This window comes from Semicossyphus pulcher, unplaced genomic scaffold (assembly GCF_022749685.1).
Source record: "Semicossyphus pulcher isolate SPU_LCO1_2020_fin unplaced genomic scaffold, fSemPul1.0.p SCAF_17, whole genome shotgun sequence".
NCBI lineage: Eukaryota > Metazoa > Chordata > Actinopteri > Labriformes > Labridae > Semicossyphus > Semicossyphus pulcher.
Genome location: NW_027211681.1, coordinates 15,691,221 through 15,835,399, shown reverse-complemented (window position 1 = coordinate 15,835,399; position 144,179 = coordinate 15,691,221). Strand labels below are relative to the sequence as shown.

The window sequence follows — 144,179 nt, the reverse complement described above, 5'->3', positions numbered from 1 at the left end:
TGATTTATCCCTGTGTGACACACTTCATATTCCCCCTACTTGATTTTTGAATCAATCCCTGTATTCACAACCATTTGCCACCTTCTATGGATCACACATTATATTTAATTCTTACCAGTTGTTTCCTTTAGGTTTTTTTTTTTTCATAAGCTGTCCATATTCAAGTCTGACACCTAATTCAGACCATCAGGCTCATAGTCTGGACTTCCCAGAGCCCAGCAGTGCGACTGAACCTAGAAGAGATGTCAGGGATTTCACACACCGCAGTCCAGACTACAACTTTCAATCCATGGGGGTTATAAATCAAAGCAGGTGGTTTCCTCCCCAAAAACCTCTCCACAGGATACAGTGCTCGGGGGCAGCAGGTTATGAGTGAGTGATGATAAAAGTATGGCCATAAATCAATTCTTCATCCTTATCAAAGGCATATTTCAATCTCTGTATGTACCATTTAACTAGCATGCTAGTAAAAAAAAAAAAAGACAAAAAAGGAACTTCCATCTGTGTGCGGAAAGAAGACAGGATCTGTGATCTGAGGGCCTGATGAGAATCCGCCCTCAGCCATGCATTTGTACAGTATTCAAAGACACTGGCAGTCATGTTCAGACAGTACGCTAGCAGGGGGAAATCCCCCAATGCAGGGGCCTTTATCTCTCCTCACATACTCAGCTTAATGAACTCTGCTGCGTGTAACGGCACATACAGGAGCAGTGTTGGAGGTGCTTTGCCTTCCTCTTTCATCCGTGTTTGCATTTGATGTGCGCCTGCCAGATCATTATATTGGAGCGAGGGTTGTTTATGGCTTTGATGGATCGGTTGCTTTTTCTTTATGTAGCAGAATTATAGTAAAATATGCATGACTTAGAGGTCAGATTTTGAAGTAAAACATACTTAACAAGAATTTAAGTGTGTTGAGGACAACTAATATAGATAGATTTGTATGAGGCCTAACAAGACGTGTTTGTTTTTCATCTGTCTACAGGAGAAGTTTGTCCATTCGACCCTCAGGTTTGGAGGGCGTGTGGGGAAAAAAAAGCTTTGAACACTGAGATATTAAAATTCCACACCATAGCTTACTGAAAATAAGTGACATGAATGCACACAATTTATGAAATGTTAATGCAATCTCATTTTGGGAGCATCAACAAATCGAAATTTAGAACGAAGGCAGCGATATGAAATTAACTGGTGCTTCTGTAAATGAGTTTTCTTGTGCACAGAAATGAGATCTCGCCAAACATTTCAGAGATTGCGCCCGTTCACATTTCAAATTTCAAACAAGCTTTGGTCAAAAATTAAATATTTTTATAACAGTCAAAGCAATTAATTCTGTGAAACTGACTCCAATCCTGTGGGGTTCAGATTCAAACATTCTACTGGAGCTGATTTGAAAAAAAAAAATGTATTATTACTAGCTCCTGCATTTATTTGATGTCTGACAACTTCTCATACAAAGACATATATTACACTTGACTTCAATGCAGTTCAAAGTAAAACATGTATTTTTTTCTCGCTTACAGTGGTTTGAATACTCCTCATGCAGATCAAAGCAGAAAAGTTTAATCTTAACTTCGGTCAAACTCGAATTCCAATACGGCCGCAGGCGTGTAAACAACATTTGCTTTGTTTGTGTAATGTACCTTACGCTACATCGAGTTAGAAACCAGCTACTCTCTGGTCAAACCGCTGTTGCTATAGTGATCTCTCGCTTCCTGTCGTCCCTCTCATGTCTCTCTGAATGAACTCAGGGATTTTTAAGAGCCGTGAAGATAAAGGCACACGGGCAAATTGCTAATACCATAAAGCAGTTTACTGGCTGTTGGAGCATGCTCTCTGAGGGCTTTGATGTAACGACATACAAACCTTTATTGCTCCTGGTGGACACACCACCTCAGCCGACCCGCGCTTCGGGACTCCGCGCTGAACTGTTTGCGCTCCTGCTCGTAAATCGATGTGTGTAACGAACCCGACAATGAAGCAGGTTTAACCGAGCTGTCCGAGCTGTCTGTTCCATTCAAATTTGACAGATGAGGAGGTTGTGGAGCCGCGGCCCCGGCTCTCCTGGCCTTACCTGTGCAGGAGAAGCCTCTCTCTCTGATGTCTGTCTGTAAATTGACTTGCCTTTTCAGGCTTTGACCCTGATGTCTGATGTAAGACCCAGACACCCACACATCAAAGAGAACCGGGGGGGTGGGAGAATGGATTTCTATTTTGGAAGAAATATTGACTTTAGGCACTAAAGTGATGAGGCATCCAGCTTTTCTGTCCTGTGTGATATTACAGAATCTTCAAATTGATTTTTTCTTCTTTAAGACAAACTATCACGGGGAAGGTTCAGTGTTTTCTGTTGCCAAAACATGATTTGTATCTGTTTTGCATTATTTGGATGGATGTAAGAATGAGCCGACTGATCGGATTATTTTGTCTTTATATGCTCTGAGGTTTTTGCTCTGGTTCACCACAGTGCAGGGCTGCAATTAGTTTTATTTTCATTATAGAGTGGGAGAAGAAAATGTGCAATCTGACAACTGTGACATCTGCAAATTGTTTTTTTTGTGTGACAAATAGTCCAGAACCCAACAATATGTAATTTACAATGATTTAAAACAGGAAAAAGTTGCAAATTTTTACATTTGAGTAGCTGTTGAAAAAGTTTTCACTTTCTTTATTTAAGTAATAGAAGCAAGACAACAATGTTAAAATACTCCATTACAATTTACCGAAGTAAACATATCCATTATACAGAATAGCATCTATTTGTTTCATATTATAATTACATATTTAATTATTGGATTATTATTTCTGATGCATTAACATGTCCGCAGAATGTAATGTACTCTGTGAGGAAAATGTAATCTGTTACAATCTGTAATCTTACTGCTGGGCAAATAGGAGTAAAACAGTACGTCATATTTTATAAACATAGTTACATCTCAATACATTAATATCTATTCATCGCAATGAACCCTGGGATCTGTGTGTTAACCTACATTTTGTACAGCAAGTCATAATCTGGAAGGTATCTCCTTAATATAGCTGTCACAGAACTGTGGCACAAAGCAATATATTTGCTAATATATTAATAAAAGTTATTCCGTAATGAAATTTAAATGCCAAAAAGTACCGACTACGACTCACCCACCACTACATTTGAGACGTAAAAACCAGTACTTGTTTGCATGTGTGTTTACTAAATTACTTAAATAATAACTATTTGATAACTAATAATTTCAGCGCTGGTTTTTGTAACACTTTCTGAGAATAGGTCCTTGATCAATTTAAATTAATTTTTTTCCAGCAGCGGGGGTAGAGGGTTTTGTTGTTCCTAGGCGGTGCGCACATGCCACCAGATGCCAGTGTTCGGAGTGAATGACAAAATGACTTGACTACAAATCAAACTTTAAACACATGTTTTTGCATTTATACAGAGGGCACTTTAAAGCCTCTGTGGCAAAGTTTGCAGCCTAACTGAGGTTGTTCTTTGTTTTTTCAAGAAGAGCTCTGAGGCTAGAGCTCACACCCTGATGATATCATCAGGTTATTAGGCCTACTCATGCATTCATGTAAAAGGAAAAGCAGTCACTTTTTACTTTGGGGAAGCTGGAACTACAAAAGAAAAATGACTGAATGACTTAAACAAAACATCATATTTTCTATATTTTGTGGCCCATCAATACAAAATGTACGTAGCGGAAACACTGTCAGTAATTAGATCAGAACACACTTAAAACCTGGCCCTTAATGTGATTGAAATGAAAATGTAGACTCTTGAGTGGCTGCATTGAGAGTGGAGGAATACTGAGTGGGCCTCTCCTCCTCCTGCAGCCCAGTATCAACAAACCAGCCCAGCTGTTGTCACCAGAGACAGGGGAGCCACCTGCTGCTTTATCCTGCAGGCCCATTCTGCTGCGGCATAAACATACCTGCACGCCTTTGGGACTGGGACATCGGGGAGAGACTGAACACACACACATAGACACACACACATGCACGAAGAGCAGAACCAGTTCTTTAGTCCTGCAGGTGCTAATTTTACTGATAGTTTAGGTCGGAACAAGGACTCGGCTTTGCTGGATTCCAGTAAAGACTCTGGTAAGAGGAGCCGTGGTGAGTCACACACACTGCCAGGAAAGGCTGAACTGGCAACCCAGCACTTTACTTCTTTTTATATGCACTTAGGCAACACATTTTTAACGTGTAAGTCATGGTCATGATATATACTTATGCAATTTGTTTGTATATATCAACAACTTGATGACAATTAGCATGCAATGGCTTTACCAAAAACAGCAATTTTCTTTGTCTGAATGTCTGGTGAATCCTCTCAACCAGGTTATAGAGTAATTAAAAGAGGTGGAGGCACCGCACAGACACACACACACTGAACACACACAGAGCTAGAGGACAAAAGAAAAAGTTCCTGATGACGAGACTTCACACAAACATGAGAACACACATCTAATGGCAAAGCTCCACATGATCTTTGTTGTGAAAAGTTAGCTGAGACTCTAGAGCCATCTTCAAGGTGCAGTCAGCCGCCGCGCTCAGAGAGGAGTTTGCGGCCTGGAAAAGCATTTAAGCTGGATTCACAGCGGGGATCTCCACAAAGCCTGCTCAGAAGACGGCAAAACCAAGTATTATGCAGCTTTCTTTGAAGAGTGGGAAATACCAGTTGTTATGTTTCCCCAAAATAAGCAGCGCAGCACACTGCGGGTTTGTACCTTCAATTTTTCTCCTTGTACAAATAAAACTAAACACGGGGGGAAACGCAAACACACGCGGCCATGCATGAGCACACAGGGAAACTCTTTAAGAACCAGGGGCACGCTGTATACACGAAAAAGCCTCAGTGATTTACTGTACTTGTACGCACACCACACACACATGGCAAACCACTTCCTAACCCTTTACCGCTAACTAGAGAGTACGAGTCCCTCCTCTGGCTGCTCTTCTCGTAATCGACGGCTGGCTGCAGCCTCAGCCGCGGCGCTGCCTTGCTCAGGAGCCTCGGGGAAAACGGGGCCAGCCAGCCAAGCCACCTGTGAGGTAGGCTGGCTGGCCTGCTGCCAGAACAGAAAACAGATATGAAAGATAGTACCTGTGAAGGCGTCACACTCCAGTGCAAAGCATACACACCAGAGCTCGCACACACACACAAAAGGAAGGATAATTCCCTCGGCCACATGAAAGCGAGAGGCGGTGGGCAGAACGCCAGGCAGCGCTACCTGGAGACAAAGGAGCAGCACCTCTGGGGGGGTTTGATGTTCATCTGGGATTCAACATGCTGATGGATCCTGCCTGTGAGGGGGAGTGTGCGTGTTTGTGTGTGTGTACGCAGATGAATATATTGGAGCCTGCGAGCGATGTGTGCTCCCAGCATGTTGCAGCTCCGTAGTCTGCAATTAATCTCTCCGACATCAGGCCTTACCCCAGGGGGAGGAGGAGGGGAGACGAGGGGGGGGGTACATTTCTCTCTGCTGCTACTGATCTCCGCCGCACAGCGGGCCTGGGGGGCGAGTGGGCGGTCCAAGAGCTCACCCAGTCTACTCGGGCAGGAGGGGATCCACCTGAGACATGGCACAACTCACCTGGCTTGGCAGAGCAGATAGTGTGATGTAAGATTAGTTGTGATAGTCTGCTAATTAAGCGTAAGAAAGCACATTAAGTAATGTCATGACATGTTTACTATTCCCCTCGTCTTCATCTTGTCCTCTGATGAAGCTGTTTGTCTAACTGTCTGCATGTTAACTGACCTACTTTGTAAAACAAAAGTTTTAATACATTGTTGCTGCGAAAACTCCAAAGCAAAACTTCTTCTTCAAACAGTGCAGACGTTGTTTTGATGACAATGCATTCTGACATTATCTGATGGATTTTAAAAAAGCCTCTTCAGAGTTTGATGGCATCTCAACTTTGAGCTTTTACTTCAAATGATCTGACAACTCGACAATCATCAGGACTGGAGGCACAAAGTTTGAAAAAAAACAGCAATAATAGACGAAAACATGCATACAAATAAGAATATGGATGTACATAGTGGTTTGTTGGCATTATTTTTACATTTGATCATTGCACACATGTTCAGCTGAGGAGTTAAATCATCATTAAGCTGCTTAAGGAAAGCAGGAGGACATTTTTCTTTGGAGAAAACTACAGACTCACAGGGCATGATCAGCAAACCACAGGAGTCACTAAAATCGACACAATATGAAAGTTCCTCTCAGCTGCTTTGATTGATTTTCTGTTTGATATATTATACGTCATAATATGGTTTAAAAAAAAGGTAATCAGTGCACCAAATTGCCTATTGTGTGCACAACCCAAAGATATTCAATTTACTATCATAGACGAGTAAGGCGCACCGCACTGGCTTTTTTGTTGAAGCCTACGGTTAAAAAAAGAGCAGCTCGCTGCGCCTTTTTTACCCCCTGTTATTAAGGCAACCACGGAATCATTAGCTGTCATTAACCTAACTGTTATGTTGTAAACTGACAGAAGGCCCATCTCTCCATTCATGCGATTGGACAATGAGAAAAAACGCCAATGACGTTGGGCGCTTTTCTGGTTTGAGTTGAAGTTTTTTCAACTGGAGGCGCTCAGAGTGTTTCCTCAAAAACGCGAGGCGCTCAGCAACGCAAAAGCAGCACGCAAATTGTCTGTCTGTATCTGTCTGATCGCAACCTGGAATTAGAGAATTTTGCCCTTTTTTCGTTAAAAAATGACTCATGAAGTGATTGTCCAAACCGGTTAGTGACTTATCATTGATTTGATTAGTCTTTGCAGCTCAAACAACATGTACAAGTCTGTCAGTTAATGTTGGTTTCTGGTGGAGACCAAACAAACTTGTTCAATCAATGTGTTACATGTAGGACATTCTCTCGCGAATGGCTGCACCTAACATAGACGTGTCAATTACGTTGACAATCATTTAAACCAGTTAATATTCACTTCTTAAAGCTGCATCAGGAGAATAAATGGTGACCATAGCAGAGTTACATAATCTGAAGAATGAAAAAACAGATGATGCTTTAGGTAAACAATGCCCCTCTCTGCCTTCCACGCGTCTTGGTCCTGTTCCACATCCAGCACAGCTGACTTACAGCACCGGTAGAAGCGGTGGCGGTTGCTTCTGTTCTGCCGGTGCCGGATAATCCCGTGTTTATGTTTGCACGTGTATACTGAAACACGCACAGTGTCGCTCCACATCAGCACAAAGGACGTGTGATGGGAGGATTAGCACGTCGAAGCCACGCCGTGCTTTTGGTTTCATGCGGCGGTACGATGGTTGGCTGCTGCGCACCACCAGTCGCCTCTGCACCGTCCTAATGATGTTGTCTGAGCACCGAGGGGTGGGGATGTAAGGAAAGGGGGGGTGGTTGGGAGCAGGGGAAAATTGGGGGAGGGGGGGATGTTACTTATCTCCACAGCTCGGCAGCATTTCTCTTAATTAAAACTCCTATCTGTGTCTTTGAAGTTCATAATGAGTCAGTTTGGTTACGCAGAGGAACAGGGAGAAAATAAGGCCAGGGCTGATATTTCTGCTGTTATTTCTCCACCTCTGATTCCTCCTGGTGTTCTGTGACTCCACACTGAACGTATGTTCCTGCGTGTTATACGAGGGAAGAGTATTGTTGCGTCGTTGTCGGGTCTCCTGTTCAGTTATTTACAAGAAAACAACCTAGAGGAGTGACGATATAAGAAATGAGGCCGATAGAAAGGAGCGGGTGCTGCTCATTTTTTCATTATAGGACGTGAATGGGTTTAATCTTATCACTGGCTGCTGCTCACAGCTTCGGCTGATCTCTCTCTCTCTCTCTCTCTCACTGCTTTCACAGGCCTTTCAGATTACAGTCAAATATTACAGCCCGTGACCAATCTCCAATTAACCAAATGTTGTAGGGGTATAGTATCACCCTTGGCTCCTTTCATGCTCCTTTAACGCCTTTTCAACGGGCTTGAATATTTTTCACTTCTGTACTATGAAACATCATTCTGTTAAAGCCTTCCTTACTCTTTCCCGCACGGCACCAATGGAAGCTTAACCTAAATAAATCACTCTTCCTGTAATGTATTCCAAATCAGCTTGGAATTAATTGAACCTCAAAAATTGTATTCCAATCAAGTAAATTACCACAGCATCCCGCTTTTTTGAAAGGCTGACCAAGGAATTTTAGTGTCTCTAATTTTCCTCACAAACTAGCAGCCGGGCATAATCAGGCGTTAAATGAGCTGATCATCTGACAACGTGGTCTACATGCGTCTCTCTGGTTTACATGCATCTCCTTTGTGTGCGTTCTGACGTGCTCTGGCAGCGGTATCGCTGTGACATTCGTTTATCTACCTTCTCTCGCGTTTCTGCCTCACTGTCGTGTCCATGTGCCGTCTGTGTTTCAAAGCAGATAGGGAAATAATTAGAGGCTAAAACATGAGAATTATGGGTAGAATAAATCACAGAGAACCACACTGCTCTGCCAACGCTGGTGTTTCACACTGATGAGCGGATTGAAGTCTCTCTAGCTGGGAGACTATAAATGCTTCTTTGATTCGTTGACCTGTATGAGTCTTCGTTTGCAAGCAAACACAAAGCATTTCTCCTCCAAGAACAGTTAGATTTTTCCTCGAGTGCTTTTCTTTTCATCTCTTGCTCCGATGAACCTTCGAGATAACCTGAAAAATTGACTTTATTCTTTCGCTTCTCTCCTGAACTCCATTTGCTCAAAGCTTCTCGGCACCTTCTCGGGTTTTCTTCCGAGCAAAGAAAGAACTGAGAACCTTCATGTCCACGAACTCCAGATAGCATGTTTTTTTATTTCTTTTTCTTGGGTTAGGGAGAACTTCAAAAGAAGGCCCTGATCGTGTGAAGCACGTTTGATGTCACCAGGGACAAATATTGCAGCTCAGACTGATGTAAACTTTGGAGAAGGCTGCACATGAGAGGAGACAGACTGTATGTCATACCTGACAAAATTGTGTCTTTGTGTTGTGAAATGAGTTTAGATTCAATTTACAGTATGTCCAAACTGACATTCGATATAAACCTTCCCTGTTTGTCAGTCACTCCCCGTATTTCTTTCAACCGATATTGAGCTTTTCTCTGTTTTTTAATGACTTTCTTTCACTTCTCAGGTGAATTTAAAGTCTACTTTAAAATGCAAATTCAACACTTTCCATCAACTTGTTTGCAGCAATGAATCATTGCAAAGTGTAGTTTGTACGAAACTTGTGTTATAGAGTTTGCATCCTTTTTAAATGGCAAGGTTCAAAGATCAAACATGCAGTTCACTCAACACACAAACCATACGCACATTCACAAGGCCAATGAAGTACCAATACTGGAGTCAACCAAAAGTACCTTGTCACTCTACGTCCTTAAATGAAGAAACACTTGAAGAGATTATTTCCAGCCTTTTTTCATGCTTGCTGCCTTGATGTATTACCCACTAGCTTCTTCTAAACAATATGGTGCAGCTCGGTAAATCAGCTCACTTTAATACTCAACTCCTTTCTCCAAACTGACATTTGAAAACTGCAGTCATTAAGCCTCTCCTTGAGAAGGGCAATCTTAATGCTACTGTACTGAACAACTATCCGCCTGTATGTTACAGTTTATTTGCTTCACAATCGCACGTCCTGCAACAATTGCACATTGGGACGGTTCACAGATTTATCATCAGCCCTACTTCACGCATGGCTGAAATGTTTTTATCAGATTTAGTGTTTTTTTTTTCACATGCACCTTTTGTTATAAATATCCGCCATGTTTTAGTGTGTTATGGGAATATCCGGGAATACACAGCAGTGTCACACTATATGGACTGAATTCATAACAATGGTGGGAATGTTGACTGTGACTGTGTGGGGTTTTTGACATTCGATTTACTGTTTGAACTCTCACAAAACACATTTCTTTGAGGTTTTTAATTGCTTTTCTAATCGTCCTCGATGATCTGTTTTCTACTTTACGTGCAGATTTGATCAGTTGCAGCCGAGAGAGTTTCATATTTCAACTCTTCAGCTGATTTTACCGTGTTATGATACTGTTAATCTAGACAGGCTGTGCGTGCCATGTGTAGTCTCTATTACCCTCAATCTCAAATAATAAAGAAACTATTAAACAAAGAAAAACACATTTATAAAGCTTTAACGATGACTTTTGTATGCCAAGACTGATTTTTCCTTAGCTACTTTTTTTCCCCACTAGGGGGCAGCAAAACAAGCCTTAAACATACGTACAGACATAATATCACCTGAATAAGTTCTTCTAGCCACCTACAGAGAAAATTGTGTTTTTTTCATAGACTTTGAACTCAATTAACTGTAGCATAAAAACTAATCTCCCAATAAAACACTAATATTTACTGGGGCTTGGATAGAGTTGATTGTAATTAGGGATGCACGATATTGGATTTTTTGCCGATATCCGATATGCCGATATTTTACAACTCATTTAGCCGATTACCGATACCGATACCGATATTTTTTTCCCGCACACCTAATTGCAGAGATCATCAACTCTCTTCTGTATTGGAATTAGCGTACAGTATAATGGTGATACTCTTATCACATTTGTTAAAACGGTCGGGGTGACGGGTCTTGAGATGGTTTATCAACTTTGTAGTGTTGAAAGACTTTGCCTTGGCTCCTCCTCGCATCACCGAAGCTGAGCAGTCATTGCAAATAGCAGTTTTGCTATCTATTTCGGACACTTTGAAAAACTTCCACACCACGGACATTTTGGTTTCCAACTCTCTCATGCTGCAGGTAGACACACGTGACGTCATCACGCTGCGTCGCGCAGGTCTTCTTCGCGCCGGGGACATTGCGCCGAAGTCGGGCATTTAATCAAGTATGCAGCAGCCCATTATTTTATCAGTTAATTATATCGGCGGATATCGGCGTGTTGCCCGATATCCAATAGTTCATTTTTTAGCCAATATCGGCTGATAACGTGCCGATAATATCGTGCATCCCTAATTGTAATCTAGCTGTCATAGTAAGTAAGAGAGCTGTTTATTGCTATGTGCCCTATTGTTGACATCTCTATTTTCTTTATAATTAAAGAGAACTGTTAATTGAAATGAATAAGAAATTGCAGGACTCGAGGAATAAACGTCATTCAGGTACAGGTATGTCTGTAAAACCGAAACAATAAGCGGAAAGACGATAAAATGCTCCAAAGAACTGAGGGAGTTCAACTCTCAACGGACTGGTCACTGCACTTCTCAAATTGCACACAACCAGTTAAACCATTAATGAGGTATATATTTTGAATAGCAGCTGCGAAGTTTGAACTTTAAGGTCAAAATAAATGTAAAATGTGGTGGAGAAGAAGAAAGTTGACGTGTTTATCGCTGATATCTCAAAGGCCAGAGCTCCAGCCGAGACCAGATATTCCAGCACCTCTATTACCAGCACACACAGCCCAGGGCCTGGAAATTGCCTTTCTGTGTCCAGAGGCAGAATTCAGCTCAACATCTTGAGAAAATGCATCTGCAAGGACACAGAAAGTCCTCTTCAGGTCCAAACCTTTGATCCTTAAGAGACCCCCACCTTCCTTTTACCCCTTAGGTACAGGCATCAGTGTAATTGAAGATCATTACCGACCCACAATGCAACCCTCTCAGCGAGCGTCTCCATAATGGAAATGAATTGTGCGTCACAGAGCCGCTCACAACAGCAGAAAATGGAAGCCAAGAGGTAGAAGGAGCGAGGGATGTATTCCAAATTGAAATGAAGTGGAAATATCCCGTCCGCGGTGCCATTGGTTAGCCAAGGAGCCGAAACGAGCAAGATTACTGGCTTACATTTGTAGCTCCTCAGTGTTTTTGTTTTGTTTCGCTGAAATGGGGTGGTAAAGGGGGGGGTTGTGTGTGTGCACTTCAAAAGAATTTGCAACAAACCTAATTCATCTGAAGCGTAGGATGAGCTGGTAAGAAAGATGAAAGATGAAAGTGAGTTGGCATGGAAACAGAAAGCACATCAGTGCTCGCTGGCACACAAAAGGGCCGCCTGTGTTGCATGTTGCATTTCTGCGGGAAAGCATCCAGAGAGGCTTCAAGTGCTATCGTGACCTTACACACAAAATTAGCCAATTATGACTAACTAGGGTGCTCAATTTCCACTTTTTTATGAGACCGTGCTTATCATGTTTTTCTCTATTTTTACATAGGACCATAATCTGGAGCATAGAATCAACATTTTTGTTACACACCTTCCAGTATATTTGCTCCACACTTGTTATGCCGAGCTACACGGGAGCACATTCAAGAGTTTCCAAAACACCTACAAAGCTCATTCCAGCTCTGTTTCACACTCTCGTTTAACCTCTGGCTGTCCCCGGCTCGGGCGTTATCACTTTTCATCTTATCTCAGACGCAGGTGAGGTATTAATTGGAAAGCAGTGAGAGACCATATATCTGTTTTTTGATCTCAGGTTGGGGAATTCCAGAAGTTGCTACTGCACAGACCTCCAGTGCTACTTATACACACACACACACTCTCACACACACACAGATAAATGCATGCTCGGCACATTAAAACACAAGAAAAGTCAACAGAACATAAAGAAAGTTTTTCTGCAAACAACAGCAACATTCAGAGAACAAACACACTTCAAGTTAGGAAAAAAAAAGAAAACATAAAAGCCGACAATCACTTCCAGAAAAAGCAAACAATGTACAACAGTGTTGCCCCCAAACGCTTGTGGTCAGAACATTTGAAACAAAGAGGGCCTCTAAACAGGTAAACCGCCAGGACACTGTGTTTACCATTTCATGTTCTCTCTGTGCGCCGAGCAGTTTGATCTTTTCCTCCTGTATATCCCGCAGTGTCACAAACACAATGCTGTGTCTCGCAGCTTCAAAGGCCCGTCGGTGACAGGTTTGGGGGGAAAAGATCAAATATTCATTTCTAAGACACAGAATGGAAAATTTAAATGAAATACAGTGAAAATAGGAAAATAACTGCTTGTGTCACTCCTGACAGGGTCTCGCTCGAGAGGAGAAACCTTTGGGCTCTCCTTTGTGTTGCCTTTTTTTATGTTTATCACGCTGTTCAGTGTGGTGAAAAATCACAGCTTTTCCTAAATTTGCTTGCACAGAGAGTTTCAAACATAAAATAAGTTCTTTGTTTGACAGTTAGAGAAACAGAAAGACCCACGGAGAGTCTGATTTTAATTATTCCCTCCATCTAAAAACCTTTTTCAGCCCTTTGTGAAACCTTGGGCTCTCTCTCTGCGCTGTAGCCAACTTAGCGTGTGAAACATCGCAGGCTGCTTTTCCCTTTAATTAAAACTTTTCCAGTTTGTTGCTTGTTATGGCACCAAATGTTCTCATCGTATCGTCATATTAACTGGCAAGCCTCTTTCGCCTCACTTTTTTTGCATCAACAAAATATCCCTCTGGGGCTCTGTGGCACGCCCAGCAAAGAGCTAATTGAATTAAACTGCATTAATCTGACACACTCTATGTCCTTCCAACCAAAAGAAGAACATCACTCTCTAATGCCCTCATGTTTATGATTATTTGCTATATTGATTCCAGCACTTAAAAGAGATGTGCGTTTTATCATATCATCCAAACAGCTCTCTCATGGCTGCTTGTTTACAGCGAAACCCGTCTAAATCGTAAACACAGATAGCAAACACATGCGTGCGAAATTCCCACAGCAATTTGAATACCAATCCTTGGCAAACACCCTTTTTTTACTCTTTCTATGCACTCGCAGAGGGAGCAACTTAATCTCTCCCCTCTTAGAGGCGAGCCGGGCTGTCAGATGGAATATGGGCGGGCCGCGAAGCCGTCGCTAGCCGAGCCGTTTCATCAATATATCAACGATAACAACGGGGCTGACCTCGGGAAGCCTCCAAATCCAAACTTCACAGAGGGGGGAGGAGCCTGCCTCCACTTCTGTTAAGTGTGTGGAGAGGTGGAGAGCTTTAGTGGATTATTGTGATCCCTGCCTGGCTGGCACACGCATGGGAGCGTCTGCGCAAGAAGTCAGGATATAAGGAGGATCCGTCGCTGCCATCATTGTTTTCTTGGTGTCACTTTGCTTGAATTAAAGTGAAGCATTACTTACCCAAGGCATGCAGAAGATCTCTGTGATGTCTCATATCAACCCTGTGCTCCAAATTCCTCACACTAAACACATAGGATCAAACTACCTCCTTTTTTCCGCTCTATATTGTTCCTTCACCCCCTTACATTTTGTGTATGTGTGGATGCATCTGAAATGTGTGCGACTGCTCCAGCAGAGGGGAAAGCGGAAAGGAGACCAGCCGGCACATGTTGAAAGGCCTGGCTGCTCTTTAATGTGGCTCCAGCTCGGGAGTCCTGGGCCCTAATGAGGTGCTGTGGAGCTCCGCTGCTCTCGCTCCCATCGCCTCCACACCAGCAGCGCCCACATTCTGCCACGGTGCACCGTTCATCATTAAGGAGATGCTCCAAAATTCCTCCAGGGACCCCTGAAAGAAAAGACTTAAAAAAGAAAAAAAAAAAAAAGCGCCCAAGATTGGCACACAGGAGTTTGGGCAAGGACTACGCTCCAGTCGCCAGCAGCCACACCCTGCATTAAGCACACACACATATTCAGTCATAGCAGACTTATGCTTGACAAATCCCTTCACCAGCAGCAGTCTAAGGAAAGAGAGGTGCAGCCATGGCATCTTCACATCAGCAGAGACAGAGCAGGATATAACTAAGATTTGATAATGTCAGACTTTTGCTAACATAGGACATGAATAATCCCCACCTGAATATTTGACTTGACTATTGTTATACAGACCAATCAACATTAGGACCACCTGTATAATACTGTGTAGGTCCCCCTTGTGCCGCCAAAACAGAACAGCTTTCTATCAGAACCAACTTTTTCAGCAGTTTGAGCTACAGTAGCTTTTCTATTGGATTGGACCACACGAGCCAGCCGTCGCTCCCCACGCACATTAACGAGCATGGCCTGTCGCCCATGACCCTGTCGCTGGTTCACTGGTTTTCCTTTCTTGGACCACTCTTGGTAGGTACTGACCACTGCATATTGTTAAGAGCCCTCAAGAGCTGCTGTTTCGGGGATGCTCTGACCCAGTCGTCCGCCCATCACAATTTGGCCCTTGTCAAAGTCGCTCACATCCTTACGCTTGACCATCTTTCTTGCTTCCAGCTCATCAACTTCGAGGACAAAATGTTCACTTGCTACCCAACATATCCCCCCTTTTTATGTTAAATTTCCCCCTTACCTTGTGTCAGTTTGGCTCTCATTCACTGTTGGCAGTTTGTACTCCAGGATTACAAAACCTGTCTAGACGATGGGTCGTAAATATCAAACATGCATAAAAGGTAAAGAGTTGAGTTTGGTTATCCAAGATTGTGCCGTGCTCGTGGCAGCCTGTAGTAGCAGCTCCCAGCGCCTTGAAGTTACTAGAGGGCTTCTTCTTTAATACTTATATTTGTTTATTTGCACTTCTATCTTAACAAAATACTCCACCCATCCATCCTTGAAAGTACAAGCAGTTCAGAATCGGGCTTCCAATGTAGGACCTGAGGTCACTTGCACTAGTACAGATAGTCCATAAATCTATTATCTACACCGCTTGTCCTGTTCAGGGTCGCGGGGGGTCTGGAGGCTATCCCAGCTGTCTTTGGGCGAGAGGCGGGGTACACCCTGGACTGACTGCCAGTCAATCACAGGCTAACACACAGAGACAGACAACCTTTCACGCTCACATTCACATCTATGGGCTTCTATCTTTAAGAGTCTTTGTACTGTGGGAGAACATGCAAACTCCACACAGAAAGGCCCCTTATGTTCGAACCAGGAACCTTCTTACTAATGATAATTTCTTCTAAACCTCTAAAACTGTTGAGTAAAACAGTTTGTAGGTCAATGTTGGAATTAATTTTAAAGATTTCCATGAAAGTTAAACGTAGCTGTGAATGTAAAAATCTTTGGTGACAGTTAAGTTGTCATAAAATTAGAAAAAACTGTCATGACATGACATGCTAAGAATCATCAGTGCTGTGTAACTTCACAGCATCTTGATAACAACAGCGGTTCCAACATCAAAGAGTGGAAATGGAAAAAGTAGAATTCCTGAGTAGGACATATCAATGGAGTTATTTTGGAGTGTGCCTGTATGTGCATGTCTGTGTATGTCTGTATGCATGTGATGCTGCTGCTGCTGCTGTGTGACAGTGGTGTACGGCCCAACGAACAGGATGAATAATCCCCAACACCATCAAAGGATCCTCAACTAGGGAGCTCAGGCCATGACAGCGGCACATGCAGCGAGTCTCCTAGCCTGTCTCATACCCCCCGGGGACAGCAGAGGCCGAGGAGAAAGAGGAGAGAGAAATGGCAAAAATGGGGAAAAGGATGGGAGAAGAGAAGGGGAAGGAGCCGAAAGGGGAAATTGCAATGGGAGAAAAAGTCGAGAAAAAGAAATAGATGAAACTGTGGTTGCATGTTCTCCCCGTGCATGCGTGGGTTCTCTCCGGGTACTCCGGCTTCCTCCCACAGTCCAAAGACATGCTCGTTAGGTCCATTGGTGACTTTAAATTGCCCGTAGGTGTAGGTGTGAGCTTGAATGGTTGTCTGTCTCTATGTGTCAGCCCTGTGATTGACTGGCGACCAGTCCAGGCTGTACCCTGCCTCTCCAGACCCCCCGCGACCCTGAACAGGATAAGCAGTATAGATAATGGATGGATGGATGAAACTGTGGTTGAGAGGAAGAAATGTGAGCTGCAGTAAGTTAGAGAGTATTTAGGAGCTCTTCCTTTGGGTGATGGAGAAAAAGTGGGGCAGATAGACAATGTGGTGTCCCAGCCATGGGGAGCCTAAAAGTAGAAGTTTTCCTTTTCTTGGGGAAGGCCTGTGAGTGTGAAGTTCTAAAGTATTAATATTGTACATATTTGGCACTCTAGGGCCAGCATGAAGGTCCTTATCCCAGTGGCCCAGGTTCAGTACCAACCCAGGCCCTTTGCTGCACGTCATCCTTTCTCTTTCCCCCTTCCCCCCATCGATCTTAGGCTTTCACTGTCAAAAAAAGCACAAAAAATGATGAATAAGTTGTGAAGAAACGTTATCACCTTTGCTCAAAAGAATATAGGTAAATAAATCATCATCACAGGGAGAATTACCTGATTCCTCTGGTAATTGACAATAGGCTGCATGTTGTGATTGTTCACAACTTTCCCCTCTTTTCTTGATGACTTCCTCATCTCTGTGAGCTTCAAACACTCGGTTCTCTCCTCTCCTCCTCTCCTCTCCTCGCGGCATCACTGCGTTACTGGCCTCTCTCACAGTGAAACACAGTGGATCACAGCTGGCTGGATGCCCACAGATAGAGTGGCTCCCCCGCGTCCTCACACCACTGCCTCAGATCCCGAGCCAATTCTCCTGCCCCGCCTCGCAGGTCAACCTTGGCTGCTCTCTCCACCCTCGCACTCCGTCCCCTGAGCCGATGCCCAGCCCACCACCCCTGGCACAGACAATCCCGCCTCTCCCTGCCAGATTTTTACACAAACCAAAGAGGATACAATGCAGTGTTTTTGTTAAGAGATGGACAAGTAATTAACCCTGGACCATGGGTGTTTTTACTCTGTGTCAAGACTGGTGGAGAGGTGCTGAAGGCAGGTTAGCAAACAGTCAGAACTGTTAGCAAAGTGTGAGGGGGGGTAAATTAAAGGAAAAGCCATCCATTAACCTTTGTGGCTCGCTGGCTGCTCACTCAGCCTGGGCTTTGGATGGATCTCAGCAATGTAAACTGTGGAAATCCTGTTTATACATAGAGCTGCAACAATTAGACAAATTAATCAGCAACTATTTTGGTTATTTATTCATCATTCAAGTCATATTTTAAGCCAGATATTCTTTTGTTTTTCGACTGTTGGTTGACAAAATAAGGAACTTGAGATGGTCCTTTCGAGGAAATTAAGAGCATCTGTAATAAATGTGTGAATTTGCTTGGACGGATGTTGAAAATGTGAGAGAGCCCACACATTATGACTAACAATTATAGATTTAACAGTTTTGTTCTGACAGTGTGTGGAGAGCAACAATATACTGAAACAGCACACCAAACAGATTCCATTCACCAACAACGACGTCCTGATTCTCAAAATCTGTCGCGGACAAACGAGACTTTAGAGTAAACAAACATGGCGGACGACAAGCAGGAAAAATCGCAGATGACAGTTTTTGCACTTTTTTTAAAATTCACGAAGAAAAAAAAAAGTCGTGGACGGGTTGCGCTTCCTTATTCAGTCAGCTTGCTTCCCATTTGACTTTTGTTTCGTTACACGTGACAATCCACAGAGTGTGTGTTCTAGTTCTTCCGAGCACTCGCTCTTAACTTCCCTCACACCTCAGGAAAATCATGATTATCTTTAGAGCCATCAAAAAATCGGGACTTTGCTTACTCTTGTCGGAAGGGGGGAATCTGGCCCAAAATCAGCCAGATTATCTTGTAGTGTGTACCCCACTTTAGCTTGTATACAAAGAAGTGATATTCTCTGGTTGTTGCAACGCCGCTGCCTCACCGTTGGAATTGCTGGAAAACAGCCAAAGGAATTTTTTTCCATTGGGAGAAAAATCTGGAGTAGTTTGACACTGTTATAGCGGTCAACAAAATATTGGGCATGCAAAGCCAATGTTAGTTAGATAGTCAATGTTGGTTTCTTTCCCTGACCAATGGGTTATCACTGTAATCATGACCCTATTCTTTTACAAGACTTACTAACCTTAGAACTAATTAACCAAGCTAGGATCAGAAAATGTTTTTTGCTGGAGACAGTGATTTCATGATTTTTGAACCAGCATTTTTGAGGACATATCAGTAGTCAGTAATCACACTACTGTTACCCTTTACCTTCACTTCCTGTGAGGCCTGTAAACCATCTAAGAAGGTGTGACAAATAAATTTAGATTTGCACCGTCACACGGCTCAAATGCTGCTTAGAATATAAAGATAGTTCTGATCATGTGACCCTCTAATCCGTCCCCTCCCCCAATGTGCCACTTCTGTGACATTGTTCATCAGCAATTGCATAAAGCCCTCACTGCCACTGCCGATGTTGGGCAGCATCTATTCACATGCAGATGTTACTAAATCCTCTTCTTGTTTTTGTTTTTTTCGAGTATGGCTCATATTGTAGTGGCTCCCCCCTCCCCCCTCCCCCCTCCCACAGCTCCATCTCCGTCTTCTTATTTGTGTTTACTGCCAAAAAAAAAAGAGGTTAAGCCCCAAAAGTGGATGGTACAAAAATGTTAATTGGTCGCATGGTCTATATAATCAACCCCTGCGCGCTCTGGGTGACTGTATAGAAGATGACTGATGAATATTTTATTGTAGGCGTGAATCTGTACGTACAGCATCCCCCCATCCGCTCTGTGTCGCCTCCCATTTTAAAGAAAAAAGCCGAACAATAGGCCTGATATTCTCCCTTTTTCCTTTTAATCTCAGTCATACCGCCTTAAAAAAGAGGCTCACAGATGCCCTATCAGCGGGGGCTCCCTTTCATCATATGCTGAATCCATTGCTCGCCATTTTTTTTCTTTCATCACCCTCACAATGGGTCAGGAATCACAGCAATATTACGCAATACGCTGTAACACTATTACCTCATTGTCACATTTTAGCGCCACAGTGAAGGCGGGTACAGTGTCTTCCAACACCGTAATCCAACAAATTCAAGAGACACGAGAGAGACACGCTGTGACTTCCTTCCTCTGCCAGACGACCGAGTCACACTGCGGCTGCTCGGCCATCTCTAATTATTTCATGCCCCTTGGTTCTGCGCGTACAGGACGACGCGGCGTACTGTTGGAGAAGAATGAGTATGATTGACAGGCAGCCCCCATCCCACAGGAACTCATTAAGGCTTCCTGACTAAAAGCTAGTGGGCACGCTCATGCTGCTCCTGCCTCCTTCTTCCTCTGGTCCTCCTTTTAGTCCAACACTCAGTAAGTTGGAGAAAGAAACGCCTGAACTCAGCTGCAAGCGGCAAGTGAACTTACTGTGCTCTTATCTCATCTGATCTGAGGATCGACTCAGAGTAAAAGTTTTTTTGGGGCTCTGCGTTCTTTCATTTTGAGTTTCTCTTTTTTTCTGTGAGCGTTTCTCTGCTCATCTCAGCCTCTATGACTCTTTTGCATTTTGGTTTCAGAGTGTTCTCCCTCTTGCTCGCTATCTCTTTCTATTTCTCTTTGGCCCTCTTTTCTCTCCCTCTCCCGGGGTGATACGAGGCAGTGGTGTGGGTTCTAAGAAGCCCTTGAAGTGTTGGCTCCACTGAGAGAACTTTAAAAGGCCATTTCATCATGTTCGTGAAGCAGCACTTGAGACCAAGCTCAAATATGACTTATGTGAAACTAGCATAAACTCCCTGGAAAGTTTTGTTGAGCTCTTTACAGTATACTTTTCTATTATGTGGATGTCAGCTCTTGCTGCTTGTTCCTAGTCGTTTGGTTGGTAATCTTTCAGATCTATATGCATGTACATAACGTTTCTAGTTCAAGGAAAAGGAGCAGTGAGATAAAAATGAATCATGTTGAATTGTAACCCTGCTCTTAGCTTTTCTCTCCCCAGAACTGGCAGGCCTCAAACGCGGCATTTCCACACTAAAATTGCTGACCAGAGAGCGTGTGGTACAAAGTGCTTTAAGACATTCACTGTCCAGACTTCACTGGGCTTTGTGGAGCAGCAATTACGACAGGCCAATTAGACAGAGACAGAGCGATGGTGTGCAGCTCTCCAGTTTCTAATCCGCTCCCAAACTGGGAAATCTTCAGACCCAGTGCCTCCGATTTGGTCCACTCGCTGCCATTCATTTAGCACATCTGTCAAACAACACAGGGACTAGTTTACATGTACGTATGAATGGGCACACACACACACACACACACACACACACACACACTGATAATAGGAAGGACAAGAGTCTGGGTCTAAATTGTTGGTCAGAATGAATTTTAAGACCTCTTCAGAAGCAGAGTTTAATGTGAATATTTTTGTAATGTAATATTTGTTGGTTCTTTAAAATTATTGTATCTAATATTTTTAAGCTTTTTCCTAAATATAAAATGGTATATTTTACACCTGTCGTGACTTGTATCTACAATGTTACAGTGTTACAATTTCCCTTTAGCAGGTGCTTTTTTCCAAAGCAATGCACATCTGAGAGTGAATACAGTACAAGCAAGGATCTAGACGGGGGGAAACAAAGTCAGTAAGTGCCAACAAACAGCTTCAAGTGCGATCAGACACAGGTGCCAACAGGCAGTGCACAGAGGCAATGCACAGGGTGTATGGAAGACTTTTTTTCATCATCAACGTCATTATTATATCCACATTCTCAATATCATCATCATCAATAGCATCAATATCATTAAGTGCCGAGTTGTTCATGAAAGAGCTGGGTCTTTAGCTTTTTGTAAAAGGTGGAAAAGGACTCTGCGGACCGAATGGAGTTTGGTTACTCATTCCAGCACCGAGGGACTACAGAGGAGAAGAGTCTAGCTAGCTAGCTTAAGCGCAAATTATAATTTTTGTGGCAGTCTATAGCCTTTTATAGCCGTAACGAAGCTCCATCCTCATCCCACCTTTGTCATTCTACATTGGACCATGCAACGGCAGCATAAAGCTGCCTCAGTGTGTGTTTTTAAGTAGCGTTGCGGCGTTGCGGAAGCAAAACGTGCGTGAGGTGTTAACAAACAGCGCGTGTTGGCTCAGATGCTGGCTCAGAGGCGGAATGACTCACCATTCCACCTCCGTGCGTTCTACATAGAAGATGGAACATTACAGAGGCATAATAAACCCGCCTTGAATTGGCAGTGTAAAAAGCCCTTATGTCTTGTCACTTCATCACTGCCCAGGGGTATACCGGCATGCTGACAAACATGGGCGAACTAACCCTTTATTTGGCATAAAATGTCTGGTTAACCAGCCAGCAGATACAGATCAACATCATATTAGGACTATGTTTGAATTTTGTTTCTGGGCCCCCAAGCGTTTCTTTGAGCTCTTGTTTTTGGTCTCCACCAGCTCCTGAGAGAAACATGCCAAATGATTCACTTTACTCATCAGTTAGACCCTACTGTATTTGTAGAGTTTTTCATTAAACAGCTGCAGAATGAACCTGAAACCATCAGTGATTAGGGCCTTTAGAGAAAACTGGAACTGTAAGGTGGGAAAACTAAAACAAACTACTAGTGTGAATCCATAACTTCTATTTAACACTCTCAGAATTGAAAGAAATCTAATTGTTTTTCTGCAGTATAAAGTTTTAGAAGTAAGTATGTCAAATGAAAGGAAAAAACATTTTATTGTAACTTTAAATTAGTCAGGTTAATCCTCCAATCTTAGCAAAGACAAACACACACAGACTGCAAATATACCTCCACTCACCTCGTTGTCTGAATTGATAAATTCCACATTATTTTAAAGTGAATTTATGATGTCTGAATCTACATTGACCCAGCTCCCTTCACCAAAGCTACTCACTGTTTCTGTCTCCCAATTAGTTTCCAAACACATCTGAGCAAGTTCCCTTTTTTCAGCTCATGCAATTCAATGTCGACAATTACTTCTTCTACTCTCAGTGTAGTACCAAGACTTTAAGGCTCAACAGCTTGTTGTGGGAGTCGGGGTAAATACAGCGCTGTTTGAGGAAATGTTGATGGTGAAATCATTCAGTTTCATGTGCGATTACCAGTATTTACAACATTGTTTGGCCTGGGTTTAGCAGTAAGAAATTAATGATGGATTTCAGAAGGCCATAAACACAATCTTTCTTGGTGCCAAGCCAATGGTTAAATATAAATTAAGAAGAAAGCGGAAGATCAATGGGGCCTCTATCACTCTGAAATCCCCGTTGCTTTATGTTCTGTTTGATGTCTCAAGTGAAGAGCTCATTCACACTGAAATCAAAGAGCTGTCATCTTGGATGCAGTAAGAGCAGATAATATCACGGTGCGGGACTTTGGGTATACATGGGTTACTTTTAAAGCCTTTAGGAAATTGTTGTTTCTACCGGGAGGTTTACTTGGGCTTGTCTTTGACTCTGATGCCGGCTGCCTGCTGACCAACATCTGTATACCACTTATCGACCGTCAGTCGGGAAAAGTGAATAAGTCTAGTGGGATTTTGACAAAACAGTGTCTGTAAAATGAGTACTTCCAAACTTATGTTGCACACTCTCGAAGCAGTACCAATCTACACATGAGCTTTAATTCTCATTCGTCATAATTCTTAATGGTGGATGTCAATAATTGAAAGCAGACGTGTGCAAACATGAACTTTTACCTTCTTAAATCTTAAAAGTATTGATATTGTCCTTCCCAGTTATCATTTATTTAAAGGGACAGGTTAACTTGAGTTTGTACAGACTGCTCTGTACAAACAAGCTTTCATAACTCCAGCTGCACAGGAAAATTCAGCTCAGTGAGTCATCTCACTGAGCTGTGTGAAGCATATGATATTTCTAAATACATTAATTTTGTTATGATGAACACAGCTGAATGACTCACAAAGAATTTCTGAGAGAAAATTTTGACTAAAATCAAATGTCACACAGATACAGATCGAGATCCACAAAGAGGCTGCTGAAACCTCTTTGTTAAAGAAAGGGGAAAAATAACATCTAACAATGTTGGCATATGATGCAACATGTGAAACCACACCAACATCAAAGTTAGACACACACAACTCAACCACAAAAACCTCGACGCTCCTACTTTTGCTGTTCTAAATCACTTCCTGTACTCAAAATTGATTTTTATCACTAACAGATTTATGTGTTTCCCCCACTTAATAAGCTATTGTCTGAAAAACAGTACTGTTTGTGCTTCTTAAAGGCCAAGTGACGAATTCTGGTGAGATATTTAGTAGCGTCAATGATGTCTGGTGACGTTGTGGAGCAGGATGTGGTCGCGGCAGATGTGAAAAGTGTTAATGGAACTTATTGCGTGAGCCTCAGCTTAGATTACGTTTTTAGAGACTCTCAGGAAACCCACGCGCTGCATCTAATGAGATGAGACACACACAAACCACAAGCAGCAACACAAAAAACTCCTCATCCTGTCGGACTTTGTGGCAAGGCCACTCGATGTAAATAAACATTGTGTCTGACTTGTGTGAGTGGTAGAAAGACGCATAGAGCGAGAAAGAGAGAGTGTGAGTCGCTGTTATCGTGTGGATTTTAATTGCGCTGCGGCCACAGTGCCTCGACCAATCACAGTCCTCGCGCAGGCACGCTTCAGGGTGACCGCAAGGGAACAAAAAACAAATGTTGGGCAAACACGCCACTGAGCCTGTCCTTTCTCAGCAACAGAGCCGTCAAGAGGCGTTCAGGAGCAGACCCCAATTCCTCCACACTTTCCCTTTTAGATCGTCCTTTCGCCTTGAATGATCTTCTCCTCTCCTTCCTTTTACTTCCCTCTCCTCCTTTGACTTTCTTCCTCTCCCTGTCTATCTCCTCCGTCTTCTGCCTCCCTCCCTCCCTCTCTCCCTCGGTGTCACTCGGCCCATCTGGGCTGTCTGCTGGAGTCGGGAACATCGGTCCCTGTCAGGGGAGCTCAGTGGGGCCCTGTTGAAGACACAAAGGGTGGATTACTGCAGCTGCCAGTCACACTAAGACCCACACAGCAGCTCCTCGGAGTCTATTCCAGTGTCCTCAACCCTCACACCCAGCCCCGTCACAAAGGGACATCATTAGCTCGGGCACAAAGGAGCTCCTCCGCTCACCCCGTCTTAAGCAACACCGCAATCAGGCGCACAAATAGCGTGATTAGTGAAGATAATATGCATGTGTAATGTATGCTAAGGCGGTGTCATCTGCTCGAAATAGGAAGGGTGCAATGAGGGGTTTTGTTTTTGAGGAGCATCTTTCACACAGATTTCGCATCACGTCTGCTTATACGGGTTCTCAGCAGTTTTCACTCTAAGATGCAGTCGATAAACATTCAATCGTTTTTAGTGACATTTCTCTTGTCTGTTTTAGCACGATGATTTGATCAACTGCGAATTTCAATCATTTTTAGTTGCACAAGTAAAGAGGCAATCATACATTTTAAGAATTGATACAAATTACGTGATATGAAAGTAAAAAAAGAAGAAATACAGAAGCTTTATGTTTGTGTTTTTAAGTCTCCTATCCTTTATACAACCTTAAATAATTTCCCTGTCGGAGGGTTAAACTTAAACCTAAATCTGTAATGCTCACCTGGGTGGTTTTATTATATATTAAGCAGTTTTAATTATACATCAAAAGTTGTGTTTTAATTGGACTTTCGAGGAGAATCTCACTCCTCCTCGTCATGATGACAGCGCCTGATAAAAATCTGTTTTAGTCTGAGAAATCATTACATTTGATCTTAATTGCGAGAACAAAGAACTCCCCACCCATCACTCTCACTTCATCAGGCAGCCACAGCACACATCGTTTAATTTTTTTCTCCCCCCTCTCATTCAATCATTTCTCATTTCATTGAGAAGAAACAGTTGTGCGATGTTTTGCTTTACCAAGATTAATTTCATTTTCACCCGCTGTGATCCAGCTCGATCCCCTATGACAGATCACACTGAGCATCTGGCTGGATCTGCTAATGCACCGCAGCCAAGCAGCACTCAGGGTGCCTGAAACACACATTCACTGCTCCAACACTCATGCTGGGGCCGCCAACGCTGTCCAGCATGGTTATAGTGTTGGCTGTAGACTATAACTAATAATGTCTCCATTCATGCTGCTTGGCCAGCGACAGCACTGAAATCATGGCATGGAGAGCCGCTTTTTTTTTTTTCTCTTTAAGGAACATGAAAATGTTCGTTCTTCTTCTGTGGTTCATTGTGATGTTCCACCGCGATCCAGACTGCATGATGAGGGTCAAAGGGTCAATAGCGCTAATGCTAATGTCAACATTCATAAAAAGGCCTTAAATATTGGCAAACTATGTCCTTTAGTGGACATTATGGTTTCTCTAGGTGTCTACTGTGATTTAAGGAATAGTTTAGCTTTTTGGGAAATTCGCTTATTCACTGTCTGGTGGAGAATTACATTAAAAAAATCTCAAATTAGCTTAGCATAAAGACTGGAACAGGTGAATACAGCTTGACTGACGCCCCAAAGGTAGAAAAAAATCTACCTGCCATCACGTTTAAAGCTCTTTAATAAACAGGATATATTTGTTTTTATTTTATTTTGTGCTTGTTATTTTTTGGCTGTGGCCAGTACAACTAACATAATGTATATTAAAGAACATATGGAAGCCTGAAGTGGACATGCTTCCATCCATACATACAAAGTTGTTTTCTCGAGATCTTGACTTTTTTAACTCGATAACAACGCTGCACCACCGTGACGTCAGATGTTCATAACTTGTATCCCCGGAGTTGCAAATGCACAAAACAAATATAGAAACAGGATTTTTTCTGACCTCATTAGTGTTGGCAATGGCTGCTTGCCATGTCCTGGTCTGTAATATCGCAGTGACCAACCTATTGTTTTGTTTTCTAGATTGCCGGAAAATGATCCCCTTATCACAAGAAAACAAGCTTTATCTTGAGATAATGAGATAAATTAATCTGTTATAATAGGAAAACCAGCATTGTTATTCCAAGGTAACGAGAATAATAAGTTGCGATCTTGAGAAAACAACCGGATATTTACTCGTTATCACTGGAAAACCTGCATTGTTATCCCAAGATAACAAGAAAAATAAATCGAGATCTCAAGAAAACAACCGGAATTTACTCGTTATCACAGGAAAACTGAGTAAATAAAATGTATGGATGCATGTCCGCTTAGGGCTTCCGTAAGAATGCATTGATTTTCCAATATAATTCTCCACCAGAAGTCAGAGTACTTGCCAGAATGTGAAGCTGTTCCTTTAAAAACCAAGATGAACCAGGAAAAAGTCTGCACCGCTGTAACTGGTACAATTAAGACTTGTTAGATGCCAGCTGGCAAATGCATTCCACCTCTTCCCCTTTACTAGGTTTGTCAAGGAAGTGGACGTTTCCATATCAGTTGTTTTATCATTGACCCTGGGAATGCTCATAAAACAAGAACAGTCTTTGAATGTGTTGGATTAAAGCAGGCAACGATATAAAAACGAGGCTCAAAGGCTTGATAAAGAGGTTGGAAATTCCTTTTAAGTCTGAACCAGGACCAGTGGCAGTCTACAAAGAGAGGAAACATTCATGTGTTTTATGTGTGGTGGGAGGGATTTCTGTCTGTGGAGCTGTGTGAACATTTTAAGTGTCATGTGTGGAGGACTGGCAGGGTTTTCCCTTTCACTTCTGTCTGTCACTTTGTTCAACTGACATTGCAGTGCCTGGAAAAGCGGACCCCAATAGCCGTACATTTCCAGACAAATCAAACCTCAAGGCGGTGACTGCCCTGGATAAAGATGAAAACAGAAATACACTAGGGAGGCTTGTTTATGAGCATCACTCTAAGAGAAAGCCAGGACAAGTCAAGTAAATCAGAAGACGACAAATGACATTAACAGCAGTGGAAAGGTACAAAGACTGGAAAAATCAGGAGCAATAGGTCACCACTTCCTGAATGAAATGCCTTCCTGATTCACGTCAATTTAAATGCAAGGAAATTTGGGAAAATTGCACGAATGTTTACAGAGAATACTTTTAAGGTGTGGTGGCACACACAGGCCCTCTTCGTGACTACACTTTATGAAGCAGATGGCAGGGCGAGGCTGAGCGAGGAGGATTTTGGCACAGCCACTTTACTATACATCCTCTGGGATTTTACTGTTTCAAATCTGGCTCAAATCGGGGCCGCGACTTGAGCGAGACTGAGGCCAAGAGTTCAAACGCTCTCCTGGCCACATATTTTAGCGGTAATAAAATTAGCAACAAGACAAAACAGGCTGTAGTTTTTACAGTACACCCAACGTCTCGGGGCCCCCCGTGCTGTATGTATCGCACTTCAGAAATATTACCTGCAACCACATGTTGGAGCTCAAAGGAAGTCGGAGGGGAAAATATGACATTTTGAGTTTAGAGTCGGCCCAGAAACGAAGGCCAGTTACGGAGAGACGACGTCTGCCTTTGATCTCCGCTCCCAGACCAACATGAACAATAACACGCTCATTTACCAACACATGAAGTCATGCACGCACACGCATATAAACCCCCACACACATTTTCAGAAAATCTGTTTAAAAAAAACACAAAATCCCAGACAGAACTTTTTAAATTAGTGTTTGTATGTCTGAAAATGTTCTACGTTTGCCTGGACAAGATAACTCTTTTTCTACCAAGCTAAGGACAATCCGATTTCCAAAGATGTAATTTAAGATATCACAGAAAATACATGCCAATAGAAGTAATAACCACTTTTATCAAAAGTAATTAAAGCATTGACAGGATAAGTAAATCACTTTTGTCTACTCAAGTACGTGGCTATTCTTTTTTTTTCTCCCTCGCCTCAGGCCTGCCAAGAAGAAATGACTCATTTGCAACAATTTCTTCATGTCGGGAGACGTGGGGGGAAAACCCTCAGACAAAGGAATGAAATGAGTTGTTTCCCCACTCTGAAACACAGTCAAACAGAGCCTGCCTTGAGAAAAAAAAATACTCATCTGATGCTTTTTAAATACAACAAAGGAGCGGAGCCAAGGTGCCTAACTAAACCTGTCAAATTGGCAGCATGTGCCTGTGTCTGGAAACGCTTTCCTCTCTAGTAACAACTCCGGGGAATTGTGGACTTTTCCTCTGTGAGAGTAGAAGAAATCAATCAGCACGAGTAAGTATCACACTCCAGCGGTTTTAACAGTTAATATCCTGATGGTGAGGGCTGGTGCACACAGGAAGTCAGCTACCAACATGGTTAAATATTTCTTGCTTTGGCTACAGAGGCCCTCTTCAGCTGTGGGCCCTTGGAGAGCTTTCACCACAATATTTACTGCACTGTCTGAACTGGTCCAAAAGAGAATACACAGCGAAATGATGACTATATCTATATAGTTATTTTCAGTTGTCTTTATTTTGCATTGAGTAGTACACTATCCAAATAAAAGAAATCTGAAGGAGATTTTCTTGAGAGATTACTTTTCATGCATATAAATATCAGAATCAGCAAAGAGATAAGACATACCTACAGGCTACAGGCTTCTCCCAGTTGCTTTTCGTTTCGTTGTCTTTGGCAGCACCAGTGGAAACATGGAGTAAATGCGAGTTTATTTCTTATAGTAAACCGTATTTCCTTTGTTTGTTCAGCCATGGCAACCAATAACTTGCAAAGCTAAGGGACATCATAAAACAGTACTCTGCTTCACGCGCACGTGAGTTGGCGTTTCTTTGTCCCGGGAATGTTGCAACCAAGCTTAAAATACAGCAAATGCAAAGGGTTTTATCAGTGGGCTGTACGCTGTCACACCACTGTGTTATCTAATTTGGCAATATAGTGACTTAAGCCACTTTCCCACTGGTCAAAAAAAACGCTAACACCCACTAACACCCAGCTTTTTTGCTTTTTGGGAAAGGTTACAATTGGCATTCAGGCCCGGGTCAAACGACTCTGCAGTAGATCCGGGTAATTATGGCCTCGGCTCAGATCGGCAATGATGGGAACACAAAACCCGGGTCAACACGCTAATCTCCGCTATCATGTCATCTACAAATTCCGCCCATCTCTATCCAAGCAGCGCTCGAACATCGTTCCAAATTTGCCTGCGTCAAGTTTGATAATACTGAACGAGGCTTAGATACAATAAAGACCTAACCACCGTAACATCTTCACTGGCCTCAATGCTGCTTACCAAAGAGTATACTGTAAGTTCTTTGTGCGTAATATTGTTTACTAACCCTGTTTCAAGTGCGTTTGTGACATCACACGGTGACGCAGCAAACAAGAGACGGAAAGCAGTATACTCCACTGGCATAGGGAAAAGAGACAATCAGGATTTATTAGCGGGTCTTCCCGGGTCTGAAAAACCTGTGGCAACACGCTCATTTTGGTGGGAAAGGGGTATTAGCAGACATTTACTAATAGGAAATTCTTTGCGATCATTACTTTAAAGCCTTGTATTCACTGGGTTTCATATCATGGTTCAAATAAGTGTACATGTAAAGAGCTCACTTGGTGACAATCCCACTGAGAGTTAGCATCCGACTCCAAGCTGCTATTCAGCTTCTTTCTGCTCTAAGTTTTGGTTTTACAGCCTTAAAGTCTGTTATGATTCAGTCTTAACTCTCTCATCAGTGCCATTTCCAGCCACTGCAGGACACAGTTAAATTGCATCACCAAGACGGTCAAAGTTAATGATTAGCTGGTCAACATAGTAGACTATTTTGCAGTTGAAGCACCAGAATTTTCACATATTCTTATTCCTTTAATCAGCTGAAGATAATAGCAAGAATCTGACCAGTCTGATTTCTAAGAGCCAGAAATAAGCAGAAAAAGAAATCTATCCTGATGAAATCTAAACTATACCGGGACCTTCATGCAGCCAGGTCATGCACAGGCTTCCATACTGATATGTACACAAGCTCGCACAAACACACACACACACAGACAGTGAGCCAAAGCAGGCTGGCTGTGTTTACTGTTTGGCCCTGCGTGTTGATGTGATGAGACACCCAGGCTGATAACACAGGGCCAGAGGTACCACCGCTCCCTGTTTGATCTCCGGCAGCCGAGGCAGGCTGAGGCCGGGCGACGGAACAGACGGAGGAGCCGGGGTCAGTGAGGTGTGCTGTGTGCTTGATTACAGACTGGACGGGGGCCCCACGACCTCTTAGCAGGTCAGCTCTGACCCCTGACCCTGACACAGCAGGCCCTGACGCACTGCTCAATGCTTTCTCCAATAACACAGTGGGATGAAAGGAGTTGCTCTGTGCTCTGAGAGGACTGGTCCACTTCCCCTTTAGACCTGAAATATGCAGCACAACACAGCCACGCACAGTGGAGGGACTGCTGGTGGTGAAGCTCGGCCAGCCTCTGGACATATGGGACCCTGTGCAATAAAAAGGAGCCTTGTCATGCCTCTCTAACCTGATCAATTGCACCAGTGGAGACCTTGCCCTTTCCCACAGTGTAAGTGAAGGAAATTCCTTGAAGCTCTTACTTAGAGGACGACAAAAAACTGCAGAAGTGCTTTTTCCCCCCCTTATCTTTTGTTAAATATTTAATTAGCCTGATTAGCAAGATGGCGCCATGCTAGGTGGCAGCCTGTTGCAGGCACTCCTTTCACGTGGGATGTTTTTTTTTTGTAATTTATTATTTTCATTAGTGTGTGCTTTTCCAGTATTCCTTTTAGTGTCTGCCCCTATCAGCATTCGAAACCCTTGGTACCATTGTGCAAGCTCAGCAGATTTCCACAAGTACCTGCAAACTGACTGCCTCTGCTGTGAAGGTGGCCGTCCCAGCTGGGTGAAGTTTGTAGGTAAACACCCTCACCGTCATTTTCCCTCTAGGCGCCCGGGTCAGCCAAGTGTTAATCAGCCCATTAGTCTTCAGGAGTGACAGCGGGAAAGGGCTGCATGTGCACACACAGAAGAGAAAGACCCAATGTCATGATATGATATGCCCAAGAGGATTGCTCTTTTGGCGGTAGGAGTATCAAAAGTGTGACCATGACGTGCTGGGTGTTGAGGAAATGTTGTCTACCAAGATGGTGGCATGCAAGCACTTTTTTTGAAGTTAGAAGGTAAGTTGATACTTTCTCGACTGTGAGCCAAGAGTCAGGAAAATTGAACCCTGTCGCTCCCTGTATTTCTCTGAGTGTACTCAGGGCTTCTCTCTTTTCTGTCAGCATCACTGACTGGCAAGGAGAGAAGGGTGGAGTCACGTGCCACTTTGTGTGAATCATTTTTTTTCTCTGCCAAAAAAAATAAGAGAGGAGGCTGCTGATTGGCCATGAGTCTGTACGGTGGGTAGAGGAGCGGATCCTCATGAGAACTTGTTTTTGTACATTGTTTTAAATGTAAAAATGCTACAACGTCTTACTTTTTGCCAAGCGAGTGGCAATGTCAGTGAGTATGTTGATCCACAACTTTGATTGAAACATCTCAATAAATAGATGGATTGGGAGAAACATCTTTACACACACGTGGTCCTCAGAGGATGAACCCCACTGACTTTTGTGACCTGTCCCTCTGTAACCACAAGCAAATTAACATCGTTACTTATGAAGTAATCTCTTTTTACAGATTCTACAAAGAAATGTGGAATCCGAGGCAGGGTCTTGGACTTTAGAGAAGGCAAGTGTTCTGTTTCCATTTGTGCTACGCTTGTAGTCCAAGTAACATTGACCGATCACGTATCAGCAGGCTGCGGCGTATGCAGGAAGAACAGTCTGTGTGGAGAGCAAAAGCAGGCGGAACGTAATTCGACATAATGACATGCAGGCTCCCATCAGTGGCTATCTGATGATGACTTACCTTCTTATTAATCTCTTTAAACAGACATCTGCATGCTAACAGCTAACAATCTCTTCTAGATCTAAAATTCAACTTGAGATAAATTCCCTTGACGCTGTGTCATGAAAGCCGTTCAGCATTCAGATTTTCCGACTTCTTTGAATGCATCAGAAATGATCGCTTGATTGCTATGAAATTTGGTACAAAAAGTTTTGTCCCACACAGAATGTAAACTTCCAATGTTGCACCATTATCAAAATTCCAATCAGGCCAATCATATGGTTTCTAAATAAAACTTTGTAACGCAATTCAGGCAATTAACCATTACCTGCCGAGGAAAAATACATAGGTATGTTCTTATGCTGAATTTGGGGTCAACCACACACTTTTTTGGCATTGGTTGAAGATGAATTTCACAGGTCAGAGGTCATCAAAGTTGAAGTGAAGGTTTAATTCCCTCCCATTTGCTCGCATAATAGAATAATAGAAAAGCCCTAAATCGAATTACCTTCCAATAAGTCCCACCTATACTTTACATGTTTAATAGTTAGACGCATATTTTAGCATGCTTACACACTAAACTATGGTACTGATTGTAGTTAATTTTATACAGGCAAAAAATCAGTATGTTAACATTGTGTTAGCATTTAGCTTACGTGTTGCTATACAGCCAGTGAGGCTGTTGATATCTTTTCTTTCTTGAATTGTTTTTTCACAAGAGAATCACAATGTTTTAATTATTTACATAGCCTCTAGTCTTGGACTACTTTTCTGTTTAGTCTAGCCTCTCCTTTCCAAATTGGACACATCCTAAATATACACATAGCATGACAAATTCCCCTCCTTTTCCATCAAGGAGATAATTTCATTTTAATGACAGTTTGTCTGAGAGCCTCCTGACAGCGTTGCCATAAATCAACAGATCACACATCTTCCCCTCACTTCCTCACCTTACCCCCGAGACACTTTCCTCCCCTTCAAGAAGGTGAGTCATCTTCTACCAATCAAAGAGCAGCACAAATAATCACTCACCTCGGACCTCCCCCGTTTTTGATTAGCACGTTTGATAAATGCTGTCTTTTCTCTGCTTTAATTGCAAGCTCTTTTCATCATAATTTCATGTTTGTTTCCTGTCGTTTTCTTGGTGATAGCTGCGAGCTCGAGGGCTGTAATTTCTACATCAAGGAAGTTGTTATGAATGACTAGCAGGTGGAATCGACAGCAGAGCAGAGATTTCACCAATGAACTCACCTGGCAGGTGAATTGAGGAGCTGGTATTGACAAATCACAACACCTAATAGGCTGACTCACACACACATACAGGAGGAAACACAGAAACGCACACACAAACAAAGCACAAAACACGAACGAGAGATAATTAGGGTAATTTTTGTTTGAAGTATTATGCGTCGCAATGAAAATAGAACAGATAAAAGATGAGACAATAATAGATCTAAAGAGGACCTTGACTGAATGTTGTTCCAACAAAGAGCATTTTGTTTGACACAATTCATATTGTCTACTAAACTGATATGCTCTCCAACTTTATAAGAGGGGGAATAAACATTATATAAAACAAAATATGCTTAATATGCAGTAAGTTCATCAACACGTTCATTTCTCACCACGATGTGTAGAACATAAATACATTTATCTCCTTCTTCAGATTGACTTCTGGTCATTAAGGAGCGAGATAAGGAATCGAAATGTGCTGATGATAAATTATGCCGTGTGTATAGATATATTCCCTCCTTATATAACATGCAAAATGTGGTATCTAAAGTGAGAGACAACTGAATTCAGGTCACACCGCAGCAGGAAATCTTCCTTTTCATGTGAGATCCAGAGGGGTCACTCTTATGAACTCATTAGGAGAGAAATGCAAATGTAGCTCTGTTTTTTTTCCTCCCCTCCTTCCTTCTTTCTCTCTTTTCTCTCTGCTCCAACTTTCCTGTTTTTTTTAATAACCAAAACTGCCATACACAGGGCCCCACAGGAAAATATAATGTATTTTGATGTAAAGGTGAAGTGTGCGAGGTGGTTCTGACACCATCGTCATTAGAGCTGCTGTCATTTGTTGCCTTGTCATCCAGTGTCTTAATCATTACGCAGCAAACAACGCCTGATTGTTACCTTTGCTGGCAAATGACGGATGCGGTTATTCTACTAGTGCAAGCAATATTCATTAAATACATCAAGAAAATACATATATTTTTTAAAATGTAATATTATCCTGGTGAACAGATGACCCCTCTTCACAGGCCTTCTAACCAGGAGGACGGACTTCCCTGCAGTGATCTCTCACCATGCAGCAGAGGGCATTAAATAATGAATCTCTCACTCACCCAAGACTTCCACAAACTGTACTTCCCTTTACAAGACCAGAATATGAAATTCTTGTAAACTTTGAGCTCATTTTTAAAATGTCTATGCAGGGAAACCAATTAATACCCTTATTGTCTTCACTTCCTGTTTATATTAAGGCTTATATGCATCCTACAAATCATGCATCATGTAACATTTACAATATATGTAAAAACAAAAGAAATGGAGTCAAATACGGGCATTGTTTGATATACCCTCTTATTTTTCGTAACCTTGATTATTGCCACGTCCTTTTATTTTGGAATTATAATTATATATTATATATTATTATTTTTAGTCTGGAATACCAACTGCCTTATCTTAAAAAATGTAATCTAATTTTTGGGCCTTTACACCTTTATTGGAAAGGAAAGTTGACAGGAAATGGGGATAAGAGAGTAGGGATGACATGCACCAAGGGGCTTCAAGTGGGAGTTGAACCCATAGCCGATGTGCTGAGGACTTTGCCTCTGTACATGAGGCCTCTGCTCTACCAACTGAGCTAAACCAGTGCCCCATACTGTCTATTTTTTCTGATTTAATTATGCAGCTTTTATTAATTTCCAATATTTATTTTTTTTCAGCAGGGAATGTCTGTGTGCATCCAGAAGTAACCGTCGATTAACAGGATCCAACAGCCAACGCTGCTATATGTGTAAGAATAATAATTATAACAGAAACTATTTTATCTATGTGGTCTGAGATTATTAAAATAGAAAATTATTGAAATGGTAACTCATATTTGCCAATTATTGGACAGAAATGTTCAGAAAACACAATTTTTACATCAAAAAGGGGAGTATTTCCTGTTTTGTATAGTACAAAAAGTCATTTAGATAAAAGAAAATGTACAGTATCTTAAATAGTGACATCACTGATGTTAGAGAGGAGTGATTCTTAAAGTTAATTTAATTAGCTTGAATTAGCTGGTGTAATGTTGCACATAAAGGAGGATAATCAACAATCATACATCAATAAATCATATAAAATATCCATTGTATTTAACCATGAAAGTCTGAGAAATATAAAACATGAAGCTTTAAAGAAGGCCTCAGGTCTGATATGACAAACACATTTTAGGATTAAGGTTGGTATCCCTAACAAAGTTGCGTTTTACAATATCTTACAATGCCAATAAACCAAAGCCAAAAACCCAACATGAATCATTTAGTCCTGTGATTTATTTAATCTGTTTCATTTTCCACAGTTTGCATCTCTTCACCTCTTACCTCGGGCCCTGCAGGCCTGCACTGTCTCTTTTTAGTTACTTAATAGGCCTACCAAAAAGCGTTTTTTCCCCCAGATTTCCTCTTCCGCCAGAATCTTATGATTAAAACCATATCCAAGGTGAAAGCTGAAAAAAGACACAGAAGAAAAAAAATACACTTCAAGGCAATGAGGTCGTTCCTAGCGTGGTTTTAGGGTGCAAGTAGGTAGCATCATTTCAGATTGTGCCAGAAAAAAAGGTGGCGGATAATTAAATTAAAGAAGTAGTGTAATTAAGTAGAACAGAGCAGGAAAGAAACAGCCAAGAGTTTTTACCTTGTATCACATTTTCCTCTGATTTATTTGGGCTGGAAACAACAAATATGTTATGTTAAAGGTTTTTTAATGAAAGGTTTGGTTGTTCGGGTCTGCCTGTGTGAAATCCTCCTAATTAACTCTCTCTTTTTCAGTGCTGTATTTACGCGCGTATCTTGGTGCCTGCGTGCGTGTGTCCTCGCGCGGGCTCGTGTAGCTTTATGTGTGTGTGTGTGTGTGTGTGTGTGTGTGTTGGCGCGTGCGTTTTCCGCTATACTCTGGAATGCAGCCAGTCTCGGCTCTTTTGAATCCACACTCGGCTTCCAAAACCGAAAAGCCTTTGATCTTTTTTTTCTCCTCGCTGTCTCCTTACCCGGAAGAGAACCCCACTCTCTCTCGCGCGCGCTCCCTCCTCTCTCTCTCTCTCTCTCTCTCAGCTGGGATGAACGCACACGTGGAAATGTTGGCCCGGCTCCACACTCGGACCAAATTTAGTCATACAAAGGCGAGGGAGAGCGGGGAGGGAGGGAGGAGGGTGGAAGAGGGAGGCAGGGTGGTGGTGGCGGGGGAAACCGGGCGGGGGGAGTCGAGGATGAAAGAGCCAGCCGCCGCAAGATCAAAGGCAGCCGCGGCTCCGCCCCGCTAACCCCACCTCCGCGCTTTATAAAGATCTGCCTCCCCATCCCAACTTTGATTCTCACGCAATCTCTCACTGCTCAGACAGACACAGAAAGCAACACACTTTCACTGCTTTTTGGGCTTATTTTCTTTTTCTTTTTTCCTTTATTTTCACACGAAAAATTCGACACTGAAACACTCAACTTCTTCTTCCTTTAACAATGTTCCCCATGTGTTCGTGACCTGCTTTTTGCACATATTAGATTCTTTATTAATTGCACCATGTATGTAGTTTATGTATTTGTAAAAAATATACTTTAAATTATATTTACTGTTAACACAGTCGAGTGGCGTTAAGCCAACAATTAATCCTCACATCCTGGTTTGGGGTTATAAATCTATTTTATTTGTGTGTGTGTGTGTGTGTGTGTGTGTTAGCTATTAATGAATGAAAGTGAAGACTAATAAAATATGTAATACCTACCTATAAAAAATAATGGATCAGGTGGTTGTTTGGTACTAAGAGTCTTAACCTGTTTTGATTTTGTTAAACAATTTTATCAAATTGTGTTATCATCTCACGAATGTTGCAAAGGAGGATACAACAACATTTTGATGAATGGCATAAATCTAAATTTTGCCATATTGTTGGATAAAAAAATGAAATTACTATGAAACCGAATAATAGGATACAAGAAAAGAGAGGTTAAAAAAACAAAAAAGACACGCCCCCTTTCATAAATGTGTCTGAATAAACACATACAAATTTAAAATATATATATGACAATTTCAAAGGTGTGTGAAACTGTGTAGCCAGATATACACATTGAAACACATGTTTTCTCATGTGGCCTGGGGTTGTTGGGCACTTCTTCCAAAATAATGCTGTTGCCAATTCTTACGTTAGATTCAATTCTTCTTCTCCTTCTTCGCCCGAACAAGCTCAAACTCGTCTCGTGTTTTTTTCCTTTCTATTATCATTTTTATTTATCATGATTCAGAAACAGTGCGCGTGTCAGCCTCACCGCTTCTTCTCCCTCTTCTTCTTCTTCTTCTTCTCCTCCTGTCTGCCCATTTGTTGTGAGCCGTGTATAAATCTCTCTCAGGAGGAGTGTCAATCGGTGCGGTGTCAATCAGAGCCTCGGCTTCCCTTTCATCTCTCCTTCCTCCCAATGACTGAAGAGGGAGAAGGAGGAGGAGGAGGAGGGAGCACGGCTACATTACCAACACACACATACACACACTGGATACATTACACTGTGGAAGCAGTGCGGGGAGCAGTGGGAAGTCGGTCCACGACGTTTTTCCTCTCTATCTTCTTTTTCTGATTGTTTTATGACTTTTGCTTTTATCTCTCCTCATCCGAGCAGCCGTGAGGATGTATTTTTAAGCATGAAGGCGTCTCACTGCGCTGAGAGTTGTCTTGTCTTAAGTGTTTAAACTGTTTTTGTCACATCCATCAGTTACCTTTTTTCACCTTCAGACGGTGTTTTGGTTTTGGTAGCCTACTTTATTCCCACTTTCAAGGAGCTTCTTCACTGGATCAGCGAGGACGTATTTTTCAGACTTTTATAAATGCACTTTTTGACGTTGAGTCATTTTGGACTGGACCATATCCGTCGTCACTCAGTGTTGACTGAAAACAACTAGTGATGAGATTTTAACTCGTGGTTTGTCTGGCTTTTTTATTTTTTCCTCATGACATTGAGGCGTGCACCGGACTCTCTTTCTGACCCTTCAAAACTCAAGTTTACGGGTTTGAGTTTCTTTCATTTTTAGCTAAAACACTCGTGGTGAAAAAGGACGCCGACAGCAGCCACACTCCTCCTGTTGCTTCAGTGAAAACACACCGGCAGCGTGTTTGCACGCCGCTTCCTCTCCAAGTGACTCACGGTCTACGCTCCGGTAAAAAACAAGGGGACGTTTTCCCACTTAGCGGGATTTTAAGTGGGAGTTTTCCCCTCCGTAGTCTCGGACAGTGCTGGCGTGTGTGGTGTCTTCAGCTCTCTTGGTGAAACAAACACAGTAAATTATAAAAATGCCCCAGTTATCAGGCGGCGGCGGAGACCCGGAGCTGTGCGCCACAGACGAAATGATCCCGTTCAAAGACGAAGGAGACCCGCATAAAGAGCAGATCTTCGCCGAGCTCAGCCACTCGGAGGAAGAGGGAGACCTGGCAGACATCAAGTCATCTCTGGTCAACGAGTCAGAGAGCAGCCCCAACAGCAACAGCCACGATGTGAGTAATGCTGTGTGTGTTCACTGATGTGGTGAATGGTGATGAGGAAGAGAGGAAGGTGGGTATCAACTCTGAACTCCAGCAGAGAGGGTGAACCAGCCGGCAGCAGCCTGTAAACAAAGTTCTGAGCCTTTTTAATCTTTTAAAGACCTGATTTTCTGTAATTAATTTGCTCTTTTGATAACAATTGGCCAAGTGATTATAGCATACTAAGACAGGTTATGCTTAAAAGAGAATAGACAATGTTATATAGGCTTTGTCTAAAAATCCTGCTCAGTTTTTATGTATGTGAAGCATTTTATTAGACATTTATCTTAGACTTAAAAAAAGCCCAGACATACTTTATCCCTCCACTGTACATTAATTTTATTTTGAAAATGACAGTGATACCTCAGAGTCTGCAGACCCAGGTGCATCAGCCCCTAAAGATGCTACTATTCTTGTTTTTGGAAATGTTATAGGACTAAATGCACACTTGCCTTTCAGGGCAATTAACCTTCATTTGTTTGTACTTAATTTGGATAAAGAAAAAATCAGAGCTGTTAGAAGTGGGGCCTTGTGGGCTGCCTGTGATAAGTAGGCTAATAGCTGTGTTTGCTGGGGTGCATAATCCTCAGCAGCTGTAAACACCAGCTTCTGAATCTGTTCAGCACTCATGGCATAAAATCTATTGACAAACAAGATTATTTATTAATTTCTATGGTCATAGTCTATAAAACAGGACATAATCAAAATACAGTATCTAATTATTTTGGTACCTGGACGTGCTTGCATCTATTTCTGAACCCAATCTCATATTTTATTATCGTCGTCCTGGTTTTATGTCGTCCATAAATTATTCTTGCATGTTATGGCGTTGAGAAATATCCCAAAAATATCCAAAGCTACATTTATTTTTTTTCCATCCTTGCTGAATGAGTTAAAATAGGGCAAGATGGGTTTAACAGAGGAAACTCTGTATAAATGTGTTGAATTCATTGTGTATGTAAATGCATATTGAATCTCAATGGAAGAATTATTAATAATGAATTTTTAATGTCTCTGAAATTATTACCCATGCGCTTTATTTTCAATCCTTGCAGGATAGCATTTCTTTAGCACACGTAAAGACACAGAATAGGCACGAAACATCACAGTGAAAATGTGTTTTCTCCATCCCTCCACCCGCGCACTGACCCCAGGATGCAGGCTGCAGCTTCCCCCATCGCAAAAGTTAGTCGGCTGTTTTGTCATTAACCGCAGTGTTAATGAAATTTTGGGCGCATTCAGAAAGAGGCAGTGCACATTCACCACGGAAATGTCCTAGAGACGCACGAGACAGAGGCTGAATGTTAATTAGGAATCCAGTGAAGTTCCCTCGCTCTGCTTGAAGCCATCCTGAGGGGTCTGAACTCCAAAAAAAAGGTCCTCTTTCCCAACTCAGGCTCGTAAAGAGAAAGGAAATGGATGTGTGAAAACAGGAAATTTCCCCCCTTTTTAAAAAAACGGTCTCCTCTATTTTCTCTTTTTATAGTACGTTTTTATTTCACTTTGCACAAAGGCTTTTAATTCATGACACAAATACACTCTTTATATTTGAATTTAGAAGACGGCTTAAACCGAGAGATGAAAATGAGAGTGGACCTATGGTATTGAAAACAAGTTAATTTGTAAGCTCCTTAAGGACATGAAGCTTAATTAAGTGGTTCTTTTGAAGCTTTGATGCAGGCTGCTCCATCACCCCTCTATAGATAGTACTCTGTGTGTGTGTGTGTGTGTGTGTGTGTGTGTGTGTGTGTGTGTGTGTGTGTGGATGCTTGTTCTGCCTTGGTGACAAGGAAAAGGGACAGCATTTGTCCCAGTTGTATTTGTGGGTGTCCGACCGTATCAGCATGTCTGTGTGTGTAACTGCGTCTGAAAGCCCTCCTAATTGATTCACCATCATTTCTATGTATGTTATTTCTTCCTTTTTCTGCTTACAGGCAGCTAGACAGTCCCAAATACCGCAAGATGCATATCATGAAAAACACAGAGACCATCCGGATGATGGTAAGTGACACAGCCTTGAGCAAAGAGCTCGTTAAATCTGCATGCTTTGTAAAGGACGACCAGCATGTCATTTAGCTGCAATACAGCCTCAGATTTTCAAAATAAAGTGCTGTACGTTGAGAAGAAGAGTGTGGAAAAAGTGCCACCTTGTTTCCCTATACTTGGAAATGATCGGTCACACTTTAAACTGTTGGTCCTTCTCTTATCAGAGCCCCTGATTGTGCTGCTCTCAGACACATAATCTCTGATCCAAGTCTAGTCAGGACATGCTTCACCTTCCTGCTACCTGTTACCCACCTCATAGATGAGGGTGCCTGCAGAAATGCAAAACAAGGATTAAAAGGAGGAAGCATTTTCTCATGATTTAGTTTGGAAATAATCATAATTGTACATGTGGCACGAGCCTATAATTGAATAAAACTCAAAATAACAGCTCTTGTGTTTCTAATTATGCAATTTTGCCAATAAACCATTTCCCCACATTCATCAGTCACATGCAACATGTTGCTGCCGCTCGGGGCTCGGTTGCTCTCGAGCTATTGTAGTCTGACCCTGCTGCTGCTGCAGGTCATCATTATGCTTTGAGGAGGAGTGTGTCTCCTCTTTGTTCCCCTTTCACTCCTCAATAAGATCCCCCTCAAACCAAACACCAGCTTTTTTTTCTTCACAACAAGATCCGTGTTGCCATCAGGCTGTGTACCACAAACACTCCCAACCCCCCCCCACACCCCGGCCTTATTACACAGCGCTCAGTTGAGTGGCGAGTGGATCTGAATTGAGGCCTCTTCTTACAAAGCTCCCCCTCTCAGGTCAAAGGCGTAGAGGAACAGTTGGGGCGTCTCCTGTTTTGACACAGTCTGTATGTTCTTCTAATTGGTGCTAATTGGCACAGAGGGGCTCCATTGTTCCTGTGCATAATACGACCCTCCTCTCCAAGACGGGAAGAAAGGGCACAAACAAAAGGCCGAGGAGAAATAGAGCACGGGTTAAAACGATCCGCAGTGATATCATTACAGCGCCAAAACAGGCAGGGCAACTTTGTGTGCAGCTCTGTCATTATTACGCGCCTGATTTTATTGACAAAAGCATATTTAGAGTTTGTAAGATGTGTTTGTTTTAAAGCTCCAGTGTAGTGATGAATTGCCTCAATTGAACCTTTTGCAAACACACTAAGTAAATATGAAGTTCCTTTTTTTTTTACCTCAGGAAAACACCAAGACATGTACGGTAAAGGCCATCCGTACACGGGCTACCCGGGCTACATCATGATGAGCAACATGAACGACTCTTACATGAACAACGGCTCCCTTTCTCCGCCCATGCCCAGAACGGTCAGTACCAACTCTTTTATTTCAGTTTATCGTGTGGTATCATGAAATGCTGTTTGTGTAGCAATGAACTTGAGCCCGAGGACCTAAGAATACGCTTTAAGTCATGGAAAGGCAATTGGAATTTTTTTGTGGTGAGGATATGCAGCTCGTAAAATCTGGTCAGATGACAGAAAATAAATCACTGACCATTTTAATTAGGGACTGAGAAAAGTGGTGTAATCGATGTTATTTTGTAAGTATAATGAAGGCATGAAATATGTTACATTTCTTATATTGGTTTATGGTCAGCTTTATGTGTTTTTACTCTTTCTAAATTTGGTTTGAAACAAAATATTTGCTTTGTACAAACGTGCGTTTTGTGGGGCGGTAAGCAGGTTAAAACAAACATGGAGTAATATGAGCTGAGTTTTCTCTTCATGTTGCACCTGCTCAGCTTAAACCAGATTGTTTCATTTATCGCGGTTTGAGTCTGAAACTGAAGTGAGAAGTTGTTTTTAGCCTGTCCAATAGAAAAGGCAGACTGGGGAAGAAGCAGCAAGGCAACCTGTTGCTTTAACTGCCCACAGACTCTCCCCGCTGTCACCATTAAAAAACGTATGATATTATGTACTCACTTTCCAGTCCTGTACATTGAATACTTTGTGGTTTTGACTTGTTGTAGTGAGAGCTATGACAACTTGTTATGTAGGCTGGTTAGGGTTAATTTATTTTTTAACATAATAGAAATCTAATTATTCAATAAAAAAAAAAATTAGACTGATGACAAGATAGGATTCAGTTGCCTAATTCATGTCAGCATTTTCGACATTTACTTGTCTGTTGATTTGCATCAGACCACTAACTTTAGTTTGGAATATCCCCGTTTAGAGACGAAGCCCCGATATATTGGAAACAATTTATTGACCGACAACTTGCCGTTGAAATCATGAATTGAGGATATAAGGAGGAATAAAAGACTTCATTAATGAAAGACAACCATTAGGCCTCCCAAGATTAGATCAAAATATGTTGCATAAATGTTCGTTCCTTGTTGTTGTTGTGTAGTATCTTTGTGCAATATTAACCCCAATGTGCCACCACTGTTGACTCCCACGCCCTTGACAATCATATGTGACCCTCGAACACCAAGTGCCTGCCATACTTTCCACAAGATTAACACGAGATATACAGTATTTCTCATCTTGTTAAAATCTTAAGTGATGCATGTCTACATGACCCGAGTAAGCCCTCTAATTAGCCCAGCATGACAGAGGAGGCCTCAAGGCAACATCATGTCCCTGCAGAGGAGTTTGTGATAGGGTCCAGGGGTAGCGTGCTTTGTTGCAGATATCGTCCCTCTAGCTGTATTAATTTCAGGCCAGCTGCAGGTCTCTCTCTCTCTCTCTCTCACTGGCGGCTTCCTGTGTCTGTCCCGTTTGCAAATTTTCTCCTCTCAAGACAGACATAAAACGCAGGGCACTCCAGCAGCTGTCCACTCTAATCCTGTTTTGTCCACGTCTCTGGGTCACAACCAGCCTCAGTCTGGTGCCTCCATACAGGAAACACTCACACATGGTGCAGAGAGGATCCAGAGGCTCTGGGGTTGTTTGTGCTTTTGCAGCTCATACGAGTTAGTTTCATCAGGTTAAAGTTGTGAAATGTGAGTTCTGTGTTATTATAAGAATCGGCTTTCGTGGGCAGATGTGATTGTCGGGGGCAGATGCCACATGCTGTGTGTAAAGGAACTTCATTCACACGCAACTCTATCACGGAATGATGTTAAAATTGCATTGCTTCCCCTCTGCCAAAGCTGCAGAGGGTGGAGGTATGTGACATTGTGGAGAAAAATATCCTGATTACCTCACGGTTGGCCCTCTACAGTTAACAAATAGGATGGTTTACCAAAATGTTGGATGTGATGCTTTAAAAATTCTCTTTTTATGGCTTGTTTTCTGGTCAATTTTATCAATTATTCCATCAAACGCACCGAAAAGCTCGCCGAGGTCTGTATGGAGAGCAGCTGACTGTATGAGAGGAAATTACCCCTCGCTGCAGATGAATTAGGCCAGGCAGTTAGGCAGCTCATGTGCTGCCAAAACTTTTACAGCCACGCTTTCATTTCATTAACCATGGCTGCCTTTTTTTTTTCGCCCCCAATTTCCCTCCCCCCTCCTCACCCTGTCTTCAATAAAACGGTAGTCATTTTATATACGTTTCTCTCACTTATCCAATAAAAAGAGCCAAGGCTTGGTGGAGGGATCAGGGAACACGAGTCCTCTGGCTTTCTCACTGATGTCAGCTCGTAGCCACAGTATCTGCAGGCCTGGGATCAGTTTTCACCGAGATCAAAGGCACATTCTCTCTTTCATTCTCTTCCATCCCCAGCACCGACCGCCGCCCCCGATCCCAGCAGTTTAGATTGATTTCCATTGACCATGACATTCCTGCACATGCCGTCCAGTCATGATGGAGCTGTTGGGAGTAGCTGATTGTCAGCAGATTTTTTAGGGCTTCGAGCTTGATAAGTCGCCTCCGCTACAAGGGCTCAAATTTTGGTGTTGAGATGCGTAATAGTGTTCAGTTCCTTAAACATGGGGATTTAAAACAATGTGACCACTTCAAAGAGTCACTGGTGTGGTATGAATACCCCGATGTTTACGTAAACCTATATCTGTGTCAGGATGTGGAGTCTGCTGGGTATCCTGAGCAAAGTGAGCTGGGAGGTCACATCACGTGATGTGGTTGCTTCTCTTGAGCAAAGAGTGCATTGTGTTTATTATATCCTGGACATGATGCTCGGCCATTTTTGGGGTATTTTCTTTATCCTTTTTGTCTACATTTATATGCACATACAAAAGAACGGAAATGCTGAGAATTTGGGTAAGAGCAGGAAATGGACTTAAGTGTATAATGACACAACATCTCAGATCTGAGACTTATTTCTCTCAGTTAAAGGCGGCTTAAGAGTTAATATTTTAATTGGACTACTTGAAACTTTGTGAATTTATTTTTGATGTGCTATCCCACCTCACTGACTGCATTTTGGAACATGTTAAATCCAAAGTTCAGCTTGTAAATCATCGAGAAATCAAACATTTCCAAGAGAAATGAAGCCGTGTTAAGTTTCTTTTGGCTTCTTCCCCTGATTCCAGAAACTGATTTGCTTATGTAAAAGATTGTGTCGCTAAAAGGTCAACAGTATTTTGGTTACTTAAGAAGACAGAAGTGCATTGACTGTCTCTGCTGTTGCCGATTGCCGATTTCGATACTGATATAAATTTATGAGGCACATGTTTTTTTCCACCTAATTGCAAAGAACATCAAGTCTCCTCTGTGGTGGAATTGCGTACTCTTATTGTAGTGGCGTGATGCAGGCAGTGCGCGCGCACACTCGTGTCGAGTTAATGTCGTAGCATTACGTCAAGCTTTTTTAGTGAGTCATCTAGCATTTAGGAAAAATAAAAGCATTGTTTTATTGGCAGAAAATATCGGCCGATGTCGATATGTCATTTTCAAACCGTAATCTACAGTTACCGTTAACATGCCGATAATATCGTGCATCCCTAATGTGAAGAGATTAGTTCACATATAATGACTCAAAAGTTTAGCCTGTAGTTTTGAAACTATGGACCAATATGAAATTGTGTTCTCTCTGGCTTCTGTGTCTCTTATGATTTTAGTCAGAATTATCATAATTATGAAAATAGGATCTTCAAAGTATCTAAGGTGTCGTGTCACCAGGTTTGATGTGTGGAAGAAGTTGTTTACCGCTCCTCAGAGTTTTGTCTTATCTTTCGATAAGTGTCCCTGCAGCCTCTTTAGCTCACATGGGGATTTGAAAATGACAGCTTCTAAATAAAGATCAACGTGCTCGTGAGGGACAGTGCATATTTTTAAATGACCTGGCAGCTATTTTCAGATCAAGTCGCTGTTGTCGCATCATTGTTTCCCTTTTTTTAAAAATCACAAAAGCTCCACTATAGGTGTTAAAAAAACCCAGCTTCCTCTGAGGTCTTTATGTTCAACATAAACCCTTGAATAAACTAATAAATGCATGGCTGACAAGATAAAGACACTCCTGCTTGTTCTTAGTTCTGAGATAGTGATAGTGCAGACATCAGTGCGAGGGTTTTCAGCTGACTGTGACGATGTGTTGGTGATCTGTGTCAGAACAGTTGTGGTCTGTGCAACAGCTTGAGGAGAGGATCGGATAAAAATCGCGGATTTTTATTTTTTAAGCCGAGTTTTGCTGCTATGGTAGAGAGAGTAAAGAGCTCTCCCTCTCTTTCGCACTCTTCTTTTTCTCCCCTGGACCCTCAATTGCAGATCCTCATGGCGAGAAAGAGGGGTGTGTGGGGGTGGGGGGGGGGGTGTGCAGCGCTGTACTTCCCTTTGATGTAGTGGGAACGTGACGGATCTGCTAGCCAGTGTCTCGCAGCGTGGAATCACTAACCCAGGCTTACCTAACGGGATTTGGTAGGACCGCTCTGGTGTCCCTCAGTGCCATGTGTGTCCTGAGCTCATGCCCCCAGCGCTACCGTGGAAGATCCCTGTTAAAGAGAACACTACATTTACCAGCAGCCCTCCATGTCCACACAGAACGCTGTAGATGGAAGCTCATGGCAGCTTGTGTAGTTTAAGTCTCACTATATGGTGGACATGCTGAGTATAATATACTAGAGCTGAACTCCGTATGAGCTTGTCTTTAAGTTCTCTTTAGCACGGCACTTGTTTATTTTAGTCTAAAAATAATCTAATAACTGAAGTATAATTGCCTTATTTTTGCTGTAAATCAGTGTATTTCTTCAGTCATGAAGCACATGTGTCAAAGAGTCGCGCTGACATTGATGTCATCTGCTGTGCAGCGCTATCAAACGGTGAAATATGTGCGTACACATGAAGGACAGCAGCGGGGACCTCACACAGAAGAAACTCTCGGCGTCTCGGGCGTCTTTGTAGTGCCGCCGGGTCGTGGTGTTTTATAAACAGCGCCATTAACGCTTAAGGTTTCTCCTCGTCCTCCGCTGCACTGTGATGCTGGTTGACACATTTGCTCCATATGCACGGCGCTAATGACGCCATGTGGTTGCAATCACCTTATCGGTGTGTTTCTTCTTGTTAAATGGAGCACAGCGGGGGGATTGTCTAGCAGGACCAAGAGAACCATGAAGACATTTTAAAATTCTAAATATGATCAACATTTAAAAGTATCATGTTATTTTAAACATTTAAAGCTTAAATGGAACTTTAAAGGCGGTATAAATATATCACAATAGACGACAAACAACAGAGCAAGCGGCAGATCCAATCAGGAAACCTTTGACTTCTTCTGGTTGTGATCATTTTAAAAAACAACGTTAACATCATGAAGCATTCAAAGTGCTGAAAATGTTTCTATCCGTGTGTAAGGAAAGCGATCCGGACAGTGTGTCATGCTTGTGAGCCTGACACACTTAACCCCAGTTGATGTTTATTTTGGGCATGTGTTACCGCTCAAAGCGTAGCACTCATAGATGATGACACTTTCTTTGCTCCCCATCCTCCCACTGAATTGGAAGGAGCTTAACCAATCAAGCTGTGCAAGCCTGGAGCCAGACAGTCAGACCCGCTTCTCGAGCCCTCAACACCTGCTCGGAGGACTTCACTCCTCACCAGCAGCCTGCCGCTGATCTCCAGGGGTCAGCGGAGGGGCCTCGCCAAGGTTGTCCCCTGATTCAGTTTGAATGGCCTGGGTGTGGACTTCCTGTATGGGAGGATCAGAAATGGAGACTTCAGGGCGGGGTGTGGAGTGTTGTTGTTGATTTGTCGTAGCTGCATGTGATGTTATGACTGGTTAAAGGGGAAAGTTGGTGAATTTTGTGCTGTTATAGTTTAGGAGCTTAGGTTCAGCTCAGAGCAAAATCTAAACTTCAGAACTGGTTCTGTCGTATCTAAAAATCTGTTAAATCGGTGTCACCGAATTGACCCGGTTCAGTCTTTTAACCTCTGATTGAAGCTTGACAGTAGTCCCTCAAAGCCGATCACAGTACCTCACTGTTCCCTGACACAGTCATAAAGTGAGTAAAAAACATGAATGGCTTTATTGACTTCATCCTGACAGCTCGCAGGTCCATATAGAGGCGAGCAGTGTTCCGGCTAGTAAACTGCCGCACGGGGAACAATAGGACCACAGGAGTGAAACATGGGTGCAAATCCTGCCGGCGGTGTCCAGACTTCAGAGGAGCTCAAACAGCCCTCACTTTGTCCGGCTAAGACACGGAGCTATGATCAATAGCTGCTCTGTTGTATGAAGTTGGTCAGTCTGTGGCGCGCTCTCGCCCTCCCTCCTTCTCTTTGCTGTTTCATATTTTTCAGAAGCTCATTATTTCTTCTGTGCTGTGGGTGTGAGCGCTAAAGAGGCTCACATGCAATGTGTATCTGACAGCGCTGAAATATTAATGGTCCCCAGTGTAGGAGGTTGGTATAGGGCCTGCATAGTTTCAGTACAAAGGGTGCCTTCTCGCCACCAGGCTTTATTAGCCGAGCTGTTAAATGAATGGATGGATGTAGCTTTGGCTCCTTCTTGATGTCTCCTTTTGTGTTTTCGCGCTAAACTTCAAACCGCTTTAACCAGCACATACACGGAACAGTTTTTTTTGGTGCAAACTTGCACACGTACACGGCTGTGGGAGCTGCGCTACAATGTTGAGCTTTCTGTGGGAGGACAAAGAGGAGGGCTCTGCTATCAGTTCATTTTGTGTGGTCTCACCCATAAAAAAACACCCTGTTCTTTGCCTGTGAAAAAAACGCCTGTCTTTAATTTTTGGGAAACCCATAAAAGTTTGTCGCTCCTTTCATATCGGCTGCAGAATTGAAAACAAATGCTACATTCTCCCCTCCTCTCCTTTGAACCGGCCAATTATGGAGTTGTGAAAATAAAAATCAGTCTGTAGATCTCCTTACCCTCTCTCTCTCTTTTCTTTCCTTCCTTCTGTTTCCCCCCCTCCTCTCTGTCTCTCTCTTTCTTCCTCCGTCACTTTCTTTTTTTCTCCTCCCCCTTGTTTTTGAAGAAACCGAGGGGGATCACTGATGTCAAAGTCAAAACCAAGAGCATTAAGAAAACTGGCGAAATGCAATACAGCTGCAATCCGACATGACGCTAGAAAATAGGGCTGAGGAGCAGAAAGCCTCTCTCCCGTATTCCCAGGGCGCGCAACTGCTCCCGGCCTTGGCTTTGATCTCTTCAAAGCCTCCTGCCTCCTACTAGATGGAGAGTCTTGGCTGCCGCTCGTGAGCGCTGGAGAGAGGCAGGGAGGGAGGTGGGGGTGTTTTTTAGGGGGGGAGAAACGTCGTCTTTTCCTTTCCAGGGCTGAAATCAATCACGGTGCCGAGGCAATTATGTGTAATTCAAGCCCAGCCAGATTAGTGACTCTTGTTACCTGAGCGACCGGAGCTCTGTAATCTGCGAGACACACCGGCCTCACCGGCAGAAGGAGTAGCCAGGAACAGGCGAGGGCACTTGAGGGAAAGGAGGGGATCGAGGGGAGAGGTGCTGAAAAGCAGGCTGCCATGCTGCTGTCCAGCAGAGCAGAAAATCAGAGTACAATGGAGTGATTACACTTGCAGATGTAGCCATATTTATGACGAGGCGGATAGAGAGAGCAGAGAGAATGACGAGTGCTGATCGCCATGGAGCTTGTTAGTTAGCGTGCTAACGAGCCGGCTCTCTTTTGTGTTAAAACATGTGCCTAATGTCACCTCCACTGTGCTCCCAGTCCTCCCCCACCATCCACCGCCCTGTCCCCCCTCCAGTGCCATATCTCTATCCCTCATGCCCTCCACAGCCGGCTCCGAAATGCAAGCTCGGCCAAGGCTCCTGCCCCAGGCGCCCAATTTACTATGGCTGGAAAAAAACTCAGTGGCCCCAAGTCACAGAGGAAAACAGCGGATCTGAATGCTCCTCTCTCCCTGCTGCTGCAGCTCGTCTGATCTGTGCGACTGTTTCAGTGTCTTAACACACAGCAGTGTAACAATTTACACCCTTCTGCTTTTTTATACGGCTCACTGAGGAGATTTATCCCAATTATGTTTGCTCCTAGTTTAGGCAAATCTAGAACGTTGTAGGAGTTTGATGCTCATGACTAATACCACCTAGCGTACGTTATGAGATTATTTATTTGTATGACTTTTTTTTTAAAGCCTATGCTGTTTTCATGTGGGATTTTACAACAACAATAATTGGAGGTTGTGTAGAGGGCAAAGGGAAAAAAATGCAGATTCACATTATTAGCATTTAATTGGAAATATATACGATTGCCTAGGCTTTGATTCTTCCTGCGCTCACTCTGTTAGCGCTGATGTCACAGGCATGAGAACAAGGCTTTGTTTTTTTCCTCAGCAGTCACTTGATGCAGGATGATGAAACCCACAAAGATATCTAGCAAGAACGTGTTTGTTCATCAGATGAGCTCGCCTTGTGCTCTGTGTTTCTTTTGATCATCGGACCGCTCACTACGTGATGGAAGGCACTTATTTTCCTCGTGGGATGTACACATTGAATAAATCAGCTATACCGTCCTGTTATAATAGAATGTAGTTGATAGTTTTAACAAGGCGAGGAAGTGGAGCTGCCTCTAAAAATATAAAGGTCACGCTGAATGGATTATGTGGCATCAATGGAGCCACCGTCCAGCTCAGCATGAGCCCTTAAAATCCACTAGCAGCCGTAACCCCTCGGCTCAGGGGCCAGGTGACGCTTTTCATGTCCTCCAATGGAGAGACATCACAGAGGCCTCCTCCACTTTGAGCTGCCCGTCATCAAACAATGCATCAAAACATCAAATCAATCCACCCCCACTGTATCCCTGTCTGTCGAGATGAAAGATTGGGGAAGTGTAAGTGCCCGCCGCGCCCCGCACCTCAAATCTACATTTATAGTTCCTACATCGCAGACACTGACTCTTCTTTCAAAAGTTCACAAGCAGCAGCACAGAGAGAAATTTGAGCTGGACTTTTTCATGGAACGTTCAACCGTGGTTATCTAAGCTTTGTTATGAAAGAGTGAAAAATTACAGCGTCTTGGACTGCAACTCTAGGATTTCTGTAACCCTACGTATCCATTGGGGGTATCCCAGAGGGAAAAAGGTTTTCTATAGCTATTTATTAATAAAAACCACAAGTTATTTCAACACTATTATTCATTTAAAACACATTCAAAACACACAAATTACAGCCTACTATCTGTTTTTGCCATGTCCACTTAGCCATCCTGCTAGCTACTAGCTAGCGGTAGCTGGCAGCCTACGGTAACGTTGATTGTTGTGATGGTGGCAGCTGTGATGGTGATCATGATGGTGCATGTCCGTGACGAGGGGTTAGAAAGCGGCCTAGAAATATTAATAAGGTTGTTTGCACAATGCCTAATTTATCGGACCAGCAGTCCAAGACCCCTACAATACACAGCTCTCTTAAATTCTCTCATTTGAATCTTAAATCGGTTATTAAAGTAGTTTCCAGTTAATTTGTTCAGTATATTGTTTCAGCTTTATTACATTGACACCAAAAGAAAAAAGTTTCATCACGTGAGACTTCTCATTAAAGCTAATTTTTTAATATATGAGTGAGATTATGAGCAGTCCACTATGACTAAATCCAGCTTAGAGCTGCATTACAACCACAGTGTGTTCATTGTATGGCATCATTCAGATCGGTGGCATCAGGTGCATGAGTGTGCCCTATAATGTTGCTGTAACCATACGCCCTGAGCCTAAGGAGTCCCCTTTTGTGCTGCAGAAATTCACTATTACCATTTCTTTAGAGGTATCAAGGGATAAGCAGTAGTTGTCCGTAGCCATGTCGTACATGGTCATTGTTTTGTTTGTATTAAAGCCCACAAAACCCTGCCACAAAGCTAATTGACAAGGCGGAGATTTCATGTGACCGTTCAGATCCTTGGAGAGGTTCTTCAAGTGTTCCCTGAGTCTGTGGGGATGGAGAAAAGCCATTTGTTCGGAGGGGATCAGATTTGAATAGCTTTGTGCTTTTCATTCAGATCTTAACAGGGGCGTGTGCGCCTGGCTAGAAAGGACCCCTAAAATGTGTGGTTTGATTAATGACTAATTCCAGGCTGAAAGGCAGTTGTTGGTAGTCTTTACCAGTTAATCCCTTAAAACGTGGAATCACACCCAAACAGTGGGCTGCTGGTATTGTTGCCTGGTCCATAATGTGAACAAGCTGAAAGGTCTGCAGCGTGATCCACAATCATGAATGCTCTTAGCACTCTGGCGTGAACCTCATTAAAACCAGAGCCAAAACAGTCACAGAATTTGTAACATAATAAAAAACACAGCTTTGTCTGAATATTAAAATAGATCCCTTTTGAAGTAAAAGGAGACGGAATAGTTTATCTTTAGCTGCAATCGTTTATCGAGATGAAAGGAGCACTGATCATGTGACGCTGGGGTCAAAAGTTCAGGACACAGGTGTCAGGACGCCTGAGGCAACAGGGCTTCTTCAGACTAGCAGTTCTCAAAACATTACATAACCCAGCTAGTTAACCCCAGCACAACAAAGCCTGTCTGTTTACAAACTCAGTAATTTTCTGTGAGTTAAATTTTTTGTTCCATTAAGCCGTCAATGGTGCAGGCTCGCTAACACGTCGTTATTTTTATTCTTTCTATTCTTACACACTATGTTGGTGGGTGTGCATCTGTCTGAGTGAAATACAGAAGGAAAACTAGGTCAATACTCTCTACAGCTCAGGCAGAAGCCGCTCTCATTCAAATCACCTCCCCATCCACATTTTCCTAGCGTGTGCCATTGAAAACCTTCCCTGCTAACACAGCAGCGCCTCTACAGCTCGCTCACAGCCTGCCTTCGTCCAACTCTCCCCAGCTAACTTGCAATGCTAATATTTACCCCTTCCTTCCTGAGGTTGTAATGTGCAATGTTGCATTGGAGCTAGCTTGGGCTTAGGGAGAAGAGTCCTGTCTGTAGCTCTCGTCTCCACAGGTAGAGACACACAAAGACCCCCACCAGACTCTATTTTCCCCCCTCAACGCTGAGCTCCCAAATCCAAACTGACAGCCATTCATGCCCAGAATACCTGGGCGAAAGCTGAGGGGGGGAAACACTATCTAGGTGTAGCAGGCAAATCCTCTCTTGTTCGACGGCTCTATGAAGCTCCTGCATGAGGCAACTCATCAGCACTTTTTTCCTCCATTCTGCTCTGCATTTTCTCTCCTTCCTTTTTCGCCGTCTCTCGCATTGTACAGAGGCTAAGATATTAGCGCGCTCGCCACACAAAGTTAGCTTGTGCTGCGATTTTATTTGTGTACATCTCGCAGGGCCTTTGAGTGTTGTTGTTGAATGTGGATGTTGGCACCACGGCGCAAGCCTGGCATGAATGTAGCTACTCAGCAGACCAGAGTTGGCTTCTAATGATAAATCATGCAGTGTGTTAATGCAGCAGCAGGGTGGCTATAAATAGTCGCTAGATGAGTGGGATGCCGATTGATTCAGGAAGGAAAATAAAGTGTGCCCCAAACATTTTATGCATGTGATCGGCTATAAAGGCCCAGTTCACACATGAGGCGTTCTCCCTGGTTTGAAACACGCAGATGACCAGGTAAAAAGAGGCAATGACACAGCAAGACGTGTGACTCTGATTTTGATACAGTAAGACACATTGACAGTGTCTATATATCCCAGGTATTTGTGTCTGTTTTGTGTTACTGGTGATTTGCCATAATTAATTAGCCCCCAGAAAAAGTTTTTAGGTTAAAAGCAATCTGTGTTTTTCCACCAATATTATGTACGTGTCTTAGTCGTATTAGTATCTGTTGGGTACTCTGTATCGGCTAAGACTCAAGTCTAGGTATTAGCATCCTTAGTGGGAAGGGAAAACTGGTATCAGACCATCTCTACTCCCACTGCTGTGACATGACACAATACTGCATAAATGGTGTAAGGTGGATTTTTACTAAACATCTCTTATTAGATCCACTGAAAGTAATAGTGCTACAGAGAGCAGCCATGTTCTTAGTGGGGGTATAGATGCCTAGTGGGTGCTCAAGTGTGTGTGCGGTCTGCCTTTTGTGTATGTGTTTGCGTGTGCGCTCGCAGGCCTGCTGACTGTGGCACTTCAGCAGAATGTTTGCCCTTTCCTCAGTCCTTTGATGTGACCAGGTCCTGCTGTGATAATGAGCCCTGTGCCCCGCCGCAAGGTGAACATCCTGCAGTTCGCCCAGGGCTCTGCCAGAGCCGCGGCCCAACCCCCCACCACACCTCCACCACATACACACACACACTGCAAACACAGCAGCGGAGGAGCCGACCTCCTCTCACAGCTGATCAACTTCCACACGGTGCTTGGATAGTGTGAACGCGACAGCAATCCTTCATGTGGCACAGAAACATTCAGGCCCCAAATCTGCACCTGTACTCACCTGCACAGTGCATAGAACATTAAGGCGTGTCAGAAATGTTGAATGCAGTGATCAATATCAATATTCTAAGATAGAAAATAATCAAATACAATTTTTAAACCTGTTGAAATTCTTCCTTTTTTCCCTTCCTATCAACAACTCCCATTACAAAGCCAAGACCAGCAATCTGTGTGCCTGACATTTCTTGTTTTTTGTCACAGTGTCCGAAACCATTGTGAACAAATCATTGAGCTAATCATTTTTCATGAGCTACTTACTTTTTTTTTTAAAGATTTGCATCTTTAGTAAGCACAAATGAGCCCCAAACAGACTTTTTAAGACAGGAAGTATTGAGAGATGGACTGAGATACTACCTAGCTTGGCATTTACATGGGATCTGTTGACAAAAGCAAAAACCTTTTTTATAAAGACAGTAAAGTTGTAATCTCGAAGATCTCAGTTTCATTCTCTTTGGCGGCACCTATGGCGATAAACGGTAATTGCGGGAGCACACTTCCCAGATATCCAGACAGTGTTGCATGTGTGACGTCTGCGGTTGGCTCCGGTTGTAACTCTTGATTTTCCTCTCTGACGGTCGCTTTCCTTTATAAACTGTTTGCCTTCATCTGAGTATCGAATTTGCTTCTTTTTCTTTGGATTTTCACTTATTTTTGAAGTTGTATCTGTTGTTTTCTCTGTTTGTTCAGCCGTAGTAGATTACTGTTTACTCGCAACACTTGCAGAGACCGGAAAAGCAGCCGCTTAGCTCCGCCTACCCTCTCTGGCAGACCAACCACTGCTGGGTGATGGAAAACGCGTCACTAACTGGGCGCCGCTTGTCGATTTTTCCGCGAATGTCACCACAGACACCCAGTCTGTAATAATATTATATACTGCAAATGCAAAGGCTTTCATCAGTGGGCCATAGACTCACTCACCATTGTGTTACCTCATTCAGTGATAGATAGTGACTTAACAGACATTTCTATAAATGAAAATCTTTGTGACGTTAGCTTAGTTGCAATTGTTTATTATTGCCGTATTTGATCTCTTTCCCAACCGTATCTATCAGCTTCTAAATCAAACCGTCACGACCTTTTGCATGACCTTTTTAAAAACATTCATGCTGCTGTCATATGACTTTCTACTCGGCTCGTCGTGGCCTTAACGGGAAAGAGAAACGGCAGTTGGCTCATTTCTAATATTCTGTTGCTCTCTCCTCTGTTTTTTAATAGCTCGGCGCCACATAGAAATTAAGAGTTGAACACTTTAAAGAGCGAATAAAGTCTTTTCATCTGGGGCAGGCATATTTCACACAAATTATCTCCTTTGCACGTTCAGAATGTCACTGTGAGAGCTCGTGTGATTGGTTTGCTCCGAGCACACGCTCTTCATGCCAACTGAAGGATGATGGGTAATCCACCTCGACCTATTCAGTTGTGCTCTGTGGCGGTGGTGGGGAAATAAGACAGTCAGCTGTTAATAGCTCCTTTGTGTTCATATGTAGCATGTATGTGTTAAATTCATTAGGCGCGTGGTTGTTGCGGTCTCTGATCCCTTCGACATGTACCGTGACCGTATTTTACAGCATGACTGTGTGCTTTTAATGGTGTTTTTTTTCCTGTGGATTCCATGTTGTTACGTTGGCATGTGTCGGTCATGTGTGTTAATGTGAAGCGTTTGCTCGTGCATCTGTGTGGGTGTAACGGTTGTATTGAGAGGACAGCGTGACAAGTTTCTCGCATGATAAAAATGTCATGCAACTCAGCCACTAAAACCATAACACTGTCGTATGTTGTACATGCCTCTCTCTGCTATCTAAGTCACTGAATGCAGCGCTCTGCTTTAGGTTTGAAATACCCTTTTATATATTTCTGTTTTCCCATTTTCCCAGCTGGCCTCGGCCTGAAGTGTCACAGATCCTCTTCAGCATTTAGACTCCGACTCGCACGCAGGATTTATGATTGAAATGAGAGGAGGGAGAAGTCGAGATTTGAGGAGGAGGAGGGGGGGTTCACCGATGTAAATTTGTCTCCAGGGCAGGCTTTTCCTGTTATTCGTAGCCTCCTTCACTCCTGTCCCTTTGGTTGGCTCCGCTTGTTCGTCTCATTACCCCGGGCGCGTGGCGCTCCTCCGCTCGCTGGCGGCCCGGCTTTCTTCTCCATTAATTGGGTTTCGTTACATTAAGCCCCCTGGCCAAGGGGCCATCCTGCCAATAAAACATTCCATTTTTAGCACTCTACTCCAAGCTGGTGCAGTTGAACCCGCCGTACGAATGGTAATTGGTTATTTATTTAAGCTTCCTCAGGTTGGTCTCCACTGGTTTTGGTAAAGAGGGAGGGGAGGAGGGAGGCCTTTTCTGCGATGTAAAGCTACTGTGGCGGAGTGTTTGCTCACTTTTGTTGGGAAAAGGTCAAACAGCTTGCACACAAACACACCTAAGAGTGAACACCTGGTTGGAGGGGGAGCGTGGGATTTCCGTATTAGGCACTCCCTTGCTGCATGCTCTACCTTTTGGATTTACGGAGGCTTTCAATCAGTGATTGAGTGTTTTTTATGACCACATGTCAAAGAAGCCAAAGACTGTATTAAGCAATCAGAGGAGGGTGTGTGCTCTGTTACTTTAAATGATTTACTCAGGTGATAGGAATCATTTTATTGGATATTTACTACAAGCTCTTCATGATACTGTCGATAACACAGTTTCTTCACCTGTGTTTTCTTCTGATAATATTCAGGGCCTATTTTTTGCTGCATCTCCTCCCTCCGGAGTGCAGAAAATCCTGTGAGTTTGGGTTTCGGGGTGAGGAGGGCTTCTTAGTGAAAAGATTTAGCAGCATGGGAATCCATCGCCGCCACTTGAGCTGCCATCTCCCCAGCTGTTTGTGAAACACCTCACATGGTTTCCACACACTTGATTGTAGCTGCAGGCGCGAAGAGTCCTCATTGCATATAAATTACAGAAGTGGGAAGTGATTATTATAAAATTCCCGCTTTCCCTTTTTTCCACTCTACTCTGCAGAAGTGGTATAATTGAGTGGAGTACAAAAGCCACGCTGCGAGGGGAGAGAGGGAGAGAGATGCTAAAAAGGCAATATTGCGGGGATGGTTATTGCATATGGCACATAGACACACGTGCGAACGCACGCGCTCGTGCTCAGGCGCTACGGCTGGAATGATGCTGGAGTCTGACAGAAAACAAGCTCAGAGACACCGGCGTGCCGTCACAAAAATCCTCCTTCACAAAAAAAACAAGAGAGAAACAAAAACGAAACGTCCCATTTCCCGTCCCCACCCCCAATTTCAGACAGCACGCCAAGTCACTGGCTCCCCGTGCTGAAACACACTGGAGTGTCTCCTCCATGGAGGGCTCCCTGCCAGCTCCAGTTCCGCACAATGAATTTCTCTTAAAACCACATCTGAGGGGTTCTTTAGAAGGGCCGGCCAAGCCTGCATATGAAATTCCAAATGGAACGTTTTCTTTTCAATCCTCGCCGCCTCTCTTCTTTCGCTCTCCCTGAAAAATATGAATAGAAAGATCCTAAGCCTATTATTTCTCCTATACAATAAAAGGGGACCTCCAATATGGCCGCCCTCCGTCGCAACACAGCTGCATCTGCTGCTGCTGCTACTGTTAAGTGGTAGTAGAGTCAGGATGAAGATGAGAGGGGGATTAAATTGCTGCGATGTGGCGTGACTCTTATGGTTGTGGTCACTGTGAGTGTCTCCAACGACTTCCTGCAGGAAATTAGTGAAAGGGTGTTTTTTGTTTTTTTTGCATGTGTGTAAGCTGCAAAATGGTTGCAGCACGCCAACACGTCTCCACCTGGAAGAATTCAGACGGTGGCTCCATGACGGCTGCTGGCATGAAACGACCGTAACTTTAAACATACTTAAAACATGTGAGGCTCTAACCCTGATAGAGCCTTCTTTATCGTGCTGTATGGATGTTTAGATAGATGTGAAGATGTAGGAGGCCTCAAGGACAAGTCGATGCTTTCTTCTGGTAGTAAACTTGGTTAGTTATGGTATGCAGTTTATGTAAATGGCCGTAAAGTCTGTATTGGTCACAGAGGTCTGCAGGTTTTCTCTGGTGGATTTCGCCACAATGGAGGCAGTTTATTAAGAAGTTGAGAAAAATAGGATTTGACAGCTGTAGCCGAGAGAAGCACAAAAAAGGGACTTCACTTCTACGGCAAACACCTCCAGCTTTTATTGGTCGGTTAATTGTTGTTTTAGCTGTATCGTAGAACTACTACTTTTTTTTCCTACAACAAATTGGAGAAGACTTCTTGCTTAAATGATAATCCCTCAGGTTCTTATCTCATTCCCGCAGGATAACAAATGGGAGTGGAGAGGCGTAAAATAATACGGGCGAGAATGCTATCATTTAGCCCCTGGTGTAGGCATGTCCCAGCCGCCCCGGCCCTGGTTAGCCCTCCTTTAGGGTTTGCAGCCCCTTCCTTATAATCCCTCCCCTCTGTGGGATGAGGCCTGACACTCCCACACTCGCAGATTATCCCGTCACCTTTGACTCTTGTTGACCGGGGTCAAAGAAGCACACTCACCTGGGTTAATGTGAAAAATCCTCATGGTGTAATTAGTGTTCAGGCTGGATTTGTGCTGTGCAATCTCACATGCAGCACTATGAGGCTCACACCAAGAGCAGGACTGGGAAAGAAATCGGCCCTGGGAGACGAGATTCCCAGCCCGATAAGGAGTCTGATGTGGATGACGTGTCATGTGGTTGAGGAGACCTCTTTTTATTTCCACATGCGCACACACAAACTGGCCTTTTGTGTTCCCAGTTTGGACGTTTCCAGAAGGTGGGGGAGAGCGAGACGAGGGGTCTTAAGTTGAGAGCGGTGCCAGTCTGCGAGAGGTTCGGGTGAAACTCAGACATTCCTGCAACCCTTGTGGTCGGGGGGTTTTGTGTATTTGTGTGTGTGGTCGGAGTGGGCGAGGAGGGGCACCGATCAGCACTCAGCTCTGCAGGAATGTCACCTTGGCCGACACCTAACCGAAGTGAAAGAACCATCCTTTGATTGTTGCGGACGTTTATGCTCATAATAGATTTAGAGGCTTTAAAACAACATTATTAATCAGGTGACTTTTCTCATGAGAGCCTCTGATTACAATTTAATGAAACCCTTTGATTCAAAGCGTGTGGGGGGATGTTTGGAGTGGGGCGCGTCTCACCCACTAGTGAACTGATGTCTTCTCAGATTAGCCTCATATCCTGTGGAGGTGATATTTTGACTCCGGGTCGGCTCTGGGCTCCGATTGTGAACAGTAGATTTAGCATGGCTAAGCATTACCATGTGTTCGGTGCTGCTGAAGCATGTAAGCGCTGTCGGGTGGAGGGGGGTCGGGTGGTTGGTCGGTTGGTGCCGGGGCTCTTTGGGCCTGGCTCGCTCTATTTTGGTTGTCAGGAGAAGGCAGGTCTCTGTGAGTCAGCCGGGGATGGGAGGCCACTGTTGACGTGATTACCCCTGCATTAAGTACCGCTGCAGACATCTGTCTCACTCGCGCTCTCTCTCTCTCTCTCTCTTTTCTCCATAGCCAACCCCCCCTTCTCCTCCTCCTCCTCCTCCTCCATCCCTCATCTCTCCTTCCCCCGGCTCTTGCTCTGTAATGAACTCCCCTTATTCACCAGCTAATGACTGCCTTTGATCTCCCGCCTAAGACCTCTGCTCTAACTCTACCCTGTGAATCTCTCTTTTCTCTCCCCTCTCTTTGCTCTATCGCTTGCTCGCTCCTGTTCGCTCCGGCTCTGTTTGCATCTTTTCCCTCTCTTTTGCTGTCTCAAACTTGCTCTTGCACCTCTTTGGCTTGTTTTTCCGCCTGTCTTCGGGGAATAAGGTTTTCTATCCTGCTGACCTAGGCTAAACAAAGTTTTGAGGTGCTGGGCTCAGGCTGCTTAAAAGAGAAGAAATTAAAGTTTCTCTTCATGAACATTAAGCTTCACCCACATCTGCAAGTTAGCAGACCACCCGCGCTATATGTTGCCGTACCAGTCCCCAGATCATGTGGCACATATACTATATTGCGCATACAGTAATGCAGTTAAATCTCATGTATAATGTCGTCAATCTTTTAAACCTTCTTGTGTTTTTTTCTCCGCAGTCCAACAAAGTCCCCGTGGTGCAGCCGTCCCATGCAGTCCACCCTCTCACCCCGCTGATCACGTACAGCGACGAGCACTTCGCCCCAGGGTCCCATTCTGGTCATCACCCGCAGGACAACAACAAACAAGGTAGAGACGAAGCACAGAGACCAAACATGACACGGCAGCAGAAATATGACTCTGTGAATGATCTTTCACAAGTCTTGTTGTCATCACTTTGTTTGTTTGTTTTTCAAATGGGTGGACAAACCTTCAGCTGTTTCTTAACTTTTTCGCTCTGCTCCCACAACGGGCAAATACGTGAGCAGATTTACTTAAAGAACTGCTTAAATACTGAACAATAAACTCTGCACTAAACCAAAGTCAAACCAAAGTTTATTTTTGCCTTTCTACCTGCCAAAACTGTCAGCAATCAATCAAAACTCACAAAGCAAAAAAAAGTGTCACAGCAAAGTCATCCTTTGTCTCAGCTCCTCACATGAACTCATTTGAAGCAGCCTGTGGGACGGCGCGCCGAGCTCCTCTGCCCTCTCTCCCTCTGCACTCCTCTGCCTCTCAGTAACAACATCACAGCTCCGCTCTGACAGCTGCAGAGGAGCCGCTCAGCAGTGAGGACGAGCCTCCTCATCCTCCTCAGCCCCGCACAGCTGGAGACTTTGGCAGCTTCTCTCTAATGCTGAAAAAAGACGTGGGCCCCGCCGTAGTTTTGTCCCCGCACCTTTTTTCTTCTCCTTCTTCTTTTCCCGACTTTCTTCTCCCGCGGCTGCCAGTTGAAAAGGAGGAGAGGGATCAGACAGGATGTAGGCGATGAAGAAGATGAGGATGAGGCTGGGAGGTTCTGAGAAGCAGCTATAAATAACAATGTAAGAACTGAGCAGGCAGCGTCGTGAGATGAAGGGACTGAGAGACGTTTAAAGAATCTGTGCTCCACATATGTCAGAAGAATCATGCATCAGACACACTTAGTTGAATATTTTTCTAATGGAAGCAGGAAAAGAATCTGTGTTGACACGCGATTGTGCAATAAAACACAGTGTGCACACGCACGCATTCGGTTTCAGAAAGTTGTTGTCATGTCGAACAATTTACGAGCCCTCCGTGTTTCTGTGGTCCACCGAGTTTTTAAAAAACACTGAAGAGCAGAAGACGGCCCCAGAGGTCTCTATCGCACTATATTTGATCTTTTTGCCCACAGCCAAACAGAAATCTTAGTCCAAGACATCCAGTTGGAGAATTAGCTGCAAATGATTTCCCAAGGCGTGTTCATGTGTGTGTGGAGCAGCAGAGCTAAGCTGAGGACGCTTAAAATCTCTCTTATTCTCTTTTCTGCTGCCCCCCTCCCTCCCCTGTCTCTCTCTGTCTCTCTCTCTCTCTAATATCGACCAATTGCTGCGCTGCCTTCCTTAGTGGGCTCAGACTTTGATCTGCTCGTTAATTATGAAAAACAATCATGGATTTTCTCATTATGAGCTCTAATATGCACAGGGCCGCAATGCAGGATGGAAGGTCGGGCAGGGCGGAGAAGGAGAGGGCGGAGCTTTGAGCGCTTTGCATCTAAACCTTGTAAAAGAAGTGAAATAAAACACGTGAAAACTAATTTGAATACAGATTATTTCCAGGTTTAACAATGAGAATCATGTCAGTGTTGCTTGTTGTGAGAGGAAATGGGAGTGTGAAGCCTTGTTGGGCGTCAGCAGGAAGGTGTGAACAGCACAGTGAGTAATTAGGCACCTTAAGGGGTGTGAGTGACAAGGTTAACACGCCGGGGCTCTCTCCTCCTCCTCCCAAACCGCCTCCACCCCTCGCCTCCTTCCCTTCTGCCCTCAGGAGGGCCCTCAGGAGTGTAACGTGGTGGATTAGTGGGCAGGGGGTAGTGCTATGCACGCTATGAATCCAGCGTTGCAACACTGGCTTTGGAGATATAAGCCCCCCGCTCGCCCTGCTTCTCGGAGGAGGGAGCCCCTTCAGACCGCAGCCTGGAGAGAGAAGGAGGAAGAGAAAAGATAGAGGCAGCGAGGAAAGGCTGGCTCCAGCAGGGATTAGAAGATGGTGCTAATCTGGAGGCATTTGCCCTCTTTTCTTTGTGTGTGTGTGTGTGTGTGTGTGTTTGAGCACACAGTGAGTTGTCTGTGTATGAGCAGTATTTCCTGATATCTGCAGACTTCCAAGCGTATTACTACTCACCCTGCTCTGAAATAAAAAACACAAGAACACGAGTCTTTGGCGAGTTACTTAGAGTTTTAGTCATTTTACATCCCCGTCCCCTGCTAAGTCTTCCTGCAGAAAGCGCCCCCTCGACCTTGAAACCCAGCAGGAGCAGGCGATGCAGGAGATGGATGAGCTTAGTCCTGAAGATCCACCGTTAGTTAGCCCAAGTCAATCCGGTGTCTACAGGGAGAGCTGCAGCCTCTGCCACAAAGAGGAAGCCTCAATTAACCGGCTTAAAGACGCTGAAACACACTGGAAGGACTCCGGATAAGTCGGAGAAAATATGATCCTTTTCTTACTGGCTGATAATGTGAGGTCGAGAGGTCCCGACATGTGCCCTGTCCTTGACTTACAGTAAAGCAGGAAGGGAGAGGTGGGAGGGACTAATCGTCTACTTTTTCGTCTTCCTCAGCTGAAACTAAAGCTGAAGAATAAACTTCTACAAATGTTTGCTCATTATATGGTGGTAATTTATCTTTCTGTACAGATTCTGATACCTTATGATCAGGTTTTTTTTTGGCATGCTCATCTAATTTCAGTTTTCTTATCTTATTTTTATTCTCAAATGAGTTTTGTAATGATGAAGGCCACAAGTTAAAACCAATGACTGTATATAAAGATGGACGATGCATCTCCATCTGCTCTCATTGTGTATTTGAAATTGATGCCAAAATAGCCGCTGCCATCTTGAGCTAGCGACGTCATTTGGAGTCAGAGTTGCGCAGTAGAGAACGGCAAGTGGAGCAGCTGTAGCCACTTCCGCTAACCAAAACACACACTTAAATTACTGAAAAAACCCCAGCAAGGATCCCGCACGTTGGCGTGTTTAACAGCAGAACAGCTTCTTTATGTTGGTCTGAAGCAGACGTTCACAGATATGGAAACTTCAGTGACTGTCGTGATTGTTTTAGTTACGTCTCCTCTCACCGTCCCTTCTCCCAAGCGAATCCGAAACAGATCGGCTGCAGGAGCCGTCAACAAAACTAAACTTGGACCACTTGGACATCAGCATAAGAACTAACTTTAATGACAGAAACCATGTTTGAGAAACATTTATTTGACGTGTATTTTGATTTTATAGTTTGACTCATGTCCCATCTGTTAACATGCAGGAGGCGGGCTTTATGACCTATACTGCAGCCAGTCAGCAGGGGGCGATAGAGAGGTTTTGGCTTCACTTTAAGGGGAGCTGTCAGGTCGTCCATCTTTTTACACAGTGTATGGTTTAAACCCATTGGTCTCACAAAAAAGTTTTTTATCCTTCTAGACTTGCTATATTTTTCAATACATGCCAATTTTTGCATTGTCAATTATAGATACTCATGTTAAGGGCTCCTTGCAATGGTTATCTAAACCACAGGATGAAGAAATAAATAAACACTGGATCGAGTATCAATCTTCATATTCTTTTTTGTGTTTCTCTAGGAATGCAGAGGCATCACCCCGGACCAGACATGACCAACTTCTACTCCCTGTCTCCAGGAGGAGTGGGCCAGATCACACCTCCACTGGGCTGGTGAGTCTCAGACAGACACAAAAAGCATGCACACTTGATTCATGTAAACAAGGAGCAACATCAGATGCACTCTTGACTCTCTCTCGCTCTGTGTGCTGGAGGACTGGTGGCCTGCAGCAGCAGCACAGGGGAGGTCTGCCTCTGGCTGTTCCTGCTGCACTGCTGCGGCTTCAGCCGCACGGCTCCTCTGTGTGCCCGGCACATGTCAAACACATCACCACTTACGTGCCCCTGCATAACCATATGGCTGCTTAACCCCATCAAAGCTCTCTGGAAGCACTTCTCTCTCTAAGCCTCACTTCAGGACCGCAAGACACTTTTTTAATATCTCCGACCCCTTTTTTTTCCTTCCCTTTGTGAATGAATCTTTGTCACAGCTACTCCTCTGCTTTTTTTGTCTCTTTCTAAACTTATCTTACCCTCTTCCTTCTTCCTCACTATCTCTTTCCCTGTCAGCGTAACATTGGTAAAGACAGCGCTTTAGTGAAGCCAGATGTAAGCACAGACAGTTCCTTCTTCCTCAGACCCTCTTAAATCAGAACAACTTCAGTTTATGAGCCATTTTTACATTTACTAATTTTAGGATCTTTCCACCTGAGCGACTTGTTCTAATTTTGGATCCGCGGCCCTGGTTTGTACCCGACAACAAGCATTGTGTCTGTAGTACTGAACAATACTGAAGTTTCATGCTTCACAAGAATCTTTTTCCAGAAACCATTTGATTCGAAACACAATCACAGCGTGATGAAGAGAGTGTTGAAACACAATGGAAACATCGAACACAATGGGAAATGGGGATACAGATAATACGGGTCCACTAATGGACTGTTGACAAGAAACAAACTCGACTATTTATCAGAGTCAGAGTCGGAGTCAGTAACCAGATGGGAAAAACATCTAAAGTTTTCCTCATGTTTAGCAGAAGTATATGTCAAAGCAGGATACATACGACCACAATACGTTTCTGCCTTGTATCGTCCTTTAGCTGCGGTGAGAAGAAACAAACCTTTGCGTCCCGTTGTTAGATAAGTTTAGATAAAAGACCAGTAGTTTCTTCTCATTCCTTTCCTGGGCGATCTTCTCTGGGTCGCTACATCCATCTTGCAGTTTTCATGTGTTCTTGTTTACTGTGTGCAGCAGGATATTATTATAATATTATTGACTGCTGTCTGTGAGCCAAATTGCCCCTCTGGGACGTTAAAGCTGTACTCTGCTGCTCCTCTCTGTGCGTGAGCATGGATTCCATCAGCCTCTTTTCCTGCAATATTCGCAAACGACAGCCAGTGTCTCTCTGTTCTCACCATCCGCTTTTCCAGCTTCAGTTTCTCTCTCAGGATTTTTTTTTACCCTTGCATGTGTGTGGTTTTGTTTTTCCCTCGTTCTTAGGTGACATGAAGGGCACAGTTTCCATGCTACTTTCCGTCTTTGTCCTCTTTTAAGCAGCTTTCCCACTGGTCAAAAAACCTGCTAACGCCCCGGCTTTTTCGCTTAATGGGAAAGGCTACAATCGGCATTCAGACCCGGGTCAAATGACTCTCCGATCGGCAACACAAAACCCGGGTTGACACACTGATCCCATCCCCTTTCCGGTGCGATGCTATGCTCTGTTGGTAACTTCAGCAACTCCTCATCATCTCAGCTACAAATTCCGCCCGTCTCAGTCCGAGCAGCGCTCGAACATCGTTCCAAATTTGTAGCACCGAGTTTGATAAACAGACTGAATGAGTAATAGACACAATAAAGATCTAACCACCGCGCGTTTGTGACGTCAATCGGTGAGCAGCAGAAAAGGAATATACTCCACTGGCAATGGGAAAAGAAACAATCAGCATTTATTAGCGGGCTGTCCCGGGTCTGGAAAAACCCACGCTAATTTTGGTGGCAAAGGTGTATTATTCACCAAACTCTGTTTTTGCAGGTTCTCACACCACATGGTGCCCGGCCCCCCAGGTCCTCACGCCACAGGGATCCCCCACCCGGCCATCGTCAACCCACAGGTCAAACACGAGCCACTGCATGAAACGGACATCATGCACATGTGAGTCCAGCAAACACAAACTACCATCATGAAACACTCTCACACCCTCACTCCCCTCTATCAGCCGTGTTCTGAGACGACACACTTCCAGGTATTTGTGCACCACGGCGGGCCATCGCTGAACAAACTCTCTGTCAGAGCCTTGTTCTCATTCCCCTGATGTGAGCAGATAAGCAGCGAGGGCCCGTGCTCCGCTGATAACAGGCCTCTGCTTCATTCGGCCTCAGGGATCACAACACACTTAGCCAGCAACAGATACAGGTCCTAGATTAGTGCTGGGATGAACTCGGTTCACATCCCCCGTGCGCGCAGTGGGAAGTGCTGTGAGCGCCCTGAAGTGGTTATCACTGATATTTCCATTATTCATGGCCATCCCAGCTCCAAGACTGTACGAGCATCAGAAAGGTTATTAGAAAGTGAGTCAGGAGTGAGAGCAGAGCGAGTTTTAGTTTTAAACGATTGCTGATGTGGACGAGAAGGTTTGGTTGCCATTACTGGTGAAGTAATCTCTCCGCATGAAGGGCTGCAACTATGCAACTGCACATGATTAAAGAGGCAGGGGCCCATGGCGTGGTAACCCCTCTCACGCTGCCTCCCCATTGGCTGAGAGAGAACCAGACCTTTGCTGTTTTTGTCGCCGTTGTGGCACCGCAATCTTCTTTCAATTTCTCCTTATTTACCTCCATACATTTTTTTTTTTTTAAATTCTTTACAGGAAACCCCAGCACGAACAGAGAAAAGAGCAGGAGCCCAAAAGACCGCACATCAAGAAGCCGCTAAACGCCTTCATGCTCTACATGAAAGAGATGCGTGCCAATGTGGTCGCCGAGTGCACGCTGAAGGAGAGCGCTGCCATCAATCAGATCCTGGGACGGAGGGTAGGTCGCACCGGCCTCATTCTCGTTTATCTTTGTTGATTTAGTTGAATCACTAAGAGATCACAGTTCAAGCCGTGGCTGTGAAGCGGCTGCACGGACTGCCTTCCCCCAGCCCAATTAGCTTAAAAAGTACAAAGATTCCTCCCTGTATTAACATACAGTCTTTTATGAACTAGCTGTGATTATTTCTATAATGATTGCCCCAGCCAATTACTCCCCTCTCAGCAGCACGGATCCAGCCTGCCTATCTAACTGACATTTAATCAAATTGGCTTTAATAAAATATGCCTGGATAATGGCACGGTTGGAAATGACAAAATTTGTTCCTTTTGAGGATTGGGAAAAGAGTGGAACCACAGAGCCATGTTAAAAGCCTTAACGAATAGGCCCAGCGGTCGAGGCAGCCAGCCACAGCAAAGCCGAGTTTGTGGCCTGTGTAGGGTAATTGCTCGCTGACATAGTTTGAATAAAAAGCGCTGCTAAATTGGAACCAGTGTTTTGATATGAAATCAAAGTTTTTCTCCCTCTCGCCCCCCCCTTCCCTCTCTCTCTCTCTGACTCTTGTGCATGTTAATCTCTTCATCATGTGTCCCCCCTTCTGCTTTGTCTCTGCTTTTATCCCCTGTTTTTTCTTTACACCAAACGTTTGGAAGTTGAAAAGAAGATTTTTTATTTTTTTTACCAAAACATTAGCACACTTCTCTATGCAGGGAACATGCAAGTGCATGCCAGTAATTGACTGTATGCTATTTTTTCCCCTTAATCTCCCTTTGTACTGAAACAGTGGCATGCTTTATCTCGGGAAGAGCAAGCTAAGTATTATGAGTTAGCCCGCAAGGAACGGCAGCTCCACATGCAGCTCTACCCAGGCTGGTCCGCTCGAGACAACTATGTAAGTATCAACAGAACAGATTGGAAGAGGTGCGCGTGCGTGCGTGTGTGTGTCGATCGGATGTTGTTTGTTTGTGCCAGCGTTGAATGACTTTTAAATGGTACACAATAGTGACACACGCTCACACACATTAATTCACACTAGTCGGCTCCATGCTAATGGGGTCCATTTGCAGACCCATTGTTTGAGCCTTATGTGTAATTCATACATCACATTACCATCCACACTATAATGGATCGTAGTATCACGGACATTATTATTGCCACAGTGAGTGAAAACTGCCTGCTGATGGTCCTGCTAGTCTTTGATGTTCCATATCAGCATGGATGTAAAAAGCACCTGTTAGACTGAGTTGAGGACGCCGTATCCTGCGAGCAGCGTAAGCAGCGGCGACCTCCGCTCCTCTCGCTGCCCATTTTCTTTGTAAATGTGGGAGGTGCAGCTGGATTTAAGATGTTTTTTGCTGCGTGTGTGCATATGTGTTTGTATGTTCGCTGGAAGTTCTGTCCCTTGTGTATGGGGTGTGTATGAATTTGTGAGAGAGAGAGAGCACCAGCCTTTTATTAAAAGTGTGGCTCCGGCACTCACGTTCACTCCACCACCAAAGTGCTTTGTGGTGTTTATCTGCCTCCCCTCGGACACCGACAGCATCCCTCCTCCTTCTGCCTCCGCTGCTCCGCTGCCAACGTGCCTCGCTGAGAGGGGGAGACACTCTTTTAGCTCTCAGTTAAAGATGCGCAGCATCAGCTAGTGACAGTTAGCCCAGTTTCCATTTAATTTCCAGCTTTTTTGTACAAACGTATCTGACGGGTAGGAAAGTAAAAAGAAGAGGAAGTGCTTCCTGCTTGGCATATGAAGATAAAGGGAGCCGATATGTTCAACGCAAAAGTGAATTTTGTATGCGGGTGCTATTCTCTGACTCCTCCCACAAACAAACTCCTCAGCTGCCGCACATCATGCCTGGAAACACCCAAAATAGTCAACACACTGGCATTGCGAGGATGTAGCATTCATAGTTTTTGCTGTGTGCCCCCCCCTCTCCCATCCTTTCTCTCACCCACTCTCACTTAGGCTCTCTTCTTCCCTGTCTGCCGCAGCAGTAGAAGGCAGATTAGCTCATGAATAAGTGGATTAGCAGACTTTGCAGCAGGAAACCAAAGTGCTGCTCATATTTGACTAGGACGACTCTGCGCTGCTATCTATACCTATAGTCTCCCCCCTGGGGATTTAGCATAAGCTATAAATCCTTACACACTCCCACCACCTCGCTGGAAAGAGAGTGGTGCTCTTCACAGTCATCCAGCTAGACTAGCCTAATTACAGTGAGCATTTTTAATTGCACTTCATGTTAATATTTGTCATTAGAGGGACTTCAAAGGCAGCGGAAATGTGACGCAGGCAGGTCACATCAAGCTACCTCTATACCGTTAGCATGGTCCCCCACTCGAAGCAGGCCTAAAAACGACAGAAAAGAAGCAGCTGAAAGCAGGTAGAGAACACTCAACATCAGCTCAGACTCTTGCCCGGTCCGTCCCTCTCAGCGCGGCCGTTTGCGATGGAGTCCGGAGACCGAGGGGTGCTGGTTGGATGCCCAGCAGGGGATGAGTGAACATGGCAGTCAGCAGCAGGATACCAGAGTGGTCTAGTGAGCGTGAGTGCTGGAGCCACACTTTATGTGTTCCTCTGTATATTTTTTAGGGAAAGAAGAAGAAGCGGAAGAGGGAGAAGATGCAGGAAACAGCCCCTGGTAAGCATGACCCTCTCCTCTATAGACTTTACAGTACACTGACACATGTTTACTTGCGCACACTCTGTAAAGCTTTAACTCACACTCACTCTGGCTTCAGTAGACTGGCTTGATTCTGTGCAGGCAGCATAGTCCTTCTTTACTCATACTCTTCCTTTGTACACATCCCTCCATCCATTTGTCCTTTCTTCCCATATTACACCTACTTTGGGATTAGTCTGTCCATTCTATACGACTACTTACCGATGCTGGGCTTTGCACTATTTGTTTGCCTGCTGCACTACAGTATGTCTTTCTGCTGACCTTGTTTAGCTGCGCTTATGAGCCTCCTTCTCTGTAATCCATTGAGAATTACATCTTAAGTAAAATGTCAGTATTTTTATGATTCTTTTGGTCTGTACGCTGAAGATCTATGCCGGCAAGATGCGTCCAAAATTTTTAAAAAAGATGCAATTTTCTGCAGGTACAGGCCAGAGAATGAAAACGGCGTACATCTGAGACAATGGTAAGACAAACCCCTCTATCTGCCTCCCTGTCTGATCAGCTCTATACATGTCAAGGCTTTTTAAACTGCTCAACACTGACTGGAGAGTGTGTACTCACAGACTAATCCTAAAAAGGTCCACCCTAACCCTCGCCATAGTCATTGTGTCGGTGGTGTTAAGGCCCGAAGAGGGATTGTGCTTTGTGTGTGGAGTTTGCTCGATGGCCTCGGCACAATGGGCATTGGATTTTCTGTGTGTGTTTGCTGAAGTCGTCATTGAGTGTTTTTGTGTAGAGCACCGGTTGGATGAAAGACTCAGTAGTTTATTAACTTTTTTTCCTTCCATCGTGTGTTAAAAAAAGTCGGAATAAAAAGTATAAAAATAAATCAGACGGCTCGTTCACTTAACGTGCTTTAACATGAACTAAATAATACATCTGAAAACACTTTTACAAGCTCTGGATATTTTTTTTTTAACTGCTGGCGGAGTCTCGGATGTCAGCCGCGCTCCATATGGACCGCATGTGTTGTCTCTCGCTGCATCTCCGTGGAGCCGAGCAGGATTCAGCAGCAGCTTGTTTGGCAGGAACTTAATGAGATGCTATACCTTAATAAGATTTCATGCTTTCTGGGGTTTCAGGGTGCCTATAATGCCTCCATAACAAAAGCACTCTGCAGTCGTTTTTTTTTTTTACATGTGAATGATATGTTGAGATATATTGATTCAGATGACATGTCAAACCGTCACCTGTCCTTTTTTGCTGTCAAAAGCAGGATTAACGCTCCCAATATGTGGCAAAGCCAACTCTATCTTCCCTCTTTTCGTACCCTCTCTGGATCCCTCTCTCTCTCCTCTTCCTCTCCCTTCCCGGGAGTCTGGCAGGATCCGGTTGTTCCGCTCCCTTTCGGCAGCAGAAAAAGCCGGGCAGATGTGACAAATCTGGTCTTACGTCGAAAAATCACCCCAAACCAGACAAAGGTTTTCCACTTGATCGATTCCTGACCCAGTGGCTCTCTCTGAAACCAAAATTGGGCTGCTTTTCTTTTCTTTATTTTTTTTCTCTCTCTCGCCACAGCCGGTTTTCAAAGCTCAGAGGGAGCGAGCGCTAAAAAGCATTTTATCTCTGATCCAATAATTAGCAGCGCCTAGCCGCAGCGGGATGGACACCCTTGCTGATTCTCAGTGACAGCCTTAAACTAATATGCATAATACCAAGGATACTGCCACAACTCCCCGAGCCCTCAATTTATGCAGATCCCAAAGAGCTGGATTGAGGTTAGCTTGGTGTAGACGCCAAAAAACATCTTTAAATGAACTCGTTTGTCTATTTCTTTTCATCTGCGCTACCCTCTACCCCGTCTGTGCCTCGTCTGAACCAAACATCTGAGAGGAAGTTTGGTAATGAGTTAAAATCTTAAGACACAATTTGAACACCTTTACGTTTGATGGTATTGACACATTTAGCTCCATTAGGTAACATTTCTACACGTCGAACCGTCCTAATCAGGAATATTCAGCGATACAAAGTGGAATACATCAGGCTGGGTCGATTTTATGAGGGGAAAATTGACTTAATACATGTTCATATTAACATATTTTATGGCTTCTGCTGAGTTTTTCTGCCTGTGAGGCAAACCAGGAGTTGAGTTGCGGAGTTGTGTTTTATGGCTCGACGTTGCCTCTCTTTGTTATCTTTAGCATGTCAAACACTGGGCCCGCCACACAGCTGGCTCTCACCGCAGCATAACAGCACTCGGAGAAGTCATTACTCTGACAATGTGAAATTAGGGTTTCCGTCTCTTCTTTCCCCGGCCCCCCTTTTTTTTTTTCTCCTCACGCTGACTGGAAATGTGCACTTTTACTCCACCTTCCCCTCCCTTCTTTGATATTATTCTCTCTGTCTTGCTTCCTCTCGCTCTGATAGCCTTTTCGTCTGAGTAAGCTCGCTGATTCACAGACTTTCAGATGGTTATCTGGCCTAGACGCATACATGCCCTCGAGCCTTTTTTTTTTGCCGTTTCAGCCACTGCACATTTTTTTCACAGGGGGGAGACAGTCTTAACAAAGGTGGTCTTTTAAAATTTGGACATGGAGTTGGAGTCTTCTTCCTCAGGCTCTTATGAATGTGATCTTTTATTGAGCGAAGCAAAATGGATTTGCACAAAATGTAGGATATTTTTTTAATTCATGCTTAACAATTAATAAACTCTTGTTTTGAAGGTCAGTCTTAACGTCACGCACGGGTCCAGAAACATGAAAGAAAGTGTTGTTGAAGCAGCAGCTTTGGTGGCTACTCTTTCTCTCTCTCTCTCTCTCTCTCTCTTCTGCCCCGGCTCTGCTCCCTCTGATGTGTGCAGCCAGAAGTCAGCTGTCAGAAGACTTTGATGAGAGCGGAGGGTGCGAGCGTGTTAGGGGAGAAAGGGAGGGTAAGGGAAGGGCCAGAAGAAAATCCCTCATTCTCTCGAGTTCTTGACTTTACCCAATCTCACTCAAACTGCCACTCATCCCTCAGTCTCCATCCCTCATTTCGATCCCATTTCGCTTTCTTTTTTTATTTGTTGCCTCTCATCTTCTCCCTCTCAGACCCTCTCTGCACATTTCCCTCACACACACATGCACAGCCACACACTCTAGCTGCAATTAGGCAAGATTCAGCGCCTGCCTCTATTTCCCGAGTCGTTTCAATTTGGCACCGAGCCTCTAGGCCACCGCGGCACAGCCCAGTGCCTCCACACCCCGCCTTATTAGTGACCTGGGATAATTGGGGAAGGAATCCGAATCGCAAAAAAAAAAAAAGACTCTGGGTCTCGCTCTCAGCAAGCGCACAGAAGATGAGAGGATGTTTTTAAAGCTGTACTTCTTTTTGCACAAAAAAAAAGGAAGAAAAATCGTTATGAGTGGGAGGTGGAGGAGGGAGATTTGGGCTTAAATCAGAGCGACGCCCCGGCTAATGTTTCTGTGGGTTAGGAAGTAGAATCGGAAATGTTCGCCCCTAACAGTCCTCCCTTTTTCTCACTCCCTTGACCTCCACAAAGCCTGCTCTGTGAGGAAAAAACGACCCTCTCAGCACTCAGTATGTGGACTTCCTTGGGGTGGCAGTATGTCAAACTAGATGTAATTGAAGTATGTGGTTTCAGCTTATAAGTACAAATCTTCTGGCAAACATGTTTTGACACTTTTAAGAGAGAAGAACCCATTAAGGACGGGGGCACAACCCTCTCAAAGCCCTTTGTTTACATGGGAGCAAATGCAGCTATATTGCTGCCATTGTTTAGACTGGGGCCTGAAATCTGTTTTGATTGAGTCACAGGCCTATTGTGTGGTGGTTTAGCCAGCTGCAGTAACAGTATGAGGGTCCAGTCTCTTGGCTTTTTGTGATGTCTTCTCCGCTTCCTCTCTCTCTCTCTCTCTCGCTCCTTGTGGCTCCTCGGGGCGCTGCGGCTCTTATTTTGGAAGACACCCTATAAAACGCTCCTCTCGTGAGATCTTATGATCTCATCTGTGAATGAATGAAAGCTCCCCAGGTAACGTCGGGGGGGGGGGGCACGGACAGGAAGAGGACAGTTGGGCTGAAGGAAGGAGTGCCTAGTCAGTCTGGCTATTTAACGAGGGAAAACCTCACCCTCCGCTCCATCGTTTTCTCCCTCTTTCACTCATTTTCTTCCCCTCTTTCCTCGCTCTTCCTCTTCCTCTCCTCTCCCGTCCTGGCGGAGAATATGAGTGGCGGTGGAGGCCTTTGAAGCGAGACCACAGCAGAGGGAGCAGTCATTGTGCCGGCTCTTTGAATCGGCAGCAACCCCCTCCCTTCTTCCCCCTCCTCCCCGACACCCCCCGGCCCGCAGCGGCTCAGACTGTGCTGTGCGGGGGCACACGGCCAGACTTCAGCTGCCCGGGCCCCCAGCGATGCCGCCTTAGATGTGGGCAACGCCTCCCACTACCTCTCTCCCTCCTCCCACACCCTCCTGTACTCCCCCCACCAGTCTCACCCACACATGCCTGAGGTTTTTGGGTTTTGGTGACTCCCCCTCCCCTTTCCCCTTTTGACCACAATCAGACCCCACCCTTCCCTTCTCTCCAATATTTAACGCAGACACTTCTTCCCTCGTTTTCAGTTCCAGCCCCTCCTGCCTGACTTGTTAGCTCCTGATAGCCCCTCTGGAAAAGCTACAACCTCCCGTGAGCCCGCCTTTTAGATTGGAGGTTAAAAATTTCAAAGCTGTTTTATAAAGGGGCGATTTCTTTTATGTTGAATGTCTCAGAGCCGAAGAAAGTGCTGACAGAGCAGAGCATTTAGTTTCAAACATTGCTTTGTCTTCCAGGTGCTGCTTTTTTATTGGCCTGCTGTTTTATTTTCCCCCCGTGTCTTTAAGAGCGGCACTGCTGCAAATGCACAGAGAGGCGGCTCCTTTGAAAAGGTGTCACCAAAGCCAGCTGTGTGATCCGGGCCAAGGTCACTGCCAAGACACACCACCGCACCAGACGTTAATTTAAATGTGTGGACTATTACTCTCTACAGCTCGCAAGCATGTTAGTCTGAACTGACATCAGTGGGTGATGTAACAAAGGGCTGGCACTTTGTGTTTGAAGCGTAAAGGCAAAGCGGTGTCATTTTTCACCATCAAGAAATAAGGGTACTGAAAGAGACGTCGGTTCTGCTTCTGTCCGAACATTTATAAGTGATGCTTCTTTGGCTTCATTAATGCCAAACATTCAATGTTTTTTTAAAAGTTAATTAAACACCTTTTGTTTTCGAAGGTGGGTAAAATCAAACACTCTTCGGCTTTAGGAAATTGTGCCTTTTTTTGGCATGTTTGAAGTATGGAGAGGAGAGAGTGGGGGATGACATGCACCAAATGAACGGCAGACCAGGAGTCGAGCCTGCGATCAGTGCGACGAGGACACACGGGGCGCCTGCCCTACCAACTGAGCTAAACCAGCGCACCATAAAACAATGACAAAAATATTTGACGGATTGATGGACAGTGAATACAACTCTTTTATTTGAACTAATGTTTGGTAAAAGTTGAGTGAGAATATTTTTGTTCCCTGACTTTGACTTGACATTTCTTACAACCAATGTTGGTCCTCATTCTTGTCGGTAATCACAGTAAGATTGTACCTACTAGGTGAATTGCTAAGTTGTGATACATGGATCACTTGGAAAGAAGTCAATTTGGCCAAGAAATATGTGCAGGAGGAAATGAAGGTGAATGGTGAAACTGTGACCTCAACTGAAAACATCCATCACAGTCTACAATCAACTTCCTTCTTAAAGGGGCCATATTGTATAATTGGATAGTCTCATATTTAGCATGGGTTTCACATTTTCAGAACAGCCGCAGGTTTCTACGTAGAACCTTGCTTTCGCTGAAATCGACCAATCGTCATTCACCGTCACTCACCTCAGGCTGCCTTCTTGCACGCGCTTGTAGTCAAGTCAAGATTTCAACGTACCATTCCGATACCTCCTGGTGATTCTGGCTCGTACATGTATAGCTGAATAACTGATCCTAGAGCAGCCATGTTTTCTACAACTTTGGAGTGACGGTGCAGTTCGGCCGCTTCCCAGCGTGGGGGAGGGGCCACGGTCATTACAAATACTGTCAGCCAATCATGGCTATGGTCTAACCTTTGAATGGCAAAACGGCTTGTTCGTTTCAGGAGGAAGGAGAGGCTCCGAAAAATACATTAAAATATGTGTACAATTTCTAAAAGGACGTGATTCAGAAACATATTAGAATAATGGAACATTGAATGCAGAGCTAAAATATGTCCACTTTAAAGCTACTGTATAAACGTATCTCCAAATAATCTGGCCCAGATATGAGAACCTGTTTAATCATCTTACTGCACACTTGCCCTGTCGGACGTCTTCATAATGATGTCACCACACATCCTGATAACCGTGGTAACCAAATTTGTTATAACTGATAAAGATGATTCTATAACTATCAGAATAAATCCCAGGCTGTAATGAACTGGATAAACTGGACACATCTTTCCTTACGTGCGCTGCTCTCCATCTCTCTCGTCCCTTCACTCTTTCCTTCTCCTCCAAATCTCTCCTCTCTGCCATGGTAAAGTCTGCTCCTCAGCCTGAGCTGGAGACACCTCTCTCCACTTGGCTTATTTTTAGAGTAATTTGTCGGCGGTGTTTTCCTTTTTAATGGCACCAAAAGAAACCCCAGAGCTGTGTGTGGGGAGAGAGGGAGCCGAGGAGGTGGGTGTGTGGCTGAGTTGGTGTGTTTGGAGGTTAGGGGGCTATAAGGCAGGCGGGCCCCAGCTGCGGGCGCTTTGATTTGGCCTGGGAGGTGAAAGCGGCGATTGAGACGCGAGGCTGTGCCAGTTATCTTAACCTCCCACACTTCAAAAGCTGGGCAAGAGCTTGCCCCGACTCCCTCCCCTCCATCCCGTAGAGGGAAAGGAATTGGGGGAGAGAGAAGAAGGAGGGGAGACTAAACCTTTGCGAGCCCTCTGAACAGAGGAGCGTTTCATTTCCTGCAAAAAAAGTCCAGCCGGCATTCCTGAGCACTAATGTGGAGGAGGAGGAGGTGGAGGGAGGTGAGAGGAGAGGAGGGGTCAAGTTGCTCCTGAATCCCCGTGTTTGTGTCGGCTGGACCTTGTGAAGAGCTGGCCTGGTGCCCCCCCTCCCCTCCTACAACCAACCACCACGCAAGCACACACCCCCCCTGCTGCTACCACCACAACTTGCACGCACACACGCACACACTTCTCGCCCGCAGCCCCTCAGGCCTCTTCCCCGGGCAGGAAGGCCGGAGCGTTTCATGTCTGTGGTGGGGGAAGGAAAAATGCTCCCCAGGAAACAGGGTGCAGAGCCGGGCGTGCGGGCCCACTTTGAGATCCTGGGATGAAAAGAGCGAGGGCGGCGGAGGTAAATAAAAGCGACAGGGGCTCTCTCTCCTTTCAGTCGCTGCTCAGGGTCAGCTCTCCTCGGGGAAAGGTGGCCTCAGTCCCGTTCCCTTTTATCCACATGTGGTAAAGCACTCTGCAGGGTGGTGTGTGTGTGTGTGTGTGTGTGTGTGTGTTTCTGTGCGTGTTAAGACTTTGGAGTGTTAAGATGCAGCGAGCAGCAGGGCTCAGCTGACTCCTCTCCTACAAAAACACACTCTTGGCTTTGCCACAAGGGAAAAGCAAACTAATACCGTTTCTTTTCCCTTTTTCTCGTCTTCACAAAACATCCATCTTTTTTAGTCGCAGGAGGCATCCATCCACCTCTGTCTCTGCCTCTCTACTTTGATCACAGATTCTATTTGATGCTGCTCGGGTCTAAAATTACTCCTCGGCTTGTCAATAACTGAGGCTAACTCTGTTATGTTAGCTCGAGCCCGGATCACGGGAGGGAAGGGAATGCTTTCTTTTTTTGCAGCTTGACAAACAATTTTCCTGTCATGAGAGTCCTGTGAAGTGGATGGAGCAGTCAGGTAGCATTTTTACACCGCGGCGTCGAGCTGCACCTGAGCCGCTTTGGTTCATATAATCGCCAACGTAGCTCAATGAACCCGCGCTAGCTGTAACCAACTAGGTCACTGCGATGGTCCTCCTGTGCGGCGAGCATTTCCTCGTCTTGTTTTCCCATTGCCCACCTGCGGCGGCAGCCTAAATGTCAACCAGAAGCTTCACAATCGGGTGCTCGCCTTGAGAGAGTGAGAGGAGGAGGAGGAGGAGGAGGAGGAGGAGTGAGTCAGTCAGTCAGGGGAGGGCAGAGAGAGAGAGAGCGGAGAGCTGCCAGCTGGGTCACAGCAACCCCCATGTTAGACTAGATCAAAGCTAGACCGGCCCACATCCTGTCGCTGACCTATAACCCCTCTGTAGTTCAGAGATGTAGCTCAACACTGCCACGATGGCTCTCATTCAATCAGCTGTAACGCTACGGAGAAGAAGAAACCAGATTGATAATGTGGATGTAATGACAGGGTTATTTATCCCTCCCTGAATGAGGAGGCATGCTTGCATGGTGAGACACTTCAGAGTCATTGTGAGTCATCCTGATGCGTCTGGTTTTGGTTTGCGTGACGTGAATGTGACCAGTGTTTTGGTGTGGGGTTACTGATGTGTTTCTAATTTTTCCCCCCTCCTCACTGATGAGAATAAGCAGCTTTTTTCCCCTTGTATACAGATGCAGTTACTTCATAGTTAGCGCTGTTGATTGATCTTTTCTTTTGTTCTTTTTTTTCTTTCTCCCCTTCAGGAGGAAAACGTAGCAACTTCTCCACATGCAAAGCGAAGGCAGCAGCTACGGGCCCTCTGCTAGAGATGGAGGCCTGTTAAGATTCCATGAAGACCCTTAAATCTCCAAACTAAAGCCTCCAGATCTCAGAGGACCCCCCCTAACCCCAACCCCACCTTACCCTTACCTTCAACACAGTCACATGCCACCACCACCACCACCACCAAAAACACTTCACTGTTTGACCCCTCCTTCCTGAAGGCGCCTGCTGTAAAGACACTGAACTGAAGACAATCATGATTAGTAGGAGCACCCTCACTCACCACGTCCCCTCACCCAGAATCCACAGAACAGCAGAATTTTATCCTTTCACAATCAGCTTTACTGCAATCCAAGGCACTGCACTGAAAACAGCAGCAATTTTAACGTGCGCACAAACTGCACCGCCCAAACACCTCTGTCTAAGTTTACTGTAATTTATTTGTCACCTCGGTTCGTTTGTATAGTTCATTAGGCCGACATTCGCTCCCTCGACACCTTCCCCTACTCTTCTCTCTCTTCCTGGATTTTTGAGACCATTTGGGGTTTCGCCCGACCGACCAAACACCTCTTTTTAGACTGCACTAAAGGAAGACGGAGGGATCTCATCTTGTCTAAAAACGTCCTCAAGACGCCATTTTTAGTTCGTCGCTGACCAGTTGGTGCAAAAAAGGATCAACGATTTAATTTGCATTTCATTTTAGACTTTTATTTTGAATGCTTTTTTGTATCTTGAACCCTTGTTTCGATTTCTCGGTGTATATTTTAGTGATTTTTTTTTATTTTAAATATTGTTTTTTTATATAGTGGTTATATATGAAAATAAGCTTTGGACACAGGAAAGCCATTTTTCTTGTTGAAGCGTCTTGCAGAAAATTGAAACTTAAGGCTTCTTTTGATAACTATTTGTAACAAATAGTGACCTCGAGTCTTGCTCAGATGTAAAATAATGCTCAGTATGTGTACTTTTTAAAACTGTCAGGATATGTCAATTTTCTTGGTATTTTTGCAGGCAACATTAGGACAAAGGCGAGAGTGATAGCTCAGAGGCCTATATTTTATTGTTCTAAAACAAGACAAATGAAGCAGATATATATATTTACCCCAGCACTTGGCAGTCTTTCTTTTATTGCAATGGACCTTTTTGTCTTTTCTCTCTGGTAGCTAATAGTGTGGTCTTTAGCCATGTTGTTTATTCCATGCAAGCATCTCTGTAACATTTTGATTTTAATGCTCTCTTTTAGTATTACTTGATGAATTCCTTTTTTTTTAATTATCATATTTCGGGTCACTGTCATCTTGGTTTAGCATTTTGCTTCCCAAGTGGTCATATTTGAACTGTTTCAACATGTTTTTGTTTTTGTTTTTTTTGTAAGAAAAATAAAAAGGCACCATTGGCTCATTTGATCACGTGTGTTATGGAAGGAGCACAGATTTAGGTCTGTGTCATCATTCGGCATTGGATGTAAGTATGCATAAACTACACAGTGGTGGTGTGAAGAAGGTAAAACCCCACTGGATACATCGTGTTTTTAGTCTTTGTGGGGAACTTCAAAAAGCTTTAAAAAACTGACAATTAAAAACTCCAAACTCACAAAATGCTTGGGGCTACATTTGAACGGTATTATTGTGCTAATGAAAACAGAGCCTGAATCATACGAGTATAAAATCCTTTCAAAGTGGTTAAAAACTGATTTCAAGGTTGAGATTAATCTCTACCCTGTCTCTGGGTTTATAAAAACTGTCAGGTAAATAGTCTTTAGGTTTAATAAAAAAAAACTCGTAAGGTAACAATTGAATTTTTGAAGTAAACAGCATTTTTGATTAAAGAGCCGAGATCAAAGGGAAGTTCTATTTATAGTCTAATCTCACGTGTGCCGCTGGAATGTGCTGATTTCAAGTAAAACAGCGCCACCTTCTGTTCACAATGGGTTATCAGGACATTTTCAATGAAGGGAGCCAAGTGGGTAGAAATGAAGGTTTCAGTTGTATTTATAAAGCCCAAAAATTAAACAATCTTAATGTTACCTTTGTCTCTAAAACGCAGCGAGAGGTGGCATTTTAAAGTGAATGTTTGTTAGCTATAGGACAAAGTACATTAAGCACGATAAAGATTTCCCTAACTGTGTTTTTGCTTTCACAATCTGCTTCAAGAGAAAAGTTGTCTTACCTTAAGATGAGTATAATTCCCACAAGCTTGAAATAAAAAAAGTCTTCAGGACTTTCAAGAAAAGAAAAGTATTTGCATATTGACAGTGGGAGAAGGAGAAGTGTTCATTTTAAGAACTTCATGACAAGGTAACTGAACCCTTTGGAGCAATATAACATAACCTACTCAAAACGATGTATTTCAAAGTAATTAAAATTTGTCTGGGGGCAAACTTTGAACGATAGGTTAATACTTTTTTAAGTTAGTCTGGAATACATTTTTGGACAGAGGGTAGACAGTGGACTGTACGGTGGTGCAATGGTTAGCGCTGTCGCCTCACAGCTAGAAGGTTCCTTGTTTGAATCCCAGTCTGGACGTAGGAGGCCTTTCTGTGTGGAGTTTGCATGCGTGACTTCCTCCCAAAGTCCAATGACATGCTCGTTAGGTTCATTGGTGACTCTAAATTGCCCCTAGGGGTGGGTGTTAAAGGTTGTTTCTCTATAAGTGTCAGCCCTGTGATTGACCAGCCATCAGTCCAGGGTGTTCCCCCGCCTGTCACCCAATCACAGCTGGGATAGGCTCCAGCACCCTACAACCCTGAACAGGATAAGCAGTAGATAACGGATGGATGGGAAGACAGTGGGTCATCCCTTGTTATATTGGATATAATATTGGAAGCATGTTAGTAAGGCATACATTTAGTATATGTGGGTTGTTCTGTTCATAATGCACATGCAGACTTCCTGCCGATGGTTTCAGGTTATTGCAGAAGGGGAGCAGCAGGTAAGAGAAGACTGATAGCTAGTATGGATAAAAACAACGTACCAGTGGGTTTATGAAGAATGAAATACAGTGAACTCATCTGATAAAGCTCAAGGAGGATGTGTTTCAGTAAGCAACACCTAGCAGTTGACTTCTGTGATACAATCAAAGTAAACTGAGTGAGACCCCTCAGGTCATATGTAAGTAACCCCAACCTTCATTCAACAACTGATGACATTAGCAGAGGTATGCTATGTGTAAACACCTTTACTCCTATGACGAGAGACAGACACCAAGTATTTATAAATCTCTATTTAATCAGATTAGTTTACATACAAACACTGAGATGTGATTCAGTGGACGTCCACAACAAAATGGACTGACAGACAAAAGTCGATCTTGAATTGAGAAGGCACAGGCACTTTTTCCACTTCCTTTCTTTGAGGCCCTGTTCGGTAGCTTATTTTATAAAATAGTGTTTAGTTTCCCAGTGCGATCTATTCCAACAAAACAAACCAACACAGTAAAACTAAATCACTTGTGCTTGTAGAATCCTTCTCCCGTCTTTTTGCCCCATTTTCCCTCAGCGACCAACTTGTTTAGATATTCACTCTGGGCAAAGAGTGGGTTGTTTGGCTCCATTGCACACCAACCTGCAAAAACAAAAGAGAACAGAGTTTAACATTTAACATTTTTCTCTGTCCTTACTGCATGTTATCACAGGCTGTCCCACTTTTTGTCTAAAGTCATATCAACAATGATATTTTCCACACAGCTTTACTCACCATCAATGATGAACTTAACGGTGTCTAGTCCTACATAGTCAGCGAGCTCAAAGGGTCCCATGGGATAACCTGCACCGAGTTTCATGGCAATATCGATGTCCTCTTTGGATCCGTGACCTGAGGAAGAAAAAAGAAACAATTAAAAGCTGCAGAAATGAATCACACACACAAATTTATATTAAGGGATGCAAAATTATAGAAAATGAATGATCCCAATACATAAACTACGTCAATGTTACTTTGAACTGATGCAACCATGCAGGAATACATACCTCTCTCATGCAACCGGATGGCCTCCAATAAGTACGGAACAAGAAGGCGGTTTACGATGAATCCTGGTGTATCCTGAATAAACAACATGATGGATGCAGCTGAAATGACTGTTAAACATATTTTAAAGTGACCGCATTTATAATAACGTCAGACAGGAAGTCTTACCTTGCAGGACACTGGTGTTTTTCCCAGCGCTTTGCTGAAGTTCAGGAGGGAATCAAAAGTTTCCTGGCTTGTTGTTGGGGTTGCAATGACCTGTTAAAGATAGATATTTCAGTAATTGCTAGCATTACACAGGTGGTCAGACGAGATAAATAAATAAATCACCTACATACTTAAGTGCATGTAACAGGTATTGTTATTACACAACGGCTAATATAAGAAAGAATGTGAAATTGCACCCCCAAATCGTAACAGGCTCCAATTAAGACCAGCTTCATGCTTAACGGGGCTTGTTGTTTAATACAGAATTCAAAGTCTTGAGCAATTAGGGGGCTGTAAATAAGCTTTCCCTGTTTCTTACTACTTGGTAATTAACCATATGTATCTGTATTTTATTTAGGGCCCTACCTCTACCAGCTTCATCATAGGGACTGGGTTGAAGAAGTGAAGGCCACCAAATCTGTCGAGTCTGCTGGTGGAGCTGGCGATGTCTGAGATGGGCAGGGAGGAAGTGTTGCTGGCAAAGATGGTGTGTCTAAAAAATAAAGAGCAGGAAAACAGATAGTAAGCACACTAAATGTAGCGTGTGTCCTCAAACCACAACTTGAAAATGGATTCGTAAACCAACACAAGCTCAGTCAGTCTTTTTAAATACTGATAACTGAAGTAGACACATGCATTAGATACCGGCACACACAGACAAAGAGTTCAGCTGCAGCTTCTACTTGCTGTGAAACTCTCTCTACACTGTTGCTGCACACAGTGTAATCTAATACCTACAGCTTACACATTAAACAGGAACAGGGCCGTGCTTACGCTGGTGCTGCCTTGTCAAGCCAACCAAAGAGATCCTGCTTGATTTTTAGATTTTCCACAATGGCCTCCAACACGAGATCCGAGCTCTGAGCTGCAGCTGCAGCATCTGCGGAGGTCGACACATTCTGCAGAACTTTCTGGATGAACTCTTCGCCTGCCTGAAACAAAGAGAATGCAGTATTTTCCATTAATTGCAGGCATTTTAATCTCTTTTTTAATTTTGTCTAATAATCTGCTTTGTCTCACCTCTGGCTTATCTGCGAACTTCTTCTTCACTACTCTTTTGAGGCTCCCTTCTATTCCTTTGACAGACTTTTTAAGGGTGGCCTCATTTGTGTCCACCAGCGTCACCGAGTGGCCAGTAGATGCAGCAACCTTTCAGGAAGAAATCAGTTCAATATAACTGGAAACACAGTCGTCAATGTCAGAGATGTTCAGGTGGAGGTTAGATGTTTTATTTAAAGACGTTTCTTGACTGTTGTAACTGTCTTATTGGCAGGAGGTCTAAGAAAGGACATAATTAGGGATGCACAATATTGGATATTATATATAGCATTACATCAAGCTTTTTTAGGGAATCAATGAGCATTTAGGCATAATTAAAGCCGATGCTGATATTTCATTTTCATGCCATAATATACCGATATTATTAATGGTCGATTATATCGTGCATCCCTAGACATAATACAGCAAATGTAACTAGAAGCCAAAGCTTTGTGTTTTGAGGTGATGTACACAATTGTCCCACCAAGCATTGCACGAAAAGAAGTGAATAACAATCACATAGATGTATTATAAGAATAGGGATTAAAAAAAAGTGCTTTGTTGTTGTTTTTTAAATCCTAATAGCATACTTCCTATACTGTATACACTTACTATTTAGCAAATCATTGAAACACTGCTCAAAATCTCAAATAGCAGTTTACTGAATAACAAATATGGAGGGTGACACCTTGTGGCCATTATTACAATGACGAATAGAACCGTAACATGCATGGGGTTCGCAAACAGCAGGTTTTTCTAGAGATAACGTGTTCAAATTCACAACAATCATATAATTCTTGAAATGCTTCATGTTAATGCACGGCTGTGATTTGTACGGTGGCCGAACAGCCAAAACGATTTCGATTAGAAGAAACGAGCTGCAAGTTCAGAAACGATGTAAATTCAAAAACACAAGCAAAAGTCCAAAACAAATTCAACGACGGAAACGCGCTGCAAATGAAAAAACCTGTTGCAAAAAGCCTAAACAAATACATTAACATCAAACGCGCTGCAAATACAGAAACGATGCAAAGTCAAAAACACACAAAACCAGAAAACACATGCAAAAGAAAAACGCTGCAAATACAGCCCTCACAACGGAAGTGCTCCAGGCCTGCGACTGTTCTAAAGCGCATGCTCTAATTCATATCATGTAAGCTAGAGTAGCTAGCTATAATACAGCTAACAGCTAGTTACACGGCTAAACAGCACTACTTCGCCTACCTGTGCAATTCCTGCCCCCATCTGCCCACCTCCGATGATTGTTACATGTTTGACAACGACCTTCCTGACAGCCGAAGACGAGAAACCTCTGCAGAATTGGTGAGTGAAGAAAGCCATCGTGTGTGGACCTGTTTCATACAGGAGTACAAAACAAGAACAGCCGCAGGACAAGAAAGTGGGAGGAAGGTCGACGATCACGTGACCGGGCGGTATACTTAAGTGACCTTTACCACACATAGACACAGACGTTACTCAATATTTTATGGTAGTGAATATGTACTTACAGATTACGTTTACGTTACGTATGATTAAGTTAATCATTTCCATTTTCAGTCTCTCACTTAATATAATACATTTGGCTAAAAATATAAAGAAAATTGTTGCCATTATCAGCATAGACTAATACCTGCAGTAAAAGTACTCATGCACCAGAAAAGCCCCTCTCAATGTTTAGTATTGAGATATAGTAAGGTTTATATACAGTTAAAGACATTAGATATTAAAAAAAGGATACTCTATATGAAGTATGTATAAATAGAATGTTAATAATACAGTTATGTAGAAATATTTAAAATTGTAATAAGCCCACTACTTGAAAAATATTCTTATTTACATTCCTTTATATATTTATTCTCTAACTATAGCTGTCAACTTAATGTTAATGGAGCAAAAAGTAGAATATTTGCCTCTAAAAAGTAGTGTAGGGCATGTAAGGAGCAAAGAATGTATGTTAGGTTATTTTAAATAACCTCAAAGTTGTAAGTAATGAAGTATTTGTAATTAAAGTTTCATTCTACCACTGCTTACAGATTAATAAATACAATAATCATTTAGATGGCTCTAGAGCAGTGCATGAATTTCACACTGGCTTTATACTCTAAACATAATGGTAATTCTGACAGAAGCATTATAACACAAAAAGTCTTCACAGTGCAAACGATGTGGGCTTCATAGATAACCGGCAGATATTCTGAGGAAAGCCTGGTCTGATCGGAAGAGACGGCATTCATCCCACTTTGGATGGTGCAGCTCTTTTGTCTTGTAATAAGTTTGTTAGTCGTAAAAAACCTGACAAACCAGAGTTGAGACCAGGAGGCAGAGCTATAGTCCTACACACTCCTCTGAGCTTCCCTGTGAGCAGTTCCCAGCCACAATGTTAATGTTATAGAGACTGTGTCTGCCCCCCAACCCAGGCCTTTTATTACAGCTAATACAAACTTAAATAAAAAAGGAGTAAATCAAATTTTTTTTATAAAAATTAAAACAACAACCGAAGTTATGCCAAAAAATATGAGAATTAAATGTGGTCTGTTTAATATCAGATCCCTGTCATCTAAAGCTCTATTAGTGAACGATCTGATATCAGATTAGCATATTGATTTACTCTCTTTAACTGAGACTTGGCTGTGTCAGGAAGAATATGTCAGCTTAAATGAATCCACTCCTCCCAGTCATCTTAATACTCATATTCCTCGAGGCACTGGTCGAGGTGGTGGAGTGGCAGCTATCTTCAGTTCTAGTCTTCTAATCAACCCTCGACCAAAACTTAGTTTCTCCTCTTTTGAAAGCCTTGTTCTGAGTTTTTCACACCCAGCTTGGAAAACTTTACAGCCTGTTTTATTTGTGATAGTATTCCGCCTTCCTGGCGCATACTCTGATTTTCTAACTGAATTCTCAGAGTTTTTATCAGATTTAGTCCTGAGTTCAGATAAAATAATTATTGTAGGGGACTTCAATATTCATGTAGATGTTGATAATGATAGTCTTAGCATGACATTTATGTACCTTATAACCCTCAGCAGTGACGATTTTTATGAGCTTCTTTAATGACAAAATCCTAAAGATTAGAGACAAAATTTGTAACCTCCTGCCGTTAACTGGTGCAGATGTATCTTTGGAAACTGCTCAAAAACCAGTTTCTCTCCAATTGACCTTCCTGAGCTAAATTCTCTGATATCTTCGTTTAAACCATCAACCTGTCTTTTAGACCCGATTCCAACCAAGCTGCGTAAGTAAGTCTTTCCCTCAATTAGCACTTCTTTACTAGATATGATCAATATGTCTTTATCGACTGGCTATGTACCCCAGTCTTTTAAACTAGCTGTAATTAAACCACTTCTTAAAAAAAGCCTACCCTTGATTCAGGCACCTTAGCTAACTATAGACCTATATCTAACCTTCCTTTTATCTCAAAGATCCTTGAGAAAGCAGTCGCTAATCAATTATGTGACTTTCTTCATAACAACAGTTTATTTGAGGACTTTCAGTCAGGATTTAGAGTCCACCATAGCACTGAGACAGCCCTTGTGCGAGTTTCAAATGATCTACTTACTGCTTCAGACAGAGGACTTCTCTCTGTACTCATCCTGTTAGATCTTAGTGCCGCTTTCGACACGATAGACCACCACATCCTGTTACAGAGACTAGAACATTTAATTGGCATTACAGGATCTGCATTAAGTTGGTTTAAATCTTATTTATCAGATCGATCTCAGTTTGTTAATGTTCATGATGTGTCCTCTATGCAAACCAAAGTTAGTCATGGAGTTCCACAAGGTTCTGTGCTCGGACCGATTCTTTTTATCTTATATATGCTTCCTCTTGGTAATATCACGAGGAAACACTCCATTAATTTTCATTGTTATGCAGATGATACTCAATTATACTTATCTATGAAGCCAGACGAAACCAATCAGCTATCTAAACTAGAAGCATGCCTTAAGGACATAAAGATCTGGATGACTAGAAACTTTCTGCTACTTAATTCAGACAAAACTGAAGTTATTGTGCTCGGCCCCAAACACCTTAGAGATTCTTTCTCTAATGATATAGCTGCCCTAGATGGCATCAGCCTGGCATCCAGCACTACTGTTAGGAATCTGGGAGTTCTATTTGATCAGGATATGTCCTTCATCTCCCACATAAAACAATATCAAGGACAGCGTTCTTTCATCTTCGCAACATAGCAAAAATCAGACACATCCTGTCTCAAAACGATGCAGAAAAACTAGTCCATGCATTCGTTACTTCCAGGTTGGATTATTGTAACTCGTTACTATCAGGCTGCCCTAATAAGTCACTAAAAACTCTGCAGCTGGTACAAAATGCTGCAGCACGTGTGCTGACAAGAACTAGGAAGAGAGATCACATCTCTCCTGTATTAGCCTCTCTGCACTGGCTTCCTGTAAAATCTAGAATAGAATTTAAAATCCTTCTTCTTACTTACAAAGCTCTTAATGGTCAGGCACCATCATATCTTAAAGAGCTCATAGTGCCATATTACCCCTCTAGAACATTGCGCTCCCAGGATGCAGGCCTGCTTGTGGTACCTAAAGTCTCTAAGAGTAGTGTTGGAGGTAGAGCCTTCAATTACCAGGCCCCCCTCCTCTGGAACAATCTACCAGTCGAGGTCCGGGAGGCAGACACCCTCTCTTCTTTTAAGAGTAGACTTAAAACTTTCCTCTTTGATAAAGCTTATAGTTAGGGCTGGCTCAGGCTTGGACTAGCCCATAGTTATGCTGCTATAGGTTTAGACTGCCGGGGCTATCTGACACACCAAGCTTCTCTCTCTCTCTCCCTCTCTGTCTCTCTCTCTCTCTCTGTTTCTCTCCCACTCTCTCTCTGTCATATTAATGCAGCTCATTGACTCTGTATCTTCTGGTCCCATTAACATTACTAACCATATATCTTCCTGGGAGTTCTTGTGCTCCCTTGTCTTGAAGGTTCCTGGGGATCGATGCTGCAGACCACCTGCTGCTGTGGACCTGCTCGACTGCAACAACTACTAACATCAGCCTTCCCCATAGTATCATTATTGTTGCTGCTAATGCTAATAGTAGATCTGTTGACTTCAACTGTTACAATTACGATTACCTCAGCCTTTATCATTACTCTGCTTCTCTCGCTAATTTATTTATTTTGCTAATCTTCACCCTAGTCTACCACTATTATTGGCATTGTAACCATAAGTATGTGTCTGTTGTTGTTGTTGTAACAAGGACATATGTTGTTGTTGTAACAAGAACATATGTTGCTCTCTTTGCCTGTCTCTATCCTGCATCTCCTTCTATCCCATTTTCGGCCCATCCAGTCGAGGCAGATGGCTGTTCAACATGAGTCTGGTTCTGCTCGAGGTTTCTGCCTGTTAAAAGGAAGTTTTTCTGCCAATGTGCCGAATATTGCTAAGTGCTACTCATGGTGGATTCATGTTGGGCCTCTCTTTAAATAACATAACAAAGAGTCGGTCTAGAGCTGCTCTTTCTGTAAAGTGTCTCCAGATAACTCTGGTTATGATTTGGCGCTATACAAATAAAATTTGATTGATTGATGCTGCAATAAATCCCATCCTAAAATGTCAACAATTAAGAAGAATAATATTGAGTATTGCATGTAAAAACGACACAAAGACTACTCATGATAAATTGAGGTATTTAATATTAAGAGTGTTTTAAGTGAGAAGTTGTCAGTAATTCTGCATTAGTGTGTTAGGATATATATATCTTAACTCTTGTGTAGAAAACTAGAATATTTTTTCCTTAATGCTCTGATAATAGACAAGATGATATAAACAGATGTGTGTGCTAAAGTGACAAAAAAATATCAATGTTTCTCTCAAAATCCCTTATGGCATATAATACTGACCTTAGTATGTAAGTGGATGATAAATATACAAATATATAATTTATCGACAGAAGTATGATTAATGACAATAATTAGTACTTCATTATTAAGTTAATATAGAAACGTGCTGGTTTTGTAAATGTAACACCTACTGCAAGACACAACTTTTGATTGTGCTCATTTCTGATTGGTATTTTTCTGGATTAAATGATTTCTTAAATAACCATTAACCTAACTAATAATGAAATGTAATATGCAACCATAATTACAAAAGCTGCATTAGCGTATGTTCCCTTAGATTACACTGTCTCTCCAGTAGACCTTTAAAAACAAAGATTTCCTCAGTATGAGAGCACAAGGTCTTTTACAAACCAAGTCTTTTACTGTTTCATCCACGCGGCGTCACACACACAGTGTATGAGCAGGGTGCCAGCGTCAGGCCGAATCGTCCACACATGGGAGGAGGAGGCACTCCCTCTGGGAGTCTGAACTTGAAGGCCTGCAGTAAGTTGGTGACTGTCAGGAACAGCTCCATCTTTGCCAGCTGTTCGCCCATGCACACTCTGCGGCCTGAAGGATACAGGAGACAAATCATTTCAGATCGCTTCATTTATAGATCAATATTTCTGTTAAATAGCCCATATTAGTGAGAAAATGGCTTACCGATCCCGAATGGTATAAAGAACTCTTTCCTGAGCAAATTTCCATCATCATCCAAGAAGCGTGCTGGGTTGAAAGTGTCTGGGTCGTCCCACACAGTGGGGTCTCTGTGGACAGACCACAGGTTGGGAATAACAACGGTTCCTTTGGGAATAGTGAAGCCTCTGAACTCTGAAAAAGAAGGGAAAAACACAGAACAATGCCATCACCACAGCGAAATAGATGCCGGTAAAATTATAAGAAATAAACCACAAGAAACTCCTTGGATCTCTATTAGCCACGAGAAAAACAATTATTACGTGGCATTCAGAGATCTTACTAACAGAGCATTAACAATGGACATGACATAGGTGTTTAAGTTTACCTGTTGTCTCTGAGGCCATGTGAGGAATACCCAGAGGAACCACTACAGTCATTCTCTGCACCTCCATAATGGTGGCTTCAGTAAAAGGCAAGCTTCCCTTATCAGTCAAAGAAGGGACCCGGTCTGTGCCCACCACTTCATCGATCTCTGCCTGGACTTTGTCTGAAATCAAAACGGGAAGCAAAGCAAAAATTAAGCACAACATTTCTGCAAACTTATTGAAGTCCTCATCAAAACAAATATTCAAAAAATCAAGGGTAACTTTTGGACACAGCTGAAGGATTTCTCCAAAGTCAAAGAAAGCGGTCGTAAAATGCATGTTTTGACGTGTAATCAGTGGGGTAGGGAAACAGCTGAGGAAGTTGGACGGATGCATAATCGAGCCAGACATTTTGAGGTCCAAAAACCAGGAAGCTTTCTACCCATGGTTCCCACAGGGGATTTCCAATTCCTTTTTTTTTTCTAAACCTAACCATTTTAACATTCGATACATAAAAACAACATAAAAGTTCTTCTTTCAGTATTTCAACTATAAATTCAGCAACTCTATAATGTTGTATAATGGCGATTCAATGAAATATCGTGGAATTATTTATATATATTGACATTCTAAAAGAATTGTATCATAACTTTAAGTAAAGTAAAGTGTGCGGAGGTTAATTTTGGTTGCTACCTGAAGTACAACTTTATAAAATTCAGACAGACAGATTGAAGACATTTCAGGAAATACAGATGATGTTCTCACAGCTCCACTGCGGTGTCCCTGTGGAGGTCACTTTGTGCCCGATTTCACAAGGGCATGTAAACAGTCTGCAAATGATGGAGTGAAAGGACTGCTGCTATGTTTACCTTGGATATCAGGGTGTAAGACCAAGTACAGCAGAACCCACAAAACTGAATTAGCAGTGGTGTCGGTGCCAGCGATGAATAGATCTCCTATTATGTAAAAGAGATAATCCTCTGTGAAGCTGCTGTCCTTGTTTCCAGCATCTTGCTGGTCCAACATCTCCATCAGGTACATGTCTGTAAGATCCCTGGGGTTATTGCGATCCAATGTTTCCCGATGCCTTGCAATAAACCTCTTCAGAAACCCTGTGATGTCTCGTTCCACCTGCCGTAACTCTTTGAAGACCCCGAAAGGCAAATGGTACAAGAGAGGAAAGATGTTGATGAGGACTGCAGGGCTGTTCACGCATATCTCCAGCCCATGATCCATCAGGTCCAGCATGCTGCGGAACTCACGGTCTTCATGATGGAAGCGCTGACCCAGGATCAGCGAGCAGATGACGTTCGACACGGAATGGCTGATTAGCGGGGCCATATCCACACCGGCGCCACCAGACTCTTCATTCAGTCGCTGTAGCTCTGTTTTGACGGTATCCAGGCCCTGCAGGATGCAAGGCTCCAAGCTTAACTTCCCCAGGCCAAAGTTTCGGAGTGTGGTGTGGCAGAACTTGCGCTGCTTCCTCCAAACTGGCCCGTAAGGTGCGAAGACAATTCCTAAGGTTTGAATAAACAAGAAATGGCATTAGCTCAGGTCAACAAAGAGAACATTAAGTTTAGGGTCAAACTGGTCAGCTTTATCCTAATGTCTATTGACTGTACCATACTCATAAAACGCAGTTACACTTGTCAGTTTAGGCAACTGTCCTTGAAACCTCTAAATATGACCTTTGCCAAGTATGGCACATGGACATTTGAAAAATCAAACATTGTACTTCCTGGTTGTTTATGACTTGTTTACTTCATAGCACCGCTTTAGTATTTTGGATGAAAAATAGAGCCCTTTTATGAGTTAAAGCTACAGCTACAAGTGTAAATGTTGGCTGTATCTTAGGTAAAGCTGTAGAACAAAGAGAGTGTAATTCAGCCGTACTGCTATACACCTGAGAAAATGCCCCATCCTTTAAACTTGCTGTTATTTGTCTAAAAATATACCCAATTCATTTACTATGTCAAGACTACTATGAGAAACACATCTTTGTATCAAAAACATTAAATTGAACAACACCACAAACTGCAGCCTGCAAAGGACAATAAAGTTGGACCACCACATCTAAAAAACAAGTTTTCACTGGATTCGTTTTAGCTAGATTCCCGTAATAAAAAGTGGAAGTTGAGTGTGTTTTGCATGTCTGACTAGTCATTAGAGGTTCTTTAATGCAAACAGTAGCTTACCTTTGCGTTTAGTCATGATAGAGATAGCAGGAATATCTGGTCTGTCTGAGAACACCTCAGGGTGGTTTGAGAAAGCATCCCTAATCACTTCGTAGCCATTTAGCACAACGACCAGCTGGCTGCCTACAAACAGGCTGTAGATATTACCATACAGCTTAGCTAGTTCTGTTATCACATCCACGGCGGTTTTGTCTGATTCATGTGCCTGCTGTCCAAATCTTCTCCGGATGAAAGACGGGATAAGAAAGCCGCCGAAATTTCCCACTACTGGCCACGGCTTCGGACCCGGCGGAATATTTGAAAGCTCCCGTCGTTTGAGATAGAATTGAACTAAATTATACACTATCAAGAATAATATCAAAGCTGCAATGTTAACATGTGACAGGAGCGAGCTGACACAGAATGGCAACGACACCATGGCGTCAAATGTATAATAAATTAATGTCAGTAAGCTGACAGTTCTATCCCATTATTTAAGGAGTTATAAAGTTCTTCGTAAATCAATGGTCACATGCCACATCCACAAACCTGGTAGCCTGTTTAGATGAGCAGCCGGCCGGCGCACGTTCTTCCTGTGTTGTTGTAAAACGACAAGAGTCAACGTAGTACCGTTACTGGCTTCTGATTGGCTGAAAGCGCTGTGACCTGCTATGATTGGTGCATTTCAGCCCTTAAAGATACAGACTACAGCACGGCTGGATATTTGCTACAATGTAATAACATGGCAAAATTTAATTCAAATAACATTCATTCATTACATTACATTATGAACAGTTCCACCTCTAACGCCGGTATCAATGTTGTAGCAAAGACTACATTTAAATTATACTATCAAAATATTACTTTATAATAAAAAAGTTGGATATATTCTGTTCAAATGCAAATCTATACACCTGCTGATACCTCGTCTTTGTTAACATGTTCAGGAATTATTTTAGAATAATAGAAATATTTCTTGTGACATTTAAAAATAACATTCTGCAATGTTGATCCATCTATTAAGGATAATATGATCTATTCAATGCAGCTTTTGACTGTTTATTTCATTAAATTGAAAAAACACACAGAAGCATTAGCATGATTCATTTTTAATACAATAATACAATGTTGAGAGTACAGCGAGGATATACAGTACATACTCAAGGCTACTAAAATGAATACAATATTAAGAGAAATATAAAAACTAATATAAAAAAACAAATACAAAGCTGGTAATGGAAGTTTTGGAACTCCAACCGACATTAAACACTCTAAGGCACCTTGTGACTTAAACACATCAAAATCATAATGAGGTAAACCCCGACAATAGTTACGGCAGCAGATCTAAAATAAAGTCTTGCAAATATACTGTAACAAACCTGCCAGTCAACAAAATGTCCATCACTGGGAGCTGACACGAACATCTGTAACATAAACAATGATGACTTTGCAGGACTTTATCTTATAAATAAATTACATCTACAAAGAACACACAAAGACAACATGATTACCCTTCTTGACACATATTTGCAGAAACATTTCTCCAATAGCATTTTGGTACCATAATGTTCCTTTCCATTAGGTAAGACTGAACGAAGGAATACATCTTCAAATTCTGGATTATCAGGCAACACTGCTGGGGTATCAGGGTCACATCACTCCTCCCGTGTGCTCTGTACCATTGAGTACTTCTTGCAGGGGTTCTTAAGGCAGGCAGGAGGCCAGGTGATGGGCCAACTGTACGAGCACGGCACAGCGGTTTGGACGTTCCGCTCCAGGAAGTTGAATAGTGGGTTCCACCAGGTGTTTGTGAGGTAGTTGTTGGGCGAGCATTTGAGAGTCTGTAAGGAAAATAAAGGTATTTATTTAGAATGACAGCAATAAAATATATATATGACTTCCTGTTACTCTATATGGGCGCACAAAAAATAAATCATTTGTAAAAAATGAACACAAATCTAAATTGACGCAATTTTTAAACAAATCGTAAACACCCTTTCATAGTGGGAACAAAGTACAAACCCTTTTTTCTTTACACCAGTCCAAATCTACTGTCTGTGTATTATTTGGCCACTAGAGGGGGTAATTCACCATGTTAGAAAGCCACACACTGACTGTAAGCAGTAAAGTTCTGATGCACCATCTAAGAATTTAATCACTGTAAATAAACAATTATCTATAATATATAGATATTTTCCTTTAAACAGATGTACTAGATCCTTGTGTTGGCGTGTAACTTTTACACCTCCATGCAGAATGACTCATGAGTAACAAAGTTCAATGAGAGGGCGCCCTGCAGCTCTGAAACTCTTTTAACTTGTCTTGCACTCAACAGAACACACACACAAACAGCCACCCAATGTCACGCTCTATGTTCGGACCTGTAAGTTAGCCATGGTGTGATACCACCAGAACAGACGTGATGTGATAAAATATGCCACGACCACATCCACGCTGTAGTGCTCATGTGCCACCAAGATGCACACCACGCCCACGGCACTCAGCAGCCAGCACATCAGATGGTACCACCAAAACGACCGCGGCGAGTCTGAGAAGAAAAAAAAAAGGAATGAGAGACGACAGTGTTGGCAATATTTATGACAACACCCATTTGTGGTCTTTAGTGCGATGTGACAGGAACAGATGGGTTTTCTTTAAAACACACACGAGCAGGGCTACTGTTAAGAACATGATAATATGGAAAACTTAACTTCTGCCTGTTATACGTTATCCTCAGAGCATATTTTTGCACGTTATGAACCTTTATTTTTTACTTGGTATTTTCTTATTCAACTATATACCATATATCCTGCAAACACTTCATTTAAAAGTAACACAGTTTAAAATAAAAGCCTGGCAAAGGGATCCTATTATGAAGATTGTGAGCTCCAAATTGTGTTGCAAATGTTTGTTTTTATGGTACTAAATGATTTCTGTGTATAACACAACATTATTCTACAGCAACAGCGACAAAGCCTAAAATGACAATAAAGTTGAATTTAAACTTCTTTAACATTTAAAAACCAAAAATTAACATTCACGGAGGCACAAGTCATTGCAGAGTTTTATACTATTGCAGTAGGTTTGCTAATTAACAGGTGACTGAGTGTGTATCCAGTAACATACAGCTTTACAAGATATATAAGAAATAGTAGAAAAATACTGGTAACACACGTCACGTTTGTATCCTATTATACTCCAGCAGCTCCACGTGTTCATATATTATTAACGGGAAAATCCCATAAATTATTCCATAGAGGCAAACACACAACAAGTGCTCCGAGTACTCACACTCTTTGATGAACAGGTAGGTGAGCGTGAGCATCACAGTGTGACCGCTGTAGAGGAAGTCTCCACACAGGAGATGGGAGCTTGTAATGGACAAACCCCCTCCTGAGACCAGGCGCAGGATTCTCTGGATCTTTGCCTGAGAGTCTCCATGGAGCTAATGGGAAACAGGAAGTGGACAGAGATAAATAGATAAACACTGGATCAGCTGCAGCTTTAGATCTGCAACTAAGGGTTAGTTTCAATTCAAGGGCCAAGTTAGCCGTTTTTCCAGTATTCGTGCTAAGCTAGGTTAAGTGGCTGTGGCTTCAGTTTTAAATGAAATGTACTGAACTTATACAGCGCTTTTCTAGTCTTTTACACACTACATGTCACATTCACTCTTTCACACACCGATGGCAAAGGCGTAAGTGCCAACCTCCATTCAGGATCTACAGACATTCATACCCGATGGCTATGCTATGGCATCAGGAGCAATTCGGGGTTCAGTGTCTCCTGCCCGAGGACACTTCGACATGTGACTGTAGCATTCAGGGATCGAACCGCCAACCTTCCAATTGAGAGATGACTCACTCTACCGCTGAGCCACAGCCGCCCCTTGCATAGAAGAGAGCAGTGACAATCTTAATATCCAACTTTTGGTGTAAGCAATTCTGTACTATACTCAAAAAGACTATTCATTTAATTTTCTTTTTCAACGAGGCAACTTTATTTGAGCTGCGAATCAACATGGACGATAAACTGAAGAGGAATGGTCCGACAGTATAACGAACTACACATTATTGCTTTTGTGCTTGTTGCTCTAATAACTGTTGGTAACTCACTTCTTATAAATAAAATAACTGAGAATAACAAGTAGCTAAACGCTTTTATACACTGTCAAAAACATTTCAAAACCCTGAGAGCATAACGACTACACTATGCTGTCCGACCTCTCATCCTTTTGCACTACACAACCCAGCAAACAACTGCCTGGGAGCACATGTTTTTGATCAAACACTGATGCACCTCAATATTGTTGGTGTCCTCGGGCAGTTAAAGTCAAAATGGCTTTTTTATAGCTGCCTCTCTTGCATGGTTGTGCAAAATGAGTCCCAGAGGGTGAACGAGAGTACACGGCTGAAGGAGGACAGCTGATGCCGCCTCTGATGTTTGCGCGCTTCTCACCTTAGGAGCACAAGTCATGTGCATGCCAGGTACAGGCAGGGTGGTGATGTACATCGTGACACAGCGGTACAAGTACAGGGTGCCGATGAGGAAGAAGAACCGCCTGCTCGCTATTGACCTGCAAATGGACAAAGTTAGAGCTGCATTAGAGTGATTCATAAATTGTGTGGTCTCAAGAATAAGCCGTTTGAATTTAAGTGGACATTTTCAGCTGTCCTCATTAAACCATCTGGTTTTGGTGTCAGTTCTCTGGAACACACACTTAAACCACTCATGTAGAAGTCATATGGGGAAAACTTACTATACTATAGTATTACGCAGCTCCTGAAAAAACAGGATGAACAAGCTACAGCATATAACCACATAACCTTTAACCACTTTATTACGTGATACAAAAGGAAGAGCTGTAGCCTAGACAAATTTCTGCAGGGACATTTTGGGTTTTTTTGTCACAACGGACTTAAAGTGACACTACATTACAAAATAAGGCTGGTGGTTTTCTGTATTTTTCTTCAACAAATCTTATGACAAATAATAGATCCCATTCCTTAAAGCTGAAAGAATACTTTCGATACAATAGGTAGAGCAAAAGGTTCTTACTTGTATCTGTAGAAGAACAACTGGATGAGCCAAATAGCCAGCAGCACCATGCCATTGATCTCCGTCACAGTAAAGGCCCAGTTGACCCTGTCGATATAGTCAAAAAACTTATCCGGAAGAGGCGGGCTGCTCTCTTTGGGTGGGACTCTCTCGTGGACTACAGTGATGACGACTGTGGTCAGGACCAAATTAAAGCCAGCATAAAAGAAGGCGACTGCAGTCTTCCACCACTCCATGGGCAGACGATTGACCTTGGAGTCTGGCACAGAGATCTTCACATAGTCATTATGCCTCCCTATGCCTTTCCGAAAGCCCCTCTTTGTATCCTCTCCACCCGGGGTGTGGACAGGACAGGTTTTACCGCTGCCCGGCACAGCACTACCCTCCATTCCTGGGTTCAGATTGTCAGTGGCAGAGTCTCTCGCATTTACAAGCTCCTGTGATGCCATTGGGGCCTGCAATGTCCATCCACAGACACCAATCCTCTGGGTTGAGTTTTTTTAGCTGCAGTGAGAGAAAACAAAAGATTAAAAGCTGGAAGTAAAATCACACTATTTGCATTTGCCCAAGATAGAGATCAATATGACGAGAAACAGGAAGAGACAAAATATAATTTACTTTTGATTCCACTCTCCCTTATTTTAAGAATAAGCAGTGCAAGAGATTAAGCTTTTATTGATTCCACTGGCTGAAATGTCCATTTTAGACTGAAAAGCTATTTCTAGCAGCCAGCTTCACAAGATGTGGTTGTATGAGTTAACACTGTGCGTTATATTTTCCTTTCCCTGGACATTTACCAGAACCACGACGACAGTTTTCTGTTTGGACGTTCAGGCGGACTTTTATTTTGGGCCTTGCAAAGTCTTTCCCCCACACTGCTTTGGTTTTTCTGATTTTCTCCTCAACAAGCTGCTGCCATGGTCACAGCAGGTTTTACTGGTCAAACATTATGTGTAGCAACAGAAGAATCTGCCTGCTTATTATAAAAGGTTGAAACTGTACTAATGTAAAAGAAACTCTGCTAAGCTAACTAAAGAAAACTTAGAACTAAATTGAAATAATTGGATGTATTGTCGGGAGCCATATATGAATAATTATTAATGATACGCAGAAGACAACAACAGACACGAAGTTGGAGATGAGCTCTGCAATGTTTGTTGTTGAGCTCTTTTCGGTTAATGGTCTGAGAGAGCACTACAGCAATGACCATTTTCATTCGTTCATGTCTAAAAGGCTTCTAACAGCTCCATTAATGGATTTGAGGATACCGCTATTAGCCCTGAAATGCATCACAATAAATGTCATCTGGGATACATACAGAATGGTATGTTTACTTGCATGGAGAAAAAAAAAAAAACTGGCATTAGTACAGAGGATGGGATAGAAATAGAGTTTGGCTGGAGTCAGGAGAGCTGCTGAAAGTATCAGTTTCTTCAGAATCAATTGTTGGGAAAATATTATTACAGTGGAGAGAGGCTTGTGTTATAGCAGAATGCTCTGTGACTAACCCAGAGCAGATTCAGCCCCTGTTATGCAACTGATGGATGGCTACAGAAGACAGAGTCTGACAGACTTTAAGGGAGTTAAAGGGGTCATAAGTTCTTTTGTAACTGACCAAGATGGTAAATAAGATCTACAGGAGCAGACAAAACAATCTAAACCAATTACAATGCCATGTTCCTTTTGCAATAAGTGAGATTATGTTTCAGCTTTGTGGTTAGTTATACTGATGTTGTGTTCCTATATGTCAAGGGTATTTATGCACTCACTCTCTTGTTTGCGTAGCAAACCATTCATATGGCAAGTGTGAGAAATTCTGAATGTTTTCTTTTGGAGTAAATTATGATTCACATATATTCACTTCTCTAACAGGTTCAAACTTGGGAATTTAAAGCACTCAGTTCTTAACTCAAGAGAGACAGACTATGGTGACAATGCCTTCTACAGGTGCTTTGTCATTAATGATACACTGTGACAGTGACAGATGCGATTTAACTTGGATATGTGAACATTTTCTGAATTACAGCCCTCCATTAAATCACAGCTTGTGGCAATGCTAAAGCTGACTTAAAAGTACCAAAATAGTCCTAAAATCCTACCTTCAGGTCAAAATAGGTTGTTAAATATCGCCTTCCAAAACAGCCATGTGACCCATGTGATGATCACGACATCATGTTCACTCCTATTGGTGAAAACATTGTCAACACCTTCCACAACAGTCACAAATGAATCATATGAGCCTGAATCTCTCTCCTCTATACTTAAAGAGCATCTTAACTTGAGCAAAACATTTTGTTTTTGCTGAAATTTGACTTTTTAATGTGGTTGTTCTCTATCTTTTTTGGCCTGAGGTCACATCACAACCATGTCAGATGATTTCACATCATATCCCCCAATTGGTTCCCATTGAAGCTGAATTTTTCAACCTTGTATCTATTACTTAGCTAACTATTTCACTCTTTTATTCATTACTTTGAGTGTTTCAGATGTACTGTTTATTCATAATGTTCAGCTAATTATTAAATCTGTTTACACATAAGTTCAGCTAACTATATTTACTATCAATCCAAAGGTTTTCACTTGCTAGCTAATTCAACAATTCCATAACCTTTAGCTAACAGTATCAACCATTTATCTATAAGGCCTACTCTAGTTAGCTAATTCAACTTTTTATCCATAACCTTTAGCTAACTGTATCAACCATTTATCTATTTCTGTTGGCAAATCTTTAACTGTTGTAGTTACTTTAAGCACATGATTTGAACAGTAAAGCGTTTAGATAATGATTCCAATCTTGTATCCATCACTTTAAGCTAATCATTTAGCCATTGAGTAGCCAACTTACTTTTTGCTAGTCATTCAAACAGCATTTTTACTTTTAGCTGGTTAATCAAATCATTTATCCATTACTTTAAGCTAATCATTTAACTGTTAAGTCATTATTTTTAGCTCATCGTTTGAACAGTTTTCTATCACTTACTATTTCAACCATTTATACATTGCTTTTAGCGAATCATTTGAACTGTTAAATCATTGCTTTCATTCAATCATTTGAACAGTTTACTTCTAGCTACCTGTTTAGACTTCTGTGCTCTCTTGCTAACAGTTTTTCACCCACTTCTACATAATTGCAATACAGCTCAGGTGCTACAACTAACTTATGTAGAATATGGAAACATTCTTTGATTCAAATCAAAATTTAAATGATTTCTAATAAGTTGACGTACTTCACAATCTCTCTGCATACCCACTTGCAACTACACCAGACGTTACTGATAGACGTGACTACATATACAACACTGAACCAACAACATCCTTTCAGGTGTCAGAGGTTCAACACACATGACACTTCAAACCATACTGGTCCGGGAAACAAGGCTGGGTTTAGTACATTTTAAGCAACTAAATCTACTTGGTTACAGTTATAAAAGGTTGTGGTCAAAACTGTCAAGACTCAAGGTACATTTGCTAGCATGTTTAGGCTTTCAAACCTAGCACACAACCAACTTCAATGGACAGTGTTTTCTGTGTTGTTGCAGAAAGGTTTCTGTGTTTTTCTGCTTGATATATTGAGCTTTTTACTGAGCATTATTCCAACATTATCAAACAAGTTGATTATGAGTAAACATACTGTTTGCAGTCTTGTCTTCCTCCCATGTTCTCGATCCCACTTGACAGTATATTTCTTAGAGGCTTGTTTTATATCTGGCCTGTTCAGCCTCTATTAACATCAATGTCCATCTTTACAGCTTTGTTGTGCACACATGCAAGTTCAATAGCCATGATGATCATCCATAGCCCTTATAACTTCTTCTCTGCGTTTGCTGAAGTGTTAAACTGATTTTAAGAGTGTGTGCTCCAGGAAACACCTAGTAAGTAGACCTTGAGTTGAGATCTTTTTGTCAAACAGCAATTTCGAATGTCAAGATTTCACTTCCTACTTAACCTAGTTAAGGTTCCTGAAAGGTTGAGGCCATGGTTAAAACCAAACAAGTTGTTATTTTGTAAAAATGTAAAAGTTATTTTTCCCACAGCTTTGAGCATCACCTGTTAGGAAAATGTTAAATGTTTAGGTTGTTCTAAGCTGTCGTTGTCCGTTGATATTGTGATTTTTGGCTTATCAAGGGCCTAGTTGTAAATATTGACTTCTGTCCAACATGCTCTCTGTGTGGGTGGATTTTTCCATTCGAAAAACCTACAACCAGATTGTTTATGTCCTATATTTTACTGTATCTGCTTATGCAAACTCAGTGTGACATAAAAATGACTTTGGAGAGATTTATTTTCTAGTGATGTCTATGAGACTGCACTGTGTGTACTGTACATGGGAGGTCAGCTTAGTGTCTCCATTCGGCTAGTTTTCCACCGGTCCCCTCCTCCCCAGTGTATAGCACACAGTGTTTTCCCACCAGTCGGAGCACCCAGCACTCTAAAGGGATGGGTGGTGATGGAAAACTGGCAGAAAAAAAACTATTCCACATGGTCGCAGTCTGTAATGGATAACTTGGCTGCCTCCACTCACACAAGCTATTTCAAGAGAAGCCACACGGTTGCCTCGAAGGCTGTATTTTACTCCAGGGTTACCAGGGCTTTGACTCCATTTCGGGACCTCCATAATAACATGCTACTATTGCTGTCCACTCATTTTCTTCTTCACATCATGAGGATTGTTTTCATCAAAGGGAAGGTTAAAATAAGCCCAGCCCTCTTGCAACTGGTGACACGACAGAGAGGATTTACTTTATATGATATAAGATGTACTTGCTGTAAATCAAGCTTTGAAACTGCATGAATCAGCAGTACGCTATCTTTGGGTTTCAGTTGATTCACTCGGTACAACACATATAGTAAGGGTGTGATTTCCCATAATATATGTGTTCTACCTCGTTCCTCTCCTTCAGGGACAGAAGTTATAGTCAGAACATTTCATTCCCTTTAAGACAATTTACTCAGTACAACACAAATTGTATGGGATATCATGCCCTTACTATGTGTTGTACCTCGTTCCTCTCCTTCAGGGAACAGAAGTTATATTCATAACATTTTGTTTTAGTTATGTTCCTCACATGTTTATTTCATGTCAGTAAGAGATGCTCAAAATGCTACATGTCATGTATATTTCAAAAGTCTCACCGCAGAGTATGTGATTAAAGCATCTGATGAAAGTTCGTACAGCAGTTTGGCTCTATGTCCACTGCTATTTATGGCTCTGTTATACAAATAAACAAAGATCTCCTCAATGGCTTTGTGAAAAAAAAAAAAGATTATTTATATTTCTTTTGCCAGACATGTCTTTTTAAAACATGCATTAGTGCACAGTGTGGCCAAACGTTCAGATCGTTAACTTGAATAAAAACATCAGAGTGGCAATTAAGTCTATGAAAATACTCCATCAAAATAAAACCCTATTTTTTATTTAACTAAATGGCAGTAAATGTATCTAGTATGTATCAATTCTAAATATTTTATGTTATTGGTGCATTATGGTCAAAATAGTATATAATTATCGTACCTGGTTCAAGTTGAACCCATATGAAGTACTTTGTACTGTACATAAATTAAATATTAAACAATGCATCCTATCAGTTCAAGTGTTGTCCGCCTAAACTCTTACACAATAAAAGTATTTTGAACCTGTCAACTAAAAGTATGGAGTAAATAGAGCAGTGTTTGCCTCTAAGTGGATTAGCTGATTAAGTATTAATGAATGATAATACATAGTAATAAAGTAGTAGTAGTAGTAGTGAATAAGTGCAGGTATTTTAAAGTTGTACTTATGTAGAGTGTCAGAGCAATGTGACTTAGTTGAGTAGTTTTAGTGGTACAAGTAGTAATTGTTGTCAATGATAAAAGAAGAACTTCATAGTTGAAGTAACATTTGTACAGTTCTTCATATAAACTTCTACTTTAATTTACCACTACACTTGTCAGGACAATAAATTAGATAACAGAGAGTAACTGTTAGAAACCACAATGATGTTCACTTCCTCTGCTGGAACCCAGGACTACCGTATAACACTAGTTCCCTGTGCAAAGCTGTTCATCAAACACACAAATACATATCATTTGTTGACAGAACAAATAAATTTTGTTGCCTTTCTGGAAAGACATCCAATTTTATAGTGTACAAGCCAAGGCAGCCACACTGAACATGGAGCCAACCCTACTTTTCTGGGTGCCATAACCACATGTGGGGTGGATCCTGGCAGTAATGTCAGGTTCAAGGACTGGGTGTCTCCCACGCATCCCATATATTACAGGGTGGTAGTCAGTCACATGTGATGTGAGTGGAGCAGCCGGTTTTGAAGTTTACTTTTGGGGTGTAGCACAGTGGACCCACACACTGTGTTAAACACCATGTTGCACATGAGGCTACTGGGTGGGGCAACAGGTCATTGCATGTCCTGTAATTAAGCCCTCTCGTTTTCAGTCAGAGCTAGAGCAGTTGATAAGTGGTAACTAAATTATTACAATAGAATTAAAGCAAGACACAGCTGTACAACAAGCAAGCAGCATTCACAGGCTGTGTACTAGGTAAATAAAGTCAGAAATTATGTTTTGAGTTTTATTTGATATTTTTAGAGCTACATATTTGACATTTGCCTATTATTATGATAAATGCCTTGTGTATCTCACATCATACTACAGTAAACACGTTATCTTTCGCACCACGTCTAATGATGAGCCGAATAAAACTTTTTTGCAAGAATTATGCGATAACACAGGCCCTTTGCAACAAAATGAACGAGAATAAGAGGACTTCACCACAGTGTATTCCGGTATCTGTAAACATGGCTGGTTTAAAAAAAGTTAGGTGTCATCAGTAGTAGCCATTAAAATACAATCCAGCCTAATCATACTGTGAAAGATGACACATTAATGCCACAATGAATCTAGTCAACACACGAAACCCAACGCAATATGAAGATATTTCGATTCACGTGTTGCTATAGCATCCTACCTGCCTTCCTCGGGCCTCCTGGTGCCTCTTCCTGTACTTGCAGTTCCTTGGATCCCTGATGCTGCGCCCTGTTTGATCGCTGCTCTGCTCAGGCTGGACTGCTACGTTTCACCACAGTGCCGCTGCTTTTTGAGGGAGCGCTCCTCCCCGCAGCCCGGCGTATGCTCTCAGATACATCCAGCCTCTGTACCCAGCCTCCTGCCGCGCATCCCCTCTAATCCAGAGTACTGTCCTATAATCAGCACGAGCGTCGCCCTGTAACTCGGTTCAAATTAAAATAGGTGTCCAGAAATATTCGCTTTTTAACTAGTTAGGTGGAGTAGCAGGATATTTGTAATTTGTGGGTGGTTTTGATGTATTGTTGAGATAAACTACATTCTATTTTAAAGATAAAAAAAAAAAAAATGTTGCGTAAGGATAAGGTAAAATCTGATTAAAATATTTTTTATTTATCAGTCATTAAGCTATGAGTTATTTCATATATTTAGGTAATTCCGCATATTTAAAGCCATGTCCGTTAAAAAAGTTATGATTTTCAAGACCAAAATATTCAAAATGATGAAATCGCATTATTTCGCAATAAGAACTGTAATTTTCCTTTTACCAACTATTTGCTTTGAGAGTACTGGTTGCAGATCAGTTTAGTCATCGGGGCTCTAACTGTGCTGAGAGACACTAACAAGTAAAACTGACATCAGATCAGTTTTTTTTGCCGAACCGACCACTGACTGAGGAAGTGCGTCACTCCGTCGCCGGTGTGTTACGTGGCTGCTGCTCTTCCCGGTTGTAGTGCCAGCAAGGCTCCCCGGCTTCGGGCTCCTCCATTCACAGGAGTTACCTGTACAAACACATCAAGATATATCTGAACTAGCCGCCGAAGAGCCGGGCGGTGTTCCTTATTGTTTGTTTTAACGGTACTAGCCGGTTGAACCAGCCGTTACACGCTTCCAGCCATGGAGACTTATGGCAACTCGCACAAGAAACAGAAGCTAAGCAACGCTGCCGAGAACTGGGTGAGTTTTCTTTAGCCGAGTTGTGTTTTTTCACGTCCATTCAACTCCAGTAACCAACTGCGAATAAGCTAACAGGTTTACTGATGAGGCAGATGGCTAATTAGCATACTTTACCTTACAGTGCCGAAACGCTACAATAACGGTAATGCTAGTTGTACATTTTTAGCCTTGGTTGCTAGCAGCGCCGTGGCTAATCAGTTAACTGCTAATGTAATTCATGGCATTAAGTGTTTGTTTAATACACGTATATCTGTGCTATTACCCTTGATAGCCTACGTGGGAGTTGAATACTGTTTGCAAGTACTTTTTTAGTCAGTAAACGTATGGCCGTGTGTTAAGATCACTGTTTGATGAGTAAACAGTAGGTTAGCTCTTTTTACAGTCCTCTGGGAAAAAGCCATAACATTTACACATTATGATGCTACAACATGCTAACACTTGAATAACACAAACAATATCAGCAGACAACAGCACTTAAACACACATAGCCGAATCAGTTAGTCATCACAGGCCTCGTCACAGTGAGGGTGAAAGTTATGGATCAGCCAAAACATTTGAATATATCACCTTGGAATTAAGTTACTTAACGTGGCCTACTTTAAAAAATATGCTGACAAAACTAATATTGACTGTTGTGGACATGGAAAATGAGAAAAATGCTTGCATGCTGCTCTGCATACATGTTCAAAGCATTCTTTATAATATAAAACAGCCTACAGATTTTTAAGAAGCCATGTTTTAAAGCCACTTTTACGATATTTTTGACTGTGATTAATTTTAATTCCCAATGCTTGTTTTCCTTATCCTAACCTCCTGTCTTTTTATTCGGATTTTTTAAAATAAACCTTTACTACTGGGCAGAAAGAGGGCTGAATTGACTGTTAATCTGTTTCGTTATAGGGAATGCAACGTGCAACCAATGTCACCTATCAAGCTCATCATGTCAGCCGAAACAAGCGCGGGCAGGTTGTGGGCACAAGAGGAGGCTTCAGAGGATGCACTGTTTGGCTGAGTGGTAGGTTATGAGATGTTTGCAACTTACAAAATAAAACAAAAACAGCCCTTTCTGCAGCTGTTGATCTTCTCATAACCTAGCTTCATAATAATGCTGTATTCTTCTGTGAAAAGGTTTGTCTGGTGCAGGGAAGACCACAGTGAGCATGGCTCTGGAGGAGTACCTGGTGTGTCATGGTATCCCATGCTACACACTCGATGGCGACAACATCCGTCAGGGGCTGAACAAAAACTTAGGCTTCAGCCCTGAGGACCGTGAAGAGAACATTAGGCGCATTGCTGAGGTGGCTCGGCTTTTTGCTGATGCTGGGCTGGTCTGCATCGCCAGCTTCATCTCTCCCTACAGCAGGGTGAGTGACTCTCAATAGAAAGCATTATGGGTTGATGGTGGGGATAAATATGGCTTGACATCACTTTTTTTCTGTTATACAATGTATATAAAAAAGCCATTCTGGTACTTCTGTTCTGTTACTGTTAAAGGCAGGATTTTGTATATTTTAACCACAATTTTTTTTACATATCAAGCCAGGCTCACTATTTGAGTTCATACATTTTTCAATCTTTAATTTAAGCAAAGAAAAAATACTGATAAATACTGAAAAAATCCCTAATACAACTTCTGAAAAATAGCTTAAAAAAAAAAAAAAATTCCAAATACAATAAAGCACTTTTTGTGATTTCTCTTCTTTAATTTCTGCCATTTTTGAGCTGTGCTTACGGCAATAGGACCTTATGTACTGCACACAGTGGTGAATGATGTCCTCCTGCAGAAGACGACACAAAATGCGTTGTTATAAAACCTAAATCTGAGCTTTAATAACATTACTTTTCTCGTTTTTTTTCTGTCAGGATCGCCTCAATGCCAGGAAGATCCATGAGGCTGCAGGGCTGCCTTTCTTTGAGGTGTTTGTCGACGCTCCACTGGATGTCTGTGAGCAGAGGGACGTGAAGGGGCTGTACAAGAGAGCCAGAGCGGGGGAGATAAGAGGTAGAGTATATTTTAATACTGTTTATGTGCAAGGCAACAGTACATCAAAGGCCTGGATCTTTGTATCTTTTATTTGTTCAAGACGGTGATAAGTTTGGCTTGGACTGATAGATAGTCACATCTCTAATATACTATATAATATATACTCTTTATCTCTGACCTAAAGAAAAATGAAATCCCATATGATGATTTGTTGTTAAACACAAAACGAAGGCATGTCAACAATTTATTCTCTAGCTCAGTAAAACATTATATTTATATTATCATTTATTGCTCTTCATTTTTTTAGGGTTCACTGGGATTGACTCAGAGTATGAGAAGCCAGAGGCTCCAGAGCTGGTGCTGAAGACTGACTCCTGCAATGTGAACGAGTGCATACAACAGCTTGTTGACCTGCTTCAGGAGAGGGTGAGGGGAAGAAATACTCTGCCTAAACATGTTTAGAATGCATTTATTAATTTTATAATCAGCTGCTGTTGTTTTTATTGACCATATCTCCTTTTAAAGAAAATTTGTGTGATCAGATATAGACAGCATTAACTTTTGCCATTGTCCCCTTGGGGGCAGTAAAGCCTCATATTTGTATGAATAATGATATCATTGCATCTACGCTTTGTCCTGTAAATTTTCTATTTTTTAGTAAATAGTAGCAATCACCTAAGTGTTAATTATGCAAAATATTTTGTAATGATTTATTTATAATTATTAATTTCCCTTTTTTTTTTTTTGTTCTTCAGGATATAGTTCCAGTTGATGCATCTTATGAAGTGAAAGAGCTCTACGTTCAGGAGAATAAACTGGACCTGGCTAAGGCTGATGCAGAGACTCTGCCTGCTGTGCAGATTGGAAAGGTGCCCCTGATATTTGTTTTCTAATTTTGATAAGTCTTAATTAATAATATTAGTTAAATAACTATTCTTAGCTCGTTTATATTCTGGATAGAGAACATTTTTTTCTCTATGGTCTACCGTTTACTTATATTCTTTTCGTGTTGTCTTTTTTTCCATCCTTTTCATACTTAATGTGGCTTTGTGTTTGATCCTCAGGTGGACATGCAGTGGGTGCAGGTGCTGGCTGAAGGCTGGGCCACTCCTCTTAATGGCTTTATGAGAGAGAGAGAGTATTTGCAGTGTCTTCACTTTGACTGTCTGCTGGACGGTAAGATGTTTATGTTTTTAAAGAGAGATGACAGATGAAACGTTTTGTGTTGCAATACTGGAGAAACGGCACTAGATGGAGATGAGCGCTCACAAAATGGACTTGTGGAAATGGGGGGTGGCTTTCAGTCAAGACGTCATAACACATTTCTTACAGCAGTACTTGAATGATTTTTTTTTTAGTACTGCAAATGCAGTAAATTAGCTCTCAATTCACAAGCTTCTTTCATTTGACGCTTACAGACTTGTGAGCTTTGTCCGTTGTTTCTGTCAGTTGATCCTTAAATATCTCTCAGCTGTAGCTCCTCGTGTTCCCCTCTATCATTCTTTACTTAATTCCAATAAAAAATATCACTCTGATAAAGTGGAGTGTTAAATTAGATCAACAAATACTCTCTGCATGATTCCCTGCTAAACACAGTTCATATTACTACTATTGGATGTGCTGCTGGGAAGCTTTAGTGAGGCTTTGTGTGCCTCGTTAAAGCTTCATGCGGACGAAGGGCTCATGATGCAGCAGTGATGTACAATTTGGCTGGCTGGCAGAATGACACATTGATATGGGAATGAAGTTGATTTAAATGCAGAATTTGAAGGATGATGCTTTATATCATATTGTCCATTTGCACCCTAATCTCCAGAGTGCCTTGGTTTCTTTTGGCACGCTTCAGAAAACAAACATCATATTGGTTGTCGAGTCTCTCAGTGTAATTACAGCAATTTCTCACGTATTGTTTGAAATTCCAAGAAACAGTCAATTTACTTTTACTGCCTGTACGACCACTCCAATCTTGGTTGTGAGTTATGATGCGTAATATTTTCTTACATACACAATAAAATGAAAAATACATAAAATAAATTGAAAGTTAACTTAGCGTCAGATTTTGGCAGATATTTGTATCATAACAGCTGTCCTCCTCACCGAGGGATAAAACCATCAACTTCTTTTAACGTAGAACAAAATGTCAGATAATTAAAAGTTCTTTCCAAAAAAGAGAACATATTGAGCTGTTCAGAAGACGAAAGGCAAAAATAAATATGAATGTGAAAAGTCTTGATTCCACTTTTCCCACTTGTCCGGAGGCAGAAGGACACAGAGGAAGAGGTTCTGTATTGATTGACACCACACACCTCCGTTTATCGATTTTAACTTCCTTCCAGAGATTTGACAGCAGAGGAATCACAGAGAAAGTATTGATCGTCTCCACTTTAACACTGAAACTGGTCACGCAGCAGCAGAAAACTGCATGTTTTAGTAATCAGTCTGCAAAAGGAAACAGAGGCCCAGATTCCAACTTGTGTCTCTTCTTCACTTGGACATTTGGCAGTCCTGTCTGTGTGTGTGTGTGTGTGTGTGTGTGTGTGTGTGTGTGTCACAGTGTAGAGCTCACAGCTGGTTCCAATAAAACAGAGGGGACGAGAAGAGGGTCCAGGGGGAGGTTGGGGGCAGGACCAGCGTCCCCTCCTGTTTCCACAGCATTTGATCTGATGTGATGTGAAAAGCGTGCCGCTCCAAACATTTTCATTAACCTGGACGGCAAAAAGAACCCGCCAACAGTGCGCTGTCGCTACACGGCTCAAATCATAAAATGGTTAAAGGGTCAAGATCCAGCCGAGCTTTAGAGAGGATTTTTTCTCTCCACTTGCTTATTAAATTACAGCCTTGAAGACTCGTTGTAGCCTGTGGTGAAGCTGTATATTCCACATTTAGCCTGAGGAGGAACAGGATGGAAAGTTAATTAGTTGAGCTGTTCTGTTGATACCTAACCTGTGAACATTTTAACTTGCCTTTTATAAGAAAGGTGCCCCATGGGGGCTACTTATATACAAACAAAGCTTATGGTAAACGTCAGCGTCTCTCCTTCAAACACACCGTGCCCAGCATTAATGTGTAATTACGGAGTTTAATATATTTTCTTATTTATTAACATGTGCAAAGCTGTTTTTTAAAGATACAGCCCTGTTTCCAAGCTTGCAGTTGTTTTCTTAAAGACCAGCCCCTAAAGACATATACTGTGTCTGATATGTTTTTTCATATCCTCCTAAGGCATCTCCTCCTTCTCCCTCATTAGAAATTCCCAAATCTGCAAAGTCCCGCCCACTATGCAATAAGTAGTAGTAACGTTAACGTTAGTAGTCAGTAGTGAGTTTGCAAATATTACCATGATGTTACAGCTGGCTCGCGCATCACAGGAGTGGTTGCCATAGGTTACACATTATGATATGCATAGCGTCACCCCATCCATTAACGGGATTGGCTCCTTAGGTTTGTGACGTCTCAAACCTGCCAATCTGAAAACGTGTTGTTCAGCCTGTCCTTGGTACACTGCAGTTTGAAAGCCCAGCCATGGAGATGACTGCTTATGTTGTCCCTGAAGATCTTTACAAGGTTAAACACTTGGTTTTCACTGGAGGGGGTCTTTTAGTGCTTCTCAACTTCTTGGTGTGTTATTGCCACATATATTGATTGTTAGAATAGCTTGAAAATGGTGGCATGACTGTGTTTTTTGCTTTGCACATGCTTGGAAAGAAGCGTGTTCGCATATACCAATGATGAGTTCCACATAGTATTTTAGAGAATAAAAAATTCTCTGCAACAATAATTAATTGCAGTCAGTGTCCGTTTTTTAAGCAAAAGTGTCAACATTCTGGTTTAAGCTTTCAAATGTATTTTGTATGTATTTTCTTTTAGCATAAATATGCCCTTTCCACTCATTAAATCGTCTTTGGTTCTCTACTTTGCTAGGTGGTGTCATCAACCTGTCAGTGCCTGTGGTGCTGCCGGTGTCTGCTGCAGATAAGGAGCGTTTAGACGGCGTGACAGCTATGGCCTTGGTCTACGAGGGCAGACGGGTGGCCATCCTTCGCAACCCTGAGTTTTATGAACACCGCAAAGAAGAAAGATGTGCTCGCCAGTGGGGCACGACCTGCAAGGATCACCCCTACATCAAGGTAAATGACACGTTCAGGGTCACAGGTTTTATTCTCTGAAAGTCAGATTGGTAATGCAGGCCTTGCTGAAAGTGCAGAGTAGCATCGCAGAGCTGCAGACGCGCTGTCTCAGTGTGCTATGTGATAAACACCTTGCATGTGAACGCAAACAGCCCCTTTGGAGTCAGCCCTGATAGAACACAGATCCGAGCTGGCCTTTTCACATTGCTTATGGAAAGAGTGAATAGGTGAAAGAGTGGAGATTTTTCTCACACTCTGTCAGGACGCCCAGGGTAATCACTTGATCTTTTTGGTCAACCCCTCATTTTGCAGGTGTTATATTTGGATGCTGCTTAGTGGATTCCACCAAATGCGCTTGAGAATGTACCGCTCAGTCCCTGCCAGCTTTCACCTTTCCGCTCACAAAACTCTTCTCCAAATAGACCCTCGAATCGTTTCCATCTGTCTCCTATAGACTGCTGTGGGGCTCAGGTAGACACAGTGGCGAGATAACGTCCTGAACTGATCCTGTGTATCCTGCGGAAAAGTGGCATCGGCTCTGGCTGGAACAGAACAGAGCTGTCTGGTGTTGCAGACAAAGATAGTTCATTTTAAATCCCACTGTTTTCAGGATTAGAGCACTTGTTTGGCCATCTGTGTATGTTCAAAGGTGAAAGACAAAACTTAAAGTTCCTGGCTCATTTCAAAGCCTTATACTTAAACACTCGACCAAAGCTGTCTCCGTATTTCAGCACTATTGGAAGTCATTTTAAATCTTGGCAGACATCTTTTTTGTCTCACCTTGTTTCATGATTCTATCTGGCTTGGTGATGTGTTTTATGATGCGAGGGGCGGCCAGTTTCACAAATTGGTACCATGACTCTTCATTGTCAACACCTGATGCCTTGACTTTAAACACATGCTGAGCGCTCTTATATTTCCACAACTGTCATTCTCGATCCACTCTAAGAACATGTGAGCTCAGCTTGCTGTGATTAAGGTATCACTCATTAAAGAGCGTGTGTATGTATGCTTATGTGTATGTTTAACTCCCTGAGCCGGAGCCAGTCTGTCAACACAGCTCTGCGCCGATAGCTACAACTTTCCCTCCTGTCTCTCTCCAACCAGAAACAAGCCGCTCCATAGAACATTTAGTTAATCCACCTTTTCCTGTTTACCTGTCCGTCAGTCAGACAGGAGCCCCCTTCATCGGAAACTATGGTGTAGCTGCTGTTTATTTGGCTAGGGCCCTTTTCACATGTGGACTCATGGGCTACTTATAACGGTTAAACAGAGCACATGTGTATGTGGAGGCCTGCTGCTTTGATATGATCACGCAGACTTTACATTTTCCCTCAACTTCTGTTAGGAAAATAAATTGCCAGTTGTCTATGCTGTTGATCTATCTAAAGAGCAAGACTGTTACGCATCTTTCACGGCTCTTCTCAGGCTGGCAGCGAACAGGCTGGATTAATTCGAGTGTGGAAAACGAATCACAACACGATCCTGAAACTCCTCAAACGGAGCCAAGTTGTTATTGATCACATCACGTACACACGTCTTACGCTGACATCTGTCTGATTTTTATGTATAGTGTGCCAGATCAAACTGAAATCAGCATGTTTCTAAAGTATGGATATCAAAGACTTTTTGTGTGTTTTTCACATGATAAATTACATGTCAATGAAATCGGTGACATCTTTGTTATCAACTTCCAAATCTGCTGCTACAAACTTCAGGTTGCATTTGTGGCCTTTTGTTTTGAGACTCCTCAGCCCCGACACCGGTGTTGTGCTTCTTCTTTTATTACCGAGCCTGTAGAGAATTGTCACTTTGTATCACATTAACATCACACAGGCCGGGGCTTTCAGTAACTCTAGCTACACTCTCATAAATGCCACAAGAGGCAGGCCAAAGATATATCCTGAAACAATAGCAACCTTCGGCTGCATCCCGAGCACTTCTGTGACACTGTTGGATTTATCTTTTGAGGGGAAAATTTCTCCCCAATGTGGTCATAAGCTCATCAGGATCTAATGTGGAATACAATCTGATTTTGTCTCCGCTTTCTTATGGAAATCGAAAAGGTGGCCAAGTGAAGAAAAGTGGGGTTGCCAGGGTTTTGTTGACAGTTTTAAGACTCAGAGACTCTGATTTATGCTGGTGTGTCCCCACTGCAACTGGGTAGTAACTCTGGAGTTTTATTAGAATTCACCCTGGCCTGGTTTCAGCACAGTGATGTTTTTATGGACCATGGTGTCTTAAGTCTGGATTATGTTTGAGTTGTGTTCCCTGTCGTGATCATTGTGACCTCTTATTTCAGATGGTATTGGAAAGCGGAGACTGGCTGGTCGGGGGAGACCTGCAGGTTTTGGACAAGATCCGCTGGGAAGATGGACTCGATCAGTACCGACTGACGCCCACTGAGCTCAAGCAGAAGTTTAAAGAAATGAATGCAGGTACCGTACACTCCAAGTTCTAATGGTCTAATGTTTTTTTTTTGTGTCATAAGCACATTTGGAACCGCAGACTTCTAGAGAGACTAGAGTGTCACAATATTTAAAAACTGCTCCCCATTTTTTCTTCAAAAGGAGAGGAGACACTGGATAGTCCACTCACTTCAATGCTTTCATTCTTTGTTTAGTCTCTGGTAAAGAAGTAAGGGAGACAGAGAAGGGAAGTCATGGGAGAGAAAGCTCTGGTGTGATTCAGTCCTTCACTGTGTGGGGTTTCGGTGGTCGGGCACTTAGCTGCTTGATTATCTTTGGGTACATTGTGGCGTTTTTGTTTGTTTTATACAGATGTATTGAGACGTGTTTGGTTGCAGTTTAACAGTTCCTTCTCATCCTTCCTTTTTTTGTCTCTGTTTAGATGCTGTATTTGCCTTTCAGCTCCGTAACCCAGTCCACAACGGCCATGCTCTTCTGATGCAGGACACCCACAAGCGTCTCATCGAGCGGGGCTACCGCCGCCCTGTTCTCCTGCTCCACCCACTGGGAGGCTGGACCAAGGACGACGATGTGCCGCTGCCCTGGCGAATGAAGCAGCACGCCGCTGTCCTGGAGGAGGGCGTCCTGAATCCAGACACTACCATCGTAGCTATCTTTCCTTCACCCATGATGTACGCCGGGCCAACTGAGGTAACGAGAATGTTGTATTTGCAGTGACGTACTTGAGGTTTGGTATGAAAAAAGACTTGTTTTCCTCATAACTGACACTGAACAGATTATTTGACAGCAGAGTTATGACAACAGGGAGGAGGACTGTCATAAACTTGGTGACTGCAAATGTTGAGAGTGAAAAATGGCAGGAAATAGGATTTACAATTGTCTTGAGAGGCTCTGTTTAGTGTTTCCCTGCCATACATAAACCTCTTAGTGCGACTGAGCATAGCTGTGCAGCTGGGAGTCCTATCATAACTCAGCGTCAGACACAAATATTGAGGGCAGATCGACGGCTGGCGGATGTCAGGCAGTGAATTAATTCAGTTTTTAATTCTGAATGGGAGGTTCAGAGAGCCAGACTCCGCTGCAGTCTTGGTATCATCGGTCTGACCTTGTTTACACACTAATAACATTAACTTCTGGTGTGCTGCCACCCACATATTCAAATGTCTTCTTCAGTGGTTGTCTTGCCAGAATGTTCTTTTGCACTTCTACCTAGAGCTGAAACCACTTGTTGCGTTGGCCTGATCTGACATTTTTTAGATTTATGAAGTATGTGTGCCACAAGCTTATTAAACTAGTATTAGTAACAGTCGAGGAATGTGGAGATAAAGCAATAACTGATCATAAGAGAGCAGACAAAACAACCTCAGTGTTTGTGGTGATTGCCAAGGCCTCATTGTAATGTGTTTGAGGCTGGCTGACTGGACTCCTGTGGATTTAGCTCTGGTCTGCTAGAATGTGAAAATGTAAATGTGGCTGTGAGGGTTGTTTTTTTTTATTTTTATAACTGGCTTTACATTTAACAATTTCAGTTAATCTTGTACATTTTTACTCTACACAATGTTTTTAGATGGTATTATTAGTTTTAGTCAGATATTGTATCAAAGAACACCTAGGAACCCACATAAAGTAGGCTCCAAACACGGTTAAAGATATAAGGACAAAAATATAGTATAAAAGTTTAAAGATTCTTTAACAAAAGGGTGAGGTAGTCAACCCTTACATGTCTAGACTAAGGATTTAAAAATCCATACACTAACTACAACCAATACAATGGGATGGAGCTGAATGATTGTTTCAGGGTAGGGATAAGTGATGTATATTTAATGTAAAGTAAAAAGTAGTTTCTCTTCATAGCCTTACAAAGGAAATGCTAACATAAATTCCCTAACGTTCCAGGTTCAGTGGCACTGCAGAGCTCGAATGGTGGCCGGAGCCAACTTCTACATCGTGGGTCGTGACCCCGCAGGCATGCCCCACCCAGACACAGGGAAGGACCTGTACGAGCCCACTCACGGGGCCAAGGTGCTCACCATGGCTCCGGGCCTCATCACCCTGGAGATTGTACCCTTCAAGGTGGCTGCTTACAATAAGGTCAAACGAGCAATGGACTTTTACAATTCTAAAAAGTGAGTACTCTAATTTCACTCTTTTAAAGCCTGAGTCTTGTTTTGTTTCTCCAAAGTAAATCAGGATTATATAATACAGACGTAGTTTGAATCTAAAGCTGCTCACTACATTCAAAAGCTTATTTGTAGATTTAGTCAAAAGTCATCCGTCTCATTTAGGCCAATTAGAAGCAGCAGCCTAAACAGCAAAAACTTTCCTTTAATGAATTAGTCATTTAGCGGATGAGACAAAAAATCAACTATTTCCTACATTAAAAAGCCAAGCCAAGAATAACATGCTTTTTTTATTTCCTATACAGTTAAAAGGTTTCCTGGATTAGTATAAGCTTTGTTGTTGCTCAAAAGCTACAGAGACATGTCATTAATTACACTCTGTGTACATACACCGCACATGACGACTAACAAAAATCAGGCCGTCTCACTGCCTCTCCTCAGGAGTTGATGCAGGTTATGCAACTGTAGCTGTGTTTGACCAGGAATAAATATGGCCAGAATAATCAAAAGATTTGTTTTGTTTTCCATGAGACATATTTATGACATTAAATCACAACCAAACAGAAACATCAAGTGCTTTTAGTGCTGCTAAAAATAGGTATGATAATAATGTTTTTAAATATGACCAACAACTCTGTTTAGCTCTTCATGACTTTGGAATTTTTACCATTGAACAGGTAAGAAAAATAACAGTTTCCAGCTGAAGAGCTGACGGTAATATTTTTCCACTTTGAAACAACAAAGTTTAAAATGAGTTTAAACTTTTTATCGTGTGTCTTCAAAGGGGGAATGATTATAAAGTGGTGGTAAAGATGTGGTTATATTCTTTTACAACACTGCTCAGTGAGTTTGACGTCATCAGACCTGATGTCAGGGATTTACTTTTATTTCTCACATTAACAAGTATAGGTATTATCAGATGCAGTGTGATGTACTCATTAAGACTAGTGTGAAAAATAGGACTAAAGAAATTCCCCCAAAATAGGAAAAAAAAAAGCAATATAAAGTGAAAGAAAATAAATCCAATAAATGCAATAATTTAACATTTTCATATCTCAAATTAATGATCAAACTTCACTATGTGCTAAAACACCAATACTGCATTTTTGATAGAATGCCATTGGCTCAATGGCTTGTTGTCATTTTAAGGTTAAAGCTAAAGCGCAAATGCAAGACGATAATTGGTTTTCCAAAGTCTGCAGTCGTCTCTCACTTAGATTGATGGCTTTCGGTTCTGTCATGCGTGCTGAATGCACCTTGCCAAATATCAGCAGGAATATGGATGCTTATCCTAATCACCAGCAACACCCCTCAGTCTCTCTCGAAAGTGTAACGCCTCAGATCACAGCAAGCTGTTTCCAATTTGTCACTGTATAAAAAATGTTCCCGGAAGAATTTGCCTGCAGCTCTTCTACCTCACGCCATGTGAGCAGCGAGGGTCTTCCTCACAGTTCCTCATTGTTTCGGTAACATGGTGTGCTCCATCATGTAAAAGCAATTAGAAACTGTATCTCATAAACAGACGGACTTTGACCCTGTGAGTGTAAGCTCTGTGGAGATAAATGTAAATGTCTGCTAACAAGATGTCTGAAAGAGTCCTGATTATCCCTGACAGAAATAGACGAGGCTAGTGAAGACGTGATGAACTTGTGCCAGGACTCCACTCAACACTCGTCAGTGATGAAGACCGTCCTTGGCTGCCTGCTTCAAAGAAAGTTGTTCATTTTTTTTTCTGAACAACGAGAACTTAATGTGGAGCGAGAATCCGTCTGTCAAAGAGAGAGGATAGAAAAGAAATCAGAGCGTTTCAATGTTACTTAAAATGTTTGGACAAGGGATATCTACAATCTGGTTATTGGAAAGAAGCTGTTTGAGTGTGTTTGATTCTCTGATCAGAATTTAATTTGCATGTCACAGCCAAATTCCTTCACGCAGACAGACAGCTCCATGGTGGGGATGTTTGACAGGAGTTTGTGATAAACTAAAGAGATATTTTAACTTTTTATAAAGCAGTGCTCAGGGTGTTTTATGTTCTATGTTTAATATACATTTATATTTGAACCCGGGTGTGTTGCATTGAATAGAAACAGTCTGTAGTGCTTATAAACATCATGACACATGTTTGCTTTCATAAAGAAAAGAGGGATTTTACAAAATGTATTTGAAAAAGGGAAAAATGCTTTAATCTTTGGGTTGGAATTGGATTTGAATTCCAGGCATCATTAGAGATAAATACACTTTTAATAGATATGGGCAGATACATTATACAAACAATATATCAATCCGTCCTTTCTCTGAAAGTCTAGCTAACAGTGAGCCCCAAACATTCCCATGTAATACTAAAAACTCTGAGTAGGATTACAAAACATTCAGGCTTTGGCAAATCCAAGTGGTGTTAACAATTAAGATCATGCAGCTGACAGCAACATGTAGTAAAGACCCATAAAGTATCTCAAACACAGGAATATAAATGTAACATCTTCCTCACAGTGAGTTTGAATCATCGGCTTGAACCATCAGTACGATGGCGTGCTGCTGCTGCCTGGATTGTCACGGTATCTCCGCAGCCACGGAGTGATTTGCGAGGTTTTGCAAATAAAGCAGCTGCCAGAAAGGGTCGGCATGTGAGATGTAGAGTTTGATGGAATAAATATTTTGATACACAAACAGTTTGTCAAAGTGTAAAGTGTTTCATAAAGGAATGGAGCTGATCAGAAGTGTGATTTTGTAAGAGCTTGTTTCGCTCTCAGAGTTTTCCTGCTCCTACGCTTCACCGCACTTGATTCCAAAGCTGTGATTGTTGGCTCATATTTCCTGCGCTGATAACCATCATTTCATTGATTGAAGTATGTCTGTTACTCAAAACTCTTTTTTTCCCCCCTCGTTTTTAAAAATTGCAGCCATCAAGATTACGACTTCATCTCAGGCACACGCATGCGGAAGATGGCCCGCGAGGGGGAGAATCCTCCCGACGGCTTCATGGCGCCGAAGGCTTGGGCTGTGCTGAAAGAATACTATAAGTCGCTGGAGAAAGCCTAAACGTTGAGTCTCAGATCATAAGAAACATTGAAACACATTGGTTTTACTAATGTTTAACAAGGCGAATGTGGGGACCACTCATGTATCATGAAAAACCACGTGTCTGTGTCACTATTACACTCAACTGTCAGTCATTTAACTGTTCATTTTTAGTCTTATGTTTGTTTTAACTCTTTATACTTTATTTTACTAAACTGTAAAATATAACAAAAGCCAACGGTTAGAGAACGAACAAAAAAGACCTTCTAAGTAGATGTTTGTGTCTCACTTAATTACTGTATATTCTGGAGACTGGTTACAAAAATGTGTAAAAACAGGATCAAGGCTCTATAGAAAGTACTGTTGAGCAGTACGTCAATAGGCAAAACTGAAAGTTGAGTATTCGTGATGTCCAAATTGAAAAAGCTCCTGCACCTGCTCGAGCTGATTTAACTCACCACTGTAACCCAAACAAGTTCTCTCATGTTTGCAAGTGGCGGTGGTAAATTGCTCAAAATTTGGTACACAAGTATTTGACGTAAGTTGAGTGCCTTGGTCCTCAGAAAATGAATTCACAAGATGTCTTGTTTGAATTAGGACACACACACACACACACACACACACACACACACACACACACACACAGACCTGCTTCTTGTCTGCCTTGTCTTATTGTTACACTGAAAACGGTCCAGTAGTTCAAGAATTGTTCCGCCAAACAGATCAGCATTAAAAATGTTTTTATGTGGATGTGCGACCCTCACCTTCCTAAACTTCTAGGAAAACCTTTTAACATTTCATATTTGTCACGTTTAGTCTATTTATTCTGTGCTAACGCTGCAGTGTTTACTCTTTTTTTTTTAACTGTATTGTGCATGTAGTTTTGGTGCTTTAAGCTTGTCGTCTCTCAACAGTCTTGGTATTTTGTTAAGTTTTCATCATTTGTATTTTTTTCCCCCCCTCTCATGGGTTGCTAATATTTTCCATGTGGTAATTCATTTTTAAGAGCTGGCCTGTATAATCAGAGAGTTGATGGTTACCATCAAGGGATCAGATTTGTAATCTTCCTTGTCCAATAAAGCATTTTTAGCAAAAAGAACAATTTGTTTACTTATCCTTTCTGCAATCTTCAGCTTTGTTACACTGTGTGCACGATATGTGTGTTTTTTTCTTTCGCAGCACAACAAAGACTTTTAAATACAGATCATATCCTCAAACAATTCTGCTTAATTTCAACTGACAGCACTAAATTTTATGTATCTCTGCCACTAACTATGTCATTAACGTTCAGCTGCCTTTGATAACTCAACAGCTCTTGATCTCTTCATGTCTTTGTGGCTATCCTGCTCCCATCTACATGAAGAGTGCACCATCCAAATTTAATTTCCACCATTTCATCGGCCCTGCCTGCTGGAACTTTTGTGACCTCCCAGTTGGTCAATCAGCTGTATATTGAATGAGACAGACCCTCTAGTGACCCTAATCAGACTCAGACACACTCGCACGCTGTATACAAAGAGCTGCAGCTGGCTCCCAGATGCAGCCATGCAGTGAAAGTGGAACACACAGGGTTAACTCCAGACCCAGAAGAGTGGCTCTGTCAGAAATACCCAAGATACTTCATCTAATCCGACTCCAAGATGTAATGAAGAGACCTGCCAGCAGCAATTTCTTCTACCTTTCGCCAGATCTTGTTCAATCTCAAACCGTAATCAAGCTGCGCTGTTGTGCGACTTCAAAAGAAGAGCTCTGTTTTCACACACAAAGTGATCAAATGATTTCAGAAAGGTTGTCTTATGATTCCGTCGTTCTTTTAACCCTCTGGAGGAGATCAGTGCTCTCTTGTTAATGCAGGTGTCTGTTACTGTGTGTATCCTAAACCTCTTGATGTTATCTTTCTTGCACAGTGTGTTTTAGTTCTGGTCATTTTTCAGCTTGTTCACACTATAATCAGATCTGTGCTTTGAAACTGTTGTTACAGTGTGGCAGCCTGCCAGAGAAAAAAGGTTGAGGGTGCCAGAAGGACTTGTAGTGTTCTGACTGCTGTTTACACAAGGTATACTTTCACTCACCTGCACAGACTCATTTAAACATAACTTTACAGCTTTTGTGCAGAATGTACACAGTCAATACTCAAGTAAATTTACTTCTTTATTTATATTATTTACTTCTAATAATATAAACAGTTTATGAATTTGTACTTTTTAGCAACAGTGTCACATAGTTTTAATCTACTACATTTTCAGTAGTTTTGAACCAATATTTTTACATAAAATAAATAAACATATTAAGATTTGTTTAAGTATCACAATTAAACATACCTAACAGGAAAATTGATTGTGAAATTTTGTGACTATCCATCCATCCATCCATTTTCTATACCGCTTATCCTGTTCAGGGTCACGGGGGGCTGGAGACAATCCCAGCCCGTGGTACACTGTGGACTGATCGCCCGTCAATCACAGGACAGACACATAGAGACACATCAAATTTTATTTGCATAGCACCAAATCATAATCAAAGTTATCTCAAGATACTTCACAAAACGAGCAGGTCTGGACCGTCCTCTTTTTTATATTATTTAGAGAGAGACCAAACATGAATCCACCATGAGCAGCACAACAGACAACCTTTCACGCTCACATCTACAAGCGACTTTCTCACATTTACCAACGAACCTAACGAGCATGTCTTTGGACTGTGGGAGGAAGCCAGAGTACCAAGAGAGAACCCACGCATGCACAGGGAGAACATGTGAAGTCCACACAGAAAGGCCCACTTCGTCAGAACCAGGGTTCGAGCTGGGAACCTTCTAGCTGTGCGGCAACAGTGCTAACCACTGCGCCACCGTGCGGTCCAATTTTGTGAATACGCAACATAGTTTTAAAGCTGTTTCTGTGTGTACTGACTACAGCAGTTAAACGTCAACTCTGCTGCCTTGATAGCCCGTCTCCTCTACACATACACTGTTCTACATGCAATATCACACATGCAATGACATCATCACTGTCTCGTCCCGTACCACCAAAAGGTTCTGCCTTCACGTGGACTCCTGCTGCTTTTATCTTCAATTTCCTTCCATCTGGTTTGAGTTCCATTCAAAGACAGTCATGATAAAAACAGGCTTTACTTTGCAGAACGCAACACAGCCATATATGACAGGGTTAACATTCAAGGAGAACGTTGCTCCTCAGTTATGGCACGGAGGTGTGTGCAGGGCAGGGCCTCGTCATCAGCACTAATGGTTTTGTGTGATCATCTGGACCTTCTTGATGACAGTGGAAGGAATCTCACATTTTATAGGCCTGTGTGGATTTTTAGGAGGTTCAGACATATGGTTAACATACTGTACTGTTACGCTCTGAAGTACGATTCATATAAAGAAGAGATGTAGCTACGTTAAAGGTATCAAACAAAAATACTTCTATAGTTTCCCTCTGGGGAATGAATCATGACATTTAACTTTAATCCATCGCAGTCATACCCTGTCCACACGTACTTTTACATTTCTGCTCCCAGTTTCTGAAATATTTGCTCTTAGATATATTTATTTATTGACTAAGAACATGTAGTGACTTCCCATAATATGAAGATATGTTGTGCTGCATAACTAAGTGTTTATAAATTGGTTTTGTAATGATAAAAAGTGGCTTAAAGGTATGGTTCATTTTTTTAAGTGGGGTGTATTAAGGAGTTTTTAAAGTGGCTAAAGTGCATTTTTCTTCTGGCCCGTGTACAGCGGTCCATTGCTAGGCTTCTGTGTAAGTACTCCACTCTTCTTCTCCAATCAGGGGCCCTGCTGACCGTCATCTACTGTACCTCTGTACATGTTGTGATGTCCAGGCAGCTGCAGAATGAACAGCAGCACAGAAAAATAAATGTATGACAAACACTTCTTCTTTGATGTGTATGCACAGTCATGATGGTAGCTGGAGAATAGCCACAAACCATTAGTCATGTCGCCATCATATATGTTGTTGTTCTTTCTCACACATGCCTTTGATATTGGATTCAGAGAACATTCATTACTACAAGATTACCAGAGATGGATAAATCCTTCTCCTTTATGATTCTCTTGTCAACACACCATGCCAGACTGAGGCTCTACAGCCTCGGGAACATAACCTCAGGAGCCAGAGGCTCAATATGAAGAGATCATACAGGGGGAGAAAGATCATGCATCAAATGATGGTTTGTGAAAACATCAAAGGGAAGAACTCCGGAGAAGAAGAGTTCCAGGCTCTTATACAACTGATCCACTGTCAGGCTAAAAGGTGGACTGTAAAGCCACGACGCAGCACGCAGGATGCAACGGCTATAAAAAGGAAACAGTATATCTGTGCGTGTCACCAACAGAAAGAACAGACAGCTGTGTACAATGTCAACAGAGCTAAATTATAAAGGGCTTGACAAGACATGAGTAAGGATGATGCATTAATTTAGTTGTTTTTGTTACCATTAGGACATGCTGACTGTGAATGACTGTGTGGGAAACCTGGTGCCAGAGGAGCCAGAACTGAAGCGATATAAACATTGTTTGTATGTGAAATAGTACTGAGGCATTATTTGAGTGGTGTTACCCAACTGGAGGCATGTAACAGGGAAAAAAGAGGGGATCTAGTATTAAACCTTGAGGAACTCCTGACATGATGAAGGTGTGGAATAGAGGAGTCAGTGACCCCCATGAAGTTCTGTGTGCAAGTCTGTGAAATAGATATTTTACTTCAGTAATTGCAGATGTATTGTACCTGCAAGTCTCTATCTTATGTAATCTTGTTGTAAGTCTCTATCTACAAGTGAAAGTCCTGCATGCAAAGTATTAATCAAATAGTCATTATCAGAAAAATGGAAAGTATTAAAAGCAAAAGTCACATCAATCTGGCCTATATTTATATTTATATATATATATAAACTAAAATCCTAATTTTAATTGACGTAATGATGTTCCAGTGATGAAGTGATGTTGCTCTTTGCTGACTGTCGTGTGATTTGATCGGTTGGTTTGTTTCGTTGCAAGGCTGATAGCTGGGACAACACAAACGTTACTTTAAAGCTCAGCTCCAGTCATGTTTTAAGACATATAAAATGCTCTGAGTGAAATAATAAATTGTGTCTCATATGTTTTTTCTGCAACATACCTTTAATTACCTTGTAAAAATCCTCCCAAGACATCTCCTCCTTCTCCCTCCTTAAGAATTCCGGAATCTGCATAGTCCCCGCCCACTATGCACATTTCCAACCGCCAACTACATCGTGAAAACACAACACGTCTCTGCCATCGTTTAGTTGTTGAAACTTAACTAGCTTGAAATATAGTAATCAGTATTAGTAACGTTAATGTTAGTACTCTGTAGTGAGTTTAAAATTACGATGATGGTTACAGCTGGCTCATCGCCGAAGTGGTTGCCATTGGTTGCACATATGCATAGCGTCAGCCCGTCCATCAACGGGATTGGCTCCTTAGGTTTGTGACGTCTCAAACCTGCCAATCTGAAATAGCGTTGTTCAGCCTGTCCTTGGTACACTGCAGTTTAAAAGCAGACAGGTCCAGCCATGGGCTGACTGCTTATGTTGACCCTGATATGTCTTGTAGCACATGAAGAACAAGTGTTGAAGCGTTATGGTGAAATACCGTAAGTAAAAAAGTAATGCTAATCAGCTGAAAATGGGCCACGTTAATTTTGTTATTGATAAGAAGCAAGTGGATGACATCAGCGACAACACAGACTACTAAATCCAGTGATGAGGATGCTAACATGCTGGAGGACATCCTGATGCCAAACATGAGGATGAGGAGGACTGCGAAGAAGCCGTCTGACTGAGCGGAACTGTATTGTAAGTTACCGTCCTGAGCTGAAAGTAATCTTCTTTCATGTGATGTTTGCTTTGGGCTTACGTTAGCGACAGCTGGCAGGCAGCTGCTAGCTAGCAGTGTGTTGCTGTTTCCATAGAAGTGTTAGATAAATCTCTCATGTTTTGTCACAGTTCTAAGCAAAATTGTTTTTTTATTATTATTGAAGAACCTCCTCGTTTATTAAGTGTCAAGATGTTTTTTTCATATGATAATAAAACGAGAACCCAGCAGTAACAAAGGCCAATATTTTCATATTGAAAAGGTTCATTGCAGTAGATATTTACAGTGTAATAAGTAATACGTCTGAAGAACATAAAAAGATTAATACAATTATACCTAAATCAATCTAACCTTGGTAGCAGAGTTCCTGTGTCAGGGACATATTCCTATATAGTATTAAGACATGTCAAACTGTGCCCCATATTTCAGCAGTTCAGGGCTTTGTCTCGACTGTCACTGGCTGTCGTCTCTGTTACTCTGTTTTCTGTCGTTGGGACAGAGTGTTTATGTCTCAACAAACAATGGATTAGACTTTATTGGATTGAATATTGGAGTAACTTTCTGTTTTGCTGTAGGTGTTTTTTTGGATGTATTTCAAATTGACTAAACGTGTTTCAGGCCCTTCATCTCGATGTCCTTTTATTAAGTTAGTCATGCCTGGACCTGGATACTTTAAAGAAGACTGTATGTTTCTGCCATGTACCAAGTTTTTTTCTACTGGTCTTGACATGTGTTTACAGGTGCAATTCAATGTTCATACAACACCCAGCTCAGCAGATCGCTCTGTAGTCTTTTAATTGTTTCATTGTAGCAAAGCATTTCTGGATTCAAGACTGCGAGTTCCTCACATCTTGCCAGAGCGTGTCACCCTGAACGCTGCCAGGTCCGAGTGAGCAGAGCCAAGCCAGAAGTTTAACAGATATCACGCATTTGAGAAATCAGTTCTGAGAAAGGTGATGTGCCGTTTGGGAAACGCAGCGAGCCTGTAATGACTCAAAGTAAATTAAATGTGCAAAAGACAAAGTGCAAATCGACCAGACTCAGTGAAAGAAAAGGGGAAAAGGGCGGCTGTGGAGCACATTATCATTGCTAAGTAACTCTCCTGACATTAAAGAGTTACACTGAACTCAAGTCGGCCAGCAAAATGACTTATTCTGTAAAGCTGTGAGTTTTAAATATGTGGTTAACTCTATTGAATCAATTATTTTTTAATACTGATTACTTAATTACATTTAACATTGTAATAAACAGTCTCCTTTCAATCATATAAATCCATATTTAAAATAGTTTTGTGAGATTTTTCCTCATAATCATACTAATCGCCATATAAATATCAAAGGGACTGAACATTTACAGAATTCACTCCACTTTGCTGCACCAAAATGTAGATATTTGATTAGATGTCTCATTAGCTACAACAGCTAATGTCAGTGTACATTATAGGACCAAATAAGATATAGATATAGATATATAATAGATTATAAATTAAGATTATAAAAAAAAATCAAGCACTATACTATGCTGAGGCAGCTGATAGCAGCACCTCGGCAGTCAGTTAAAGGCCTTCACACTTTCTGCTTTCGGCAGAGGCCTTCATCAGCTCTGTTGCATTAACCTCATGCTGGGTTTAATTCTAGATTTACATTACCGCCTTATTTATTCTGTTTATGATTTTGTTATGTGTTCCATGTTTTCATGACCTATTGTAACAGAAGGCAGTTTACCAGCAAGACAAACTTGCAAACATGTTGCCTTCTCCATTTTGGGAAAGTATTTGTCACTCCCACAGATTTGTGATTGGATTTTTCTTTCTCTTTTGCCTGAATGAAATTATTCCTTACAAATGTAGACTTTACAATAAGGCCTTTCAGTGGGCCAGCTGATTCTGCTTACACTTACACAAACTACCATTTATTAAAATTTAGAAATATATTTATTTTTATATTTGACTGAGGGTTTACATGCCGAGAAGAAAAAATGGCGATTTACACCCAAATCTGTGTATTATAAATGCATTAAACTATAACTTTTTCTGTAGAGTTACACATTTGTTGTTAAAATGTTTGATTCTTCCATAAAGTGGTGGGATCATTAATCAGTCCGCTAATAGATGCCAGGTGTGCCAGCTGATCGCTCAGGAGAATCACTGAGACTGATGATGTCACAGCGCTGGACTCTGCTCGTCCTCAGCAGACACTTTCACTTGTAATAGTAGAAAAAGCACGCTTGTTTCTAACAACGTTAAACTAATGATCTGTTCTGTTTTGATACTCAGCCACCTGAGCCAGCTCGCACAACACGAGGACCCTGAAACAGAAGTAACTAAATGGAATTTGGCCAGCAGCACCGTTTCTACCCATATTTTCTGTAGTAAAATGCACCATCACAGGTGGCTCGTACAGTACAGCGCTCATTTGCACCTGACCCCTATCATATTCTGTGACTCATAAATCATATGCAGCAGTTCACTCCGAGTTCACAAGGTCGACGCATACATGAAAACATAATGAGCACCTGTGATTGACTTCCCGCCGCCTCTGCCTGCGAAAAAAAAAAAAAAGTGCGGTGATGTGGTTTCAGCCGCTCCCTGGCAAAGCTCGCTCAGGCAATCTCAAGTTCCCCCATATCATCAGATGTACTGCTATCCGATGCCATGACTGTATTTGTCTTGGACATTGTTCTAGCTTTGATCATAAATTGCAGTAATTACTCTGGGCCTTATCCTTCCCCTCTGGAAACAATGCGTGGAACAGGAGAAGCCGGTGCACACACAAGAACCGACACAGAGGCCTACAGTGTGTGGTGAGGGGGATAAATATCCTGATTAAATGCTGCCTTTATGTTTTTTCACCCACAACAGCTCAGCTACCAGTGTGCAGCCATTTAGCGGCGGATGTGCTAATGAAACAGGGCGTTCTGTAACTGAACCAGATCTCTTTCTCCCTCCTTCTTCCCCTTTCCTTTTATCCTTACGTCTTTGAGCACAAATAAATAAATGAGCAGAACCTGAGACTCGACTACAGGGAATTGTTCATTATGGACTCTGGAAAACAGCAGCAATCAGGACTAACAACAGGCAGCGTGACTCATTTTGGTCCCTGAATAGTACAGGGGCCACAAAATTAACCCCCCAATTGCTGAGTGGCCTTTCATGTGCTTCACACGAAACGGTGTCCTTTGTAACCTCCCCTCAACAGGAAACAAACATGTTTGAATTCCAAGTGCTGTTCTCATACCGTGATAACTTTTCTAATTAGAATTCCAGTCATACTACATTGCAACTTCCTGGAAAATCATGACCCTCTGTCTCTGGGAATTTAAACGTCAGGCCACGGTGGGACCTCAGTGCGGTTATCCAAAAATATGGTGACAGAAATTCCAAAAATTCTCTATTTATAACCATAAAACCTATAAAGATGTGAGATGTTACTCTTCCAGTGGTGTGTGAACATGATTTTTTCCCCTCTGTAAGTCAGCAACATAAAACCTTATCATTGCATTGTCCTTGTGAGATTCTCTTCCCTTGAACATCAGCTCAAAATCACCACCAAACCTTAACCACAAGGTCCCATTACCTTCATGAAGCTCTCATTATAACCACAGATTGACCATTTAGAGCCTAAACCTAATCAAACCTTATCCATAGCATTGCCTTATCATCAATAATATTAGTTGTCAACAGTGATTTGTCATTGTATTACCAGGTCCTAATCATAAGATTCAGTGGTACACCTCAAAGCAGTCTTACTCAAAGGTCACTCAAAGGTTAAATGTTTTCTTGAATGGTGTTTCCGAGGTCAAGAATAATCTATCAAGCAGGACTTTTTAAGATGGGTGGAAAGTCCTAAAAGTACAGCAAACATCTGCTATGCCATGTAGGGTTGTTCCAATTTAAGCCAGTGCCACATACCACACGCACCAGATAGAAAAATGCTAATTAAACTGGAACCTCTCGGTTTCTTTTCAATTTCCAAGGAATGTTCTCAATGAACACAGACCAAATGCCACTGGGCGCTAAAATCAGTCAGAAACGAACGTGTGATAAAGCCGCAGTCTGTTGGCTAGGTAGCTAATTCCAGCATCTAACACACATGGCTTCTTAGTTCTACATAAGACATGAATGTTTGGCATGACGTGATTTAGTCAACCCTTATAATTTGTACGTAACTTGAACTACCCTCCAGTTCAGTTAAAACAGACGCCATAGCGGATTCAAAAAGTGCCACATCAGCGACAGCCATATTGGTTGTCTATGTAAATACTTCTGCCTTAGGAAAACAAAACATGAGTTTGCAGATTTGTCTGCTTCCACGGGCACGTTACAGGCTGTGGAGGTGTGTCAACTCCTCAGAACCATGGAAAGTTTAAACAACTAAATTTCCATGGAAACTTTGCAAACTCAATTTTCTAATTTGAAACTGTTGAAAGCTCTAGATCAGCGACTAAATGGACCTCATGCTAAGATTTTTGAACCGGTTTTAACAGATGTACAAGACCCAGCGCAGGAAGATGGCTGCTCTGTCCTCAGAGCTCTAAATTCCCACATATTTATATTCAGTTCCTAAAAAGCCACAAGCTGAGCCATCCGCTGAGCTAACGTCAAAAATATGAGTGGGATTTGACCATTGTTCCCGGGATTTGAGCCAAAAATTGAGAGTGGTGATGTAGGGAATGTCATACTCCCAGAAATGTAAAACCAAATTCCATCCTCATTAGTTTGCGATAACAGCCGAACAGTCCTGGACTATTGGAATATCTAATAAAGTTTACGGGAATTTTAAACCAGCACCTCTGAAAGAACCTTTTCTGTCAGCAAAGAGACTTCGTGTGAGCACAGATTGGGCCACAGCCCTGCAGTGCGTTGTGCAACACTTTGTTGATCTCCACAACATTTCTTATTGGAAAACATCTTCAGTATACAGGGAGGGAAAATGCACCCACCAACAGTATCAAATGTGTCTCCCGGGGGAGGTCATTACTTTGTGATGTGGTGTGTTTAGATGCCAACGTGCAATGATCCACCTCAAGACGGTTTGTTCCCTGTCTTCTGCAAGTGAACTCCGCTGTTCAACATAAATACTTCTGACATTTCCAGGGCCCAGAATTCAACGTTGTTCACACAGATCGGTTCTTCCCTCGCCTTTTACCAGATGAATACCAAGGAGAGAAGTCATGAGTTTAGTGCAAGGCTTTTGTAAAACGTTGAATTTTGTTATCACGCAACGCAACGAAACTACACCAAAAGATCCCAACATTATAACACCAACTATTAGGTGTGATTTTTGTCTACATTTAAGTTTACATTGTCTTTTACATTGTTCTACCATTTAAGTTTTAAAAAATTATTAAAACTAATGCCAAAATATTGTAAATGAAATGTAGAATATAATATTCTATTCTTTTTGGATAAACAAGCAGGTAATATCATTGACCAGACAAGGGACGGCTGATGGGAATTACATTTAAGCCAATTCTGGTGAAATCCATCCATCCATCCGTCCATCCGTCCATCCATCTATCCATCCATCCGTCCATCCGTCCATCCATCTATCCATCCGTCCATCCATCTATCCATCCATCTGTCCGTCCGTCCGTCCATCCACCCGTCCATTCATCTATCCATCCGTCCATCCATCTATCCATCCGTCTGTCCGTCCGTCCATCCGTCCATCCATCCGTCCATCCATCCGTCCATCCTAAATGTTGCAGATTGATTGGTTGAAATTGTTTGGTGCTAACTTACGTAAGCATGCGTGATATTTTGTTTTACAGGAAGAAAAAATGATCGGATTTTGATATAAGAATACGAAGAAATTGATTTTCTGTATTTTTTTTGGCCTATATTTTCAAATAGATGCACAATATTACCGGGGATGTGATCTAAAAGGATTAAAATGACATTTTTCATTTCACCTCGACTTTAAAGCAACACCAGCTCATGTTAAACATTAGCAACTGACCCTTTGTTGCAAAGGAAAATTGTCATTAGTCTAGATGTTTAATATAATTCTTTAATCCCAGTGAGGCTGTTTAAACAATTGACATATGACACATACACTAAAAACTTAGAATTTTAATGAATGCTAATATGTCAAACTGCTTGACTGAAACTGATCCAAGCTCATTTTTTTCAGGTTTTTTTCATATGATTACTGAAAATAAACAAACTGCCTTAACATAATGTTGCTTTTCGTGTAGTTTAGGTTCATCCCTCAGAATGTAATATCGTTTACTTTCTCCTAAAAGTCGAGCATTTATCAGGTCTGTGCGGTTGGTATTCTGCCGGGGGCTCAGTTTGCGCTTCAGTCGTCAGTTGTGTCACAGCCTAAACCTCAACATTATAATATTATCCTGCATTAGCCCGGGGATAAGGACCTCCAGTACATCAACACCCTGTCTGCTGCTTCAAATGTACTGCAAGTAAGGCTGTAATATCATACAGTGTAAACAGGTTTTTAAAAAAAGTTCAAAACTCCTGATTCTTTCCCAGGATCACAGTTTGTTTCCTACTGTAGCAACCTTTTTATGTTCAGTCTCAGATTCAACTTTTTATATTCAGGTGAAGTCTGATGTTATTGTATCTGGGTAATAAGGGGGCTAAAGATGTCAACGTGTTTGTAATAAATTATGTAATGCCAACTGAGCACGCTCCAAGCTCCATTTCCTGATGTGCTTTAAAGCTCTTGAAAAAAGTGGACCTTGAGTTAAGTTTATGCATTTTAATAAATCCTATTACAGCCAATAAGTACTGGTCATACAGACAGATGTTTCATACAAGCTGTTTTATTTGTATTCTGTTATCAAGGTGGGTGTTTGTGAATCAACCGGTACTTGTCATCATTTGTTAAAAATGTGTACACAAAACAAAAATACAGTCACAGTCATAGATTGTGTAAATTTGTGATAAATGACGGGCTCATCAGGCTGACATTCCGTTAGCAGAGTAAACACACAAAAGTAATGAAGTTACATATTTTTTAAGTTCCTTTATGTTGCTTTAGTTTTTTACTCTAGTCTGCGGAGGAATTTTAGTTATGCTCAAACATGAGCAGCACCCAGTAGGACCTAAAGGCCCTGCAGGAAGTGGTACAGTTGACCGATCTTATGAACTTCCCAGCACACAAAATATTTTAAGTAAGCAGTGCAGGCCCAAGGCAGACTCAAAGCATCTAAACAATGGCCCTTTTGAACTGCTGCGGTCAGGGAAGCCATACCACAGCTACAACGCAGGAATGAAGACGCTAAAGTGAAGCTACTTCCATCAGGTCTGGACCCTGAAAGACTTGAGGATTTAACAGCTGAACATCTTTCATAGTGATCAGTTCAAAGACGCAACGAAATTTACAAACAGACCACTTTATAACTATAACACTGGACACAGTTTATGGAGTTCATTTTATTGAGTACATTTTAAACTGTTGGACCTCTTTAACATTTATTAATGTTTTTTAATTTGTGGTTTTGAATTGACATTTATTAATGTTTTTTAATTTGTGGTTTTGAATTGACATTTATTAATGTTTTTTAATTTGTGGTTTTGAATTGACCACCATGTGCCCCGCAGCTTCAACGTTATATGACCCGGTATGTGTCCCCAATCAATCTCGGATCCCATCGGCTATAGTCTGACGACCTTATAGCTTCTGCGGACACTGGTGAACATGCAGGGGTAAACAGGGTAAATGACTTCCAGTCAAAACTTTTTATACAGGTAAATAAACCTTTTCTCTTGTGATTGATTTGTATTAACGGGTCTTACCTTTGCCGACATTTCAACATCATGCTGCAGATTAGGAAAAAGTGAAAATGAAGCTTTGTCAGGTCTGTCCTCAAGAGGAGAAGAAAACTACTTTTAAAATGCTCGTTTGATGAACGGAGGTCGGATCGTTCATTTCTGAACGGCTTTCGTGACACAGCGTCAGGGAATTTATCTGAAGTTGAATTTTAGATCTAGGACAGATTGTTGGTGTTAGCATGCAGATGTCTCTCCCTGCTCTCCCGACGCTCCCGACCCATCTGATGTACTCACTCTGGATCGTCCCGACCCATCTGATGTGTTAAGGTTCAATGAGTGCACTGGAAAGGGAAATACAATCGATGGTCTGCCAGAGCTGGGATTCCAACCAGCACTCAATTGCTCTCAAGTGCTCTATCCACTGAGCTAACTCCATGCTTAACCCCTAGCATACCTGCCACCCTGAAAGATTTACCTGTTTGGGTTTATCTACCTTTCAATCGCATTGTGATGATTCAAGGAATGACCCCATTTTGTTAATCGACCTCAGGACTTTCCTTCTGTGAGGCAATAGTGCTAACCCCCTCAACAACCTGACAACCTGCAATACCCTTCTGCTAAAGTACAGGGATTTTCCATGATATTATGATAATTTAAAGACAGGCCACGGACAGGGAATCTAACCCAGAACCCTCTGGACGCCAGGTCAAGTTAGTAAGCAGAACACCATCCTTACATAGGAGCTAGAGTATGGAAAAATATCTATAATTAATATTTTGAATTAAGTAGACTTCTGTCTAGTGTAAATGAAAGAAATTAAGATACTCCTTTCTCACCTTCTCCAACATGTTTTCTGGTGGAGCACACATGGAAACCCAAGGTGGATGTGATGGCTTCTGTGAGGGTTAGTGAAAGAGAAGAAGAAAGGGAGAAGAGAAAAAGATTGTTCAAGGCACGGGGTGGAAGTTAAGCTCAGTTGGTAGAGTAGCCGCCGCAGTGGCCGTGGGTTCAACTCTGGCATGTGGCTGCTTGATGCATATTGCCCCTGATTCCCTCTTGTCACACTCTCTGCCTCCCTTAGGCTGTTCTCACAAAAAAGGCATAATAATAACACAAAAGACTATTCAAAATCCCGGGCACATGGACATAAACATAAAAGATTTTACACGCCTCCTAAATAGTAATAAGATCCACAGGCTCTATGTGGTTTTATCTATTTGTGGTCATTTGTTATTGTTTTGAGTCTGTATGGTTGCTATGCATCTCTTTTGTGTCTCTTTGTGGGTGTACTTTTCTTTTTGTGGTCTTTTGATGTTATTTTGCACCTATTAAGTTGTTTTGCTACACTGAGCTAACCCTGTGCCCTTCCTTCGGGGGACCGTTTAGAAATTTGAACTGATTGTAGTTTTGCACACTTGTAAAGTTGAATGACTGCAATGCAGATGCGAATATGATTAATGGTTTAGCAGAGGTGGGAATCGACCCAGTGTGCAAATGTACACTTCGATACACAGGACAGGTACTCTATCCACTGAGCTAACTCCGTGCCCTTCCTTAGGGGGACCTTTTAGAGATTTGAACTGATTATTGTTATGTACAATTGTAGTGTCAATAGACTGTACTGTAATCACAACTAACACATTACTTTTAAGATTTAATGAGAGGGGTGGCGGTTCAGCTCAGTGGGTAGAGCAGGCGGCCCATATACAGAGGCTATCGTCCCCGACGCAGCAGCCGTAAGGTTGACTCCCGCCCTCAGCCCTTTGCAGAATGTCATCCCCCACTGTTTGCTCCCAGTATTTCCTGTCTCTCTTCAGCTGTCCTGTCAGAAAAGGCAAAGATTACTTGTAATCAGAGTGCTACAAAAGTAATCGGATACCAACACAGCACGGGGGCTCTATCCGTTGGGCTAAGTGGTCACCCTTCCTTGAGGATATGGTTACGAATTTTGAAATGAAAGCACAATTGTAATGTGAAAAGATGCTGGTATTATCCATTGAGCTAAGTGGATGCACTCAGAAATCCCTCAAGTGTTGCATAATTGTATCGTGAAATGACTGCACTGTAACGAGAAGATGTGATTGATGTACCGAGTGAGAACCCACAGGTGCCCCGAACCTTCTTTCTGTGAGTCAATGGCGCTAAGCAACACACCACCCAGCTGTACTCACCCTTCCCTAAAGAAATGATCTTCCCTTTGTCCTTCTGTTTTTTCAGACTGACCACAGAAACTTAATTCACGTTTCCAACAAACGTCCGCAAGCCTCTGCTGGGTGACTGACGAAAATAACACGTCCAACATGCATCACATGTGACCCCAACAGCTCCCAGAGGAGGCCATGGGTCAAGATGGCTTTCAGGAATTCCTCCGACCCTGTAGCTGTCTAGTTTTGACATAACCACCATGCCAAATGTGGTTCTGCACCACAAAAAGGGCCAACTGAAATGTTACCAAACATTGCAGAAGACTGAAGTGCATTCAAAACATGTTTCTAAAAATGAGAATTTAAATTTCCTTTCCCTGACTGCTCTGTATTTCTCTCACTGCAAACCATTACAGTTTCTTTTGGTTTGTCTTTGTGCTTTTCAGACTTTTTATAATGTTTTTGAGGCAGTCAGTGTAAATCAGCTGTCTTTTCAAGTAGCAGACCTCCATGAAGTCAAACATCTGCTATGTAAATACGCTTGCCCCACACGGCTCTGCTTCAGATTACTCTTAATGTTGTGGTGTCATCTCATGCAGTCACAAAAGCTGTCTTTATAATTCTAACTAACCTTGCATGCGGCAGCATCACCAGCCCAGCGGCAGCATATTTTCACATTTGTCAAGGTCAACTCTCAGGTCTTTTACACTTTATTGCTCTTCTACGTGAGAGTGCCTGAGCGCCTGGCATCTATTAACAGCACATATTGGATTCACACATGTAGTCGCACACACGTTTGTGTAGTCATATTTGTCATACCTTCCCGACTCGCACGTGGATCTTATTTATCAAGCCGGAGCCAACAGCCCTTTTCATCTTCTATCTCGGCTTTAATTTTTTTCGTTACGCCTTTTCACTAGTGACACATTGTTTGAAACCAGTGGCGTTCCTGGAGGCAACGAGAGTTTGGGCTTTGACTTTCACAAGTGAAAACAGAAACCTCATTGCACACACATTTACACACAGTCTGTAAGAAACAACAGGGAACTTCCCTGCATTTGTCAACCAGGATTTATCCTCATAGTTGTAGCCATTCTGACTATAGGTCATGCTAATATTGCACTCCCTTCTTCTGTTTTAGAGATGAAACAAGACCGAGTATGTGGCTGACCGCATCAGGTCAATGTGCGCTTTTGTAGGAAATGTGTTACAAGGACTGTCCTCATGAGGCCGATGACAACGTGTTTGAAAGCAGGTGCCAGCTGCGGACGTAGACAGCACCTACCGAGTGTCGTGTCAGTGGAGGTCTAATGTGCTCCATGATGCGCCATTGCGATGTCGCAACTCTCTCTCCTACGGCTGTGTAGATTTCCGTCACTCACTCAGTCACTCACCCCGGCGGTCAGCCAAAAAAACAGCAAAAGATCTGTTCCCAGAAAGAGTCATTTAAAACAATTCATATGTGGAGGGCACGCTCAAAATAAACTTCCATTTTGCATAAATAATTCAAAACACTTGACCTTTTGCAGACACAGACATTTGCTGTTTAGCTTTTGTAGCTAACTGCATAGTGTATGAGTCTGTTGGTTGTGTGTTTATACATTGTGTCCTACTGGCAGATGAGAGTATGCTTTATTTAATTCAGTGGCTCGTTCAACATGGGTCCAGTTTGCAAACGTGCATCTCCAAAGATCTGACCCGCAACGATCTAAAAGTCAAATGCAGGAGGGCCCTCGTACACAAATCTTTAACATGTCTACTGAAAGTGGCTTCTCTAATACTCGTTTGTTTCACCAATGCAATGTGGTGCCAAACGCAAAGGATTTTCAACACAGGCGATGTTTTTCAAGTGAATAAAGCGTTTGATTTATGTCCTGCAGCAGAGTTGTAAAGATGAGGTTGTGGTGGACGCCCAAAAGCCGCTTGGTTGGTGAGAGACTGTGTTTTCAGTTAAACGGTGATGTCAAATGTTTGTAATCCAAATGTAATCCAGTGGCATTGAGTTTCCTCCAAAATTTGATGTTGCAAATAAGCTGCACTTGATGTAATTTATTGGGAAAGGAATGATTTATTTGAACCAGAGTAAACTGATGAGGAGCTAAATCATGTTGAAGGGGAAAGACAAAGAAGAAACTAAAGGAAATGTGACTCTGTGGTCATTTCTGGCTCCTCCACAGCTAACTGAAAGCTTTGGTGCAAAGAGCAAGACTTAAATATTTTGTAGAAAGCGCAGCGGTTGGTCAATACAAAGAGGGAACATGTTTGAAAGTGATACTAAGTGAATCGAGCGTAGCCCCTCAACAACAACCAAACAATGTCAGAATCATGTAAAAGAAGCTTCCATCACTGGCGAAAGCCTGACATTTTTACACAGCAGTAGGCGTGTGAAGGATGTTTGATCATCGATGGCTGATGTCGCACGATTGTGAAAATATATGTTGTTGCTTGATGTACTGAAAACAGCATTGGCCAGTCCAGCACAAAGGAGCCAGTGATTATATATCATGAGTGCAGAGAGTGCACCTCGCCACATGCTCATAAAGAATCATTTCTGAATGATGACATCATGCACGGCTAAGATAAGCCCCCCAACTCATTGTATGGGTAGCTCACAAACAAGACCACTGTCTCTCATATTCATCCCGGAAATATCTTAGAGTACTTAGCGTACAGTCATTTGCCGAGGACACATGAAAGCCGGCCTTCCCTGAATTCCACGATGCTCTTTCAGAAGTTGCCAGGTTTGAGTTATCGCCGTTAGCATACAAATTGCTTCGGTTTAACTTTGCTGTCGAGAAATTGGAAACATACCGCAGGAATGTGCTTCATCTGTGCTCTACCTTTAAAAGATTCTTTTTTTTCTGATGGACAAAGACAAAACTAGTTTTACCAGGTCAAAGTTAACACCACCAGACATCTGGCCTCCTCACATCAAACCAGTAGAGACGTAGAGGACCAGGACGGATGACAGTAATAAAAAACACCCACACATTTCTTTCCCAGTTTGTCTGTGATGTATGCATGTTAGACATGCCGCTGCAGTCAAGAAGGCGTCCGGAGGTTGTCTGGGGGGTTAAGCCCCGTGCCTCTGGGATATTGCTGATGCCAGGAGGGTGAAAGGTTGTGACAATTCAAGAGGCCCACTGCTGGAGAGAAATTCCAGTAGGATTATTTTATTAAGAGAAGTAGGTGTCCAGTGAGATAATAGTCCTGCAGGGGAAGCAGAACTCATAGCTACGCCACTGCACATGTGCGGCTCAACTCACCAAGTCCAGAAACCCAGAGAACACAGATTTGTCTGCTCCTGTCTCACCTGCGATATTTAAACACATTCAGAATGAAAACAGTAAAAAATCCTGGAGTACAATTTTTATTCCTGCTCCTGATAATTTCAAAGATTCATCACTTGTATTGCTACGGGGCTTCATTGCTGAGATGTTGGAATACAGCCATATTGCTACTTATGACATTTAAGGCAGATGCTATTTGCACCCTGGTGTCCGTAGCCAACAATGTTGTATTTTCATCCAGTGTATAATTAAGTGCCTGAGCTGAATTGTATACTTGCATTGAGTGTAAATAGGCACTTAAGCTAATCAGACGCCAATCCTATTGGCATCCATCTGCATTTACTTTGTTTATCACATGGTAAACCCGCAAGGTAAGGTAATGGTAATGACTTCATCTATAAGTTTCAGGTTTATTGCTATAGCTTCTGTGTGTATGTGTGTCACTAATATCTAAAATTATATATATATATATATATATATATATATATATGCCGCAAGATTTATTTTCACCTGAGATCAAATAGAGACTGCTTTTTAAACAAATACCAAGTTAGCCGCACTTATTTGAAAGAAAAAAACAAAGTCTCACTTATGTTTCATCTCTTAATGAGGAGGTAAAAGGCCCCTCTACATTATGTCATAATAGTGATCATACAGGTTCATTACATGTTACTGTCATTACTGGATTATGAGTTCATCATGAATCATAGAAAGAATTTCCAAAACTGTAAAGTCCCAAGTTACTTAAAGAGTGACCCCCAGGTCTGACCATATCTCCACCCACAGCACAGTTTTGAAGTGGGCGAGGGGCTGAGAGGGGGTGGGTGCGTCCGGCAGCTCAGTGACATCCCCTCCCCCTGTGTTGCCAACTTAGCGACTTTTCAGACCCTCTTGGCGACTTTATTTCTAAAAAGCGACACATTTTGTGACGTTTTCAGACCGGTGAAATATATCATATTGTAATTCATTCCCATGCATGCTCCTCAGAGTAATCGCAGTTCACGGCTGCTCTGCCAACTGCTCAGAGTTGCTAACCCGAGTGCAGCAGCACTGCACAGGCAGTCAGGGGCGTGTGGGGCTGGCCTGGGACTGGCCTGGGGCAGCAGCAAGGAAGAGGACAGCGGCCAATCGGTCGCACGCTCACCGCAGCAGTGGAATTTTTTGAGATTGACAGGCGTTAACGTAATTTTTTTAATATAAATTTCATAGCTTTGTCCCAAACGGTCAACTCTACGTCACCATCGACTGGCAAGGTTCAGGGCTGATTTAAAACAGTAGATGGCGTGTTTGATTTCCAACCCATGAAATAACCCTTATACATTTAGTAACAACTATCAATGTTAACATGGATGCGTTTCATCACAGTGCAGCAATATAATTTAGATTACAGCTCAAAAAACATGTTTAAATGTGCAGTTACTCTTTAAACATAGCTTTAATTTTACTAAAACAATGTTACAGGCCTGTGTGTGTGTGTGTGTGTGTGTGTGTGTGTGTGTGTGTGTGTCACTGAGAATGCAGGAAGCTGTGGTCAGAGTAAATGTAGCGGTTGTTGTTGTTGACTGAATGCTTGCAGAAAGTTTGTCCATCTCTGACCAAGCAGCCCAGATGTCCAGAGACGAGTGGTCTCTTTATGATGGGAAGGTCACAGAGCTTTGGCCAAAATCTTCACACTTGTCCAAACCAGAAATATTCAAACACTGACCAACACATCTGAGCTCCCTGTCCTGAACTAGTCACAGATGTTTGTGGTGACGGTGGTGAACGTTGGTATTGGGAATATTTTTTCTTTCCGACACCCCGAGGGTCCTTAATGAAGTTGTGCCCTTTACATTGTTGACAGCAAGACGTCCCCAAACACAACACCATTAATCTGTTTTGAAGATTTAAAGAGAATTAGCATTGCTGTGGAGCCATTAAGCAAGACTCTTAACCTCCAACTGCTTCAACAGCTACTATGTTGCAGGACCATGATCGTGTCATAAGAAAGAGTCGTCATAGAAAGTCAGACTTGGTGTGAATGACGGATGGGGATTATAAAGGTGAGGGTTTGCTTGAAAAGAACCAATTTTTATGCCATATAAAGACTATGGGGAAAATGCATGGGGAAATGCATTCAAGTCATGCGGGATGGATGGAAGACTGGAAGAGCCACTGTTAACAACTTTCAATTGTTCATGTTGTCAAGATTGTGATATGATTACAGAGATGATCCTCTGAGAATACCATGAATGAGATAATTACATTGGATTACGACTTTGGCTAATGTGAGACATCTATATTTGTTTAGTTAAAAGCACTTCTATAATACTAGTATAATAGTTCATGTTATTTTATACTACAGAGATGTGGACTTGAGACTTGGACTCGAGTCGACTTGAGTCACTGTTTTGATAACTTGCGACTTGACAAAAAATAAATGACTTAAGACTCGACTTGGACTTGCAAGTTAATGACTTAAAACTTGACTCGACTTGAGGCACGATGACTCAGATGACTTGAGTGTGTTCATAAGTTTGAATGTTTGCTGTTAAATATAAAATGTTGTAATTCAAAGTTTCTGTCCAACTATCAAGTATGTATGCAGCGCAAACTGGGAGTCATGATTGGACGACTCAGAAAGCTCCCCCTTATGTGATTGTCATGACTGGATGACTGGCTGTCAGTCAAACTCCTCGCTATGGCAACACGCAACATCAAAGACCCCAGCTACCTGATGTTTTTCCCCAAAGAGAAGCCTCATCAGTCGCACTCGTTACTACTCAATACGGTCTCAGACCAATTCACTGTCATACCTTTTGAACAGGTTATATAAATTGGCCAATAATATAATTATTAGACAAGCTACTAATACCTTGTCTGTTCTCTTTATAAAGACTTGATACTATAGATATGTATAGAATAACTTGAGACTTATTTGGGACTGAAGCAAAGATGACTTGGTCACAACACTGCTATACTAAATACTATTTCATGTCCAAAATTGAAAATCATGGTGTAACACCCATTAATGAGCAGCCACGGTCAGAAAGAGAAGCCCTGAATGAAAGTGTTCCTGCACCGTTTTTCTTCCTCTGTAATGGTTATGAAGCGCAGTGTAATCAGAGCAAGTCTGTTTTAAAGAGAGCATTGCCCTCTGATGAACTCCACTGAATAAGGATAAGACTTTCTTACTGTGTGAAAGTTGATAACAACAACAGCTGTCTTGGACAGCAGGAACGCTACATCCAAAAATTTTAAATATGCATGCGTCTGAAAAGTGTCTGCAGTAACATAAATTACATATAATTTGTGGTTAATGTCCTAATTGCAAACACACTGGTATGTTCCTCCCATGTCCAACACCTCTTTGTAAAGCTTTAATCCTCACAGTGAGTGCAAAAAGAGAGCTTGGTTGGTGCTTAAACTAGTTGAGAACAAAGACCACATATCCGTAATAATGGAGTCCACTAAGTAAATGTATAGTCTATTAAAACATACCAGGCAGGGGCTGCCCAGGACATCCAGGGTAAAGGGGGGAAAAAGATCTGAGAGGGAATTACACTGATGCTGGAAATGTACAAAGAGGTCCACCTCCGTGACTTTCCTGTGCACCGACATCACAGGTTTGGGGACAAAGGAGCATTGTGTGGCAGTCATTCAATCCAGTACTACGCAGTAACACTGATAGCAAGTGATCACAGAAAAAATGATGTCACCACAGCTGCTTGCAGGAACAACAAAGAAGTACCTTTTAGGATGGGCAGATCTGAAGTCAGATTAAAGCCAGAAGGGAACTCAGAGTCTGGAGAGTCCAAAATAACACATCAAGACATTGATTACATGGCACTGGGTGATTGTAAGACTTCGGCCTGGGTCTGGGTTCAAAGCGCTTAGAGAGTTTATATCTGATTACAGTGTTGGATCTGCTTACTTAATTTCAGTCCTTAAATATTAAAAAGCTTGAAAAGCACTTCAATTGAATTGTTTATATCAAAATGTATGTTTATTTTCGCCTAACAGACTCAGCTGTTGCTGGTTCCCCACTGGCGGCCAGGCCAATACCTGCTCCTGGTTCCCAGTTGGCAGCTTTTCCAACACAAATTCCTTGTTCCAAGTTAGCTGCCTGGCCCACATCACCCATTGTTCCCAGTCCGGGGCCTGGGCCTCACCTGGTCCTAGTTCCCGGTCAGCGGGCTGACCCAACCCTGTTCCTGGTTTTTACAGTCAGAAGCCCAGACGAACTCACTTCTTGTTTCCTCGTCGATGGTGAGACCTGTTTCTTGTTCCCTTTCCCCTGAAGTCACTGATTCAAAGTTGGCCGTCTCTGCCGACGCACAGCCTGATTTCTCTGATCTCCAGTCGGTCGCCCCTACAGAGGTAAAGCCATCACTTCCGATGCACAGCCAGACCCTAAGCCAGCTGCCCACCGACTCCTGTTCCTGCTGAGGTGCAGCAACCCTCTGGTTCTGCTGAGCTGCAGAAATCTCCTCGAGTGATGCTTCAGCAGCTTCCTGTTCCCTGGTTCCAAATGCGCACGTGCCAGTTTTTTTCTACGACTCCCGAAAATATTGCACCTTAACCCCCTCCTCCACTCACCCTGCTTGGTGAAGACAAACGACATAGCCCTCATGAACATTTACAAATCTTTAGGTCAAGATTAGCTACCAAGCTTGGCAGCTACCACTCACCTCTAACGCAGAGTCTTCTGAACTTATATGAGAAACAAAAGTGGGTCCTGTTAAACCGTGTTTTCTAAACTAATCAAATTCTCCAGTAAGTTGGCCAGAGCATATCTGTCTACAGCCTTTTCACCTATACAGCACATTGTGTAACTTTAAATGAGTAACTTGCTGATACAGTTATTGGCTACAGAAACACTGTTAACATACACAGACCGGTCTGTAAGTTATGCAGACCAAAAATTGTATGCTGTTGTAATTACTGCAGACATTTTAAAGCACCACTTTAGGGTAAACTGCTGAGTGTATGCATGAGCCAGACATAGCATGTATACCACCAGGCTCACATACATTTGGCCGGGGCTGGCTCCAATTAAAACACTATTACTGTCAGAACTAATCAACACTCCTCGGCAGGAATAATTAAGTGTACATTTATCTTCGCTGTCCACACAGTGCTGGGCTCGGAGTATGCTATTAAAATGCCACACACGGTATTATCTAATTTTCTGGTTTACCATATTGATTCAGTGGAATATTTGGAAAATCACAGTTATCATGCGAACATGGTATTTA

General features: G+C 42.4%; 5 protein-coding genes across 12 annotated transcripts; 2 read left to right on the top strand and 3 right to left on the bottom strand.

Moving 5' to 3' along the window:
- The first annotated feature begins 38,066 nt into the window (after window positions 1-38,066).
- Window positions 38,067-80,378, top strand: lef1 (lymphoid enhancer-binding factor 1). Of its 8 annotated transcripts, none has more exons than XM_069665898.1 (11): window positions 38,067-39,116; window positions 41,078-41,144; window positions 42,351-42,475; window positions 60,985-61,114; window positions 64,619-64,709; window positions 66,628-66,747; window positions 67,463-67,625; window positions 68,410-68,517; window positions 70,216-70,264; window positions 70,728-70,769; window positions 78,959-79,047. In XM_069665898.1, exons 1-10 carry the CDS (start codon window positions 38,916-38,918, stop codon window positions 70,760-70,762), a joined length of 1,089 nt encoding a protein of 362 aa, XP_069521999.1. In that variant the 5' UTR covers window positions 38,067-38,915; the 3' UTR covers window positions 70,763-70,769; window positions 78,959-79,047. The 8 variants fall into 8 exon arrangements, with proteins under 8 accessions (XP_069521999.1, XP_069521998.1, XP_069521997.1 ...); XM_069665897.1 differs by having other exon boundaries at window positions 42,330-42,475; window positions 70,225-70,264; XM_069665896.1 differs by having other exon boundaries at window positions 42,330-42,475; window positions 70,222-70,264.
- Window positions 80,379-82,179: 1,801 nt separating this feature from the next.
- On the bottom strand, window positions 82,180-85,572 carry hadh (hydroxyacyl-CoA dehydrogenase). Its single transcript, XM_069665978.1, has 8 exons — window positions 85,412-85,572; window positions 84,170-84,298; window positions 83,924-84,081; window positions 83,516-83,642; window positions 83,111-83,200; window positions 82,945-83,017; window positions 82,673-82,789; window positions 82,180-82,540 (listed from the first exon to the last, which is right to left on the bottom strand). The coding sequence occupies exons 1-8, from the start codon at window positions 85,526-85,528 to the stop codon at window positions 82,422-82,424; spliced, it is 930 nt and encodes a 309-aa protein (XP_069522079.1). The 5' UTR covers window positions 85,529-85,572; the 3' UTR covers window positions 82,180-82,421.
- A 4,847-nt stretch (window positions 85,573-90,419) lies between these two features.
- On the bottom strand, window positions 90,420-93,651 carry cyp2u1 (cytochrome P450, family 2, subfamily U, polypeptide 1). The gene is made up of 5 exons (XM_069666433.1): window positions 93,234-93,651; window positions 91,905-92,555; window positions 91,056-91,217; window positions 90,695-90,862; window positions 90,420-90,601 (listed from the first exon to the last, which is right to left on the bottom strand). The coding sequence occupies exons 1-5, from the start codon at window positions 93,649-93,651 to the stop codon at window positions 90,420-90,422; spliced, it is 1,581 nt and encodes a 526-aa protein (XP_069522534.1).
- Window positions 93,652-94,305: 654 nt separating this feature from the next.
- On the bottom strand, window positions 94,306-105,276 carry sgms2a (sphingomyelin synthase 2a). The gene is made up of 6 exons (XM_069666253.1): window positions 105,229-105,276; window positions 98,268-98,771; window positions 97,668-97,785; window positions 96,504-96,657; window positions 95,594-95,760; window positions 94,306-95,053 (listed from the first exon to the last, which is right to left on the bottom strand). The coding sequence occupies exons 2-6, from the start codon at window positions 98,714-98,716 to the stop codon at window positions 94,868-94,870; spliced, it is 1,074 nt and encodes a 357-aa protein (XP_069522354.1). The 5' UTR covers window positions 98,717-98,771; window positions 105,229-105,276; the 3' UTR covers window positions 94,306-94,867.
- Window positions 105,277-106,022: 746 nt separating this feature from the next.
- papss1 (3'-phosphoadenosine 5'-phosphosulfate synthase 1) lies at window positions 106,023-121,021 on the top strand. Its single transcript, XM_069665551.1, has 12 exons — window positions 106,023-106,241; window positions 107,142-107,256; window positions 107,370-107,605; window positions 108,105-108,243; window positions 108,533-108,651; window positions 108,981-109,094; window positions 109,290-109,401; window positions 112,147-112,352; window positions 114,655-114,790; window positions 115,203-115,471; window positions 116,678-116,907; window positions 119,802-121,021. The coding sequence occupies exons 1-12, from the start codon at window positions 106,182-106,184 to the stop codon at window positions 119,938-119,940; spliced, it is 1,875 nt and encodes a 624-aa protein (XP_069521652.1). The 5' UTR covers window positions 106,023-106,181; the 3' UTR covers window positions 119,941-121,021.
- The last annotated feature ends 23,158 nt before the right edge of the window (window positions 121,022-144,179 follow it).

What these genes read in the sequence shown, in the direction of transcription:
- lef1 (XM_069665891.1), top strand. Translation starts at nt 38,916, where the DNA reads ATGCCCCAGTTATCAGGCGGCGGCGGAGACCCGGAGCTGTGCGCCACA. An exon ending in GAAACGGACATCATGCACAT is followed by an intron (nt 66,748 to 67,462) that starts GTGAGTCCAGCA and finishes AATTCTTTACAG; the next exon opens with GAAACCCCAGCACGAACAGA. An exon ending in ATCAGATCCTGGGACGGAGG is followed by an intron (nt 67,626 to 68,409) that starts GTAGGTCGCACC and finishes GTACTGAAACAG; the next exon opens with TGGCATGCTTTATCTCGGGA.
- hadh (XM_069665978.1), bottom strand. Translation starts at nt 85,528, where the DNA reads ATGGCTTTCTTCACTCACCAATTCTGCAGAGGTTTCTCGTCTTCGGCT. An exon ending in AGTTCGCAGATAAGCCAGAG is followed by an intron (nt 84,082 to 84,169) that starts GTGAGACAAAGC and finishes TCTTTGTTTCAG; the next exon opens with GCAGGCGAAGAGTTCATCCA. An exon ending in CATCCGGTTGCATGAGAGAG is followed by an intron (nt 82,790 to 82,944) that starts GTATGTATTCCT and finishes TTTCTTCCTCAG; the next exon opens with GTCACGGATCCAAAGAGGAC.
- cyp2u1 (XM_069666433.1), bottom strand. Translation starts at nt 93,651, where the DNA reads ATGGTGTCGTTGCCATTCTGTGTCAGCTCGCTCCTGTCACATGTTAAC. An exon ending in TATCATGACTAAACGCAAAG is followed by an intron (nt 92,556 to 93,233) that starts GTAAGCTACTGT and finishes TTCAAACCTTAG; the next exon opens with GAATTGTCTTCGCACCTTAC. An exon ending in CTTTATACCATTCGGGATCG is followed by an intron (nt 90,602 to 90,694) that starts GTAAGCCATTTT and finishes TGTATCCTTCAG; the next exon opens with GCCGCAGAGTGTGCATGGGC.
- sgms2a (XM_069666253.1), bottom strand. Translation starts at nt 98,716, where the DNA reads ATGGCATCACAGGAGCTTGTAAATGCGAGAGACTCTGCCACTGACAAT. An exon ending in ACATGACTTGTGCTCCTAAG is followed by an intron (nt 96,658 to 97,667) that starts GTGAGAAGCGCG and finishes GTTTCCCATTAG; the next exon opens with CTCCATGGAGACTCTCAGGC. An exon ending in ACACCATGGCTAACTTACAG is followed by an intron (nt 95,054 to 95,593) that starts GTCCGAACATAG and finishes TTTTCCTTACAG; the next exon opens with ACTCTCAAATGCTCGCCCAA.
- papss1 (XM_069665551.1), top strand. Translation starts at nt 106,182, where the DNA reads ATGGAGACTTATGGCAACTCGCACAAGAAACAGAAGCTAAGCAACGCT. An exon ending in GCAACGCTGCCGAGAACTGG is followed by an intron (nt 106,242 to 107,141) that starts GTGAGTTTTCTT and finishes GTTTCGTTATAG; the next exon opens with GGAATGCAACGTGCAACCAA. An exon ending in GACTTTTACAATTCTAAAAA is followed by an intron (nt 116,908 to 119,801) that starts GTGAGTACTCTA and finishes TAAAAATTGCAG; the next exon opens with CCATCAAGATTACGACTTCA.